The sequence below is a fragment of the Nicotiana tabacum genome, chromosome 13 (genome assembly GCF_000715075.1).
Source record: "Nicotiana tabacum cultivar K326 chromosome 13, ASM71507v2, whole genome shotgun sequence".
NCBI classification, from domain to species: domain Eukaryota; kingdom Viridiplantae; phylum Streptophyta; class Magnoliopsida; order Solanales; family Solanaceae; genus Nicotiana; species Nicotiana tabacum.
Window position 1 is genome coordinate 57881701 of NC_134092.1, and position 144179 is coordinate 58025879.

The following is a 144179-nucleotide window of genomic DNA, read 5'->3' on the forward strand; positions in this document are numbered from 1 at the left end:
AGCGTACCCCATGGGGAGATTTGTATAAGTATGACATGTTAGTCACTTGATTATTAAAGATTGAAATCAAGTATGGAGATTTTTTTGTACTATCGTCAATGTGAGAGTTTATGCCTAGAAGGCGCTCTATTCCTTTGGTATTGAACTGTGGGAGTTTGGTCTGGAGTGGACGGCTGTTCGTGTGTGTCATGAATGGGGCCATTATGGATCCTTGGAAGGTTATTGGCCCAGTATGGTATGATCAGAATAGGTTTGAGGTCCGTTGGTGGGTCTAATGTGAATGTGTACTCTATGTCAGGTCGGATGTGTTCATTCGGCATAGCATTGCTTACGGAGGAGTCTTTGGGCATCGGATGTTATTCCCACTGTCATCTATTCCATGTAATACTCTATGGTGCCATGTGGGTTGTGAGACGGCTTGATTATTCGCATATGTGTTGTGATCTCATGTAGCTTGTGGTGTTATATAAGCAGGATGACTCTCGGGATGCAGGTCATTTATTACACCTTAGTCGTGCTTGGGTTTTTGTGGCGTATGGCGCTATCCGTCTCCCCAGGATTTTTATTATGCACTTGGCGTGCTTGTGGTCGATATTCGGGCATTTCGTAAGTATAAGCATTACGGCTTGATGTGTGTTTTCTTCTTGATTGTTATGTGCAGATTGGGTGGCACGCCGTCATGGGTATATTGTTTGGATCGGGTGGCATGCCACCACGGGCATGTTGTGTGGATCGGGTTGCGCGCCATAACATTGTCATGTTTAGATCGGGTTGCACGCCGCAACAGTGTCATATTGGATCAGGTTGCACGCCGCAATAGTGAGATATTGAGCATAGTTCCTTACACTTATTTTGTATGCCTTGTTTTTCATCCTTGAGGTAGGTTCATAGCATTATTTCGGCCGTTTTATTCGTTGCGCGGGCCGGATAGTTCTTTTCCAGAGTTCGTTCTTCTTTATGTGTCATATTCAAGTTGTAGCTTGTTGGTGCATTGATGGCATGATATGAAATCCTGGGCAATGTGTGAGATGGCTTATTGCCTGAGCAGCTTGTACTAGGTGAGATGAGGTTATTGGGCCTGAGATCAGTGCAATCAGATTTATATGAGTTATAATAAAGAGCAAATACCGTTATTCAGTTCAGAATGAGGTAATGGTCCTTGTCAAGAGGAGAGACTCCATGATTTGTTGATTCGGCAGGTGGTTAGGAGTTTCTACACATCTCTTTCATCGTGGCAATATTGTGAGGATTGAAGCCGGGCTTATATGTGTTATGAGGTATACTACGGGCATCGGGTCCGTGAATTTGCAGTTGTTGTGCTTGGGAGAGGTTTCCTTGGGAAAATGAGTGACGCGGTGCGTTGTGTGATGTCAGCATGGGTGCATGATCATGTGTGGGTTCAGCATGTGGAGATTAAAACGGTGTTCATATGTTAGAATCAGGTCTGGTAGAGGAATTCAGAGGTTGGAATTTGGTTCTAAGGCTTATTGACTAAATAAAAAGGGAGAATCCTTAGTCTGGCTCGAGCTAATATGCTCAACTAGGTTGTGGTGGCACGGGTAGGTGCACAAGGTGTTGAACAATGATTTTGGGGAAACTTCGGAGCAGTTCTTAGCACGTTCGAGGACGAACGTGTGTTTAAGTGGGGGAGAATGTAACGACCGAACCGGTCATTTTGAGCTCTAGCACGTCATTCGGTGGTTTGAGGCCTTGAGTAGCTTCACTTCATGTATTACGACTTGTGAGTATGGTCGGAATTGGATTTTTGGAAGTTCAGAGTTGATTCGAAAGGAAAATTCTAATTTCGGAACTTTAAGTTGGGAGAATGGACTAAGGTTTGACTTTTGAGTAAATGATCATTGAATCGGGATTTGAAGGTTCTAATAGGTTTGTATGATGATTTCGGACTTGGGCGTATGTTCGGGTTGAGTATCGGGTGGTCCGAAAGCATTTCGGCACTTAATTGGAAGTTGGCATTTGAAGGTTATAAGAATTTCTTAAGTTTGAATTTAAGTGGACTTTTATGTTACCGAAGTCCATTTGGGATTTTGAGCCTTGGAATAAGTTCGTACTGTGATTTATGACTTGTGCGCAAAGTTTGGCGTCATTCCGGAATGTTTTGATATGATTTGGAGGCGTTCGTCAAAGTTTAAAGAAAGGTTTCGATAGTCGATTCACAATTTTGATGTTGTTTGGTGTGATTTGAGTTCCGTGTTATGTTATGGAACTTGTTGGTAAGTTTGGACGGGGTCCCAGGGGCCTCGAGTGTGTTTCGGACCAGTCGCGGATCACTTTGGAGCTTGGTTGCATTGCTGAAGGGCCTGGGTACTGATGCAATCGCACCTGATGAAAAAGGGCCGCAGATGCAGGTTTGTAGAAGTGGCCAGGCAAGCGCAAAAGTGGATTTGCTGGGGGGAAAGCTGGGCCGCAGAAGCGGTCAAGTTTCCGCAGAAGCGGATCCGCACCTGCGGATGAGGCATCACAGAAGCATGGGCGGAGAAGCGTTGGAGGAGCCGCAGACGCGGTTGGCGACCTTGGTTGGATTCTTGCAGGTGAGAGCTTGATGCCGTAGAAGCGGACATCGCAAAAGCGACCATGGGACCGCAGATGCAAGGCAGCACTGGGCATATTTGATTTTATACGGGATTTGTCCCATTTTCTTTCATTCTCTCTTGGCTTGGGCGATTTCAAGAGCTTCACGGGGAGATTTTCATCAACCATTGCAAGGTAAGTAATTCCCACACTATTTTAGTGAAATACATGGATTACATGTGGATTTAAATATGGAAATTAGTAGAAATTTGAGATTTTGGTAGAAAACCTAGAATTTGGTATTTTGGATTTTGACCACGAAATTGGACGTGGAATTTGGAATAAATTATATATTTGAGTTCGTGGTGTTATGGGTAAAGTTTATCTGGGCACATGGGCCTGAGGGTTGGCCTTATTGACTTTTCGAGCGGAGTTGGGAATCATTATAAATTGTTAAATTTTAAGCATTGGAGTATATTTTGATTGATTTACACGTTGTTTGACTAGTTTCGAGATGTTTGGCTTTGAGTTGAGGTGTTAGAGAGGCGTTGGAGCCGGTTATGGAACTTCGGAGCGAGGTAAGTCTCAAGTCTAACCTTGTGAGGAGGAAACTACCCCCCTAGGTGATGTAATTACTATGTGATACTAGTTGTGGGTGCTACGTACGCACGAGGTGACGAGAGTCTGTACGTAGCTACAACATGTTTATGTCCGGGTAGACTTAGGACCTTATCATGTAATATTTGAAATGTTTGAACTCATTCTGCTGGATTAATTACTTGAACTTATAATTGAAATTGATTTAGAAATAAATATATGTATACTAGGACGAGCCTTATCACCTTGAGTTGTTGGCTAGTTATTTGAGAAATGGTAAAGATTATATTCACTTTGTGCTCGTGTACTGTATTGTAAGCACGTGCCTCATATTTCGATAACTTCCTTCCTTTCTTGTGAAGCGGTTTGAATGCCTCGGTAGTATAATAGATGCATCTATGGTTCATTCCGCTTGACCCTCAGTAGTATACACATTATTCTGGATCGGGCTGAATGACCTCGGCATAATCGTGCGTTATATCGCTGGCAATCCGAACATCCACGAGATTATCCTTCCATTGATGCCGACACTTTCCATGGTACTTCTTATCCATTTGTTACTGGTACTTTATAAATCTGAGCTGATGAGGTAGAATACAAGACTGAGAAATTCGTACTTTAAAAGAAATATTTGGAAGATTAGACAACTTACAGATTTACCCCATTATGGTTGTGTGCTTCATATCTGCTTATTGTTTTATTATATTGCTTTGTTGGACCTCTAGTAAGTGTCGATGTCGACCCCTCGTCACTACTTCTCCGGGGTTAGGCTAGATACTTACTCGGTATGCGTTGATTTACGTACTCATGCTGCACTTCTGCACTAAATGTGCAGGATTTGACTGGTTCATTTGGTGATTATCTTGGCGTGTAGGCGCACCTGTTGAGGAGACTTTATGTGAGCTGCATTCCAGGCTACGCGTCGCAGTTCACAGAGTCTCCATCGTACTATTTATTTTATCCTGCCTCATTTACATCCTAAACAGATGCTATATTATTATTGTACTCCTTAGTAAATGCCCATGCACTTGTGACACCAAGTTTTGGGATATACTAGTTGGTGCTTAAGGTTCTGTATATTATCATTGCCTTTAATTTCTCTTACAAACTACAAATTTTTGTACGTTCCCATGGATTTAAACGTATAAATTTCCTTTCTTATTAAAAATTCATGATTTAGGAAGTAATAAAATGAGTAATTAAATTGATCAATCACCGTTGGTTTGCCTAACAGCTGCGTTAGGTACCATCGCAACCTATGTGGATTTTGGGTCGTGACAAATAGTACTCACTAGAAGTCTAAATTTATTGATAGACTCCCAACACTCTTTGCTGAAAGGGTTGGAAAAGCTCTTCGTGGAACAACAATGAGTATAGATAATAATATATATTCCTATGGAAAGCTTATTAGTGTATGTACACAAGAAGGCTTAGCTTTATGCAATAAAATTATGTTAAGCCAGGAAATTAAGAAACATCGTCTTAATGAAAGACAACAGTTAGGGAAATTCTGTGAACAATTCGCCATAGATATCCCTAGGAATAAAAAAGAGTCTCATAGACATAAGAAATAACCTTATAGGTATAAAAAGAAGAATGGAGGAACTTTTGATAAAAGATTTGAGCGAAAGGAAAAGAGGAGAAAGGCTTATAAGCATAGAAAGGATTTTATAAAATCCAATAAGCCTAATTCTTGTTAGAAATGTGGCAAAGTAGGCCATTATGCTAGAGATTGCAAAGTCAAGGATAAGATTAAAAATCTTGATATTGATGATAGTATTAAAGATTCTTTGTATAAGATTCTTTTAAATTCCTCTCCTTTTAATACTGACCAAGAGAGTAATTACGGAGATTCATCAACTGATGAAGATCTAAGGGTTCTACAGGAGGAAGGGTACATTTCCTCAAAAGACGAATGTGGATCCTGCAAACAAAATCAGAATCAGTGTTGTAATAACAACACAGATGATGAATTTTTTAATATTTATTCTCAATTTAAGGATCTAGAAGTCAATGTCCTGACTAATGATAATTTATTATAACTTATTAGGTTTATTAAGGACCCAGAATTAAGGTCCCAGATAATTGATCAGATGGACAAAATTCAGGAAAAATTCCTACAAGTCCAGAGATTGAAGAAATTCCTTCTCAAAAGGAACCATATACGATGTCTGATGTTAAAAGGATTTTAAGAGAAAAATCCCAGGCCATTGATAGGCCAACTAATGTTTAAAATTTGAAAAGTTAGATTAATAATTTCAAAGGAGAAATCTCGGACTTAAAGGCTTCAAATATAGCCTTAGATAAGAGAATTATTAGATTAGAAAATTCTCATGTCCCTATAACTTAGGATCTCAGTACTAATATTACTGAAGAAGGTTTTAATGATATTAATGCGGGTACCTCTAAGGATGTGGCAAAAAGTAATTTACTAGGAGCAAGTAATATGGCTGATAATGAGTTTTTACAAAAATTTCAGCTTTTTACTACTCAAAAGTTTTTAATAAAAGTTACTCTTTTAATATATTATAATTTTAAATAAGAGTTTACTGCTTTATTTGATAGTGGTGCAGATTTGAATTGTATTTAAGAAGGAATAATACCTTCGAGATATTTTCATAAAACTACTCATAGATTAAGAAATGCTAGTGGTGATAAGATGAGTATTTCTTATAAATTGCCAAAAGCTTTTATTTTCCAAGATAAGAGTTGTATACCTGAAACATTTATTTTGGTAAAGGATGTATCACATGATATCATATTAGGAGTCCCATTTTTTCATCATATAATTCTTTTTACTAGATGGGATGCCCAAGATTTTACAAGAACCTTTGATAATAAAGAAATTAGTTTTAATTTTATAACTCAACCATTTAAAAGATTTTTAAATGAAATGACTGAGAATATCTCTGAAAAAAATAAACAAATTAATTTCTTGAAAAATAAAATTTGTAGTCTTGCTATTGTAGAAGATTTACAAAACCCAAAGCTTATAGAAAAAATTAATTATTTGAAAATCAGTTTTCATTACAAATACGTGGGGACCATCCAAACTAATTTTGGAATCGGAAAAAGCATATAGTTAGTCTTCCCTATTAAGAAGACTTTTTGGAAGATAATATTCCTACTAAGGCTAGACCTTGCCAAATGAATTCAGATTATTTGGAATTACGCAAAAAAAAAATTAATTCTTTGCTGCAAAAAGGTCTTATAAGACCTTCAAGGTCTAAATGGTCATGTTCTGCTTTTTATGTTAATAAACATGTTGAACAGGAACGAGGAGTTCCAAGATTAGTTATCAATTATAAGCCCCTTAATAAAGATTTAAAGTGGATTAGATATACAATCCCTAATAAAAAAGGATTTATTGGATAAATTGCATGATGCCATAATATTTTCAAATTTTGATTTAAAATTTGATTATTGGCAGATCCAGATATCCGAGTTAGATAAATACAAAACTGGTTTTAATGTCCCAATGGTCAGTATGAATGGAATGTCATGCCTTTTGGTTTAAAAATTATCCCTTCTAAATTTCAGAAAATAATGAATGATATTTTCATGTCTTATACAAATTTTGTAATTGTTTATATTGATGATATTTTAGTATTTTCAAAAAATATTGAAATTCATTTTAAACATTTGGATCTTTTTAGAAAAATTATAATTCAAAATGGCTTAGTCATTTCTAAACCGAAAATGGCCCTTTTTCATACCAATATAAGATTTTTAGGCCATAATATTCAAAATAGAAGAATAGTTCCGATCCAAAGAAGCATTGAATTTGCATCCAAATTCTCTGATGTCATAACTGATAAGACTCAACTCCAAAGGTTTTTAGGAAGCCTTAATTATACTGCTCCTTTCATAAAGGACTTTGCTAAGGATACTTCAATTCTTTATGAAAGATTAAAGAAAAATTCAAAATCATGGACTGATGATCATAGTAAATCAGTCAAACGAATTAAGCAGAAGGTTAATAATCTTTCATGCCTTACGCTTGCTAATCCAAGTTGGGCAAAGGCTGTTGAAACCGATGCCTCAGATATTGGATACGGTGGAATATTAAAACAATATTTCCCAACTGATAAACAAGAATATCTTGTTCAATTCTATTAGGAAAAATGGAATAATTCCCAAAAGAATTATGCTACTGTGGCTAAGGAAATCCTTGCCATAGTAAAATGTGTATTAAAGTTGCAGACTGATTTATACAATCAGAAATTTCTAATAAAAACTGATTGCCAAGCAGAAAAGTATATCTTTAATAAATATTGTAAACATGATGCTTCTAAACAGATGTTTGCAAGATGGCAAGCCATGTTAGCTCCATTTGATTTTGAAATAATTTATAAAAAGGGGTCTCCTTACTTCCTTACTAGAGAATATCTGGGTTAATATTCTTTTGTTGATCTTTGTCAGGATGAGACCAAGTTTCAATCACTCTTCTAATAGAAGAGGAAGAGGAAGGAAAAATATGGGCAGAGATAATATTCTTGTCCAGATGGGACAACAGAAGCTAATAGCTTCAAATATTGCAAATACATCTGGTTTTAATACAGGTCATCCCATGTACAAAGACTTTATGAATTTTATGAAATCCAAGCAGAAGGAAGATAATAGTCTCCATCATATTCTGCAACATTCATGAATGACAGTGAGGAAAACACAGAGGTATGTGATAACAATACCTATGAGGAAGTTATACTTCTACTAGAATATTCTGATTTAAAATGAAAAAATGATACATGGCAGATTATGAATAGATATTTTGATACGGTAAATTATATCACTCCTGCTTATAAATACAGGATTCATTATGAGGTTATACTCTATCAACGGGATCAGTTGAAATCCAATATTTTTTCCCAGCTAATACTAGAAAATTTTATAACTTTTCAAAAATTATCATAAAAAGGATATTAGCCTCAAATGAATGGGGACTTAGTACTCTCAAAGAAAAGGATTATACCCATCCGGAATAAAAGATTCCAATAAAGTTCAATTATTGGGACTACGTTGATAGTTTTCACAAAACTCTTTTATATAAAAATTCAAACAAAAACCATTCTTGGTTTATAAAGATTTGTTCTCATAATTTTACAACACAAATTCCAAATTGGTTTGGTCAATGGTGTATATCATATGGTCCTTCATTGAATATTTTACCAGATTTAAATAAAAGTTTATATGCTGAGTGGATTGAAGAATCTCTAAAAATATTAAAATTACAAAGAAGTAATATTTTCTTCCCTCGAATTGCATTAATGTACTTTTTTTTTATAGAATTTTCTATACCATGGATAATGAGATGGTCCGTAGAAGTCCATACTGATATAAATAATTTTTCCTGTCTAAAGAGGATTTTTTATACAAAATTCTGGAATAAATTACTCCAAAAAAATACTGATGGGAATCTCCATGGGAGTGAAATTATTGAAGATGTAAAGAATGCTATCAGTAAATATAAAAAACGGGAAGCACCAGCAATTAAATTAATAGATGATAGTCCTTTCAGCAAAATAACCAGAAAGTTTCAGATGAAGAAAGGGATTATGTCTAAATCAGAAATATTAGCTTCATATATGGAGGAAGTAAAGAGAGATTTAATAAAAAAATCTGGACATAGAGATACCAAATGATATCTACATGACATCAAAAGGTCATACCATGGAAGAAGAGACTGTCATAGCAGGAGAATCTCAGGATATGGAAACCACCGAAGAAATTAAAAAATATTTACAACAATTTGACCAATTCAAAGAAATTGTAAAAGAATCTTCCAACAACAAGAATAAAGGAAAAAAAAAGTTTAATGACGCGAGATCCCATCTCTCAGAATTATTGGGGTAATAGAGACAAAAGACTTTGATAAAGTAGTAGGACCTACTGATAAGGAAGAATCAACTTTATAAAAGTTATTTATTTTACTACTTTTTCTTTTTTATCTTGTCGGCCATGATGTAATTATTTTATCGGCCATTTTACTGTTAAATTTTGTCTGTTTAGAGATGGATCCATTATATAAGGATCTTAATTTTTAAGGTGAAGGCATGCCTCGACCAGCACCTCCATTTCTTAAGTTCTCTAGATTCTCTCTCTTCTTAGGATTCCTTTGTAAAGAACACCCTTTTGTATAAATTTTATTTGAAATAAAAATTAGAAAAGGTCACTTGGCCACAATTCGACAGTCTCAGGTATTTAATTCATTTTATTTTTTATAATTTAGATATTCATTTAGCCTAAATGATGGGCTAAATAGTATTGTGATGAACTTATGCATACTAGACTATTCTTAAAACATGTTTTGTTATTAATTTTTTACTGTATCCCCCGATGGTTATGAGGTTGAGACTATAGAGCCCATGCAGTTTAATAATCCAGGCAGTAAACCTTGGTTATGACAACATATCCGATGGGCTAAATAGTATTGTGATGAACTTATGCATACTAGACTATTCTTAAAACATGTTTTGTTATTAATTTTTTACTGTATCCCCCGATAGTTATGAGGTTGAGACTATAGAGCCCATGCAGTTTAATTAGTCCAGGCAGTAAACCTTGGTTATGACAACATAACCGGTGGTCCTTAAGACTCGTATTAGCCAGGTGGGCATTGAGAGAGTCATGAGGAGGACCGTGGTTTAAGGTTTGCTTGACAGGACTGCGGCTTGACAGGGCTAGTCTCAGTAAAATTTTATCATGTAGTACCATTGCAGCGATCCGATAGTAAAAAGTGTTTTGATGAATTGTAAGATAAAAAAGGCCTTTTCTCAATTTTATCAATTATTTGATAATTATTAATACAAATTTTAGTATTTGGATTACTGTTGGTTTCAATCTTAACCCCAAAAAATATCGACTGCGTTGTTCGCCCACATAAGTGTAACGACCCGACCGGTCGTTTTAAGCATTTGCACTTCGTTCAGTAGTTTGAGGGAATGAGTAGCTCCGTATGATGTATTATGACTTGTATGAATCGCCGGTTTTGGTTTTCAGGTTATTCGGATTCAATTTGGAAGAATGAATTTCATGATTGAAGCTTTAAGTTGGAAGAGTTGAACGAGTTTGACTTTTGGTAAATTTGACCCCGGAACGGAGTTTTGATGGTTCCGTTAGGTCCGTATGGTGATTTTGGACTCGAGCGTATGCCCAGATTCGCATTTGGATATTTCTAGAAGGTTTCGGCGTTAATTGGCGAAAGTTGGAAATTTGAAGGTTTGGAAAGTTCATAAGTTTGACCGAAAGTTGACTTTGTAGATATCGGATTTGGATTGGGTTCCAAAAATCGGAATAGCTTCGTTATGTCATTTGGGACTTGTGTGCAAAATTTGAGTTCATTCCGAGTTGATTCGATATGTTTCGGCGCGAGTTTTGGAAATTAAAAGTTCAAAGTTTATTAATTTTTTATTCAAGGTGCGATTCATCATTTTGATGTTATTATGTGTGATTTGAGGCCTCGGATAGGTTCGCGTTATATTATTGGAATAGTTGGTATATTCAGACAGGGTTCTGAGTGGTTCGGAAGAGTTTTGGACGAGGTTCGGATCGTTTGGATCAATTTTGGCTAAGGTTGCTGGTGGCAGGATCTGGTGTGATCACACCTGCGGCTGGTTTTGCGCAGGTGAGATGGTCACAGAAGCAAAAAAGGAGTCGCAGAAGCGAGGTGAGTGCTGGGTGAGGAAGATCGCAGAAGCAGAGATTGGGGCGCATGTGCGGATGCGCAGGTGCGAAGGGATGGAGCGCAGGAGAGAGGTCTTGCACCGGTGCGGATGATGGCTCGCACCTGTGATGTCCCAGAAGCGGAATATGGTTCCGCAGGTGTGAGGGGTCTGTGCTTAGTTTATTTCCGCATAAGCGGATGTCTTGTCGTAGAAGCGACGCCGCAGAAGCGGCTCTTTTTTCGTAGATGCATAAAGGTCGGGGCAGAACAGTATTAAATCGAGGTTTTTGGTTCTTTTATTATATTTGAGATTTGTACAACTCATGAAATCGGTAGTGGAAGAAGGCCACACCGAGATAAACTCGACAAGCTTAACCTGGGACTGAAGAAACAAGTATATAGATTACCTGAAAACCGGTAAGCTGCCCTTGGATCCTAAAGAATCGAGAACTTTGCGTATGAAGGCGGCCAGGTTCAGCCTGTCCGAAGATAACACCATATCTAGAAGAACATTCGATGGCCCACTCGCCATATGTCTGGGACCGGGAGACACCGAATATGTTTTGAGGGAAGTTCTTGAAGGCACCTGCGGGAACCATTCGGGGGCCAAATCATAGGTTCGTAAGATAATAAGAGCCGGCTATTACTGGATCGACATGGAGAAAGATGCGAAGGAGTTCGTGCAAAAATGCGACGGCTGTCAGAGGCACGCACTGATGATCCATCAGCCCGGGGAGCTACTACATTCAGTCTTGTCACCTTGGCCATTCATGAAATGGGGAATGGACATCGTCGGTCCCCTGCCATGGGCACCCAGTAAGGTTCAATTTATATTATTTATGACGGATTATTTTTCTAAATGGGTTGAGGCTCAAGTATTTAAGAAAGTCAGAGAAAAAGAAGTTATTGATTTTATTTGGGACCACATAATTTGTCGGTTCAGGATGCCAGCCGAGATAGTATGTGACAATAGGAACTAGTTTATCGACAGCAAGGTAATCAAATTTTTGAGGACCATAAGATCAAAAGAACCTTGTCAACACCCTATCACCCTAGTGGGAACGAGCAGGCGGAGTCTACAAACAAGACCATACTCCAAATTAAGAAAAGGTTGACCGGTGCCAAAAGAAAATGGAAGGAAATTTTTTCCGAAGTCCTGTGGGCATACCGTACGACCTCAAAGTCTAGTACGGGGGCCACCCTGTTTTCGTTGGTCTACGGTGCTGAAGCACTAATACCAGTCGAGGTAGGAGAACCGAGTTTTAGGTTCCGATATATGACCGAAGAGTCGAATAGTGAGGCCATGAGCACGAGCCTAGAACTATTGGATGAGAGGAGCGAGGCCGCCCAGAAACAACGGATCGAAAGATATTACAACCGGAGAGCCAACCTCCGGCACTTCAAAATATTGCGGACTTGGTGTTAAGAAAGGTAACACTGAACACCCGGAACCCGAACGAAGGGAAGCTGGGACCGAATTAGGAAGGTCCATATCGAATTATTGAGATTACCGGTAAAGGTTCGTACAAACTCGAAGCAGGGAACAGTGAGCAGCTACCGAACAACTGGAACGTGACCCACTTAAAACGATACTACTGTTAAGGTATGACCTCATTCATTCTTTCTTGATATATATTGTGAATTGGACTAACACTTGCAGGCAACAACCAAAGGATGATGTAGTTGTTAGGCCTGAAAGCATGCGTTGCACTCTTTTCCCTTGAACTGGTTTTGTCCCAAATGGGTTTTCCGGCATGGTTTTTAACGAGGCAATAGTGGATCGTGCTAACTTAGAATCGAAGACCAGTTTTGAATCATAATTGATGGTTACCTTGACAGTATCTGAGCGCTCTCGTCGATCAACCTTGAATAATGCGGGCCATCACCCTTAGGTAATGATTTTTAGCAAGGAAGGAAACTTTGTGCTTGACCAGTCTAGGCTCGGTGGATAGGATTTATTGTAAGGGCCAAATGGTCAAATGAACTGTGCCCGCATAGACCACCTAAGACATAAAACGAAGCTTGTACACACTCACAATCTTGTATATTATGCACAGGAATGAAAGAAAGTTTCTACCTTGCAGATACATATTTAGTCCCTTAAGACTATTACATTTTGTTCCTTAAGAATATCGAGCCCAAGGGCCGCCTCTATCCAGATCCGGTAGATTACCCCACTCGGGGACTGCGTCCAAGACAAACTCGGACGGCTCGGGATATCGAAGCCCGAAGGTACAAAGCCTATTAGGCAGTGCTTGAACTTAAAAGGCTACAGCCACCCCCACTCGGGGACTGTCATTGAAGACAAACTCGGTCGGCTCGGGCTATCGAAGCCCGGAGGTACAAAGCCTGTTAAGTAGTTCCTAAACTTAAAAGGCTACAGCCACCCCTAAAATGGCTCGGAGACGTCCAAAGCCCGTAATTAAAACATAAGTCCTTCAAAATTCCAAACCGACTCAAAGGTTAGCCTCGGAAAAATTATAGTCTAAGAACATTTAAACAAGCACTTTGGGAAAGCTTTCGGTCATACCGAGCCCCCACAAGTTTCAAACAAAACTTACATCGAGAACAATTCTTGTCTGGACCTCCGAACAACAACTTATTACTATGTTTTACTCTGTGCTAAGGCATTTGAAATCTTTGCAATCGTAAAAAGGATGCTAAAGGTAATAGACTGGAAAATTGCCAAAAAGGGAAAAACCTTATATATACGTTCCAAAATATCTTTACAAAGGCCAATAAAAATGGCCTCTACAAAATAAATGTACAAAATGCAAAAACAAAGACAAAAATTCCTAAGGCACCTATGCCTGATCTCCACCGGAACCCGCCTCGTCACAACAGCCGTCGGGGTCTTCTCCATCTTCGGGTTCGCTGAAGCCCTCAAAGACTTCTTCACCCTCGGATTCAGCCAGCTTCTTGGCCTCTACCTCGAGCCTTTTCGCCTCTTCGATCTCGGCTGACAGGTCGAAACCTCAGGCATGGATCTCCTCAAAGGTCTCCCTTCAAGACAACCACTTCACGTACTCAATAGTAACTTTCAGGCAGGCCTCGACTTCCTCAACATCAGCCCTGTACTGGGACACCATCTCTTCAGCATCAGCCATGGTTATTTCTGACTCGGACCTATTTATTTTGAGCTCCTTGCTAAGGCCATCCCATTTAGCAACGGCCGAGCCTAGTTGAGCTTGGAGGTCCTCGATTTGCTGAGCCCATGTATTGGCTTTCTCTTTCGCCACTCGGAGTTGGACCTCTACCGATGCCAGTTGCTCCCAGGCAGTCTCCTTCTCCGAATCCAATTGATCCATTTTTCCCTTCCAGTCATCGGCGATGGCCTGGACCTCGTTTATTTTAGCCCGGAGTTGATCGATCCGGTCAATCTTCTGCTGGACCTGCGAGGTTTGGTCATTAGTCGCCATCGCTAACTTCGAAAATCTTTACCTATTCCACCAAGTCGGCATGCTCTTTCTGAGCCGCATCCAAATCGACCCGGAGACTCTTGACGGCTTCTTCGTGTTGCTCGTTGAGAAGCTTATACGTGTCCCTGTTCTCGGCGAGCTCCCCGGCCTCAGCCTCAAGCTGGTTAACCTCAGCCCGGTACCAGAGAAAACTTTCATGATGGAGTACCGAGGCATGCAAAAAGATAAAAGAGAGAAGACATGAGAAATATCAAAAGCTAAGTCAGAGGATGGAGGAGCGTAATGATGCCTTACCCGGTTCAGCGCCTGCTGAGCTTCGTTGAACAAGTATGGCGCATCCACCTTATTCATTTTTGCCTGGTCTTCTTTGGTTACCAGGCACCGAAGGTGGTTCGCTACTCCAACGGGGGCAGAAAGAACCCGGGCATCCTCCAGGACGGTGATGATTATTGACCTCTTCCGACCGAGATCCATGCTCGGGGCGGGGAACTGATTGATTAATTTTGGGCTCGAGTTCAGCCCACCAACCTCAGAAGATGGGTCTTTCCTCGGCACCTCTAAGTCGCCCAACCCGGAGAAGTCTTCTAGAACGGTCGAGTCCATACTTTCGAAAAAAGAACAAAGGGTGTCATCCATACCATGGGCCCCTTCATTGGATCGCTCCTTTGCAACTCGGGCTTCATCAAACATGGACTCGGTGAATGAAGGCGACCCCAAAATCTCTATGACACAGGGCGGAGCAGAGCTGGTGTCTAGAGAGATCTCAGCCCTCATCTCTACATCAGCCTCCCGAACCTGGGGGGATCAGCCTCCGTTGTTTCCCCCTCGGTTGCCGCCTGCTCTTTGGGGGAGGTCTACTCACGGGCCATAAAAATATCACCTTTCTCGGGCTCATCCCTGAGTCGGAAAAGCGAGTCCAAGTCGGGTGCTTCAGAGCTAGAACTCTCATTTGGCTTACGGGCCAACCTTCTCCTTGGCTTCTTCTTCTCTGAGCTCAAAGAACCTAGAGCCTTCCTTTTCTTCTTCTCTCCTACTGCAGCCCTGAGTTGTCCCGAAGTGGAGGAATCAACGGACAGGTCCTCGTCCCCTACTGAAGGCCTAAGCTCAATGGTCTTAGGCAAGCATGCAAAAAGAAAAGAGAGGAAATGCGAATATGGTGCTAAAAAGGGAGCCTAATGTTACTTATTCGGGAGAGAGATCTTACCGTGAGAACAAGCCTCGCAGGGGCCCTTCGAGAGTTCGCGCCATGTGCGCTCAGAATAAGGCATCTGCGAACAAATTCCCTCGATCCACTCTTTGAACCGAGAAATAGCGTTTGGGACTCGAGCAACAGCTGCACCACCACAAATAATAGTGAGGAAAAAGGAGATGAACATAAGAGGTCAATAAGCTCTGGGAATGGCATAAGCTCGGAAAGGATCAAGTCTGCGGTCTTCACCCAGACGAAGCATCCCTGCCAGCCCCGATCTCGGTCCTCATTGATGCTCGAGAATGGGGCTTTGCTAGTCTGACGTGTGAGATTTATCAGTCCCCCTCGGAAGATTCATGGACTGTATAGGCGGAGTAGGTGATCAATGGTGAACCGACGGGATGCGGTCTTATTCACGAAGTATCGAAGAAGGATTACAATCCTCCACAACGACGGGTGGATCTGACTGAGGCATACCTCATACCTTTTGCAGAAGTCCAGAATAACCGAGTCCACCAGCCCCATTGTGATGTAAACACTCAGATAACCCTCCACATGGGTAGTAATGGCATCCTCGGGCCCGGGGACTACTACGTCCATATCCACCCAGCCACACTCATTTCAAACTACAGGAAGGACGTCTTCGGTGATGGAGAAAATATACCTAGATACCGCCTCACATCAGCCCTGCACCGACGAGGGCTTTTCAACCTTAAAGTCATCGGCAATCGAGCACCACCTAGGGACAAACATTTTTAAGGGAGGCTCGGCAGTTGGTTCATCGGTAGCCGTGCCCAGAGCAGATCTCTCGGGGATGACCACATCGGGAGTGGTCTCCTCGACTTTGGCGGTCGGTTGTGAAGAAGAGGAAGCGACTTTTTGGGGAATAATTTTGGAAATTTTAGCCATTATTATTTGGAAAAAGATTGAAAAATATGAAGAAAGGTTGGAAGATGAAAGGTCAAGTGCGCTGGTTTGGGTAGAAAATAAGTAAAAGCTTGCAATTTATTGAGAAATCTTGAAGAACGGAGGTAAAAATGTTAGAGTAAGAAGAATGGCAGTGATATCCTGAAGACTCGAAGGTAGAAACTTGGTCAAAAGGTAAAAAAATAAATGAAAGAGGGGAGTATTTATAGAGACTTCGCGCCGTTTCACATCCAAGGATGACATGCCGATGGCTGACACGCATTTGAAGTCATAATGACATGACTGAAGGGACGTTTCGAATTCTTTGTCGCTTCTGTCACGGTGTATTAAAGAAGGAATCGAAGTGCACATGTCGTTTCTCGTCATTTACGTAAACTTACTCTCCAATAAACGAGGGAACTATCTGTATACGAGTGAAACCAAGCCCGTGGGATGCCTCGATTTTCGATGAAGTAAACGGAACAAAAGACGTGACTGCAAGAAACCGGAATTGAGGCAAGGTGCCCCTCAAGTCGGGGGTCCGGGCAAAACACCTGCCCTCGGAAGCATCGGGGCCACGACCCCCAAGGTTCGATTCGAATCCTAAAAACCTTGGAGAGCATTACTAGATAATCGAGCGCGACCAACAAAGGGCCGTGATATCCGTAACCAGCCGGATGTCACGACGTGAATCTCGACACATATCGGCAGAAAATCGGTGATTAGTAATATGAAAGATTTACCTTTTATGGAGTTGTACATAGGGTAAAACTCTCCTACTATATAAAGGGAGGTCTAATTATTCATTAGGAACACGGTAACACGCATATCAAGGTAATATACTCTTATTTTTCTCTAGTGGAGGGTGCTTACCACTAGAGCAACCCACTCTTGTCACTACTAAGTCCGAGATCACTTCCCTTAATTAGCTTGACAATTTATTATGTCATTTATCTGTTTAATCTAATACAATTCATCATTTGTATTGAATTAATCTGCATAACCTTGAAATCACTTACCTGGAGGGATAAGTGTAAACAAATCCATCAGCATCGTAAATTATGTTCGACGACGTATTTTTCTTTTATAAAGTCACTCGTGGTGTCCATTTTCTTTGAAGGCGACCGAGCTTTTGGCAGTAAAATAATGGTGGGGTAGAAAGTGCGATTGTGGTGTATTCCGGTGGTGGGCTTTTTCTTTGGGTTGCTGGCTTTAGTGGTGTTGAATGGCGGAACAAAAATGAAGATCGTGGATAAATCGAGAAGTTGATTCTTTGTGGGAAATGGGAATATGTTTTCGTTTGTTATGGTTAAAGCTAAAAAGAATAGTATACTGTTAAAGTGAAATCATAGTTAGTATTTTTCAAGTCCTATTTTATTTTAGTAATATATTAAAAGTACAACTTTTATGGAAGGTGTTAACGTTTCCATTAATTTTTAAAAATATGAAAACCATTTGCTTGACCTTTAAAAGTGCAGATTATGCTACTATCCAATGGCTACAAATACTTCTTGTCAAGAAGTACCATTTCAAGAATCACTCGAGCCAAATATGTTTAATAAAGAACCTGGAAAACTTCACATTGGTGAAGTTAAGGTATGGACAGAACAAATTGAGGAGGACTCAGAAGAAGGAGAATTCTTGGGAAATGAGGATTGAATAATGGTATACTGTGAATACAGGTATCTTAAATGATATTAACAATATTCTTGCTATACTATAGAGTATACCATGATCACAATTGCATTTTGGTATACAATGAATCTATGTTTAAAAGTATTCATAATGAGAAACTTCAAATCTTATTGTCACGACCCAAAATCCAACTAGCCGTGATGACACCTAACCCAACTCGCTAGGTATGCCAATTAACAACTATCCATCCAATTCCAATGAAATTTAATAAGACAATTAAGTGAAAAAAAATATCTGCATCTTATACATTCCCCAAAGGACTGGTAGTACAAATCATGAGCGTCTAAGATTTAGAATTTACAAAGCTGGTATGAAATAAAGTACATCATTTGTTTGAAATATACATGAACAGATCTTTCATAAGTCTAGAGCTACCATGAACAAGAGGCAGCTATAACCGGGACGCAGGTACATCTTCAAATCCAGCTCCTGTCGAACACAGCAACATCAACATTCAACATCTGCACACAAGGTGCAGAAGTATAGTATGAGTACAACCGACCTAATGTACTTAATAAGTAACAAACCTAACCTTAGGTTGAAAGTAGTGACGAGCTGGAACAAAGGTCAGAGTCTAATACCAATAGCCAACAACAGTTCATAACATCATAATAATAATGGTACAAGAAAACATACTCAGATATAAGATGCTCAACTCGTTCGCAGTTCCGAAAAAATAGGCATGCTTTTCAAGTATATCAGTGAAAACCCTAATTCTTTTACCGAAATCACCAAAATATGAGTAGGTTTGTAAAACTGTAATTTTTTTCCAAAACTTTTCAACAATAATTAAGATGTTTTATTTTTCAGATAGCATGAGGAAAGTACATCTCTATGCCTACATTTCACTATGCAGGTGAAATCATGAATGTCACCAAAACCAGGTAGTAGAAAGAAATACATCTCTATGCATATATCTCAAGTACGCATGTCAAATGCAATGTATAAATCAATAAAAAAATACTGCGGCGTGCAGCCCGATCCCATAATATAACTCACAAACAGGCCCTCGGCCTCACTCAGCCATCAAATTCTCCAGTCTCTCGGGCTCACAATGTCATGAAACTAGCCAGAAAATGAGGATATGATGTATCAATATATAGAAACAGAGACTGAGATATGATATGCAATGAATAAATATGACTGAGTACGAAACTTCAATTTAAACATATAATTCAACAGCAGAAATGACCTCAGTGGGTCCCAATAATACCAACATATGCCTAAGCATGATTTCTAGCATGAATTACAGCTCAAGTATTCTAACACATAGAGTACAATGAAAATATCCATAAAAGATAGCTACACAGTTCCATGGAATCGACTAAATCACAATTCATACGGTGCATGCCCACACGCCCGTCACCTAGCATGCGCGTCACCTCAACATCAATCACATAACACGCAATTTGGGGTTTCATACCCTCAGCACCAAGTTTAGAAGTATTACTTACCTCGAATAAGCCAATTCCGATACCGAGCAAGCAAACGATGCTCCAAAAATACCATCTCGTGCGTACTGACCTCCGAAACTAGCCAAAAGTAACTCAAATACAGCCAAAGGAAACAAACCCAATCGATAAAGGTCGAATCTTTAATCAAAGCCCAAAAATCATCCCAAAAGTCCAACCCGGGCCCGCACCTTGGAACCCGACAAAACTCACTAAATCCGACAACCCATTCAATTACGTATCCAACCGTACTAGTTTCACTCAAATCCGACGTCGAATCGATGTTCAAAACCCAAAAATTCGCATTTTAGACAAAATTCCCCAATTTCCTCTTTAAAATTCATCAACCAATTGTCAAAAATGAAGATATATTCGCGAAATATAATCAAAATCGAGTGTAGAACACTTACTCCAAACCACATGATAAAATGTGCTTAAACAATTGCCTCAATCCGAGCCCCTACTATTCCCAAACTGAATTTATCGTCATCAACCAACGACCCCAAGTTAGCCAGAGCATCGACTTTGTTGTTTTGATCCCGGGGTACGTGTTGCAGGGTCCACTCCTTGAATCGATATAGTGTTACCTATAGTTTATCCAAGTATCTTCGCATTCATTCCTCTTTCACTTTGAATGTCCCATTGACTTGATTCACCACAAGGAGGGAATCACATTTAGCTTCGATCACCTCGACCCCCAGGTTTTTAGTAAGTTCGAGACTTACAATCATGGCCTCATACTCGGCCCCATTGTTAGTCAATTTCACAGTTCTAATAGACTACCTAACTATGTTACCCATGGGCGACTTCAACACGATGCCGAGTCCAGACCCCTTTGCGTTCGAAGCACCATCTGTAAAGAGAGTCTGGATCCTCGAGGAGGTCTTTGAGGTTAACAACAATTCCTTTTTGACTTTGGGTATTAAGGCCGGTGTGAAGTCAGCCACGAAGTCAGCCAAAATTTGAGATTTGATGGCGGTTCGGGGTCGATATTCAATATTGTACCCACTAATTTCCATGGCCCATTTGGCCAATCGTCCTAAGAGCTCGGGCTTGTGCATTATGTTCCTCAATGGTTAAGTAGTCACGATACATATGGTATGGCACTGAAAGTATGGCCTCAACTTCTTGGAGGCACTTAGCAAAGCGAGCGCTAATTTCTCCAGGTGAGGATACCTCATTTCGGCCTCGCCTAGAGTTCTGCTAACATAATATATAGGAAATTGCATACCTTCTTCTTCCCGGACTAAGACTCTACTTACCGCTATCTCGGATACCGCTAAGTACAGGTACAACTGCTCGTCTGCCTTCGGAGTATGAAGCAAAGGTGGACTCGAAAGGTATCATTTTAGTTCCTTCAAAGCTTGCTGGCACTCCGGGGTCCACGAAAAGCTATTCTTATTCTTCAATAACAAGAAGAACCGATGGCTCTTATCAGAGGACCTCAAAATGAACCGACCCAAGGCAGCTATGCGCCCGGTTAGCCTTTGAACGGCCTTGATGTTATCCACCACGGTGATGTCTTTTATGGCCTTGATCTTGTCGGGATAGATATCGATTCCCCGGTTGGACACCATGAATCCAAGGAACTTCCCGGACCCGACTCCGAATGCGCATTTTGTCACAACCCAAACTCCCTCCGTATAATGTTGTGACGTCACCTAGTCTCTATGACTAGGTAAGCTTAACAAATTGCGGAAAATAACAAAACAAAAGTAAAACTTGGCAACTAACAGTAGTGGATAACTAAATAATTAGTAACAATGCCACTCGACATATACAATAACCAATACTCTATAAATACACGGTCTTCCCAAAACCCGGAACATCGTAAGTCACAAGCTACAGAAGGAAACTAGAATCTCTATACACCAGAGTCTAATAAAAGAAATATGGAAGGTAAATGACATAGGGGAGAATAGAGGGGGACTCCAAGGTCTGCGAACGCTGCAGATGTACCTTGAAGTCTCTGTACAATAGCAAGCACTCTCAGCTAACAGCGTGGCTGATAAGAAGCACCTGGATCTGCACATAAAATATGTGCAGAAGAGTAGCATAAGAATACCACAACGGTACCCTGTAAGTGCTAAGCCTAACCTCGGTCGAGTAGTAACGAGGTCAGATCAGGCCCACTGGTATATAATAAATAAAGCAGTGGAATATAACAGTATATTAAGAGACTGGAATTTAACAAAAGGAAAACACAGCAAAAATAGCAGTACAACACAAGGGTAAACAGCAGGGGATCTCCCGAGATACCGTCTCGTAGTCCCGAAGTAAAGAAGCAAAGAGATCTCCCGAGGTACCGCCTCGTAGTCTCAAAAGTAAATGTGCAGGGAGAACTCCCAAGGTACCGCCTCATAGTCTCAAAAGTAAATATGCAGGGAGAACTCCCGAGGTACCGCTTCGTAGTCTCAAAAATAAATGTGCAGGGAGAACTCCCGAGGAACCGCATCGTAGTCTCAAAAGTAAATATGCAGGGAGAACTCCCGAGGTACCGCTTCGTAGTCTCAAAAATAAATGTGCAGGGAGAACTCCCGAGGAACCGCCTCGTAGTCTCAAAAGTAAATATGCAGGGAGAACTCCTGAGGTACCGCCTCGTAGTCTCAAAAGTAAACACACAGCTCAAACCGATAAATACGACAGTTAACAGTAAGATTTCTACAGTTATACTGATAAAAAATAAGGAAAAGCAGGAAATCAACTAGGCATGCTTCACAGAGTTCAAATAAGCAGTTAAAGCATGTAGACATGCGATATTAGACTAAACAGGATAACTACACATATTGGACTAGCTCAATTAAGAATGAAAACAGACTAACACTCATTTAAACGGTATAACTCAAATTAAAGGAAAAACAGGTTACTACTCAGTAAAATAAATCGGGTTTTACAACAAATAGCCCGTGTACGTACTCGTCACCTCATGTACATGGCGCTCACATATCACAACAGTACCAAATCCTAAGGGGATTTCCCACACACAAGGTTAGGCAAGCCACTTACCTCGAACCAAGCTCAATCAATCGGTAACAATGCCTTTTCCACGAATATCCGACTCCAAATGGCCCAAATCTAGCCAAAATCAATTACATACCATAAATACAACTATAAGAAACAAATCTAATTAATGAAATCAAAGCTAAAGCAAGAAATTAGAAAATTGTCCAAAAAGGCCTCCATGGGCCCACCTCTCGGAATCGGGTAAAAGTTACAAAATATGAACACTCATTCACTCACGAGTTCACTCGTACCAAAATTATCCAAATCCGATATCAAAATCTAAATCAAGACTCAAAACTTAATTGAAGAACTGCCAACCTTTTTCTTCAAATTTCTCAACCAAATTCCTTAATTAGATGATGAAAACAACTATAGATTAGTGGAATATAATCATAAACGAGTTAAGAATCATTACCCCAAAGTTCTCTCTGAAAAATCCTTGAATTATCGCCTTAATCCAACCTCTCAAAGACCCAAAAATGAAAATGGGATAAAACCCTCGAACTTGGCCCTTTTCTGTCCAGCGATTTCGCATCTGCGGGCCTATTATCGCACCTACGATGCCGCACCTGTGAAAATTCCATCGCAGGTGCGGACTTAACTTAAGTCCCATAGGTCCGCATCTGCGAGAGAATCGCCGCACCTGCGGATGCGCTCCTGCGACCCTTACCGCTCTTGCACACTATCCCACCGCAGAAGCGAGGTCCCTTCTGCGCAAATAGATCCGCACCTACGAACCCAGTCTGGGCTGCCCAAATCCACATCTGCGCTCCTCCTTCCGCACGTGCGAGTCCGCACATGCGGTCTCCCCACCGCAGGTGCGAAAACATCCGAAACCAGAAAACATCAGCAATTTGCATAAGTCCAAATTCAATCCGTTAAGCATCCGAAACACACCCGAGGCTCCTGGACCTCAACAAAACATACCAACAAGTCCTAAAGCACCATACAAACTTAGTTGAGCCCTCAAATCATATCAAACAACGCTAAAAACACGAATCACCCTCCAATTCAAACTTAATGAACTTTGAAACTTCAAACTTCTACAACCGATGCCGAAACCTATCAAATCAAGTCTGATTGACCTCAAATTTTGCACACAAGTCATATTCAACATTACGGACCTACTCCAACTTCCGGAATTGGAATACGACCCCGATATCAAAAAGTCCACTTCCGGTCAAAATCTCTAAAAATTCCACTTTCGCCAATTCAAGCCTAAATCAGCTACGGACCTCCAATTCACAGTCCGAACACACTACTAAGTCCAGAATTACCCAACGGAGCTAACGGAACTGACGAAACTCTATTCCGAAGTCGGCTTCACACAGTTTCAACTACAGTCAAAATCCTAAGACTTAAGCTTCCGTTTAGGGACTAAGTGTCCCAATTCACTCTGAAACCACAACAACAACCTCCCGGTAAGTAACATAAGCAGAAAACGATACAGGAAAAGCAGTAAATAGGGGATCGGGGCTAAAACTCTCAAAACAACTGGTCGGGTCATTACATCCCCCCCCCCTAAAATAATCGTTCGTCCTCGAACGAGTATAGAGGCATACCTGAAGTGGTGAAAAGATGAGGATAACGGTTGCACATATCATGCTCGGTCTCTTAAGTCGCCTCCTCGATCGGCCAACCCCTCCACTGAACCTTTACAGAAGAAATGTTCTTTGACCTCAGCTTTCGAACCTGTATGTCCAAAATGGCCACAGACTCCTCAACATAATATAAATCCTTGTCCAACTGGACTGAGCTGAAATCCAACACATGAGATGGATCGTCGTGATACTTCCGGAGCATTGAAACATGGAATACTGGATGAACTCCCGCTAGGCTGGGAGGCAAGGCAAGCACATAAGCAACCTCCCCAACACGTCGCAACGACTCAAATGGGCCGATAAACCTTAGGCTCAGCTTGCCCTTCTTTCCGAACCTCATAAAACCCTTCATAGGCGAAACCCGGAGCAAGACCCGCTCTCCAACCATGAATGCAACATCACGAACCTTCCGATCCGCATAACTCTTCTGTCTGGACTGGGCTGTGTGAAGTCGATCCTGAATCACCTTAACCTTTTCCAAAGCATCCTGAACCAAGTTTGTACCCAATAATCTAGCCTCATCCGGTTCAAACAAACCCACTGGAGACTGACACCGCCTACCATACAGAGCCTTATACGATGCCATCAGGATGCTCGATTGATAACTGTTGTTGTAGGAAAACTCCGCAAGTAGAAAGAACTGATCCCAAAAACCTCCAAAATCTATCACACACGCACGGAGCATATCCTCTAATATCTGAATAGTGCGCTCGGACTGTCCATCCGTCTGAGGGTGAAATGTTGTGCTCAGCTCCACTCGGGTACCCAACTCATGTTGTATGGCCCTTCTGAACCGTGATGTAAACTGCGTACCCCGGTTAGAGATGATAGATACCAGTACGCCATGAAGCCTGACGATCTCGCGGATATAAATTCAAGCCAGCTGCTCAGAAGAATAGGTAGTCATCACAGGAAGGAAATGAGCTGACTTGGTCATCCTATCCATAATCATCCAAACTGCATCAAACCTCCGCTGAGTCCGTGGGAGTCCAACAGCGAAATCCATAGTGATCCGCTCCCATTTCCACTCCAGAATCTCTAACTTCTAAAGTAACCTACCTGGCCGCTGATGCTCATACTTCACCTGCTGGCAATTTAGGCACCGAGCTACATACTCCACTATGTCCTTCTTTATCCTCCTCCACCAGTAATGCTGCCTAAAGTCCTGGTACATCTTTACGGCACCCGAATGAAAGATTACCCCGAGCTGTGAGCCTCCTAGAGAATCAACTCACGTAACCCATTTACATTGGGCACACAGAACCTGCTCTGCATCCTCAATGCACCATCATCCCCAATAGTTACCTCCTTGGCATCACCGTGCTGAACCGTGTCCTTAAGGACAAGCAGATAGGAGTCATCATACTGACGCTCCCTGATACGATCGTAAAGAGAAGACCGAGAGACCACACAAGCCAATACTCGACTCGGCTCAGAAAGATCCAAATCTCACAAACTGGCTGGCTAAGGCCTGAACATCCAACGCCAATGGACTCTCTGCTACTGGTAGATATGCTAAACTCCCCAAACTCTCTGCCCGGCGACTCAAAGCATCAGCCACCACATTGGCCTTCTATGGATGGTACAAAATGGTGATATCATAGTCCTTAAGTATTTCCAACCACCTCCGCTGACGTAAGTTAAGATCCTTTTGCTTGAACAGATGCTACAAACTCTGGTGATCGGTGTAAATCTCACAAGGGACACCGTACAAATAGTATCGCCAAATCTTCAAGGCATGAACAATAGTTGCTAACTCAAGGTCGTGGACAAGATAGTTCTTTTCATGCATATTCAGCTGTCTGGATGCGTAGGAAATCACCCTACCGTCCTGCATCAACACCGCACCGAGACCAATCCACGATGCATCACAATATACAGTATAAGAGCCCGAACTTGTAGGCAATACCAATACTGGGGTTGTAGTCAAAGTTGTCTTGAGCTTCTGAAAGCTTTCCTCACACTCCTCTGTCCACCTGAACGGAGCACCCTTCTGGATCATCCTGGTCATAGGTGTTGCAATAGATGAGAATCCCTCTACAAAACGATGGTAATACCCCGCCAAACTAAGAATACTCCGGATCTCCGTAGCTGATGACGGTCTAGGCCAACTCTGCACTGCTTCCACCTTCTTCGGATCCACCTTGATCCCATCACTCGATACTACATGACCTAAGAATGCCACTGAGTCTAGCCAAAACTCACACTTTGAAAATTTTGCATATAACTTCTTTTCTCTCAAGGTCTGAAGCACAGTCCTCAGGTGATGCTCATGATCCTCCCGAGTCCAAGAGTACCCCTGAATGTCGTCAATAAACACAATGACGAAAGAGTCAAGATAAGGCCAGAACACATTATGCATCAAGTGCATAAAAGTTGATAGGGCATTGGTAAGCCCAAATGACATCACAAGAAACTTATAATTACCATACCGAGTACTGAAAGCAGTCTTCGTGATATCTGGCTCCCGAATATTCAAGTGATGATAGTCGGAACATAAATCAATCTTAGAAAACACCATGGAACCCTGTAGCTGATCAAATAAATCATCAATACGAGGCAATAGATACATGTTCTTCACTGTAACTTTGTTCAGCTGGCGATAATTAATGCACATACGCATAGAACCATCCTTGTTCTTCATAAACAAGACAGGAGCACCCCAAGGTGACACACTAGGCCGAATGAAGCCCTTATCAAGCAACTCCTGTAGCTGCTCCTTCAACTCAAGAGGAGCTATACGATACAGAGGAATAGAGATGGGCTGAGTGCCCGGCAACAAATCAATGCCAAAATCAAAATCTCTATCACGTGGCATGCCTGGAAGATCAGATGGAAACACATCTGGAAAGTCCCTCACTACTGGGCCTGACTCAACTGTAAGGGCATCAATACTGACATCTCTCACATAAGCTAGATACGCGTCACACCCCTTCTCGACCATTCGTTGAGCTTTAATAAATGAAATAACTCAGCTGGGAGTATACTCTAAGGTACCTCTCCACTCTAATAGAGGTAATCTTGGCATAGCCAACGTCACGGTCTTAGCGTGACAATCAAGAATAGCATAATGGGGTGACAAACAGTCCATGTCCAAGATAACATCAATGTCTGCCATACTAAGCAATAATAAATCGGCTTTGGTCTCAAAACCACTAAGAGCAATAAAACACGACCAATACACATGGTCCACAACAAGAAAATCTCCCACAGGAGTAGACACATAAACAGGGGAACTCAAGGAGTCCCGAGATACGCCCAAATACGGGGTAAAATAAAAGGACACATAGGAATATGTAGAGCCTGGATCAAATAAGACCGACGCACCTCTATGACAGACCGGAACAATACCTGTAATGACAGAGTCGGAAGCAACTCCCTCTGTACGAGCCAGAAGATCATAATATCTGGCCTGGCCTCCCCCTCTAGGGTGACCTCGACCTCCCCAACCTCCACCTCGAGCTAGCTAAGCAGGTGGGGCGGTAGCTGGTGCTGGAATCATAGCCTGAGGACTCGGTGGAGCACGTGGTGGCTGAGAAGTCTGTGGAGGTGCACCCCTCCTAAGTTTGGGGCAATCCATCACCATATGGAGAGTGTCGCCACACTCAAAACAAGCTCTCGGAGAGCGTGGCTGCTGTGACTGGCTCAGGCCAGGCATGCTGGACTAACCGCTAAAATCACCCCGTGCAGAAGGCACACTAGACACTGGAGATGCATAATAAGGCTCCTGGGGCCTAGAAGGGACGGGAATACCACTGGCGGCTGGAAGAGCTGAATGAACGGGGCGACCCCTATAGCCCCTACCATGGCGAACTGCAGCTGGGGCACGAGTACTACTATAAGTTCCAGACTCTCGGGACCTCTTGGCCTCCCTCTCCTCTCTATCCCGAGCGAGCATGCCCTCCAATCTCCTAGCAATACTCACAACCTGCTGGTAAGAAATATCCATCTCCAACTCCCGGTCCATACTAATCTTAATACTGGGGTGGAGTCCCTCAATAAACCGACGAACCCTCTCTTGAATTGTGGAAACCAAGGCCGGTGCATGTCGGGCCAAATCACTGAAATGAACTGCATACTCTGACACAGTCATAGCACCCTGGTGTAGCTGCTCAAACTTCGCGCGCCATGTGTCTCTGAGGCTCTTAGGGACACACTCTCTCAAAAACATGTCTGAGAACTGAGTCCATGTAAGTGAAGCTGCCTCGGCTGGACTACTCAAATCATAGGCACGTCACCACTGATAGGCTGCTCCTCTAAGTTGGAATGCGGTAAAGGAAACCCCACTCGACTCCGCTACACCCAAAGTACAGAGAATATGGTGACACTCCTCCAGAAAACCCTGGGCATCCTCTAACTCTAATCCACTGAAGGTAGGAGGGTAGTACTTCTTGTACCTCTCAAGTCTGAGCTGCTCCGCCTCAGAAACTGTTGCCCTAACCTCGGGCTGAACTGGAGCTACCAGCTGCACTGTTATGATATTTGGATCCTGGTCTACCTGAACTCGCTGCTCTGGGGTACCGACAATGGAAGTTTGTGCTCCTCCCCCGGTCTGAGATGTGGCAGGAGCAAGTGGAATTAATCTAGCCTGAGCTAAGGTGCTGAACATGCTTAGAAACTGGGCTAGAGTCTCCTGGAGGGCTAGTGCAGCAACAAGTATCTTAGGTGTCTACCCTCCGGCTGGAGCTACTAGGGTCTCCTTTGTGGCAGCGTGTGCGGGTGCTCTGGCTGCACCACGTGGACGTCCTCGGCCTCTACCCCGGCCCCGGCCTCTCGTGGCTCTAGCAGAGGCGCGGGTGTCTGGTCATCATATCTGCTTGTACGTGTCCTCACCATCTGTGAGAGAATAGAATACAGAAGTTTAGAATTTTGAAGTCAACAATTTTGCACAACAAGAAATCAAAGAAATGAAATTTTTCCTAGCAGTTCCATAGCCTCCCGAAGATAAGTACACACATCTCCTTACCGATCCGCGAGACTCTAATAAACAGGCTTGTGACTCACGACACCTATGAACTTGGCTCTAATACCAACTTGTCATGACCCAAACTTCCTCCATATAACGTCGTGACGGCACCTAGTCTCTACAACTAGGTAAGCCTAACAAATTGCGGAAAATAACAAAACGAAAGTAAGACTTGGCAACTAACAGCAGTGGATAACTGAATAACTAGTAACAATGTCGCTCGACATGTACAATCACCAATACTATATATATACATGGTCTTCCCAAAATTTGAAACATCGTAAATCACAAGCTACAGAAGGAAACTAGAATCTCTATACACCAGAGTCTAATAAAAAAAATACGGAAGGTAAATGACATAGGGGAGAATAGAGGGGGACTCTGAGGTCTGCGGACGCGAAAGATGTACCTTGAAGTCTTCGTACAGCAGCAAGTACTCTCAGCTAATAGCGGCACTGATAAGAAGCACCTGGATTTGCACACAAAACATGTGCAGAAGAGTAGCATGAGCACACCACAACGGTACCAGTAAGTGCCAATCCTAACCTCGGTCGAGTAGTGACGAGGTCGGGTCAGGCCCATTAGTATATAATAAATAAAGCAGGGAAATATAATAGTATATTAAGAGACTGGAATTTAACAAAAGGAAAACACAGCAAAAATAGCAGTACAACATAGGGGTAAACAGCAGGGGATCTCCCGAGATACCGTCTCGTAGTCCCGAAGTAAAGAAGCAAAGAGATCTCCCGAGGTTCCGCCTCATAGTCTCAAAAGTAAATGTGCATGGAGAACTCCCGAGGTACTGCCTCGTAGTCTCAAAAGTAAATATGCAGGGAGAACTCCCTAGGTACCGCCTCGTAGTCTCAAAAATAAATGTGCAGGGAGAACTCCCGAGAAACCACCTCGTAGTCTCAAAAGTAAATATGCAGGGAGAATTCCCGAGGTACCTCCTCGTAGTCTCAAAAGTAAGTGTGCAGGGATAACTCCCGAGGAACCGCCTCGTAGTCTCAAAAGTAAACACATAGCTCAAATCGATAAATACGATAGTTAACAGCAAGATTTCTATAATTATACTGATAAAGAACAAGGAAAAGCAGGAAATCAACTAGGCATGCTTCATAGAGTTTAAATAAGCAGTTAAAGCACGTAGACATGCGATATTAGACTAAACAGGATAACTACACATATTGGAATAGCTCAATTAAGAATGAAAACAGACTAATACTCATTTAAACGGTATAACTCAAATTAAAGGAAAGACAGGTTACTACTTAGTAAAATAAATCAGGTTTTACAACAAATAGCTTGTGTACGTACTCGTCACCTCACGTACACGGCACTCATATATCATAACAGTACCAAATCCAAGGGGGATTTCCCCCACACAAGGTTAGGAAAGCCACTTATCTTGAACCAAGCTCAATCAATCGGTAACAATGCCTTTTTTCACGAATATCAGACTCTGAATGGCCCAAATCTAGCCAAAATCAATTACATACCATAAATACAACTATAAGAAACTAATCTAATTAATGAAATCAAAGCTAAAGCAAGAAATTAGAAAATTACCTCAAAAAGCTCCCCGGGCCCACGTCTCGGAATCGGGTAAAAGTCACAAAATATGAACACCCATTCACTCACGAGTTCATTCATACCAAAATTATCCAAATCCGATATCAAAATCCGAATCAAGACTTAGAACTTAGTTGAAGAACTTCCAACCTTTTTCCACAAATGTTTCAACCAAATTCCTTAAGTAGATAATGAAAACAACTATAGATTAGTGGAATATAACCATAAATGATTTAAGAATCATTACCCCAAATTTCTCTCTGAAAAATCCTTGAATTATCGCCTCAATCCGAGCTCTTAAAGACCCAAAAATAAAAATGGGATAAAACCCTCAAACTTGGCCCTTTTCTGCCCAGCGATTTTGCATCTGCGGGCCTACAATCGCACCTGCGATGCCACACCTGCAAAAATTCCATCGCAGGTGCGGACATAACTTAAGTCCCCTGGGTCTGCATCTACGAGAGAAGTGCCACACCTGCGGATGTGCTCCTGCGACCAAGGAACCGCACCTGCAACTCTCACTGCTCCTGCGCACCATCCCACCGCAGAAGCGAGGCCGCCTATGCGCAAATAGATCCGCACCTGCGAACCCAGTCTAGGCTGCCCAAATCCGCATCTGCGCTCCTTCTTCCGCACGTGTGAGTCCGCACCTGCAGTCTCCCCACCGTAGGTGCGAAAACACCAGAAACCAGAAAACTTCAGCAATTTGCATAAGTCCAAATTCAATCCGTTAAGCATCCGAAACACACCCGAGGCCCCCGGGATATCAACCAAACATACCAAAAAGTCCTAAAGCACCATACTAACTTATTTAAGTCCTCAAATCACATCAAACAATGCTAAAAACACGAATCACCCTCCAATTCAAACTTAATAAACTTTGAAACTTCAAACTTCTACAACCAATGCCGAACCTATCAAATCACGTCCGATTGACCTCAAATTTTGCACACAAGTCATATTCAACATTACGGACCTACTCCAACTTTCGAAATTGGAATACGACTCCGATATCAAAAAGTCCACTTCCGGTCAAAATCTCCAAAAATTCTACTTTCGCCAATTCAAGCCTAAATCAGTTACGGACCTCCAATTCACAATCCAGACACGCTCCTAAGTCCAGAATCACCCAACGGAGCTAACGGAACCGACAAAACTCTATTCCAGAGTCGTCTTAATACAGTTCCAACTACAATCAAAATCCTAAGACTTAAGCTTTCGTTTAGGGACTAAGTATCCCAATTCACTCCGAAACTACAACAACAACCTCTCGGAAAGTCACATAAGTTGAAAAAGATACGGGAAAAATAGTAAACAGGGGATCAGGGCTAAAACTCTCAAAATGACCGGCCGGGTCGTTACACATTTCTCCGGGTTCAGCTTCATATTGTATTTTTTTAGTATGTTGAAGGTTTCCTGCAAATGTTCCAAATGGTCCTCTGCTCGCAGGGACTTAACTAACATGTCGTCGATGTAAACCTCCATTGATTTTCCTATTTGCTCTTCGAACATCCGATTTACTAGGAGTTAGTAAGTGGCATCAGCATTTTTTTACTCCGAATGGCATTACGTTATAACAATAGGTGTTGTATTTAGTGATGAAAGAAGTCTTTTCTTGGTCACCCGGATCCATCAGGATCTGGTTGTACCTGTAATAGGCGTCAAGAAAGTTGAGTATATCGTGGTCGGCCGTCGCATCGATCATAAGATCGATGTTAGGCAAAGGAAAAGAGTCCTTAGGGCATGACTTGTTCAAGTCTTTGTAGTCTACACACATTCTTAACTCATTTCCCTTTTTAGGCACTACCACTACATTTGTTAACTAGTTCGGGTACTTATCTTCCCGAATGGAACCTATTTTAAGGAGTTTGGATACCTCGTCTTTGATGAATGCGTGTTTGACTTCGGACTGAGGCCTCCTCTTCTGTTTAACCAGGTGAAACTTCGGATCCAAGCTCAGCTTGTGAGTAGTTAAACAATCTATGTTAACTATAAGGAATTTAATGAGTTTTTTCCTAAGCTCGGGAGTTAGCCCTGTGCCCAGATATACCTTTCGATCGGGCAGGTGCTCAATCAATATGACTTGCCCCAGCTCCTCAACCATTGACTTGGTGGCATCGGAATCGTCAGGGGCTATGAAAGACCTGGGGACTCCGTAATCGTCATCCTCGCATGTCCTCTACTTTTCTGGTTTGGTCGGGACCGGTGTCGGTGATTGTTATTTGGTTTCCTCCTTGGTGACAGAACTCCGGTTCTTCAATGTTGATAGTGCAGATATCGGGACCACCTCATCGACCGCGAACATCTATTTTTCAGTCGGTTGCTCTCCGTAAACTATTTTGATCCCTCCCGGTGTGGGGAATTTCAATGCCTGATGTAGTGTCGAGGGTACTGCCCTCATGTTGTGAATCCATGGCCTCCAGAATAGAGCATTGTATCTCATATCTCCTTCGATCACGTAGAACTTTATTTCCTGAACGGTTCTGGCAGTGTTTACCGACAGGGTTATCTCCCCTTTAGTGGTCTCACATGCCATGTTAAACCCGTTTAAAACTCGGACTGCATGCACAATTTGGTCTTGTAGACTCAGCTGTTCCGCGACCCTCGATCTGATGAGTGCAGATATTACCAGTGCGTCATTGTGTTGTTGCAAGATGCCTTCAACGTCCTCATCATTGAAAGATACGGTTCCCTCCGGTACATAATCTCGAGTCTGTTTTTCCCTTGTAATTGACACTTTAGTGTGCTTTAACATCGGCCCCTGGGGGACGTCAACCCCACTAATGATCATGTTAATGACGTGCTGAGGTTCCTCTTCCTCGATCTGCTTGTTGGAGTCCCTGTTCCTGAAGTGATTTTTGGCTCGATCACTCAGAAATTCTCGGAGGTGTCCGTTATTGAATAACCGGGCTACTTCTTCTCTCAGTTGTATGCAGTCTTCGGTTCTGTGGCCGTGAGTTCCATGATACTTACACATTAGGTTAGGGTCCCTTTGGGCAGGATCGGATTGCAATGGTCGAGGCCATTTGGTATCTTTAATGCGTCCGATGGTGGATACAATGCCGGCAACATCGACGTTGAGGTTGTACTCTGATAACCTTGGTGCTTCCTTAGACCTGATGGGTCTGTCAAAATCGTTTTTGCTCATGAGTCCCCGGTTATTATGACCTCGATCGCTTCTTCTTTCACTTCTCGCAGTGTTGTGTCCGGACCCATTACCCTTTGGATCTCCATTGTATGGTTGATACCGATCTCTGTTCGATCTTGATTCATGATCGATGGCCCTTTTGGATCCGTCACTAGTCCTGACGGGATAAATGGACCCGAAAAGGGCCCCGAGCTGATTGTCTTTGACCCTGATTTTTGATTGGTACATGTTATGGATGTCAGCCCAAGTTACCGCCGGGTATTCTATCAAATTTTGCTTCAACTGCTGTGAAGCCAATGAGCTTTGGGGATTGAGTCCTTGGGTGAAGGCCTGAACGGTCCAATCGTCTGCAACCAGAGGCAGATCTATCTGTTCTATATGAAACCTCGATACGAATTCCCTGAGTATCTCGTTAACTCTTTGCTTTACCTTGAAAAGGTCTGACTTTCTGGTCTCGACCTTGATGGCCCCGGTATTCGCTTTTACAAAGGCATCTGCAAGCATAGCAAATAAGTCAATAGAATTAGGGGGTAAGTTGTGATACCATATCATAGCTCCTTTTGACAAGGTCTCTCCGAACTTTTTTAGCAGAACGGACTCGATTTTATCATTTTCCAAGTTGTTCCCCTTGATGGCACATATGTAGGAGGTCATATATTCGTTTGGATCAGTTGTCCCATTATACTTCGGAATTTCGGGCATACAAAACTTCTTTAGGATCGGCTTTAGAGTTGCGCTCGGAGGGAAAGGCTTTTGGACAAATTTCTTGCAATCCCGGCCTTTCAATATCGATGGTGCTCCTGGGATTTGATCGACCCTGGAGCTATAGGTCTCTACTTTTTTGTCGTTGGCTTCGATTTTCTTTTCTCCCGACTCCACCCGTTTTGTCAGCTCCTCAAGCATCTTTATTATTTCGGGGTTGGTCTCGGGTTCTGCTTCACCCGGCCTTTCTGTGGCCGCTTCATTTCTGCGAGCGTTTTCTCGGGATGATTCGGGATCAACCCTACTGGGGGGCGCAACTTTGATTCCGCAACTGGGCTATCGCTGCCTGTTGAGCCTATAATATTTTGAAGATCACGCACAAATTGATCCCGTCACCTTCGTCGTTGTGTGTACTCCGAGCTATCGACCGGGCTCCCTCGCGAATGCTGTTTTCGGGGTCAGTAGCAAGTTTGCTTCGATAGCCACGTGTGAGTTAGCATAGATCGGATCAGCGACTGGGACTCCGTTGGGGTCAACGCGGGGTACCTCGTTGCTGGGTACCACATTGTTGTTCTCGCCATGGTGGTCGGACTCAGCATCCATGTTCAAATGGGCAGATTGGGAGTTCGACATCTTTAATTTTAACCTGAGATTAAAAACTCAAAGAACAAGTGTAAAATAGAGTGTGTTATGGAAATTTGTATCAAATTGCTACTATTATCCTTAGCCCCACGGTGGGCGCCAAACTGTTTACCATAAAAAACGGGTAATAATTAAATTTATAAGTGGTTTCAAGGATACGCGGATTAATTCAATATAAATGATGAATTGCGTTAGATTAAACAGATAAAGGACATAATAAATTGTCAAATCAATTAAGGAAAGTGATCCCGGACTCAGTAACAGTTTTAATGAAATGCCCGCCTTCGATCCCGAGATCACTTTAATGATTTAACTAATGAACAAAAGTAAGAACTTTGAATAACAGAGAAATAAGAGTATATTGCCTTGATATGCATGTTACAGTGTTCCTAATGTATAATCAGACTCTCCCCCCCCCCCCCCCAACTCCTCCCCCTTATATAGTAGGGGAGTTTTACCCTAAGTACAACTCCATAAAAGGTAAAATTTTCCGTTTTACGAATCAACGATTTTCTGCTGATACGTGTCGAGATTCACGTCGTGACATCCGACTGGTCACGGATATCACGGCCCTTTGTTGGTCGTGCTTGATTATCTGGTAATACTCTCAGAGGTTTTTGGAATTCGAAACGAACCTGGGGGCCGTGCACCAATGCTTCCAAGGGCAGGCGTTTTGCCCGGGCCCCGACTCGATGGGCTCCTTGCCTCGATTCCGGTTCCTTGCAATCACGTCTCTTGCTCCGTTTACTTCATCGAAAATCGAGGCGTCCCGGTTTCACCTGTATACAGGATTGTCTTCGCGAATATACTATATAACTCACGTGGTATCACAAAACTCCATCAACTTTTACTTCTCTAATACTTTAATTTGTCGGAATCAGTAGCCATGTATAGCGTTTCTTTGTGCCCATTGTAAATAAAGTTTTTTTTCTTTCTCTGTTGCACTCTTCCCTTTCTCATGTCTAGCATTTTGTGAAGTGGGTCTTTAGCATATATTTATCTCCTTTGTTTTCCTGCGTGCATAATCAACTAGTAGTAATTTTTTTTATTTTAAAATCTTGGAATTTTATAATAGTGAACGCATGTGTAGAAAAACATGGGCTTGTGATTGTGAAGCTATGAGAGAAGAATGTCTCTAGTCTTCTCCTTGGAACTCTTCCAATGTTTGAAATAGACAAGATGGGGCGATGTGGTGGATGGCGACTTCTTAGTGAAGGAGAATAGATCTAAGTCAATTTTCTGTGTACTAGTATTAGCGTTGAGTGTGTATTTTATATCAATAAATATAAATTTTATAAAAATTACATAGATATCATTTACAAAAGTGTCTGAATTATTAAATAAAAATTAAAAAAATTCAAATCCCTAAAAAAATGATGAATATTAATCACATTTATCTAACTCGATAAAAGAATATCTCTGCTCTACAAAATACCTTATTATTTGAACTTTTGTTAGGGGTAGATTTATCCTAATAAAAAGATAGATTCAATCATTATCATGATAAAGAAATTATACATACTAATAAACATCGTTACTTCCCTTAGGTCAATAAAGATGGGTATATCCGTTAGCCACATAGCCCTAATTTGATATTTATTTGCGATTACATGCAATATCTATCAGCTGATAGATTTATCGACACTATGAAAAATTATGAAACTATATGACAACAACTTTGGAAAGTGTTTTATTAACATTTTTTTTTTAAAAAGAATATTTTGAAATAGCTAACATTTTTAACATTATTCACCTTAAATCTTTAAAATTTTAGCAAATTTGAAAATAATTGTGAGCTCCTGAGTTTTGCTTTAAGTTTTCATCTCTTGGTATCTTAAATGTCACCTTAATTATTGTTATTCCAAGTGAAATAACAATTCCTTATCTATTCTTGTGAAAATTAACTTAATCAACTTATATAAGTAATTTTATTGGGATTACATTCCTAAATATTAGGAGTTCTTATATAGTTCAAATGAAAAAAAATAATAATAATCAAAATTTTAATTAATTTTAACTTCCTAAATATTAAAAATATTAATTAAACATTAATTTTATCCAATGTAAAATTTATTTTATATGATAAAAAGGTCGACAAATTTTGCGTTTAAGTTTCGTACTTTTATAATAGTCTGGATTGATTGAAGAAGAAAAAAATTAAGTGAAACGTTATTTTCCTATATATTTAATAGTTTTTAATTTTTATTTACCGTGTAATTACTATAAATTAATATGCTTTGCTGCAAATACTAAGTGGAGTAAAAATTTCTTCTAAAACATTACTCATTGATGTTAAAAAAAACTATTTTGTTCATCGTGATAAAGTACCGTCATTTTTCAATTGCCATATAAAAATTACTTCAAAAGAACGGAATTGACTTCTTAATTATTTATTTAAGGTAAAGTTTTAATGGATTTTAAAGTCCTACATTTTAGGTACCTAGTTTAAACAAGTAAAGATTTAATAACCAAATTTCAATGAATTTTTAGGTCCTAAATATTAGGATAATCAAATGACTATTTTGTACAATGTGAATTATATTTTAAAGGGATAAAAAAGGCGAACGACATATCACTAAGGGCCTTCGTGTTTTTAATATAGTATAGATAGATTATTGAGCAGGAGCCGTTTCATGGGTTTGCATTAGAAATTGGGTCTCCCTTCAAATTTTTATGGGGCAACGACAGTAATTTATTTGGGAGCACCGACTGGAATTAATTTTTGCCACTGGTGCATTTCTGTCCTTCCTCCGTAAATTTAAAGAGGAATTTTCAGAAACCACTATTGTTTTGTGGCTATTAACTTTTTATAACTATCATATATATAGTTACTTCCTATAGTTACTATTCAGTTATTACGGTAGTGTATTCGCGCGGTGAATACAGCAGCAAAAAGCGCCTAAAATCAGGGCAGTCCAGCTGTGCGCGCTGATGTATTCATGAATTCAGCAGCAAAAAACGCCTAAAATCAGGGCAGTCCAGTTGTACGCGCATGTATTCAAATGTATTCGCGCCACGTATTCATGAATACAGTAACGACAATCACCTTAAAAATAGGTATTGTCTAATAACGAAAATAATATCAATTAGCGTGATACACTCCTAATATAACTCAACAAAATCAATTCTTACATGCTTCATTATCAACCCAATTAATTAGAATGATTTTTCAGTTGTATATAACTGTTGTATTTAACTTTAGTATTTAGTGTGTTTCAATATTTTTTTTACTGTTGCATTCATTAGATTCAATGTTTGTATTTATTGTATTCATTATTTTATATTTAGTGTATTCAAATGAATTTCTATTAGCAGCATTTTAGTTATTTCTAATACATGTTATTACTAGTGTATTCAGTATATTTCATTGGCTGTATTCATTGTATTTCTATTTGTATTCAGTATATTTTACTATATTTTACTGTATTTTAAAATTAAATGTATTCACTATTTATATTCGGTTCTATTTTAATGTTTGTATTTAGTGTATTTCAATATTTATATCTTGTATTCATACATGAATACATGTGTATTCAGTTGTATTAAAAAAAATATAAACCTTCGAAATACATAAATACAGGTAAAAAATAATGTATTTATACAAAAATACAATGTATTTGAGTGAATTTATACAGAATACAATGTGTTTGTATCATTGTATGTGACTAAATAGCAAAGAAGGGAAGAAAGTTCGTCGGATATGGCATTTCCCGGCCAAGCAAAATATTGTATATATTGTATTATAACTAAAATTGGAGACGAACAAAAACCCCGACCCTCAAATCTTCTCCGGCGTAAAAAATATTGCAGTATCCGTATAGAGAAATCCATTGCAATATCCGGCGTAGAAAAAGCCGCAGTCTCTTTCTTTCTAATATTGCAGTACAAATCCATTGCAACATCCGGTGTATAAACTAAGCAGGTTTTTTGCTCGAACAGAGAGAAAAGGAAGAGAGAGAGAAGAAAAATTTTGTTGGGATTTTGAGAGAGAATCGTGTGTTAATTGAAAGAAAGAGAGAAGGAAGAGAGAGAGAAAGAAGAAAAAATCTGAGAGAGAATCTTGTGTTAATTGAAAGAAAGAGAGGAAAAACATAAATCGCATATTTCATGCCTCAATGGTAGTATATACCATAAATACTTATTTTGCTATAAAATATAAAAGGTAGCTATAAAAATAATATTTTAAAATAATTTTGGTGTATAATAAATAGGGTATATACGAGGTAAAATTAACTAAATTTATCACCAAAAATACTAAATAATCGTGGGCCCGAGCCATACCATCACTAGCGCATAGATATAAGAAAGAATAACTTGCTCAAAATATTATAATCACTTAAATTTGAAATATACTTTAATAAAATGATTGTATTTTACTATGACTTTGCTTTACTGCTTTGTTTCTTGATTTTAATCTTTTACTATAGCAACTTCTTCTATTTTTTAAAGAAGATATTCATGTTACAACTTAGAATTTAGTATTAAGGGTTAGAACGGGTAGTTAAGGAACGCGAATATCTTATTAAAAAATTTCATTAAAAAAAATTATAAAATCTCATTAAAAATATTCTCCTTTTACACGAATATCTTCTTTTTTGAAATTTATAAAAAATAAATATATAAGAACTTTTTATTTATGATTTTAATTTATCTTTTAACAATTATGTTTTAATAAAATTAATTATATATACCTCATAAGGAGTGTACGTGTAGGATTTCCATAGTATAGGAGGTGTAATTATTTAATTTTAAAATACAAGGATATTTAATATAATTAACCCAAAAATTTATCCATCAAAACAAGTTTCATTACAAAAATATTGACATAAGAGAGGCAAAAGCAGAAAAGGGATTCCACAACCCATTCGATTTATTAGGTCCAAAATATATTACTTATACATGAATCTTTTAACACATACATGTCCAAGAGAAATATAGGCTCAACTGAACAACTAAAGAAATGTAAGTGTAATATCCCAAACCAACAAGGGAAGTAGCGCTACAAAGCACCCGAAAGGATGTTATATCTTCTTCTTTTTAAATAACTAGAAAAGAAAAGGGACCCAAAACTAAACTCTAATCAGTTTTGCGTGTAAGAATTGGAACCTAAATCTTTCAAACTCTAATTAAAGGAAATGGAAGAGATTTCACAAAATTCAAACCAAAATTAGTGGACTAAAAGAAAATACAAGCTTACCATGGTTTTAAAACTTTATAAATTATCTTTTTGATAAAACCCAGTGAAAGTTATACACGTTCGTCAAGTAACTTGCTACAACAAGAACCGGAAGTATTACAATACTCCCTCTATCTCAATTTGTGTCATACTTTTCTTTTTAGTCTGTCCTAAAAAGTGTCATACTTTCTTATTTAGAAACAATTTAACTTAAAACTTTCTATTTTACCCTTTATGAGATGATTTATAGCCACACAAATATCTATAGCTTATTTTAGACCATAAGTTTTTCGAGAGATTTTTTTTCTTTCTTAATCTCCGTGCCGAGTCAAATACCGCCATATAAATTGGAATGGAGAGAGTAATAAACAAAGCTCAAAGAGTTCATTCAATAGGCAAAGGTCCATATGTAAAACCGGAGTTCTGAGATTGTGCAAAGCTTAACATTTCACTCCAAAAGAAATGTCTCAATACATATATACTACAGAAACTACTGAACAGAGTTAAAAAGTTTCCTAAAACTGCTATGCTATATACACCAAAAGAGGTGATACATTCACATCCTACTTAGAAGAGACCAACAATTAGAATGACGAAGCACACATAATGGTACCATAAAAAGAATGAACCTAATTCTGCGAGTTAAGATTGGCCTATTTCAATGCAAAAACATCTTTAATGCAAGAGAATTCAAAATTCATCAACCACGACGTGGACATACATTAGCAAAGTGACCTGGATCACCGCAAATGAAACATCTGCCAGTTATTGGTTCACCTGTTGCTGACACAAATGACACACCACTGGTATTTGGACCACCTTGGCCACGGCCACCTCTTCTGCTGCTAGTGGACGCAGAAGTATTTGTACGCTCACCTCCATTGAGGGTATCTTCCCAACTGCAATGCCAGGCAAAAAAGATTGTATCAACTAGCAAACTACTTTAATGTTATCAAGAGCTCTGAGTAATACAGATAAATCTAAGCAATTATAACGAAGTTCCAATGTCAGAAATTCAATCTCGTCGTCCTCTAGGACAGTAATTACTCCAATATACAAATGATTTTCCAGCAGTATAATGCTATGAATTCTATTTGCAAATGAGCGTCAGCTACAAGTGTTGTAGCAGTTTTTTACAGGTTGGCTGAACAGAATATCAACTATCTGAGGCAATATTTTGGTGAGCTATATAATTAGTTGTCAAGGTTTACAGAGTTATATCTTTCTAGATCATGGTGTTTTTAGCTTTATAATCAAGACCTGGAGAGAGAAGGTACAACAAGATAGAAAAGATTACATATAGTAAGTTTTCAGGTGGAAACTATTTCCAAAAATAAAATATCATGTTGAAATATAGTTTTCCCTACACAAAAAAATTGCACTCCCGTGATTGACATGAAAAGAACTTTCTTCCCCTGTTGTTGGCAGTATTGGCAGTGCGCAAATTGCAAGGCTCTCCACATGAATTACAAGGGATCAAAGGTTCTCCTGCATTGTTAGAAAGGATTAGCTATAAAGTTTGTAATTAACAATAGAGCAGGATCTATCCTATATCACATCACATACCAATATATTTTTTTCGCATTTTGAATTCTGTCCTCACAGTATCACTTCATGTACTCTTTAGTTGCTTTAACGATATTCTATTTGATAGGGTGAGAATTGGAAAGGATAGAGAGTAAAAGTAACTGGAGAACATCCTCAGGTTAGTAAGGGAGGTAAATAGCGGGATAACCAAAATTCTATGGATATCTGGTGTTCATGGTTCAGTATGAGTCGGTTTTCTCCTAAAAAGAAACCAAACCAATTAAGACAAAGAACTACATTTTTGTAAAGGCAAAGAACTACAATACCAACTAAGAGTGCAAACAATTAATATGTATACCATAAAATTTAAAAACTTATAATATATATATATATATATATATATATATATATATATATATATATATATATATATATATATATATATATATATTTGTGTGTGTGTGTGTGTGTGTGTGTGTGTGTGTGTGTGTGTGTGTGTGTGTGTGTGTGTGTTTTTTTGGTTATTTTTTGCTTAAAACTAAAACCAAAACAAAACCAAATTTGATCGGTTCTTAAAATTCAAAACCAAAACCAACCAAAAAGTTGTCGATTTTTTTATCGGTTTGGTTTGGTTTTTCAATTTTTCATGAACACCCGCGATATCACATACTCTGACCAATTTGGTGGGCCAAAGGATAACTTTTGTCATTCCAAAAATGAACTACGGAAGCAATAGAAGAAAACCATTGACTCTCTAAGTTTCAATTTTTTTGTCATAGAAGTGGCGAAGTTGCAATACCATTGTGTTTAATTTCAAAAATCGGTACCATTGCACTCACTCTGTCCCAATTTATGCGACACTCTTTCTTTGTTAGTAGGGGAGTCAATGGTTCGGTTTGGCCGGTTATTTTATAAAATTTGTACCATACAATTTTTCGGTTATTCTATTATGTATAACCAAAATTAGACTTTTCGAAACCGTCTCAATCATTTTGGTTTCTCTTCTGTATCAGTGCGGTTCGGTAAATTTTCGGTAATGTTTTTTAATGTCATGTAAAAGTCACTAGTAGAAGTAGAATGCAATAACATATGTACTTTTATAGGACTTAGTAAAACTCTCTAGACATTTTTACAGTTTAAAAGGTGATAAATTAAAGAAAATATGAAAGATGGCTAGAGTATAGATCCATCAACTATTCTACATCAGCGTAAAAGAAACTAAGCAAATACAAAAAAAATATAAATCACACGAGTGAAAAAATATTAACCAAGTTGGGATTCAAGAATAAAGTCTATAGAAGATTAAATATTCAAAAAGATAAATCAAAATCATACGAAAGGAAACATATTCAATACATTGTAGTTTGCGACTCATAATCGCTACAATTCCTTGTATCTTGCTAGTGAACATGTTGGAAATAATTTAGTTTCAATATGAGTAGCATAATAGGTTTAGGAATTAGGATTTTGAGTAAAATTACTTGTTGGCTTGTAACTGTTTCATAATTCCAAGGCCCAAGATAAAATTTAATGCTTTATTATTTTTAAACTTAATATATAAATATATTTTTTACATTGTAAATTTATTCGATACAGTTCGGTATTTTTTCGGTTTATTTTTATAAAATAAAAAACCGACCCTAATTATTGGTACGGTTATAGATTTGTATAAAAACCTACGGTTTTATTAAAAGAAACCTAAAAGTCGGTTCGGTACGGTACGGTGCGGTCGGTTTAATCGGTTTTTAAATATCCATTGACACCCCTACTTGTTAGTCAGCCCCAAAAAGAATAACATCTTTCTATATTTAGTAACAATTCAACTTTAAATTTTCCTTTTCACTCTTAATGTGATGATTTCTAGCCACACAAATTTCTATGGTTTGAGTTTGTAAAATCTTTCTCTATTTCTTATTTTTGGGCTCAGTCAAACACTTTCACATAAAATTGGGAAGGAGGGAGTACTAAGCAACACTTACTATTGCCAATATTTGTATAAGAAATGGACTTCTATCTAACTCAACCCAAAAACTAGCTCATGAGGTGAGGATTACCAACCAATATGAGACTATAACATCCCCGCATACCTAGCTTTAGACATCTCTAGCATCGACAACATAACATGGGGGCCGAAAGTTGGGTAAAACCAAGAAAAGGATGGGGTTTGGCTCTGAGACCATGTAAAAAAGAGTTTGGGCTTAACTCATGTGAAGATTGTCCAAGACATACAAAGAAACAACAACACATTTCCTCAACTAATGTGGGACTAACAATATTATTTTAACAATGGATGTTAGTCTCCTCAACATGACATCAAGTCAACCAGTGAACAAACATTACCTCTGCGTCATTATCTTTTCATTGGGGACCACAGGGAAGGTGAGAAAATTGCAGGGCTGTTGGTCATTGTACACAAGATATACAGATAAGGTAACAGAAGAGCAACAAACCATTTTGCAAGTCAACTTCCTGAGACCGAGCAGTGCGACTACGAGAAGCCTGTGAAGGACAATCATTTGACAAATGCCCTGTTTGCCTGCAGTATGCACAAGAACCTTGTGCTCTGGAATTGCCTCTCTGTGCACTGCTGGATGCTCTAGGGTTTCCTCGTCCTCTGCCTGGCAAAAAAAGCCCAGCTACAGTCAGTCCTAAGGATGTCAAGTATATCACTCAGGAAATTAAGTCCCTCCAGCAACAAATAAATCATGACATTCATACCAAAAGTTTCAGATGTTTGATGGCATTATGCACTAATCTTTCCTAACTAAATCATCAAGTGAAAAACTAAAGAGTACTCAAAATTGAAATTTTCCTGGGTTGGCTGTGGCAGCCGAAATCGTCAACAGACGATTTCTAAATGAAAGTCAAATGATTAATGTTGAGGAAGGGACTCTGATTGGTTTTGTAGTTTTACTGCCCTAATGCAATGACTCAAATAACTATGAGTGCTCCCAAGACGATGAGATGCATGTGCTGTACTGTCGAGTACTGCTTGCCATATCAACTATGGATTTCTCGTTTTACTTCTTGAAAGCATTAGTAGTTTGAAAGTCATGTACTGAAGCTGTGTAAGAGAGAACCTATGAAAGCTTGTAAACAAAAGCTGTAAAGAAAGCTTAAAAGAATTGCAATGAAATGAGAATAAGTTGTATGAATTGTTGTGATGATCGGATATGTCCTTCTCTATACAAAAGTTCCTATGCATATGACCAGCAGCTATGGGCATAAACCATTTTTAATCATGTCTCAATTCTATCTCTAATATCTGGGCACGGTCTTGCTAGTGCCATGCCATAGTGATCAATGCACATTTGGTTGTCCCTGTTGCACCTCAACTGACCACCTTCTTCCCACGTTCAACTGTAGCTCTCTTGTCACATATTCTAGGGAGTTACTTGACACGAGTCATGAAGAGGTAAAAACCTTGGACGACTTGGTCATCTGGAAAGAGGATTATACGCTTGACTCCTAAAATTCTAAGCTGAAGTTCCTGTAGCCGGTTGAGCTCTATGGCTTTGCACATTTATCCAGCTTGCTTCCATATCCGGCCACTAGCTGGAGATGAAACTCAAATTACTTTGGCCCAATTTCATGTGCAAATTTTCGTGCTGACATAACCAAAAAGTACTTTCTGCGACAAAGTTTCTAGCAAAAGAAGAATACGATTATAGATGGCAAAGGTTAATATTTACTCTTGTCGCATCTAACAGACCAAGTAGGCTTTTGGATTTGAAGGGACTTACTCACCAGTAACAGATGAGTAATGCTCAGACTCTAAACTAGATACAAACATTTAAATTGAAGAGCTAAAGGGAAATGATCGAGCAAAGTAAAAGCAGAAATATTTGCAAGTCATAATCGCTACCACTATTCAAACTTGAACCATATGAAAATCAGAGTTGAAGTGTTTGAACATCTCATCTAAAAGCTTAAGCTGTTAGAGTGAGAGCACACTTTTAATTACTTAATTATATTGTATCTCAACACGGCCCCTCACATGTGGATCTGATTCTTTTTCATGAGCCCTACATGTGGACAACAGCAACTCCAACTTCGGCATTTTTCATGTCACAGAAGTTCCTCACACAGTTCAATGAAGAGCGTAATTTGAAATTAAACCAAATTATAGTAAGAACTGCATTCAATCATATTTCAAATTTAATTCTGATGAATGAAACTACCGAAACATCAGAAGAAAAAGTTCATAGTATTAATTTGACTGTAACTCAAAGGTATCTAACTTAGGGCATTTGATATAGAAAATGGTTGGTTTTGCCTTAGTTTTGGTTTTGTACCCTAAAACACTAAAGCATTTTTTTAGAACTTTCATATGGGTGAAATTAATTAGATTAAAACTGATTAAACATCTGCAGATGCTACTAATCATATTTCCAAATAAATCATTTTTCATTTCAAGGGGAAAAATCAAATCCAGACAAAATAATTCTTTTTGAGCAAGAGATCAAAGGCGTTTCAGCCTAATAAATGGACTTTGGGCCTAACTCAACCCAAAAGCTAGCTTATGAGGTGAGAATTGCCCAAGACCATATAAGGAAACCAAGGACCTCAAATCTCACTGATGTGGGACAATTCAACACCCATCCTCACGCCCAGGCCTGCAAACTGGAGCGTAGACAACATAAATGGGGGCCCAACATCGGTAACAATAATTGGGATGGGCCTGCCTCTGATACCATAATAAATAGACCTTGGGCCTAACTCAACCACAAAAGCTAGCTTATGAGGTGAGGATTGCCCAATACCATATAAGGAGACCGAGGACCTCAAATTCCACTGATGTGGGATAACTTAACACCCCTCCTCACGCCCAGGCCTGCAAACTGGAGCGTGGACAACATAAATGGGGGTCCAACATCGGTAACAATAATTAGGATGGGCCTGCCTCTAATACCATCTGTAACAGCCCAACCCGCTAGAAATATTGTCCGCTCTGGGCCTAGGCCCTCACGGGTTTAAAATGCGTTACTAGGGTCTAAGGCTTGTTAACTTATAAGTTTTGTCGATGTGGGACTCTGTCTAAAGTCTTGGGTGTTACATACACCCCCTCTTTATAGGATTAGCCTAGACTCATCACTGAGGTTTGCCTCGCCTAACGGGGATTTGCTGCCTAGACTCAGCACTGAGGTTTGCCCCGCCTAACCGAGATTTGCCTAAACTCAGTCGAACTCTGACCCACTATCGGCAAGGCTGACACAAGAGTAGCTCTGATACCATAATAAATGGACCTTGACCTAACTCAACCCCAAAAGCTAGCTTATAAGGTGAGGATTGCCCAAGACCCTATAAGGAGACCAAGGACCTCAAATTCCACCGATGTGGGACAACTCAACACAGCCTTTGCAGAGAGTGGTCCCACAGGGAGCCTATTGTTTTCCAAAAAAAGAAAACGGCAATGGAAGTTTCGTTTTTCGTCAGAAAAAAAAGGGAGATTCGTTTTCCAGTTTTGTTTTCCAACTGTTTTTTGGGAAGAAAAAGAAAGCATGTTCTGTTTTAGAAAAACAAACAATCGTTTTAAGGGCCATAAGATAACCTCAAAAAGGAAAGCAATCATCAGAATTGCAAATAAAACTACATCGAAACAAAAGCTCTGGACGGGTGTTCCTTACATACCGAAAGTGTTTGAACTACTGCGAGAACCAGTTCCGCAAATTTCCACCAGCTGCCTTAGAATATCATCACAGCCACCAATGCAACCTGAGAAGATTATAGAACTTTCACTGTTATATAGCTGCACTGTCTAGAAGCAACATTAACATTGTGCATGCACTTCATAAGTTCCATGACTTTATAATGCATATATAATTTTTGAGACATTTTTGTATTTTATGCTAAAAGATAACTCCTTGCAGAGTGTGACAGTTTAATCTTTTGTCAGACTCTCCTTATTTTTAATTTATGATCCCCTGTGCCACTGAAAAGAAAACACAATCATATATCATAGCACCAAAATATGTCTCTTTCTGTTTGATTGGTGAAAATAATATTCTCCAACTCAACCAACCACACCATGACTGGTGCTGTCAGCAATGACACCACAGTGATCTCATTCGCTTTTGTGCCGCTCTTGGAATGTTTAACACAACTAGTTCATTTCGGTATGCCTCACACGTCGCTCTCTTACTGTCACTACCAAATGTGAAGTCCCGCCATCAACACCCACCAAACTTTAAAGTATCAAACTTGGCAAAGATTTGTTTAACTTTAACCATCTATAACAAATGTTGCACCCAGAAAAGAAGAGGTGGATTGTAAACAATTTAATATTGAGCATGCACATTCTCATGCTTAATAATTTAAAATAGAATGACTTTCAATTCCTTTCAGTACATTATCATGCAGCATATTCATCATTCAGACTTCTCCATTTCAGCATTTGAGAACTCACAACACATATGTTCAACGAAAAGACTATTAGCTCTATTAAATAATTGGAAATAAAGTAAGAAGATAGGAAATCAAAGAGAAGAGATTTTAAAAGGGAGCCAGCAAGCCTTGTAATTCTTTATACACATTTGTTCAAGGAAGAAAATATTTTCAACTATTTAACGTTCCATTGAACAATAAAAAGGGATAGGGTCTCTTAGGAAGACTTAGACGAGATCGACTTTCCATCTTACCTATATGTTGAGCACTATAATTTGGCGGTATTTCCAGCCGGCGAAATCTAAATTGAATCTTGTATACTGGTCCTGAATGTCATCTTTGGAAATCAGGAAACCAAACATAGAAAAAGATGTATAGGATAAGGTTGTCCAATCCAGTACAAGAAAAGAAAAACTCCAAGAAGCAACCTGGACCGCAGCTGGTGCACGTATTCTCTGTAACAGAAGCTTCTGATAGAGATCCAGGTAGCCAGACAACATTTCTGCACTGTATGAACAAGATAAAGCAGCAACATGTCAGTAGCAATAATTTTACTAGGATTCTTAACTACATAATTGTTATAACACTACTCCACAAACCATATATCAACCAAAGCAAATCATAATACGCGATCATTATCAATTTGCAATTTTACATTGGTAATAATAGGAGATTTGAAATTGAAGAGAAGTGAGACTTGATGTCAATCTCCTAATATATAGCTGATTTACAGCAACTAACTCAATCAAATCAAATCAAACTAAACCAAATTAATAAAAATTACTAGACAATTTCAGAAAATCATGTGTATAGAATCTCGATATTTAGAATGGAAAGGAACTGAAGGAAAGAAAAGGAGAGAATAATATTGTATTCTCAAAATAAACTTAGGACAAGAAATTGTCCCCTCTCCTTCCCTTCCCTTCCCTTCCAAATCCTTCCATTTAAAAGTAATATTACTAGTGACAGTTGCTAGAATAGTTATAGTATTTTGCTGAAATTATTTGTGCTACTGAACAAATGGATAACTACTAAATTTTGACACTTTTTGAAATAAAACGTTAAGTGACAGATCGTACGAGATTTCTTAATTACATAAATGGCATATAACTGAAGATTTCAAGAAGAAGAATGAAACTTCTTGTGTTTCAGTATGTTTTTACATCCAACGAGCACTATTATTTATATAGAGGTTCCTATGGCTAATTTAGGAGAGGAAATCAATTACAGTTACTACACAAATTAATTAGAATAAAATCTCCTAGAATAGAATCAAATCTCCTAAAATTAAGTTTCCTACAATCAAGCTAGTCAACATAATCAAATCTCCTAAAATTAAGTTTCCTACAATCAAGCTAGTCAACACTCTCCCTCAAGTTGGTGCAAATATGTCACACATGCCCCACTTGCAAACTAAAGTGTGGAAGGTTCGTCTGTTGAGACTTGAGACCTTTTGTAAACACATCAGCTAGTTGTTTCTCTGATGATACATGAATTAAAGTCAAAACACCATCTGTAATCTTTTCTTTGATGAAGTGTCGATCAATTTCAACATGTTTCGTTCGGTCATGCTGGACAGGATTATGAGTTATGTTGATTGCAGTCTTGTTATCACAATACAAGGAAAGTTTCCCTTTTCTATACAATTTCAATTCCTCTAGTAGCTTTTGTAACCACAAAAGTTCACAAAAACCCTAGGCCATAGTTCTATATTCTGCCTCGGCACTTGATCTAGCAACTACCTTTGCTTCTTGCTTCTCCAAGTAACCAAGTTCCTACGAGTGTACAATAACCGGAAGTAGATCTTCTGTCATCTAGAGATCCAGCCCAATTTGCATTTGCATAAGCTTCTATACACCATGTTTGGAGAAAAGGAGACCTTTGCCTGGAGCAGACTTTAGACACCGCAAAATGTGGAAGACAACTTGCATATGAGAATCCCTAGGATCATGCATGAACTGACTTACCAGGCTGACTGAGTAAGCTATATTTGGTCTAGTGTGGGAGAGATAGTCTTCCAACCAACCTCTGATATCTCTCCTTATCAACAGACTCTCCAACTCCTGTTTGTAACTTGTGATTACTTTCAATAGGCGATTCTGCTGGTTTGCATCATGTCATACCAGTTTCTTTCAAGAGATCTAAAATATACTTTCTTTGAGAAGTAAAGATTCCCCTTTTCCTTCTGGCAACCTCAATTCCCAACAAGTACTGCAATTTTCCAAGATCATTGATCTCGAATTCCTGTGCCAACGGCTTCTTCAGCCGAACAATCTACTCTTTGTCATCTCTTGTCATTACTATATCATCAACATAAACTATGAGAAGAGTGACTTTACCGCTTTGAGGTCTTATGAAGGGAGTATGATCAGCATTGCTCTATTGGTAACCAAACGAGATCATTGCTTTGCAAAATCTGTTAAACCAAGCTCTAGGAGATTCCTTCAATCCGTACAGGGCTTTCTTCAATCTGCACACATTTCCTCGACTCTGTTCAGTATCAAATTTCCATATACACTTCTTCCAAGTCTCCATTAAGAAAAGCATTTTTCACATCAAACTGTTGTAAGTCCCAATCAAGATTAGCTACACAAGATAAAAGTATTCTAATAGTGTTCATTTTAGCAACACGAGCAAATGTTTCTTGATAGTCCACTCAATAAGTTTGAGTGAATCCCTTAGCCACCAATCTTGCTTTGAATCTTTCAACCTAGCCATCAGTTTTGTGTTTCACAGTGAAGACCCATTTGAAACCAACCAACTTCTTGTCTGGGGTTGATGTGACATGCTCCAAAGTGCCTTTTTTTGACAAGGCCTTCATTTCTTCAATCAAAGCTTGCTTCCATTTAGGATCGGCAAAAGCTTCCCTCCAATTATGGGGAATAGACACAGAAGAAATAGACAAGGCAAAGGCTATATAGAAAACAAAATTAGATAAAGGGTGTTTGGTGGTGCAAGATCTTACTCCTTTTCTGCGAGCAATAGGCAAATTTATCTCATTAGGAAATGTAGATAACTCACCAGTAGAAAAGAGTTCGGCAGAAAAGGATTCATCTTCAGTAGATTGCATTGATGGCTTTTTCTGCTCCATTTCTTCTTGAGTAAGTTATCAAATCAGGTCTGTCCAAACGCCCAATAGTCTCCCCCTTAATTCTTTCTCCAATTCACTTTCCTTCGTGGTAGTGGTAGTGGTAGTGGTAGTGGTAGTGATAGTAGTAGTGGTATCAATAGTGGCTCTAGGGAGAATAATCTCTTCCTTCTTATAGCTCTCCCCCAGAAGAGGTGATGGTGTAATACTGAAATAGGGCCCAGATTCTTGAAAGGTAACACCATGCTGACAAAGGATCTCCTAGAGGGAGGATGATAGCATTTTACCCTTTTGTGTTGGGGAACGCCTGATAAAGACACATTTAAGAGCTCTAGGATCAAGTTTCCCAGAGTTTCTAGTGTGAACTGTGAGAATGCACAGAAAAAAAATCTATTTTATTAACAATGATAAAATAAGCCCTATATATAATACATATTCTACTCCTACTACATATGGGACTAGGACATATTCTATTCCTACTACATATGAGACTGAGACTATTTACATATAACTATCTAACACTCCCCCTCAAGCCGGTGCATACAAATCATATGTATCGAGCTTGTTACATATGTAACTAATACGAGGACTAGTGAATCACTTGGTGAAAATATCTGCAAGATGATCATTCGACATACAAGGCCACTAGACTCCCCATGAGCAACAAAATCAAGTGGTTGCTGACAAAACAGAAGTTGGCCGAAAGGTCGCCGGATACATTTGAAAATTGTGAGACTAGGCCGAATTTCACACTACAAAATAGGTTCTAAAACACCACCAGAAAATAAAACCTTTTTAGAAATCACTGTTCACGCCGGAAAAAATAAAAGTTGTCAGAATTTGATGTAATTTATATGGGTAGGCTCGGTATCAATGGACAAGAACTTGTCCAGAAGAAGTTTTATCAGAAAGTGGCCGGAATGGCTCACACGCGTCGGAAAAGTTACTGTAACTCGTTGGATCCCTAGTTCTGGCGGCGCGTGGAGGCGCGTGAGCGATTGACTAGGGTTTTGTCGCCTGACTTTTCCGAACAAGATGGTAATGTTGGTTTTCACACAACACTTAACGATGAGAAGATAATGCAAATCAATCTTGAGTCGTCAACCGGAAAGACGCACTGATTTTTCTGTTCCGATGCCGATGGGACTGAAATTTCTTGGGTTTGGTCGCACAATGATTTCGGATCTGATGGTGGTACTGGTATATGCATAGTACCACAGTAGCAGTGATGAACCCCGGGAACAAGACGATGTTGCCGGAAAATTGCACGGCGATGAGATCTTTCTTTCCGTATGTCGCTGGAATGACGCACAACGATAATTTTCTCATTGAAACTCTGATACTATGTGAGAATGCACGGGAGAAAAATCTATTTTATTAACAATGATACAATGAGTCATATATATAATACATATTCTACTACTAGGACATATTCTATTCCTACTATATATGAGACTAAGACTATTTACACAACTATCTAACATGAACAAAGCAGAGATACCCAAGCACCTTCGGAGTAACATGGTCATTTTACCTTTTAAAGCTTCCAGAGGACACTGAAAATTGAGGGTTTTAAGCGGCATTCTGTTGATGAGATAGACAACTACTAGAATGGCATCCTCCTAGTAAGATTTTGGTAGATTCATAGTAAACATAAGAGATCTTGCCACTTCTAAGAAATGTCTATTCTTCCTTTCAGCAACCACATTTTGTGCACTAGTATAAGGACAACTTGTTTGGTGGATAATCCCATAAGACTCCAAATAAGCACCAAAATTTTTATCCATGTATTATGCGCCGTTGTCAGTTCGTAAGAATTTTATCTTACTCTCAAATTGAGTACAAACTATCTTATGAAATGACTGAAAGCAAGAGAAAATTTCACTTTTGGCCTTTAACAAAAATACCCAAGTCATCCTAGTACAACAATCATTAAAAGTAAATGTTAAATAGTTTAGTAATGTATAATGTCCCACATTGGGAAGTAGATACCTCTTATTATGTAATCATTGTATATAAATAGGGCATTGTACAGCACTTTAGAAATAATTAATAAAACTTTTCCATGCTATACTTCTCACATGGAATAAGAGCGTTGGTGAGAAACATCCGGAAAAGAGAACTCCACCGGACAGTCGTCGCGAGTCAATTTCCGGCGACTTCTTGGGTTGTTATTGCGTCACCTACGTTTCCCTTAGTGTTGTGCTAAAACCAACACCATCACAGGGTCCTACACCCTCCGGCGATCAAACCCCAGCAAACCCCGCTGGAAAATAACCCCCCACGCGCCCACACGCGCCGGCCAGAAGAAGAAAAATTCCGGTGAGATCTCCTCACGCGCTGGCGCGTGAGTTGCCCTCCGGCCATTTCCTGACAGCTTATTCGCGAGGCTATTCCGAGCAAATTCCGACGCCTTTTTTATTTTCCGGCGAGATTTCTGGCGACTGTTCAGTTTTCGGCGAGAGGCAGTGTTTTTTCTTCAGTGTTCCTGTGAGCTTTTTATTGTTTTTAATTGTCTGTGCTATTTGGTTTAACAATGTCTTTGGGACTTGATGTTTTTGGTTCTAAAAGCACGGTTCTGGAAATTCAAGTTTGATGATTACTTCGGAACCCTTAATGGGAAGTTCAAACTACTTAGACTGGGCTTCTTCTATTGAGTTGTGGTGCAAAGGTCAAAGTGTTCAAGATCACCTAGTCAAGAAGACTTATAATGGAGATGAAAAGCCAAAGCACTCTGGGAGAAAGTTGATGCTCAATTATGTAGTTCGTTGTGGCGATCGATTGATTCCAAGATAATGCCTTTGTTTCGTTCTTTCCAGACATGTTATTCTGTTTGGGAGAAGGCTCATACTATATACACTAATGACATATCTCGTTTTTATGATGTGATATCTCGGATGACAAACTTAAAGAAACAGGATTTGGATATGTCTACCTACTTGGGACAGGTGCAGGCAGTTATGGAGGAATTTGAGAAGTTGATGACAGTCACTACTAGTGTTGAAAAACAACAAGAGTAACGACATAAGATGTTTCTAGTTCTTACACTTGTTGGACTGCTTAATGACCTTGACTCGGTGAGAGACCAAATTTTGGCTAGTCCTTCGATCCCTACAGTTGATGATGAACTATTATCTCCATTGCTTCATCTTGCTGCACCACCCAGTTACACTATCTCACCACCAACTGTTGATTCCTCTATTCTCGCATATTAGACAAGGGAAAATCGGACAACTCAGGCTATGGAAAAATCGACATAGAGGAGGTCGTTTTAGGAGATTTCGACCCAAGTGTTCTTATTGTAATAAACTTGGACATACTCGTGAACTGTGTTATTCTTTACATGGTCGACAACCCAAAAACGCTCATGTTGCTCAGACCGAGACTACAGGTAATCAAGGATTTTCTTTAACTGAAGGGGAATATAATGAGTTCATTTCGTATCGAGCAAGTAAGCAGACATCTCCACAAGTAGTCTCGCTTGCTCAGAGTGATACTCGTGTTGCTGGTAATTCTTTTGCTTGTGTTTCTCAGTCAAGTACTCTTGGACCGTGGGTCATGGACTGAGGAGCTTTCGATCATATCTCTGGTAATAAATCACTTTTGTCGAATATTGTGTATTCACAATCTCTTCCTACTATTACCTTAGCCAATGGGTTCCAAACTAGGGCAAAAGGAGTGGGACAAGCTAATCCATCATCTTCTGTCACTCTAGATTCCGTTCTTTATGTCTGTGGTTGTCCTTTTAGTCTTGCATCTGTTAGTCGTTTGACTTGTGCCCTCCATTGTGGTATATATTTTATTGATGATTCTTTATTATACAGGACCGCAGTACGGGGCAGACGATTGGCACAGGGCGTGAATCACAAGGCCTTTACTACCTTAACTCACCCAATCCCTCCACAGCATGTCAAGTTACAGATCCTCCAAACCTAATTTACAAACGCTTAGGACATCTGAGTTTATCCAAGCTTCAGAAGATGATGCCTAGTTTGTCTACATTAGATTGTGAGTCGTGTCAACTTGGGAAACATACCCGAGCCACCTTTCCGCGTAGTGCTAAGAGTCGTTCAGCGTCTATTTTTTCTTTAGTTTATTCTGATATATGGGGTCCTAGTAGAGTTAGTTCAACCTAAGGATTTCATTGTTTTGTTAGTTTCATTGATGATTACTCAAGATGTACTTGGATTTTCCTAATGAAAGATCATTCCGAGTTGTTTTCTATCTCCAAGAATTTTTGTGCTGAGATTAAAAATCAATTTCGTGTTTCTATTCGCACTTTTCGTAGTGATAATGCTTCAGAATACTTATCATCTCAGTTTCAGCAGTTTATGACCTCTCAAGAAACTATCCATCAAACATCTTGTTTGTATACCCCTTAGCAGAATGGGGTAGCAGAGAGAAAGAATAGACATCTCATTGAAACTACTCGCACACTTCTCATTCAGTCCCATGTTCCGCTGCATTTTTTGGGCGATGCAGTTCTTACAGCTTGTTACTTGATTAATCGGATGCCTTCATCTGCTATCCAGAATTAGATTCCACATTCAGTATCGTTCCGTAAGTCACCTTTATACTATCTTTCTCCTCATGTTTTTGGGAGTACATGTTTTGTTCACACCTTAGCTCCTTGTGCTCTTAAGTGTGTCTTTCTTGGTTATCATCGGGTTCAAAAGGGGTATCGCTGCTACTCACCTGACCTTCGTAGATATCTTACGTCAGCCGATGTCACATTTTTTGAGTCTCAACCTTACTTTACTTCTTCTGATCATCCCAATGTATCTGAGGTCTTACATGTACCTAGTACCTACTTGTAAGGAATCCACATCCACAACACCACCACAACCACTACTACATATACAGACTTTTAAGGAGTCTACAGTTGCTCCTCCTACATCCCCAGCCACAAGACCACCACTCTTGACTTATCATTCTCGTCCGCGTCCAGCATCAGGCCCAGATGAGTCACGTCCAGCATCAGATTCTGCACCTACTGCGGACTTGTCTCCTCCTAGTCCACCAATTGCACTCCGTAAAGGTGTACAATCCACACTTAATCCTAATCCCCATTATGTCGATTTAAGTTATCATAACCTGTCATCACCTCATTATGCTTTTGTATTTGTCCACTGTTTCCATTCCTAAGTCTACAGGTGAGGCACTATCTCATCCAGGATGGCGACAGAAAATGGTTGACAAGATGTCTGCTATACATGCGAATGACAATTAGGAGCTTGTTCCTCTTCTTTCAGGTAAGTCTATTGTTGGTTGTCAGTGGGTTTATGCAGTCAAAGCCGGCCCGGATGGCCAGGTTGATTGGCTTAAGGATCGTCTTGTTACAAAAGGATACACTCAAATATTTGGGCTTGATTATAGTGACACTTTCTCTCCCACGGCTAAAGTAGCATATGTTCGCCTCTTTTTGTCCATGGTTGTTCGTCATTGGCCTCTTTATCAGTTAGACATTAGGAATGTTTTTCTCCACGGTGATCTTGAAGATGTTTATATGGAGCAATCCCCTGGTTTTGTTGCTCAGGGGGAGTCTAGTGGTCCGATTGTACAGGTCACTCATATGGTTTGAAACAGTCTCCTAGAGCTTGGTTTGGTAAGTTCAGCACAGTTATTCAGGAGTTCAGAATGACTCGTAGTGAAGTTGATCACTCTGTGTTTTATCAGCATTCTGCTTCTAATTTGTGCATTTATCTTGTGGTTTATATTGATAATATTGTTATTACAAGCAATGATCAGGATGATATTACTAATCTGAAGCAGCATCTCTCTTAGCACTTTCAAACTAAGGATCTGGGCAGATTGAAGTATTTTCTAGGTATTGAGATCGCTCAGTCTAGCTCATATATTGTTATTTTATAGCGGAAGTATGCCTTAGACATTCTTGAGGAGACAAGAATGATAGGCTGCAGACCTGTTGACACTCCTATGGATTCGAATGCCAAGCTTCTGCCAGGACACGGGGAGCCTCTTCGCGATCCTGCGAAATAAAGGAGGTTGGTTGGCAAATTGAATTACCTCACAGTGACTAGACCTGACATTTCTTTTCCTGTGAGTGTGGTAAGTCAGTTTATGGATTCTCCTTGTGATAGTTATTGGGATGCAGTTCGCATTCTTCCGTATATAAAGTCAGCTCCAGGCAAGGAATTACTATTCAAGGATCATGGTCACGAGCAGATTGTTGGGCACACAGATGTTGATTGGGCAGGATTGATAGACGTTCTACGTATGGATATTGTGTTCTATTATGAGGTAATTTGATCTCTTGGAAAAGCAAGATACATAATGTAGTTGCTCGATCTAGCGCTGAAGCAGAATATCGGGTCATGGTTATGGTAACGTGTGAGCTAATTTGGGTCAAGCAGTTGCTCAAGGAGTAAAGTTCGGAGAAATCAGCAAGATGGAATTGGTGTGTGATAATCAAGCCGCTTTTCATATTGCATCAAATCTGATGTTCCATGAGAGGACTAAACACATTGAAATCAACTGTCACTTTGTCAAAGAAAAGATACTCTCAGGACATATTGTTACAAAGTTTGTTAAGTCGAATGATCAGCTTGCATATATTTTCATTAAGTCTCTTACTGGTTCTCGTATTAGTTACATCTGCAACAAGCTCGGACATATGACTTATATGCACCGGCTTAAGGGGAGTATTAAATAGTTAGTAATGTATAATGTCCCACATCGGGAATTAGATACATATTATTATGTAATCACTGTATATAAATAGGGCATTGTACAATAATTTAGAGATAACTAATAGAACTTTTTTGTGCTACACTTCTCACGGTAACCAACCATCGACTATCAGACAAAAGAAACTATTTGAGTAGGACCCCATGCATCAGAATGAATAGTCGAAAAAGTAGTTGTACATTTATTATCACTTAAAGAAACTGTTTAGTATGCTTGGCAAATTCACAAGCATCACAAAACAAAGATTCAAATTCAGTTCACGAAAACAAACTAGGATATAGCTTCTTCAAAGCAAAAAATGATGGGTGCCCCAACTGTCTATGCCACTATATTATTTCTTGGTTGACATCCTTATTTCCTCCAAAAAAGACAAGACAAAGTTTTGAGTTCCATCAATCCAATATAAATCATCATGCAATCAACCACTGCCAATCCTCTTCCTTGTTTGAAGATCCTGAAAAACACAATGATCAGGGAAGAACTCAACACTACAGCTTAGTTTTTTTTGGTGATGCCGCTAACAGATAACAGGCTAACAAGAAACTCAGGTACATGGAGAATGTATGATAATGTAATAAGGCAACAGAACATGTTCTAGAGACAAGAGTTAGGGAGCCATTGGCTATTTTGACATAATCCCCTTAGGGACTAGGAGAGTAATTTTGAAAGCATTTAGAGGAGCCTGTCATGTGTCTATTCGCACCGGAATCAATAATCGAAGAATTAAGGTGAGCATTAAAGGCAATCCCTGACTACACATAGTTGGAACTGGCAACATTAGAATGGTGAAGATGCTGAACTTCGTCTGAAAACAAAGATTCTCTAGAGGCAGTTTCTCCGGATGTTTCCACATTTTCTGCAATATTAGCATGACCCCTTAATGGACCTGCACGCTTTCCTTCACAACCTCTAGTTGGTCTACCGTATAGTTTCCAGCAAGTCTCTTTTGTGTGCCTTGGCTTTCCACAATAATCACATTGCATGTGATCTTTATCAGAAGTGATTGCCCTAGGTTGCTCATGAGACCCAGTTAACCCGGATTTCTCCGTTGGTGCTGAATAAAGCATGACCCCTTGTCGGCTCTTTCTTGTCGAACATAAGAGTATGCATCCTCAAGAGAAGGAAAAGGAACTTTACCGAGAACTTAAACCCGGATTTGATCATATTCTTGGTTCAAACCGGGCAGAAAATCATAGACCTTTCCTTTTCAACCAATTGTTGAAAGAGAACTGCATCATTGGTACACTTTGCTTGGAGATCCTGATATTAATCAATCTTTTGCCATAACCCACTTAACTCGGAATAATAATATGTGATAGTCTACTCACCTTGCTTAGTCGCATGAACTTTATTTCGAATCTCAAAGATCTAGGCGTCATTTCCATTACGAGAGTAAGTGCGCCTAGCCGAATTCCAGGTCTTTTCCGCAGTATCAAGCAATAAATATTGCTTAGAGATTCGAGGGTGCACAATGTTCAAAATCCATGTCATAACAAGGGAATTATAAGAATCCCATTAACCATAGTTAAGGTCGGTCACCGCAGGTGCTTTCTTTTCTCCACTAATATAACCATGCAACTTTCTAGACTTAATAAAAAATAGACAAGATCTTGACCAAACAAGATATGTACTAGCCTCATCCAATTTAACAGCACTAATGTGAGACAGAGAATTATTATTTGTTTTTGTATTACTCATAGTTTGAAAAAGTAATAATCCTTAAAATCAAAAATCGAATAGGGATATTCAGAAATAAAGAAATAACCTTTCAGAGATAGAATCAGCTTGATCTCGCCAGAAAAACTCACTGAAAAAATCCTGTCTGGTCGAAATCTGCCAAAACTAGAACTTGGATGAAGGGTTGGAATAGGCCTGCGGCCCGAGATCTGGAATAAAATTCCGAAAAAAATTCACCGAAAAGATGTAGATCTCGCCTGAAAAGTAGTTGCCACACCGGAAACTCGTAAGGAGTTTGTGTTGCGGGTAGCCACCAAGAGAGAGAAAACTCGACCTCTTTGATAAAAACGGAACTCCTGTGCTGCAAGGGAGATCACTTACCTCGAAAAGGCAGCAATGACTCTGATACCATGAAAATTTCAAGAAAAAGAATGAAACTTCTTGTATTTCGGTATGTTTTTACATCCAATGAGCACTAGTATTGATACAGAGGCTCCTATGGCTAATTTAAGAAAGGAAATCAATTACAGTTATTACACAAATCAATTAGAATAAAATCTCCTAGAATAGAATAAAATCTCCTAAAAATAAGTTTCCTACAATCAAGCTAGTCAACAATTACATTTGGTTTGTCAGTTGCATTTGTCAGACAGATCTAGCTGTGCATATTTATGAAGGCTGACCTAGTGCTTACAAAAATTATGAGAGTTTAGTTGATATGAAGCCTTTTCACACTTATACTCAATTGACTTCATAGTTCATACTAAAGTTTCAATCTTAATGTCTCATAGATCTTGATAGGTTGCCTTGCAATTCTTGCAAGGGAAGTACCAGCAGTTCAGGCAGAGAACCAGCTAGACTGTAAGTAGCTAGAATTCATCAAACAATGAATGATGATTACAATCTACATTTGCAGGTTTTATCTGTTTTGGAATTAAAGGCTCTCAAGAAATTGTGCAACATTTCTTCATTTTTGAACAGAAGTACAGGAAAAGCACCTACTTGTGGGTAACCCAAGCAACCAACCATAAAGTTACCATCCTGCATTAAGGTAAAATTTTATCAGAAAACCTTGCATAAAAATAGGAAAAATCCAATCAGAAAATGGAAAATAGTTGATTATAGAAATGCAAATCGGACATTGTTAAGCATGCAGCCGTCTAATATATCCCAATTTAGCCAATAGATGATTTCACAAAACAGACAGGCTCTTGATGTAGTGATATCTACACTAACATGCTGGTCTTCAAAAGGAAAACTTTAGGCCTGGTGCTTTAGTGATGGCCCTCAGGGGCGGATTTAGCGTAACTCCTACGGGTTCAATTGAACCCATAACTTTTGACGCAGTGCATAAATATATGTATAAACATTTACTAAAATTGCAACAACATGTGGATATGAACCCATAACTTTAAAAATATAACAGGTTCAATATTAAGAATCTTAAAGGCTGAACCCATAGAGTTTAAGTCTTGGATCCGCCTCTGATGGCCCTTATGAAGAGAATGCTGATGGACTCAAGTTAATGGTATCCTAGTTCTATGAATAATCATCAAACTTCTTCTCAGAAATTAATCTGTTGTCTCCCATTAAAGGACACATGCTGAATGAAAGAGGCACAATGGAGCTGGAGGTGGAGAAGAGACCCCAAAAAATAAGAAAGAAAGTAATTGTAAGCATTACCGGTTTTTGTCTGAGTACCATATCTGACTCTAGACAAAGTCCACATCTCCGCACGACATCTCCAACTGCTTGTTGCTCGCCACCGCTGGATCTATTTGATCTGCAGAGCCACAATTCTCAAGCAATGAAAAGGATGATCCCGGCGTCAGCAAAGCAAGCAAAAGATGTACCTTTCAAAGAAGATAGCCATGGCTTCAAAGAGTTTTCCTTTGTTTGCCCTGGCCTGCAAAAAAGTTTCTCTAAGTACATAAAAAGTAAAACGAAGTACCTTGAACCTAAGGTACATGAAGCACTGTGTCTCATTCTGATTATTATATCTTAGCATAGGCATCCCTTTGTCCTGTAACAAATAAGAGGTGGAACCTCTTTTCAAGCAAAAATCTAGCTATAATTTTTTTAAGATCTAAGCACTTCTGCCTTATGCCAAAATTCTTTTGGTAGGACCACATGCTGAAGATTTTAGTAAACAGTATGATCACCATTACTAACAACATAATCTTTGGAAATCAGGTAAAGACACAATTTGATGAGATATTGGATTCAAGCCTTGCTGTATTAGCAATAAGTACCTCACATCCTTGTGGAAAGATGGTATGCAAACTACGTTAGAGGCCATAGTTGTCAACAGAACTCTCCCTTCTCTAACAACTTGAGCTAATGAAGTAGACATATATAATCAAACTAGAGAAATAACATGCAGGGACCAATTTAATGGCAAGTTAGCAAACAAGTATTTTCTATAACTCATGAAATATGCAGCCATTTTATTTTGCTAGGGGGATGGAAACAAGGACCCAGTATTCTGCAAATTCATTTATACAACAGCAACTGACAGCATTTATCCAACGTGTAAGACAGCAACTTGACACCAAATAGTGTAAAAGGGAAATAATCACTTCCTCAAGCATAAATTGACATGCTTGTAATGGTTTGTGTCATGCAACTTTTAGCTAGGACGTTGGAAAGCCTACGAATACCCAAACCCTTAGCTTTATGAAGAATCTTTGGACGGGAGAGACTCAAAGAGCAAGTTCTATACCAAAGCCCTTGGATTAATCCACAAAATAAGAAGATTGGAAAGTCTTCTACCTAAACTTCTGTTAAGTAATTAGTCATGTATAGTGTCCCACATCGGGAAGTAGATACCTATTATTATGTAATCATTGTATATAAATAGGGCGTTGTACAACACTTTAGATAATTAATAGTATTTTCTCCCCTGCTTTCTCACATGGTATCAGAGCATCGGTGAGGAGATCGTTGTGCGTCATTCCAGCGAAATCCGAGAAGAACTCAGTCACCGTGCGATTTTCTGTTTACCTAAGTGACTATTTGCGTCAAAGTCACTAATTATCAGTGTTGTGCGAAATCCAACACCACCTGAAGGTTCCCAAGAGAGAGGCGACCAAGCCTCAGAAAGATTCTCCTGAAAAAGCCCACTCACGCGCACCCACGCGCCTGTCGGAGAGTTGCCGCCGCCGGCGCGTCAGTCCCATGCGTTGGCGCGTGAGGACTGTTCCGGCCAGAATTTGAAAAAGTTTCTTTTGGACAGTGTCATCGCCTTGCAATTCCGAGCCTACCCATCCAATTTAAACCAAATTCCGACCATTTTATATTTTTCCGGCGTGAACAGTGATTTCCAGAAAATTTTCTGATTTTTCTGGCGTTAATAGTAATTTGCATAAGGGTTTCCGATTTTTCCGGCATGAACATTATGATGTCATTCGTATTAGAAGCCTTTGACTCACAATCCGTTGGATCCAATGCATTGAATCCAATCCAGATGATTTCTTTACCGGATTATATTGAGTTCCTTCAGTACAAAGCATGTAAACAGACATCTTCAGGGATAGCCTCTGTTATTCAAACAGATAGTAGCGTGACTTGTGTCTCCCAATCTTCAACCTCTAAGTTTTGGGTCATTGATTCAGGTGCATCTGATCATATTTCTGGTAACAACTTGTCCTGTTACCGATTCACCAGATTTATTACATAAACGGTTGGGACGTCCCAGTTTGTCAAAACTTCAGAAAATGGTACCTGGTTTATCTCACTTGTCCACTCTAGAGTGTGAGTCATGTCAGCTCGGTAAGCATACCCGCTCTCATTTCCCTCGATGTTTTGATAATCGAGCAGAGTCACCTTTTACTTTAGTCCATCCAGATGTTTGGGGTCCTAGTCGGGTCAGTTCAACCTTAGGATTCCGCTACTTTGTCAGTTTCATTGATGATTATTCTAGGTGCATTTGGATATTTTTGATGAAAAATCAATCTGAGTTGTTTTCCATTTTCCACACCTTCCACGCTGAAATTTAAAATCAATTTGGGGTTTCTATCCGCACATTTCGTAGTGATAATGCCCTAGAGCATTTGTCTTCCCCATTTCAGCAGTTTATGAACTCTCATGGGATTATTCATCAAACATCTTGTTTGTACACATCTCAACAAAATGGGGTAGCTGAAAGAAAGAATAGACATCTTATTGAAACTGCTCGTACCTTACTCATACAATCTCATGTTCCGTTGCGTTTTTGGGGGATGCAGTTCTTACATCTTGCTATCTTATTAATCGTATGTTATCTTCAGCTATCCAGAATCAAGTTCCATTCTCTGTCCTGTTTCCCCACTTACCTTTGTTCTCTCTTCCACCCCGTGTCTTTGGAAGCACGTGTTTTGTTCATAACCTTACTTCAGGAAAAGATAAGTTAGCTACTCGTGCTCTCAAGTGTTTATTTCTGGGTTACTCGAGAACGCAAAAGGGGTATCGATGCTATTCTCCTGACCTCCAGCGGTACCTTATGTCCGCTGATGTTACCTTCTTTGAAACCCAATCATACTTCACAGGTCCAGGTAATCAACTTAGATATTTCTGAGGTGCTACCAGTTTCATCTTTAGGAGATTCAGTCACTATCTCCCATTCATCATCCTCTACAACTTCAGCTCCAGTTGCAGCTCCACCGCATATAGCTCCAGTTCCACCACCTATTCCAGTTCAACCTTCTGCAGCTCCACCACTCTTGACTTATCATCGTCGTCCACGTCCAGCATCAGGCCCAGGTGATTCACGTCCTGCATCAGATTCTGCACCTACTGCGGACTTGTCTCCTCTTAGTCAACCAATTGCACTCTGCAAAGGTGTACGATCCACACTTAATCCTAATCCTCATTATGTCGGTTTAAGTTATCATCGTCTGTCATCACCTCATTATGCTTTTATATCATCTTTGTCCACTGTTTCTATCCCTAAGTCTACAGGTGAGGCATTATCTCATCCAGGATGGCGACAGGCTATGATTGACGAGATGTCTGCTTTACATGTGAGTGGCACTTGGGAGCATGTTAATCTTCCTTCAGGTAAGTCTACTATTGGTTGTCGCTGGGTTTATGCAGTCAAAGTCGACCCAAATGGCCAGGTTGATCGGCTTAAGGCTCGTCTTGTTGCAAAAGGATACACTCAAATTTTTGGGCTTGATTGTAGTGACACTTTTTCTCCCGTGGCTAAAGTAGCATTTGTTCGTCTCTTTTTGTCCATGGTTGTTGTACGTCATTGGCCTCTTTATCAGTTAGATATTAAGAATGTTTTTCTCTACGGTGATCTTGAGGAAGAAGTTAATATGGAGCAACCACCTGGTTTTGTTGCTCATTGAGGGTCTAGTGATCTTGTATGTCGATTGTGTAGGTCACTATATGGTTTGAAACAGTCCCCTCGAGCTTGGTTTGGCAAGTTCAGCACAGTTATTCAGGAGTTCGGCATGACTCGTAGTGAAGCTGATCACTCTGTGTTTTATCGGCATTCTGCTCCTACTCTGTGTATTTATCTGGTGGTTTATGTTGATGATATTACTGGCAATGATCAGGATGGTATTACTAATCTGAAGCAGCATCTCTTTCAGCACTTCCAGACTAAGGATCTGGGCAGATTGAAGTATTTTCTAGGTATTGAGGTCGCTCAGTCTAGCTCGGGTATTGTTATTTCACAGCGGAAGTATGCCTTAGACATTCTTGAGGAGACTGAAATGATGGGCTGCAGACCTGTTGACACTCCTAGGGATCTGAATGATAAGCCTCTGCCTGGACAGGGGGAGCCTCTTAGAGATCGTACGAGATATAAGAGGTTGGTTGGCAAATTGAATTACCTCACAGTGACAAAACCTGACATTTCTTTTTCGGTGAGTGTTGTAAGTCAGTTTATGGATTCTCCCTGTGATAGTCACTGAGATACAGTTGTTCGTATTCTTCGGTATATAAAGTCAGCTCCAGGGAAAGGATTACTATTTGAGGATCGAGGCCACGAGCAGATTGTTGGGTACACAAATGCTGATTGGGCAGGATCACCTTCTGATAGACGTTCTACGTCTAGATATTGTGTTCTAGTAGAAGGTAATTTGGTCTCTTGGAAGAGCAAGAAACAAAATGTAGTTGCTCGATCTAGCGCCGAAGCCGAATATCGGGCCATGGCTATGCAACGTGTGAGCTAGTTTGGGTCAAGCAGTTGCTCAAGGAGTTGAAGTTCGGAGAAATCAGCAAGATAGAACTGGTGTGTGATAATCAAGCTGCTATTCATATTGCGTCAAATTCGGTGTTCCATGAGAGGACTAAACACATTGAGATCGACTGTCACTTTGTTAGAGAAAAAATTACCCTCAAGAGATATGGTTATAAAGTTTGTAAAGTCGAATGATCAGCTAGCAGATATTTTCACTAAGTCTCTTACTGATTCTTGTATTAGTTACATCTGTAACAAGCTCGGTACATATGATTTATATGCACCGGCTTGAGGGGTAGTGTTAAGTAGTTGGTCATGTATAGTGTCCCACATCAGGAAGTAGATACCTATTATTATGTAATCACTGTATATAAATAGGGCGTTGTACAACACTTTAGATAATTAATAATATTTTCTCCCGTTCTTTCTCACAACTTCCTTAAGATTATTGAAGCGCATGAATTGTAATGCTTATTTCTTTGGTTTTGTTTAGGCTTAACCATGATTCTTGGCTAAGCTCTAAACAAAGATTGCTATAAAACCTCATGTCTACATAAATATATTCTTGATTTCTTGCATATTTAATCTTGAGTTTTTATGTTATTTGTTTGGTTTGATTGCATATACAAGGTTAGGACTAGGCCAATTTCAGCCCTTGTAACCATATTCGCGTGAGCCTTACTGCATTTTAGTGCAACAGGAAAGGTCAACTAAGTTAAGCTCGTTAGATGGTGGGAAGAATTGAGATTCATGGCTAATAAAAGTTGCAGAGATGAGGATGCTGAGATGGATGTGTGGTCATAGTAGGAGGTATAGGATTAAGTAACTTAATGTTGAAAGTAGTTACTAGTTTGAATATGCATTATTAGCAATTGTTTGGCTTAGTCAGGTCATAATTTCATTAGCAATCCTAGCTCCGTTTTTTAGTGGGATCGATATTGGACACACCTCTACATTATATTTGTGACAACTTCTTACACCTTATAGAGTATTCGCCGGGCATTACTAATTTGTCAAAAGATAGTTTTAATACCTTGTGAAAGAATATGAGCATCCAACCAAAATCTTAAACAATGAGAGGAGGACTTCAAGACCATTACAAAACCATTTTCGATAACTTTGTACTCTCTAACACCATTTTGCTTCTTGGACTTCCCTTGACCATGATTTTGAGTGACAAAGGGCACAGAGGGAAAGCAAGTAACCAGTGCTCTTCACAAAATGTTGCAATTCAGGGTGTTAAATTTAGCCTATATCAATATATCCTGCCCAACCCAAGTCTAGGTGTGGCTAGGCATATATTTATTGGCGGGTCAATTTCGGCATAAGCCAAATTAACCCATCTAAAAGCTTGGGCCAAATTGGGTTAACCTATCATGCCCGAATTGAACCATAAGAGAACTTGTCAAAACATTGAAAATAAAATTATCAATGTTTGTTTAGCTAAATATAGTCTTGAGAACTCAAAAAGCTTTTGGTACTATGATTTGACAATTAAACAAATTATAAAAGAACAAACAAAGAAATAAAACAAATTGGATTATGATCCATCCTTTAGCCTAAATTAACTCGCCCTTCTTAACCCAAGCAAATTTTGGGCGGATTATTAACACAATCCATTAATCAACTTAACTTGCTTCAACCTGCCAAATTTAGCCCAACCTGCTCATTTGAAACCCCTAGCAGCAATAATTTACGACCTGTCAAGCCTCACAACTGTGGGAAACAACCTTAGCCAACGCAACAGGTCCATCTACTACAAATGCTAGCATCAAAGAAAAGATAATGTTTACTACCCTTTCATAGAGTAACAAAATCATGCCCTAAGACAAGTAGATGCACTCAGAGGAAAACCTATACTTTAGGCTTTGTCATCTATTAATGCATTTCAAGTAAAATATGGAATAAAAGAATTCATTCAGAGGGAAGTCGAAACCTTCTAAAATGCTAGTTTTCGACATCTCTACTTTGTGCCACGATATCAACAAAGTCCCATTGTCTTAAGAGATGAATCTTGACAAAGTAGCATGCTCTTTTCAAAAAGAGACGTAATTCCATTGCTCCAAAATGAACTTTTAAGTTTAGTATCGAAAGAAAATCTTGAAAATCATTTGTGTTGCTGAATTTTGTTATTTACTTACATCTAAAAAACAAGCTTTCATCTGCTGCAAGCAAGTTTCTAGAACCTCTGTCTTTCTCTTGGTCCCCATGCTAACAGCTTTCATATCACATTCCATCATAGCACGGAGATATGGTTTCCATAGTTCATAACTGTAATAGAAAAAGAAAAGAATAAAAGGTTGCAAGTTACCTAAATGTTGTAAGCCAGTACTAATGTAGTAAAAAATGTTAGCACATATGCAACAACATAATCATGCTTAAAAAGAAAACGTGAAGATTTCTAACATGAACAAATGTTTAATCAAAACATAAAGCTAATATAGTGGGAAATATACCATCAATTTGTTAGTTCAGATAACATTTTTGAAAAGAAATATGCTCATTGAATAGTTTGTGCAATAATGTGTTGAGGTTTTAATGCTGCTACTATTCAAGTTGGAAAGGAAGTTGAAAAACTTGATAGATATAAAAGAGCTCACCAAACCACAAACTTTAAAACGCTCACCCGGCCACATATCAATTCTATTGTGGGTTTTTAACACTTCTAATGTTGTGGTTCTAATTCAAAAGCCTAATGAATGAAACATTTAGATAACTTGCGAAGTTTTTCTCCAGATCACATAAAAGAGTTTGGGGTAAGAAAGGGAGAACGTCCTAATCAATTGAATCACCTTTTTATCGCGACATGCATCATCTCAACCAATCAATGCCCAATGTTTTTTAGAGCGTGAAGCGGAAAAAAAAGACAAGGGCACGAAAATTCAATTAAATTAACTGAAAAAAAAAAAAAGAAATAGAATAATATAAAAAATCAATTAAATTAACAAAGTGAAGAAAAACAGAGCACCTAGAAAAAACAATAGAGCATATGTAAAAAATACCAAGAGAAGAAGACAAATAAGTAAATAAATTCAATTAATTAAAAAAACTGAAAAGGGGAATAGAAATAATTTAAAATTTCAATTACTAAATTAACAAAGTAAAAAAAAAAAGACACAGTGATCCACACATCATCAGCAGCAGAAGAAGAAGAAGAACAAGAGGGGGAGCATAAAGCCACAACCATAGTTGCAGTCGCACAAGAAAGTCACTTGAGAAATATTTTGGTACAAGTTTAGATTTCTTTTTTTCTTAAAAAGTCCAGTTTTTTCTTCCTCGCTGCACACGCTTCTTGCTTCTTAGGCAGAAGCGAGCGCTTCACTAAACCTGATTCGCCTCAACTCTCTTAAGCACAACAGAGGCCACGTTGCTTTGCTTCCCGCTTAAAGCGCTGACGCGCTCGATATCCGCACCAATGTTAATGCCTACCTTAATTGTTACCTTACGTCTGATGAAATACAATCTGCATTAGCAAACCACAACTCAACAGACTGGGATTAGTCAGAATTAGTTAGATTGATTCTTTCCAGTAATTAGGTGGTCGGAATATTTTCTTTCCTATTTTATCACTTGTACGTTCACTATCAAACCAAGTAGCTTGAGCGAATAATCAAGCTGAGTTTCATTAAATTTTCTCTTCCTCGTCTTATTTTACATGGTATCAAAGCTCTTGTGTAAAAACTCTTATTGTGCAATCACCGGCAACATTAGGAAGGAGGAAAACTTCATCGTCGTGCTGTTTTTAGTGACCAGAGAAGTCGTCCGACTCAACTTTAATTTTTGGCAATGTTGTGTGAAAACCAAGACTACCACTAGGCTCGTAACTACTGTCATATATGCCTCCACGCACCGTCAAAATCTAGAGTTTTTTCGGTGACGCGTCAGCACAAGTCTGTTGTGTGTGCGGTTGTCTCTGACAAGATCTCCTTGAACTTCTTTTGTGGTCTCGTCTCCTCATTCCGCCCCTACCCGTCCAAGTTTATGAAGATTCCGATCACAGACTAGGGTTCCAACGAGGCTTAAATAACTTTTCTGGTCATTTTTCACTTTTCCGGCAACTTTGCAAAGGCTGGTTTCTGATCCTTGGGGTTGCCTAGACATTACGTGGTCAACCACCCTATTTTTGGCCACTTTCAATAACTTTTCTAAGCTTTTTCGGTGTTTTCACTCAATTCTCATCACCAGAACCCTATTTTGGTATTGTTAGACCATTGTTTAGCCAAATTTGCACAATACAGACCTATCTCCACTATTTTTTTTAGCACTGACCAGCTCGACTAGGACTTTGGAGTTCCTTACCAGATTCTAAGAATATTCCTGCGACATTTCCAGCAAGTTTCAAATTCAACAACAGTGACCATGATCTTTTGGCAACGATATTCAAATTTTTCATTATTTGAGTTGATTTGGCAGTTTCCTAGGATTTGAGAAATTTGGTTGCGCCAAAATCAAATCCAATATGTTGAATGGTTGGATGATTTCTTTCCCTAATTATATTGAAATCCTTCAGCAAAAAAAACGTAAGGAGACATCCTCTAAGATAGCTCCTATCATTCTAATAAGTAATAGTGCGACAAATGTCTCTCAGTCTTCGGGTCATTGATTCAAGTGCATCACATCACATTTCTGGTAATAAATCTCTTCTGATAAATCTCTTTTCTCTAGTTCTTATTCTCAATCTTATCAAACAGTCACAATGGTTAATGGATCGCAAACCATGGCTATTGGAATAGGTCAAGCTAGCCCACTTCCTTCCTTCACTTCAATTCAGTTCTTGGTTGTTCTTTTAATCTCATATGCATTAGCCGTTTATCCTAAACACTGAACTACTCAATAATATTCTTCAATAACTTTGTTGTTATACAAGAATGCAGTACATGACGGATCACTGGGAGCGAGCGTAAATCATATGGACTTTATTACATTATCCTTCTGAATCGTTCATAGCTTCTCCTCCCTCCACAATTGTTCAGTTATTGATTCACTTGATCTATTACATAGACAGTTGGAACATCCTAGTTTGTAAAAACTTCAAAAAGTATTTGTCTCTCGTGTCAACTAATGAAAGTATACTTGCTTCCCTTTCCCTCAATATATTGATAATTAGGCAGAATCTCCTTTCACTTTAGTTCATTCCGATGTTTAGGCCCTAATCGGGTTAGTTCTACCTAGAGATTCCACTAAATTGTTAGTCTCATTGATGATTATTCCAAGTGAAATTGGATATTGTTGATGAAAAATTGATTACAGTTGTTTTCTAGATTATAGAATTCCACGCTGAAATCCAAAATCGATATTTTTATCCGCAGGGATTATGCACCAAGAGATTTATCTTCTCCATTTCAGCAGTTCATGAATTCTTATGGATCATTCATCATACATCTTATCCTTACACATCTCAAAATAATGTAGTTGAGAAGAAGAATAGCCATCCCGTTGAGATTGCATATACCCTACTCATACAATCCCATGTTCCATTGCATTTTTTAGGGATGAAGTTCTCCCATCTTGTTGTCTTATTAGTTGTATGCCTTCCTCAGGTATCCAGAAACAAGTCCCACACTCTATTTTATTCTTTCCTACCACTTCTCCTTCTCGAATCCCTACCAAATTCAAAATGCCCACCACCCAACCTCTCTCTTCTTAACATTACGAGCGGCTTAGCCATAAATTCAGACACCAATCTCCTCTCAACGTCTCCCCATGTCCTATTTCGCCCCCTCATCCACCCTCCCAGTCATCTCCTCCCTCCTTCCCCACACTATCAGCACCTTTAACCAGTATTTCAAAGCTGAACTCTAGAGTTAGCCAAACCCTGAAATTGAAATCCCCCCCCCCCTCCCCCCCCCCCCCAAAAACCATGAACATGGAATCTCCCTCCTTCACAAGCACCCTAACCATGCCCATATCCGCCAAATTACAATATACAACCACAAAATCTCCACAAACATCTCCAATTGTTCTACAAAGCTCATAGCATCAGAAGTGTGCCAGCAGGCCAACCACATTCCACATTCACGACTGATGTTTCTTCTCTTCATGTCTGAAATTGGAAAACTGAAGATAATTTTCTCCCATCCATCTTGTTCCATCGCCCAAGACACGCAAGGCTTCCTCTTCAGTGACAAATCGAAAGAGAAAAGAAGAATCACCCATAGCTAATACTTTCAACCCCGTCAACACTTCCCGAGCCTCCGTTGCCCAGTCAGTGACTAGCCCCATCGAGCCCAACGTAGTTTCAAATTTACCAACCAAGTGGATCTGAAGAAACTCCTTCTTGCCACAACGTGTGATCTCGAGACAATCTTAAAGTGGGTTCGCGCCCATTCCCCTCCCTTCTACAAGCCCCTTCTAAAGTCAGCGCTGGCCACACTAAAGCCTTCTTGTACAATTGGAGTTTATGTTTCCTTGCCTCTAAAGAGAAGAAGGAGTCACTCTCTCTCTAGCCATCCCGATGAATTTGAGTTGTCAAGAAAAATTCAGTTGTAGGCGAGAAAAATCATCTGACTTTTGAGAACATGAGACGCTTTCAGAGTTGGTTGACCTTTTCTCATCAAAGTTAGGGTCGATAGAAGTCCTCTGTTTTGTGTTTTGGGAGATGCTTTGCACCTATGGAGGCAGCATTAATTTTAACATCTATTTTGAGTAACCGTTAGATAGGGCTTTAGACCATATGTGTCACTTCTTTTACAAACATTAAGGAATAGTCCTCATGGATACTATTCTATCAATGGGATACATTAAGGACCAAAATGATCCAACCCTCATACATTAAGGGCCATTTTGGTCATTTTCTCTAATATGACGACCAACTGCACAATAATCAGAAAAGAATAAGATAGACAGCATAAAGATGACATCGAGATAAGAGTACAAGATAAACAAGTTAACTCTGAATACTCACCCCATATCATCATATCCCATAACTAGCGCCTCCCCCTGGATTTAAGAAAACTCCTTGTGAATAGATTAATTAAAAAGTGAAGAAGATGCAAAGGAAACTGCATTTGAAATAGCTGAGAAGAGAACAAATCAAGGCTATAATGGAAAAAGATTACAAACATATTGAAAGCTAAAAATAACAATTTATTTTCTCATGAGGAAAAGAAAAGGGACAAGGAGAGAGGCGACGTTCTTGATAAGGAAAAATGTTTTTTTTCATTATCTGTAATAAGAACCACTGCTGAATCGAAAGCCTTCACATCATGTCATTGGTTTATTTGAGAGATCGGAAAGAAAGTTTTATCCGTGCATCATAGCAGCAACATAACATTTTGAGCATCAGAGTCAAACCAGAAACAGTTTTTTCCAGCCACCAGGGCCTACTTCCTGTAACTTTCCCATTTTGAGAAACCAGAGTCATAATGTGGCAGAGAACAAAGTTAAAACCAACATTCTACAAATATACAGAAACAGCAGCACATGACAAAAGGAGAAACAACTCGAGAGGAACTTCTTGTTACACATGATGTAACATTCAAAGTCAAAGAATTTGTCAAGTCTGCTTGACTACAAGTATTGTGTTTAACCATGAAGCAGCAAATAGGTGAATGCCTTCAGCTCTCAAGCACTTTCACCTCCAATAAAGATACTAGGGGAGATGTATAATTCGATAGGTAAAAATGAGGCTTCCAGAAAATGAAAAGATTTAGGTAAAGACCAAGAAGATCTAATGGTAAATTACCACGAATGGAAACAAGTCAGCTTGTAGAGGAAGAAGTATTTGGTGGTCACCAGACTAACAATTGATTAGAAAGAATTCCGATAAAATGTATACTACAAAACTTGGATGGTGACATGCACATGAATATAGTTTGTGAAACTCCAGTTATGCTTTGTGATAACATGCTATTTTGTATTTCAAACGGGCAAAGAATAATGTCGTTGTATACCACATTGTACTGAAACAGGCACCTGCAGCATGTAATTCAAACCTCTAATGCAAAACCAGTAAGGGGTTGATCATTTCTTTACCAGTGCAATTTAAGGGAGGAGTGGTACCAGTAAAAGTAGGAACACAATGACACGTACTGAATACATGATTGCTGCTGAATGAGAAAGCTGAATATCCAAAATTTGACACTCTTCTTACTATGGACGCTAAATGTCATCTACTTCCACCAATTGATACTTCTATAGAAGCTCTCATAAAAGGAAGGGCAAAGTTCTTCAAGAAAACACTGAAGGAGAAACATGCAATTACCCTATTTAATGTATCCATTATCCGATGTAAATCTTACTATGCTTATACCAAATTTTCATTTCCAAGCAAAGCAATATATGCAAATGTGAAAAAAGGAAATGGAAGAAGGAATAAAGAAAAAGAAGAAATACGCATAAGATAATAAATAATCTGACTGAATAAAGATATTACTAGTTTAGTTGGCGAGAACCGAGTGCTCGAGTCTTTAATTGCATAAAATCGATCAAGTAGTTTCTTTATATGGTCATGCATTGTTGCATCAGTTCCAATGCCAGCCTATTAGAAAAACCAATAAGGAAATAGATGAAAATCCCTGTGATCATTACCTGGGAGACCTATAAAACTGAAGGTCAGACACATGAGGAGACACTGTTTATCACGAAAATATGGTTAGAGCTTTTTGAACCAAAAAATAAAAAAACTAGCATCACAGAACCCATACCTTGTCCATACAACCCAATAGATCAGCCTCACTTAAAAGGGGAGGAGGTCTAGTAACTCCTGAATCAAGGGTCAAACTTGTTGGTATAAACTGCACTTTACAACAGCAAACAGGTATGTGTTCAAGCATCTTGCAGGAAGACAACAGAAGATAATCCACAAAACAAAATAAGTCAATTCTTCACATATCCTCTTCTTTTTCTAGAATGCATGTTTATTATCTGATGCAAGTAGGGAAAATTTCTAATATGATCTCTCAACAAGGAAGGTTGTATTTGCAAATATGATCGAAATATAGAGCATTATGATGCTGGCAGAAATGGATTGTCACAATGAAATCAAAGATAGAAAAGGAAATGATTCGGGAGACGAACAATTGTACTACCACAGAAGATCTAGAGATGAATGTCCAGAAATAAAAAAAGGAAAAGCTACACGCCCATCTTATCAAGAACTATAGTAAATCAATGCATCCACCAGAAATTGATTCCACATGCAGCATCTGTCCTAGCTAATTGACCATCATAACTCAGTTAATTGGTGAAAGAAACGGCCACGAGGCTTTTGGTTGCTTCAGCTGGTTGAATTATCAAGCATGCATACTGTGAGCTGTAACACTACGAGAATTCCAGGATGCACGATATATACACAACAGAGTTTGAAAGAGAGAAAAATGTACTCCCTCCATTTCAATTTATGTGACACACTTTCCTTATTAGTCTATTCCAAAAAGAATGAGACATTTCTACATTTAAAAATAACATTTTATACTTTTTGTTTTACCTATTTTACCCTTAATGAGAAATTTGTATAGCCACACAAATTATTTGACCCACAAAGTTTTTACCCTTTAACTTTTTACGATCACAAGTTTCAAAAGTCTTCTTTTTTTTTCTTAAACCCCGTGCCGAGTCAAGCTACATCCGAGGGAGTAATTCTTTTTAAATATGAGATCAATTCATTCTAGCATTCAAGCTATGTAGAAATGTTCCCTTACAAGAAAGAGCTATACGGCAAATTAAAGATAAAATTCAGCAAGCTGCAATATCAATAATGGATAGTCAGTCCCTAGATAAAATATTTCGGGGGTCATTCCCACAGCTTCACAGTAGCAACTGTTGATTGGCTTAATTATTAGGAAAGATTAGATTCTGATTGAGAAAGATTTTGATTGATTGTAAATTGATTGTAATTTATTTCCCTTCCTAAAATAGTCATAGGACCTAGTGTATAAATATATTTGCATAGGGATGTAAGAAACATACAGAAATACAAGAAACTTTTTCTTTCTCTCAAAAGCTACATGGTATCAGAGCCATTGTTGCCTTTTTGAGGTGAGTTATCTCCCTCGCAGCACTAGGGTTTCGTTTTTATCAAAGAGGTCGAGTTTCCTCTCTCTTGGTGATTGTCTGCAACACAAACTCCTTGTGGTCAGTTTTTTTGGAATTTTCTTGAACACTACTAGTATTCTTTTGTCTTGTGCAACTACTCTTGGTCGGGACTTGCAACAGTTTAATGTGAAAAATGCATTTCATCATGGAGACTTAGAAGAAGAGGTATATACGGAGATTCCTCCTGGATTTGATACTGCACAAAGTCAAGGAAAGGTATACAGATTGAAGAAAGCCTTGTACGGACTGAAGTAATCCCCAAGAGCTTGGTTTGACAGATACTGCAAAGCAATAATCTCCTTCGCATACCAACAAAGCAATGTTGATCACACCCTCTTCATAAGACATCAAATGGGTAAACTCACTCTTCTCATAGTTTATGTTGATGACATAATAATGACAGGAGATGACCCGATTGAAGAAGTTTTTGGCACACGAATTTGAGATCAAGGATCTAGGAAAACTGCAGTACTTCTTGGGAATTGAGGTTGTTAGATCAAAATGAGGAATCGTTATTTCTCAAAGGAAGTATATTTTGGATCTCTTGAAAGAAACGGGTATGACATGTTACAAACCAGCAGAATCGCCCATTGAAAATAATCACAAGTTACAACAGGAGTTGGAGAACCGGTTAATAAGGACAGATATTAGAGGTTGGTTGGAAGACACATTTATATCTCTCATACTAGACCTGGCATAGCATATTCGGTCGGCTTTGTGAGTCAGTTCATGCATGATCCTCGAGATCTTCATATGCAAGCTGTCTTTCACATTTTGCGGTATCTAAAGTCTGCTCCAGGCAAAGGTCAGCTTTTCTCCAAACAAGGTCACCTTCAAGGAGAAGCCTATACAGATGCGGATTGGGCTGGATCTTTAGATGATAGAAGATCTACATCTCGTTACTGTACACTCGTAGGAGGGAATTTGGTCACTTGGAAAAGCAAGAAGCAAATTGTAGTTGCTAGATCAAGTGCGGAAGCAAAATATAGAACTATGGCTTAGGGTGTCTGTGAACTTTTTGGTTACTAAAACTACTAGAGTAATTGAGACTGTCTGGAAAGTGGAAACTTTTCTTATATTGTGACAACAAGGCTGCCATCAACATAACTCATAATCCAGTCCAGCATGACCGAACAAGGCATGTTGAAATTGATCGATATTTCATCAAAGAAAAAGTTACGAGTGGTGTCTTGAGCTTGTTTCATATGTCACCAGAAAAACAGCTAGCTGATGTGTTTACCAAGGGTCTCAACAAACGGACTTTTCATACACTGGTTTGCAAGTTGGGCATGTGTGACATCTTTGCACCAACTTAAGGGGGAGTGTTGATTGGCTTAATTATTAGGAAAGATTTGATTCTGAATGAATTTGATTTTTATTCTGATTGATTGTAATTTATCTACCTTCCTAAAATAGTCATAGGACCTAGTGTATAAATACATATGCTTAGGGATGTAAGAAACATACAGAAATACAAGAAGCCTTTTCTTCTTCTCAAAATCTACACAAACATCATTTTCAACATAAAGGCAAAAAAGTTTTGCTTTTTGAAGCTGGTTTATTGAAGGTACAGACTATCCTAACAGAAAAACAAGAAGATGAAATGAACCATGTAAAATTGGGCCATTCGGCAAATCAGAAATTGCTTACGCAAAAGAAAGCTAAAAGTGATCCTCAATGCTACGAAAACTCTGAAGCTATCTTACTGGACTTTGGACTTGTAAATTACAGAATTGTTGTTCAAGCTAAAGCTACAAGTTAGCGCTGGTCTTCAAACTGTTGTTGCATCTCAAACTAAAATATTTGATCTTAAATGGATACTGAGCCAACTAAAAGTAAAATGAAGAGAATTTTTAATTTCAGTAGCACAACATGATGTAATTAACTTTTGAGGTAAGATGGGAATTAAAAGGAAAACCCAAGAAAAAGATGTAAAAGATTAAAAAAAAAAATAACAAGCTCCAAGTGGACATGATCTAATTATTTTTGGCTCTTTTCGAGCACGTGTATTATGTACTTGTATAGACCATTTGATGCATTTAGTAGCGGGAACCCCTTTATAGCTGGTGCATACTCTTGGATAATTAATGAATACTGGGCTATAACCTCTTTGCCAACATACGCGCTGATCATCGAAGAAGGAACTGCTGATAGGCCTTTGCTAACCCCACCACTGCCTCCACTTTCATCTTCCCACACTATTCCCCCTCTACCACCTAACTATCCCCCTTGAGCTACCTTTTGTCCTCCTCAGCGACCAACCTCAGTCAATTCAAAGTTGAGGGCAGAGCCGCTGAATCTGTTAACTTATTGACCTTTCCCCTCTTCAAGTCCTGGCAGATTCAACCTGCCCAGTCTAGACTTACATCATCGAATTTAAATTTGCTGCATAAACTAGATGAGCAATTTAATATTAAGACAGTCAAGAGATAACTGCAGAGACACATACAAATGGGAGGAATAATGTTCATTTCCAAGAGGCTGCATTGAAAACCTTGAAAAGTAAATCAAAAAAAAAGTAACTAGATGACAGTAGCTGGGGGCGCCCTCTTTGTTTGGATTAGCTTTCACAGTTTTGGTCTATGTTGCTCAGATCCTTAAAAATGTTTCCGAATATGTCGAATCCTCCAAAAGTTATTCGTTTTCGGAGGATCTAACATGGGTCTGGCGGCATTTTTGGAAGATCCGAACAACATAGGATTTGGTGGCTTCCTAAATCGTGCCTTCATAATAGCCCACTTTCATTGTTAGTGATATCCTTAGAGAAAAGGGAAGGGGTAAGATAAGGGATCTAGAGGGGGGAATAGGATGTAAGAAGTTGTTTAAGAAAATTTTGTAACATCTAGCAACCAACCACTGCTAGAAGTAATAAAGGGAAGAAGAGTGCCAAAGGACTCATGCATCTTAAGAGGAATCTGAATTCTCGAGTCTGAATATGAAAAAGCATATCAAGATTTCATGTGAAATCAGTTGTCAGCCCCACAACCACAGGCTCATTCTCTAATTTTTAGTTCATAAACTTGAAGTTTCCTAAATATACTTAGAAATGGGTTGAAATAATAAAGCTTATCATCATAGCGCAGGTGATAATCAAAATACTGCAAAGAAAATCACCAAAAAGTGCATGCTTAGCCTCACCGTTGCATAATTGCAATGTCAGTAACAAAATAATTACTTGGTGATTAGATAGAAACAAAGAGTACGAACGAACCTGTTGACCAAAAGTGTACGTGGGGATCACTGAACCTCCCCATGATTCAAATCGGTACACGTCAAGGTAGTTTTTCTGTGAACATAGATAAAATGACAATTCATTACAAATAGCCAAATTACGATCGTAGTTGCACAAGTCCTCTACATGTTTCTCACTTTCTTGTTTGAGTGAAGAAATTACATCCTTGAGTTAGGGTGCGAAAAGAATTTTATAAAGAAGAAGAGGTAATTAACATCCTCCAGGTATTGGTATCTAAGTAGATGTTTCAAGTCTATCCTCATAGTAAAAATTGGTCCAGTTTAAGAAAACAAAAGAAATTATGAAAAGAAAAAGGCTAAAGAAGAGAATGAATGGAAAGCATTCAAAAATCAAATAAAAACAATATTAGCAGTTGGAGGTTTCTTCTTCCTCCATTATCGATATATCAAACATGTATCCTGAAACAAAATCCTTTTCCTCAAGATCCAATTAAATAGAAATAGAGAACGAAATAACTAGAAAGGCTACTAGAATCCCCCTCTTCTAGAAGGATCATATACAAATCTATTCATTTTACCTGTATTCAGACCAAAAACTGACATAGATGTTATGGGTAAAAATATTTTTTACTGAATTTTGTTCACATCTTAGATCTATAAATTGACTCATCTCCATAAAGGAGGCAAATGAAACCAAGGTTTCATGTTCGGTTTTGAATCAGAGACGTTAACACTAATGGATAAATATGAGCAAAGCTAACCTCAGAGGTTGAAGCAACACATTAAACGTCCTTTTGATCAACTATCATTAAAAGGACCCTAAGCTATAGCACCAAAACAGCCTCTCCAGCCTACCGCCAGGAGCATTAAATAGGGATCTCACAGTTTGGAACCTGATAAGTGAAATAGTGAGGAAAACACCAGCAGGGTGGCAAAAAAGGGCAAATGTCCATAGGGGAAAGAAAGCTTTCATCAAGAGCAAACTGTCAATATACCGACTTATTGAACCGTCAAGTGTAACTGAAAAATTGTAGACTTCAAATAAACATCTCATAGGGCCCATATAATGGGATAAAAAGTTTAATACACACCTTATCCCCCCAAACTTGCACGGAAATCCTTTTTACACAGCTTTTTCGTTGTAGGCATCCTTTTACTCATTTTATTTATAGAAAAACCCCAACTAAAAGCCCAATGGCTTTGCTGCAACAGTTTGTACTTAAAAAGGAAGACCTAATTCCATAACAACCCAAGGCCGTGGCCTAGTAGTCAATGAAATAGGTTGAGAACCTTGAGGTCTCAGGTTCAAATCCCAGCAGAGGCAAAAACACTAGGTGATTTCTTCCCATCTGTCCAAGCTTTAGTAGATAGAGTTACCTGGTACCTATGAGTAGCCGAGGTGTGCGCAAGCTGGCCCGGACACCATGGTTATAAAAAATCAAAATTGATCCACAAATAACTTGTATCCCAAAAAGACTAGCTTTATCTGAATTCTGAAGAAGCATAAAGCACTAAAAGAATATACTTGTTTAGGTTTTAAATCTTTTTTTTGACAAGTGTTTTTAAGTTTTAAATCTTAGCTTGAGACTTTAATCACTTTAAACAAAATTAGAACTAAGAAAGCAATTTAGAAGCAGTATCATACTATAATTTCACTTTATTCTGCTCGTGGCAGCACACTGTCAACCTCATCAAAGAACAAAAATGGCACGCTGTAAGAGCATGCGCCAGCAGTCGGACAGAATGCATACAGAAGCTATTATTGCAATAGGAAACTTACTGCAAGTATCACTCTCCCACATGCAAAAAAGGATTCACCAGCAATATCAATCTCAACTGTAGTTTCAGCCCCAACAGCAGGTTTAGAAACACAGGCCAAGAAATGGCGAACAACCAACTCATACACTCTCTGCACAAGAACAAATGTCAGTTGTAGAAAAGGAGTTCAACATAGGCCTCAAGGGGAAGTCATTTCCCCTTGAGTTGGATGAATAGTGTCAACATAGGCCTCAAGGGGAAGTCTTATCTAAATTGACACCAACTAAGAATTAGTGTCAGGTCCAGTACTAACATGGTGGTCCTGGCTCCACCTAGATTCTCCAGCAGAAAATTTGGTTGGATGAATAGGTGGATGGGCTTTGTCATCATGCCCACCTCCACTAGGGTTTCTCCATAGTCCTGATTGAGGGTCTAGTAGGCGCTGCGCATATGAACCCCATACAGGATGACCACCTTGTTCTTGCACCATTGTCTGTGTATATAAAAAGAATCAACTGTGTAATTTCATTAATGATACATAAAATGACTGTATTCTAACAATCAAGCAACTCAGTCAAAACAGATCACAGAACCTTAGTAGCCATTCTGGTTGCCTGAATATTACAATTAAGCAGCATGGGCATTCTGGTCAGCTGACACAGCTGAATTCCACGCTTTAATTGTTACTAAATTTTCTCAGCTCAATTGTTACCAGCGATTTAATTTTAAATCATATAACAACAACTTCCTACCTTTTTCCTGAATTTGCTGAGGTATTCTCTGCTATGTCATGGGTACAGGCAATAAGGTCATTATGGCTTGGCTAAGTTGTTACTCCCTCTTTTCCACTTTGTTTGACACTATTTCTAATTAGTCTGTTTCAAAAAGAATGGTACATTTTTATATCTCCGTAATGAGAAGCTTTCATAGTCACACAAATGATATGACATGTTTAAGACCACAAGTTCCAAAAGTCTTATAGCCACACAAATGATATGGCATGTGTAAGACCACAAGTTTTAAACGTCTTCCTTTCTTTCTTAAATTTCGTGCTAAGTCAAATTATGCCAAACAAATTGAAACAGAGGGAGCAATTGTTTTGAGAACTTCTCCTTATATGTTACAAGTTATGTATGAGTTATTAAGCTTAGAGATTAAGAGCCCAAGTACCTTAATACTTGTCCCTCTCTACAAGTCCAGTTACTATCTTTGGAACTGTATGTCTTGAAAAACAATAGTTTGTTGGAACGAAAATTGTTCTGATTTTCAAAACAAAACGGGATTTGCTGTAAAACAACAGTTTTCTTTTTGGAAAAAGAAAAAGAAAAAAACAAAGCCAATTCTCAGCACACACCCAGAAACCATTCTCACATACAAAATCTGAACACATTCTGGAAAAAAAAAATGCAGAACAAAAACAAAAGAAAATTATTTTCTAATTCAAATTCATAGTAAATTTGCTTTTGGCTTCTAAGAGCTATTTAAAAAGTTCTGGTGTTTTAGTTAGCAGGCCTCAATGAGCCCTCAACTTAACCCTACCAATTGGCCTAATTTAACTATCTTAGTTTCATTTTTGGTTAATTATGTCTAGTTTACTAGTTAGGTTTTTCCACAACCCCAAATGCTTCTGTATTACTCCATTGGAGAAAAATTAGATTTTTAAGGAAACTCATATATGCTCTTTCATTACCCAAACTGAAACCGGAGCATGGGACTTATTTGTCTTCTACAAGTACTTCCTCAATCTAAAAGGAAAGTTATTATTTGTGGAGTTTTTTTTACTACATTTTGTTGAAACGTTTTTACATAGTTTTACTTATAATAGATTGTTATATAGTACGTTTATGTACTTCCTGGATATGCAAATTTATTCCAAAAAATTACAAAATTAAAAATTAGATGCATTGGCCCTCGTGCTCAGAACCTTGCCATTCTTCTTACGATAGAGAGAGTATTAAGTTTGTCAAAAAGATTAACGTTATCTCATGTTTTAACACAATTCAATTTCAATAATTGAACTTTAACTCATATTCTACTAATACTTGTCGCGAGTATGAGTATTGGGTTGGATGCTCTCAGCTTGTTCAGCTGATTCAGGTTAATCCAATTTGTCAAAATATTTGAAAGCACAAAACTATTGCCAAATCAGAAAAGTTGGTTTTACTCAATCTTTTGCAGTCCAGTTTTTAATTCCGAGCATCCTGTTGGCGTGGCTCTTGTAGAGGATAAGATGCGGGAGGCGAGACTAAAATGGTTCGGAAATGTAAAGAGGAGAGCATTGATGCTCCGGTGAGGAGGTGTGAGAGGCTGGGCCAACGGAGAGGTAGAGGCAGGCCGAAGAAGTATTGGGGTGAGGTGATTAGGCGAGATATGGCGTTGCTCTAGCTGGCTGAGGATATGACCATAGATAGGAAGATGTGGAGGTTGAGAATAAAGGTAGAGGGTTAGGTAACCGAGTGTTGTCCTTGTTTGTCACAGTAGCTTTGATACAACTCTTAGTGTACTTCGGGTACTTCTTTTTATCCCTAGATTGCTGTTATTACTTATTGCTGCCTTGTTTCGATTTTCTGTTTGCATTTCTTAGTGTTAGTTTTGTATTTTCGCTTTGGTTGTCATATTGGTTTGCTTGTTATTGCCCCTTCCCTTTTTCCTCCCTGAGCCGGGGGTCTTCCGGAAACATACTATCTGCCTTTTTAAAGGCAGGGGTAAGGTATGCGTACACTCTACCCTCCCCAGAATAAAAATAAAAAGGTAAAATGGTCACTTATTGTGGACCAGAGGGAGTATAAAATAAAACTAGTAGAATACAAAGTAAGCAAACGTTAATGTGTGAAAAATACATGTATATAAGAAATATTACACATTATTTATCACTAGTTATTTAAACTATATATTTTTCTTTAAGATAGAAGTATTAAATAATTATCAACAGAATAGCCCCCCCCCCCCCGAACTTAAACGCTAGCAACCCATACAAGTGTGGCACACGCACCGTCACATGAATTTTTTGTCAATGTGGCATTTTTTAGAATAAAATATTTTTTTTTTAATCTTTTTAAGTCCAATTATTATGATCATTTTTTTGGGGCCAAATCTCTAGAAAAAACTTTAAAACGTTATTTTGGCTACAGCTTTATTATTTTGGCTAAAGATAATGATATCCTAGTAAAGTTGTTTTAACAAATGACACTGTTATAATAAATAATCATTCCATGTAAAGAAGTAATAAAAAATACGCAGTTGGAACTCCATTCCTTTGGCTAAAAAGGCAAAAAGTAAAATTCCAACCAAATGTCTAACAAATTTGACCCGAAAAGGAATTAATACATAGTTAACTAAATAGTCATTGCATGAGAAGAAGAAATACACAGTTTTTTTCATTCTTGAAAATACACCACTTGAACTCAATTGCTTTTGTTAAAACATCTTTTTATTTGGCTAAAATAATGGAGTTTCAAAGAATTTGCCCGAAAAAAGAAGAGAAATACAATTGAGATAAAATATCCAATGTATAGTAAGATGAAACAAGGAGAAACAAAGTTGGAACAAATAAATTATTGTATTTGATTATGTGGCAATTAATAGTTGAAAAATACCCCATTTGGAATCTGATTTTTTTTATTTTTTCTCCCTCCCACGCACCTAGAAGATAGTGTATTCACACTCTTTGCCACATCAGTGTCAAGGGAGTTAAGGTTATCAGATTGCCAAGTTTAGGGGGAAATTAGGCTACCCTAAAGTTTAGGTGTGTATTGAATGAAAATCGTCACATGCAGGGGGAGTCCCACTATATTTTGCATAACTAATATCGTAAAGAATAATCGGTATCTTGACTATCTTTCAAATAAATAATATCTTAACTTAAAATAATCAATACAAATTTTCACTATGAAATTAAGTTTTTTACTCGCTCATATGAATATTATATGAAAAAATTTTATTTTTTGCACTTTTTAGATAACAAAAAGATATATATGAGTTTAGAAGGTATTTTTTCTTAATACATATTTATACTAATGAATGGAAAGTAAAGCTAGTAAAATACGAAATTGTTTTTAACAATTAAGAAAAATAAAGTAAAAAACATGTGAAGTTGCAAAATTATATGGAAGCACACCATAAGCAATACGTTCTAAGGTTGAAAAATGAGAATAAGAGAAATGGAAGAAAAATAGTGTAAAAAGTAACACTTAAATATTGGAAAAAGAAAAATAAAAGAGAATTAGAAAAGTTAAATAAGCTTATAATTACACGTGTAATTACCACAAATTCTTACTTACCCCTTCAGAATTGGAGACTGTAATTGCAACCTCCCTCCTCCCTCCCCCCACACTTAATTCCATGCTGACCGTGTAATTATTTGGCCAAACAAACATCTTAAATTGTGTAATTGCACCCAATGGTGGCTTTTCAAAGAGGCTTTTATATACTTTGTAATATGCATTTACTGGTTTTACCTTAACACCCATACACATACTCCCATGCTTATCCCCGAATCCTAAAATTTAGGTGATGACGAACTTCTAGATCCCTACTCATGTCGGGTGCCACACCCGTTCCGAGCAACATAGATGGGACTCATGCTTTTTCATAACTTCTCTCTTCACATACTTATCATGATTTAACAAGTGGCACAGCTTGAATAACATTACCTACAACATGACTTACATTTAGCTTATAAGTGAAAAAAATAGTTACTCACACGCAAGTCAGTCTTCTCCGAGAAGCAATCAGTTTCTGTGCGAGGATAACTGATAAAACCATTTTGATATAGATCTTCTGCCACCTGTCAAAAACTCGAAAAGCAACAGAGGAAGTTAATCTAATAATCCTGATCCAGAAGCATGTCGAGCAATTAAACATATTCATCAACAAATATTAAAGGGCATACCACATCAATGAGGCAAATAGTGTAAAATTCTGAACACTAGACCAATCAACTCACTGACCGATAGAAAAGACACCGGAAGAAGATACATAATACTCCTATCCTAGTTTATGTTATTCACTTTGCATCCAAGGCTCCCAAAATTCTTCTCGCTGCTGCTAGTATTAATTTTCTTGAGAACTTGTCAAGAACTCAGTACATTTAGCTATTCAAAATTTCAAATTTGAAGTCGACAAAATATTTTCTATATAAACAAATTTTCAACTATCATTTTGTTCTATTTCAACAAAAATATACAATTCAAATTAAACTGTAAAATTCGCAAGTTGAACAACATCACATTAAGATGGGGACAAAGACAAAGGAAGTAGGACATTCGAAAACCATGAAAATACTAATGTCTTGCCAACACCAATCATTCTGAGACGCATGAAGCAACACACCAGAAAAAAACTAAGAGAGTCACATTAAGATTTTCTATATAAACAAATTTTCAACTATCATTTTGTTCTATTTCAACAAAAATATACAATTCAAATTAAACTGTAAAATTCGCAAGTTGAACAACATCACATTAAGATGGGGACAAAGACAAAGGAAGTAGGACATTCGAAAACCATGAAAATACTAATGTCTTGCCAACACCAATCATTCTGAGACGCATGAAGCAACACACCAGAAAAAAACTAAGAGAGTCAAATTAGTCTAGAAAAGCGTACCCGTCCAACTCCCCCAAGCTTGGGCAGATTGGGCTAGGAATACATTCATTGATGGGTCAATTTGGGCACACCAAACCCAAGGTAACTCATACAGAAGCTTCAGAGCAGCCCAACTTGACCCATAAGTAAACTTCGACAACAAATACAAAATGACATTTTATTTAATCGTTATGGATATTTCTGTCTTTATACTTTCACAATCTTTCTCTGTATAAAGAAAAAAAATGGTTTGATAACTAAATAAATTATTAACAAAACAAACAAATAAGTGGAAAAAATGGCTTTGATCTGAGCAGGTTCAACTATGACCCATAGTTTAGTCAAAACTGATATCACCCATCTTGCTCCACATAAAATTGGGGTCATAAATCATTTATTGACTCACCCTATTTTGATCCACCCCCTCCCCAAACTCGCCCCTTTGACACCGAGAATTAATAAATGTGGATAGCATAGTTCTGATGCATTAGAAATTATGGATATTTAAAGAAAAATATCTAAATTCTGCACGAACATACAAGCTCAAATCGTGATGCTAGAGAAGCACAAGTGGAGGCCATGTTTTCTACAACAATGGAGGCTTATTGGGCTTACGAAAGTGCCAATGGATTTGGAGAATTGGGCCACGAATTTAAAATGCTTACACTAATGAGCCTTAGTCCAACTGAGGCTCAAGAAACTCAAGAAATTGAACAAGTCCAAGAATCCATTCAAGATTAGGATTTCTTAATTCTTGTTTTAGTAAGATTAGTTGGTATTCCATTCCTACTAGAATTCTTTTTTAATTTTAATTAGGATAGGTTTTTCTTAGCCTTATTCTTATTCTTTTTTTTTTATATAACTGTGGTGTCCGGGTCAACTTGGGTGCACCTCGACTAATTCCACAGGATACCTGCCACCTCCCACCAGCAACAGGTACCAGGTAACTCTATCCACCAAGACTTGGATAGATTGGAGAAAATCACCTAGTGTTTTTTGCCTCTGCCGGGATTTGAACATGAGACCTCATTGTTGCCACCTACTTCATTGACCACCACTAGGTCACTTCTTATTCTAGTTTAATTAGGATTAACTTTCCTAAACCTTATTAATTTAACTCATTGTAAAGCCGATTTAAAGGGCTCAATATGCTAAAAATAAACATTGGTGATTAGTTTTTTTTGGGCTCTTGCTTCAAAAACGTGATTTCTCTTTTGTTTATTTCTTCTTCCTTCATTCAACGTTTCTTGCAATCTTGCGGGATTAAAGAACGTGTGGGTAAGGTTCTTTTCATCTTACATTCTTCTCACGTGAGTTTGAAGAACGCTTTCGCTAGTCTTGTGAAAAACTTTAGCAGGGTGCTTTTGTTTTCTCTCTTCTTTGTGCTTGAGAGGTGCAAAACCTTGAAAGAACATCAATTTGGTATCAAAGCACTAGTTCTAGGTCCGAATTCTTGAATTGTTATCTTATTCATCATGTCACCAGACAAGAAAATAACAAACTTGGGATCATTTTCAACTGATGAACAACTTCAAATTGAAAGATTAAGAACTAAAACCCTTGAACGAGACAGAAAAAAATAAAGTGTGGCTAGATGGCTTAAAGAAATTAATGCAAAATTGGTTGAAGGTTTGGCGATACAAAATCAGCCTCCAAATCCGCCACAACGCCTACAACCTCCACCACCACGAAGACACAATATACCAGTGCTACCACAACGCCTTCCACTTCAAGATCCACCAATTCAACCGCGTAGAGCATGACATATTGAGCAAGCGGAAGAAGCTATAGCTAACCAAGGCATAAGAGTACCGAGGCGCCATGCTCACTATGATAAAAACTTAATTCGGAATACTCAGATGATCAAGGTAGTGAAGAGTATGACTCTGACGAAGTTCAGTATCAACATGATAGAAGGGGACATCAGAGAAGGCCACACAATAATAATCGAGAGAGGTATCAGCGTGATGATATTAAGCTTGAAAATCCGGCGTTTGATGGCAAATTTCAAGGCGATGAATTCATTGATTGGCTTATAACTATTGAGCGTGTGTTTGATTATAAAGAATATTTTGATGAGAAGAAGGTCAAGCTTGTTCCTATAAAGCTTAGAGGTTATGCATTACTATGGGGGGAAGCCCTCAAAAGGGAGCAAGAGCTTGAAGGAAAAACACGAATTCGCACTTGGGAGAGAATGAAAAGAGAATTGCACAAACAATTCTTGCAAGAGACATATGAAGAAAATTCTTACTTGAAGTTCATTCTTTTAGACAAGGAACTTTATCTGTGGATGAGTACACAAGAGAATTTAAATATCTTAGACTCGAGTGACATTAAAGAAAAACCAGCCCGCCTAATTGCTCGATATTTGGCTGGATTAAATAAGCCTATTGCGAATGTGATACGGTTCCAGCCTCATTGGATCTTTGGAGATGTTGTCAAACTAGCCAAGGTCGTAGAGACACAACATAGGGAAGTCAAAGCCACATTTTCATCAACTACCATCAAAAAGTCGAACACTTTCAACCATGGGAGTACTAGTTTGAGCTCTCCAAAGTCACAATCATCTACGACAAAACCAAGTGTCCAGAAAGTTGAGGGGAAGCCCATGACTTAAGAAGCTATTTTTAAAAAGAGATGCCATAAATGTGGATGACTTGGACATATACAAGTTGATTGTCCTAACAAAAAGGCATTCATTATCCTTGAAGGAGCAACTGAAGAAGAAGATTATCATGAAGAGCAGTATGATGACAACTTGGAAGAAGTAGTTGAATATGGAGATGATAGAGAATACCTCATGATCCAACGAGTTCTTCATTCAGATTCTAAGAAGGAAGAACCATGGTTGCAAGAACAACAAACAACAGACCCAATTTAATCCCACAAGTGGGGTCTGAGGAGGGTAGTGTGTACGCAGACCTTACCCCTACCTTGTAAGGTAGAGAGGCTATTTCCGGTAGACCCTTAGCTCAAGAGAAGGTGAGGAAGAGAAAGAAAGAAGAAGAGGAAGAAGGAGAACAAGAAAAGGAAGGGAGAAGAAAAAGAAAAAGAAGAAGATGAAAAGGAAGAAGTAGCACCAAAAAAGTAACAGAAAAATATGATAGCTCACGCAACCGAAACAACCAAGTGTAAATAAAACTCTAAGAATGTGAAAATGTAGAGTGCTACTAATACTATTGGCAAGGAAAGGGGAAACTCACGACTACCTACTAACCTTCTACCCTAATCCTCGACCTCCGGAAGAATCATGGTTGCGACACAATATTTTCCATACACGTTGTACGTCTAAGGGAAAAGTTTTGTACGCTCATCATTGATCCAGGAAGTTGTACCAATGTAGTTTCTGAAGAAATGGTTACCAAATTGGGGTTTGAGACAGAGCCATTTCAGAAGCCATACCGCATGAGGTTGCGGGATAAGAAAGGAATGTACATGTTAATAAACGATGCTTTGTTCCTTTCTCTATTGGCAAGATTTATCAAGATAAGGTTTGGTATGATGTAATGCATATGGACGCTTGCCACTTACTACTTGCGAGACCATGGGAATATGATAGAAAGGCAATTCATAATGGCTTTAAGAACACTTAATAGAAAGGCAATTCATAATGGCTTTAAGAACACTTACTCTTTCGTTAAGGATGGAAAGAAGATCAAACTGCTCCCAATGAACACTGAAGATTTAAGAAGTCAAATCCTAAAGTGAAGGGGAATACATCACAAGAGCTAAGGTAGAAGAACACTTGAAGGAGGGAGAGGAAGTTCTCGTTGTAGTACCTAAGGAAGTGGAATCTATCACCAAGAAAGAGTCATTAGAAGTCATTGACCCACGACTTCAAGCAATATTGGATGAGTCATGATATTGTGTCTAATACTACACCTTCTTCCTTACCACCTATGAGGTCAATTCAACATCAAATTGATCTAATTCCAGGCGCACCACTTCCTAATAAAGTGGCATATCGAATGAATCCAACGCAACAACAGAAACTTCAATGACAAGTCGAGGAACTACTGGATCGTGGACTAATAGGAAAGGTTTAAGTCCTTGTGTTGTACCTGCCTTGCTCATTCCTATGAAGGATAGATCTTGGCATAAGTGTGTTCATAGTCGTGTTATTAACAAGATCACCATCAAGTATAGATTTCCTATTCCTAGGGTTGATGATCTTTTTGATCAATTACATAGGGCCAAGATATTTTCTACACGCTACCACCAAATTCGAATGAAGGAGGGTGATGAATAGAAGATTGCATTCAAGACTGGCAAGGGGTTGTATGAATGGCTCGTTATGCCATTTGACTTATCTAACGCTCCTAGCATATTTATGAGACTCATGACCCTAATCTTTCAGCCATACATGGGAAAATTTGTCGTTGTTTATTTTGACGATATACTTATTTATAGCAAGGATGACCAACAACATTTGAATCACTTGAGGAAGATTTTTGAAGTTTTAAAAAAGCAAACCCTTTATGCCAACTTGAAGAAGTGCAAGTTCTTTTCTGAGCAAGTCTCTTGTCTCGGTTATATTTGTCTCTAGTGAGGGAATTCATGCCGACTTGGAAAGATTGAAGCTATTGTTGTTGGCATATTCCAAAAGGCTTAACAGAGAATCGTATCTTTCATGGTATGGCTTCTTTCTATCGGTGTTTTATAAAGAATTTTAGCTCTCTTGTTGCTCCTATTACCGAGTGTTTGAAGGGAAACTCATTTAAATGGACAGATGCTACCCAAAAGAGTTTTGAATTAATTAAGACAAGAATGACTCAAGCACCTGTGCTTGCTTTGCCCAACTTTGATGTAATCTTTGAAATTGAATGTAATGCTTCTGGAGTTGGAATTGGTCAAGAAGGTAGACATGTTACTTATTTTAGTAAGAAGTTGAATGATGCAAAGTTAAAGTATTCTACTTATGACAAGGAGTTCTATGCTATTGCCAGAGCTCTTTCGCATTGGAGTCACTATCTTTTACCTCGAGAATTTGTGCTTTAATCTGATCATGAGGCCTTGAAGTATGTGAATAAACTCAAAAACTCAACATTAGGCATGCCAAGTGGGTAGAATTTTTGCAAGCCTTTCACTTTGTTATTAAACACAAGGCTGGGAAGGTCAATCTGGGAAGGTCAATCAAGTAACAGATGCATTAAGTCAACCTTGTTTTGTTTTTGCTACGCAAAATATTATTTCGGGTTTTGAGCACATAAAGAAATTATATGCAACAGATCCGGACTTTCGAGCTATCTGGAGTCAATGCTTAGAGGGTCCTCCGCGTATGTTTGTGCTTAGGGATGGCTATCTTTATTATAGTAAGCAGCTTTATATAACACAAAAGAGTTTGTGTGAATTTATAATTCGTGGGTCCCATGAGGGAGGATTAGCTGGCTACTTTGGGCAAACAAAGACTCTACACCTAGTTCAAGAAAACTTCTATTGGCCTAAGATGGTTCGAGATGTCAATAAGCTGGTTGAAAGATGTGAAACTTGTATAAAGGCAAAAATGCACAAAAGCAATTCAGGTCTTTAATCTCCTTTGCCAATTCCTACTCAACCTTGGGAAGACAATAGCACGGACTTTATGTTGGGCCTTCCAAGGACTCAAAGGGGTAAGGATTCCATCTTCGTTGTTGTTGATCGATTTTCAAAGATGGCTCACTTTATTCCTTGCGATAAGACTTCAAATGCAACAAACATTGTTGATCTCTTCTTTGATCATATTTGTGAAATTGCATGGAATTCCGAGAACTATTGTCTTAAATAGGGATTCGATGTTCCTAAGTCATTTTTGGAGGACTTTATGGGCTAAACTTGGTACTAAGCTAACACCTAGCACTTCTCATCATGCCCAAACTGATGGGCAAACCGAAGTTGTCAACCGAAGTTGTCAACCGAAGTTTAGGTGCTTTGCTGCGTGGGTTAATAAAGAAGAATCTCAAAGAGTGGGAATCGTTACTTCCTACCGCTAAGTTTGCTTTCAACAAGTCAACCAATCGCACTACGGGAAAGAGTCCATTCGAAGTCGTCTATGGTAAGAATCCTCTTAGACCACTTGATCTTTCCCCTCTTCTAGTTACTCATTCTTTTAGTGGAGATGTTGCCGATAGAGTGAAACAACTCAAGAAACTACATGAGAAAGTTCGGGCACATATCGAGAAGCAAAATGCTAAATACAAAGAAAAGGCCGATACGCATAGGAAACATGTGGTGCTCAAGGAAGGCGACTTGGTTTGGGTTCATTTGAGTAAGGAGAGTTTCCAAACCGCAAGTTTCCGAAATTACAAAAGTGAGCTAATGGACCTTTTAAGGTGCATCAAATGATTGGTAATAATGCTTATCGCTTGGAGCTTCTCAATGACTTTGAGATATCACTTATCTTCAATGTAGCAGATCTTGCTCCCTACTATTTCGATGACTCGAGAGCGATTCCTTTTCAACCAGGGGAGAATGATGAACTTACAAGCTCAAATCGTGATGCTAGAGAAGCACAAGTGGAGGCCATATTTTCTACAACAATGGAGGCTTATTCGGCTCACGAAGGTGCCAATGGATTTGGAGAATTGGGTCACAAATTTAAAATGCTTACACTAATTAGACTTAGTCCAATTGAGGCCCAAGAATCTCATAAAATTGAAGAAGTCCAAGAGTTCATTCAAGATTAGGATTTCTTTTCCTTAAAGATTAGGATTTCTTAATTCTTGTTTTAGTAGGATTAGTTGTATTCCATTCCTACTAGAATTCTTTTTTCTATTTTAGTTAGAATAAGTTTTTCTTAGCCTTATTCTTATTCTAGTTTAATTAGGATTAGCTTTCCTTAACCTTATCAATTTTACTCATTGTAGCGCCTATTTAAAGAGCTCAATATGCTGAAAATAAACATTGGTGATTAGATTTTCTAAGCTCTTGCTTCAAAAACGTGATTTCTCTTTTGTGTATTTCTTCTTCCTTTATTCAACGCTTCTTGCAATCTTGCAGGATTGAAGAACGTGTGAGTAAAGTTCCTTTCATCTTACATTCTTCTCACGTGAGTTTGAAGAACACTTTCGCTAGTTTTGTAAAAAACTTTAGCGGGGTGCTTTTGTTTTTCTCTCTTCTTTGTGCTTGAGAGGTGCAAAACCTTGAAAGTACATCACCAAATGCCAAGGATTATCTGAACATTAAGATCAAGAAAACAAATGCATAAAACTATTAGCAACAGAAAACGACAGGATGATCCTTGAGTTTAACAGCAACAAAGTCCATGACCTTGGGATATGAAGCTTCATCTGCAAAGCCTCAAATAAAGAACTTAGCGCTTGAAGCTGATTATAATCACCTAATATAACGGTCGTGTAAATTTTATACCTTAGTTTACCTATATTAATTGCGGGCCTCAATTCTACAAAAAAACCAAAGAGGAAAATAAAAGAAAAGAAAAGGAAAACTAACAATATTTCCATAATAAGGAAATTAAAGAAAAGAATATGTGCAAAACAGCAAAAGAGACATTTCCAGTAAAAAAACTTTTGAACAATGCCAACCTTCATTGTCTGCTCGGAACTCATACGGAAGTATCTGGATGCACGCTTTTCAAGCTCAATCGTACTTAATGGATGAGGGGGGTATTTGAGTTTCTCCTGCTGTTTAACTTTGGAAACCTTCCCAAATCAACATAATCAATTAAGCTTCGCAACCTCAATTTCTGGTCTATAAAAAGGTTTAGCTATGAGAATTGGCTTTTTAGAGCTCACTGTTGCAGTGGGTTCCTGGATGCACATCTCATAAATTGTTACTGCACATGTGTAATCAAACAGATGACCACGCCTGCCAAGTCAAAATTAGTATAGGTACGTTGACCATCTATTTCAGAAATAATCTTATGATGGAACCAAGTGCAACATTACATCCAGTTAAACGTAGCACTGCCTTCATCGAAATTGTGAGTACAATTGATTGTCCAAAACTCTTCAGGCTCATGTGCTTGTATTTCCCAATAACGCTCCACAACAAAGCCAAGTGTAGGGAACTGCAGAAAATACGATGTACACAGCAAAATTTTACACCTCACACTGTAAAATAAAATCCACCTTGTGAAAATGTTATACTATCTGTTACCTGGCAGGGACCGTAGCTTAAGACAAGATTTCTATCATCAGTTGCAAAATCAAGGACAAATGCATCTCTCAGAAGCATTGTCTGAAATCTTGTAAAAGAAGCTCCAATACGAAGATCTATCTCCTTCAAATTCAAATAGAAAAATACAGTATGAGAAACAAAGAACTATATTAGAGCATTCTGTCATACTTGACCAACCAGTAATAAAGACTCCACCTGTAAAATATAATGGTTAGCACTTAATTTATTATTTAAAAAGGTTATTGCAATTTTATTGCCAAAGGAAGATGATGGTCAAGCTCTAGTTGGGTGTCTCAGACCTAAGGAAGCTTTTCACTGTCTTAAAATAGAATGACTTGTGGAACGGAACTCACTTGCCGAACATCTACAGCATCAGAAAATAACTGGTTTGGCTGAACAAGGGTCTGCGCTGATTGGTGAATTTCCCTGGTGATCTCAGAAGTATTTTTCAGGAAGTAAAATGACAATTCATGAGTAGCACGTAAAACCTTAATATGGAACACAAGATGTCAGGTAGCTGGCAGAACCTGTCAATTAAGGCAGAGAAACGAGCTCTCCACACATTAAGGTTATGATTCGCTTGTCTACATACTTCCAACACTTCAAATGCAATATTTTCTCCTTCTCTATCACAATCAAGCCACAATATAATCCACTGACATCTACTGGCTTCTTCCTCCAGTGTCCTTTTGATATCCAATTTATCCTACAAATGACCAGAAAATATTATAGGCCATATTTTCATATTCTTTTACAAATGACGTCTCAATTTCAATCACAACAATGTTGCGATAAACCAAAGGAGAAAAACATTTATATTTTTCTCACTTTACAACATAGCAAGAGGGAGGAAACAAATACAACAATATTTGACATGAATACAAAATATGGAAACATTTTAAATTGGGGATACATAATTTGCATCTAGAACTTCCCTTTGGGATGCGGGGGAAGGTTACGCCATTGTGTATATTTTGGAGAGGCAGGACTAGAAGAATACTTGAAGGGCAAGAAGCGGAAGATTAGAAATACCAATTCTGCATCTAGAAGAAATATCAATTCTTTTCCAACAAAAAGAAACTGTAGTACCTGAGGGACATACTTGCGAACAGGGGCATCGTAGAGGTGGAGGGGGTCACAGGAGTGCCATTTGCGGAAACGATCGTCAAACTCAAGCTCCATGAGGTGGCCGGTGACAGAGGTAAAGAGCATCTGGCAAGGCTGGTTCCGAATGGTGTAGTTGAACTCGAAGATTTTGTTGTACCTGGAACGTCCGTCTCTCACTCTCATCCCACCTCCTTGATTCCTCGATAGTATCCCCGACACTGCCTTCGCCACCGATGGCTTTTCTGCCACGTTCAGCACCCTTATCACCCGCCCTCCGCCTCCGCCTCCCGCCATTCCAATAGGATTTTCCCCGCTTAACTTAACCAAACCTCTTTTTATACGTTTTTCGGAAAAGGGCTAAAAATGCCCCCAACCTATTCAATTTGGTTAACCTTTTGAATACCCCTACCATTATAAACAGAACCTTTACGTGGCACTCAATTATTGCTCCCTTTTTTACTCAAATCTAAATTAAAATTTCCACCCATTCGACCCACGTATACCACCTCGACCCGAATTCTCCTAAAAAAAAAAAGCCCCAAGCCGTTTCTTTCCTCCATTTTGTCTTACCTTCTTTTCTTTCTTCATCTAAGTATTATTTGGCGAAATAAAGAGCCTATTTAAGTTGTCTTCAACTATCACACAAATATCTTAACTCACCCCTTTACCATTTAGACACTTTAAATAGGCTACTAAATATATCAAGTAAACACTTGAGCGCAGCTAAATGAGTTACACTTGCTATGATGTATTAAATGAACCAATTAAAGAATGACACGTGTAATTTGCGTAATTTGTAACAAATATTTGATACATATTTACAAAAATATACATTTAAACAAGAAAAAGAAAACTTTTCCAAATCAGCGCCAACCCCCCCCCCCCCCCAAATCACCATCTTCTTGCTTTCCCCGTTTGCGTCCCCCTTCCAAGCTTCATTTTCTCAAATCATTCCTAAACAATTAAAAGCAACTCGAATTTGGTAGGGATGATTTCATAGGCTATGATTCTTCAAACGAAATTTCAGAAATTTCGTCTTTTTCAACAGACTTCGAACAAACCCAGTATCAGTCGTCGAACAGAACCAGAAATTTCGAACTGACCCATCTTCTTCGATAGACTTTGAACAGACCCTGAAATTTTGTCTTCTTCGAACAGACCAGGCCATCATTTTCTTCGAACTGACTTCAAAAATCAAACCAAAGCCTATCGAATCAGCTAAAATCGACCTAAATCTATAGATTCCGCTTCACAAAGAAGCTTTCAACAAAGATTTCGAAAATCCAATTGATTTCGACCTCCAATTTTCAGATCCAAATAGCTCATCTTCTTTCACAATGTCGGGCGGTGAAGAACGATGGAACTCGAACTCATATTTTCAGAATTTAAGATGGGTTTCGGATACTTCGTTCCAGATTCGAGGTCGAGAGCAATAGCAAGGATTAAATTTTACTCAATTCATAATTTCAACACCCGAGAATGAAGTGCATAACAAAGCACTTACACTGACTTTTTTTTGTTGAAATTTTCGTAATTAATTTAAATCTTTTAATTTTCTGATTTGACTACTGAAAAAATGACTCACGCCCTCAAAATGTTGTTAGCAAACATGCATATGCCACATAAGCAACATGTGTTTACTTGACACACTTAGTAGCCTATTTGAAGTGTCTAAATGGTAAAGGGGTTAGTTAAGGTGTTTGTCTGATCGTTGTGGACAACTTAAAGTGATTGTTTATGTATTTCGCCTATTATTTTCTCTAAAAATAAGCTTATGGGTTTTCGTCTTGCTCTTTTTTCTTCAATTTCTCCCATTTACACCTTCTGTAAAATTAGTTCTTTTAGAGTTCATCATTGTCTGAATCTTCAGTTTCTTCTCGTGACCCAACTAAGTCACATAGATACTATTGTGGACGTGGACTGATTACGAATTATTTTACATTGTTTATTCTTACCAATGCTGGACATAGATTTTATAAATGGAAAAGGGCAAGATATATCTCTGTATTATCAAAATTAGTTTAAATATACCCTCTGTAATATGTCATTTTAGACCCTACCGTTATACTATAGAGCATATATATCCTTATTTTGGATGGAATTCCACGTGGTTGCACTTGATTAAAAATATGAGAATCTTACATAAATATTCCAAATAAGTTCCAACTTAACAACCTCTAGCAATTAATCATAGACTTACCAAAACTAGTCAACCACGCATAAAGATTGAAAAACCAAATAAATAAGGTTCTTTCTCTCCAAGAAACACACGCAAAGATATCCTTCTATATTTTTAAGCGTGACCAGCAACATTAGATGCAAGACGGAAAAAAAAAATTCATGGATGAGTTACTTATAAATGGACATAGCTGGTAGTTTTTCTAAAAAAGACACATCCTTATATTATCCATTGCCCGACCCAAAGTCACCTAGCCCCACCAAAAAAAAGGCCCAACGTCAGTTAGCCCTATTTCTTGACTCCATTCGACAAGATTCTCAAACGCACACCTATCTCATTTCACATGGCTTACTATCAGTGATCAAGCGCACTCCATCATTAAAAAATAAAATAAAAAATAAGAGGCTCCAAAATACATCTTCACTAATGAAAACCCACAAACAGGGAATTACATAAGAAAACGCCTACCCTCACCTTTGTGTATACGGTCGAAATAGATTTCGGCATTGGCACGTCCGATCGAGTTCGAACGGTGATTTATCGAAGTAACATCCCGAAGGGGGAACAAACTAACCTCGAACCCGGGGAGGACGATCCGTGTCGATTTCGATATCATTATCAAGCTCGAATAAGAATCGAACCATGATGTAGAGTAGACCTATCATGCTGATAATCCAGAGACCAACCAACATTGACCTCGAATCAATTTGAGGGCTCGAACCAAGATCACAAGTTCGAGCCGAAATCAAGCTCAAATCAAAATCGAGGGTTCTAAGCAAGATCGAGCTCGCAGACAAAAGCCGTTGCAATCCCACTAGAGAGAATCTTAGCAGAAATTATGGAAAAGCTGACTTAACATGGATCTCCCACTGAATGTTTATTTTATTATGCTTAGAGCCAAATCTCTCTACTATAAAAGGGCTTGGTTATCATTTCTGTAGGACAAGTTTTTCCGGAGGCTTACATTGTAATAAAAGTGCTATGTTCTTCTACAGTAAAAAAATCGCTCTTTCAGACTCCTTAGATTGATTCTATTTGTTGAATCCTAAGATTCATTGTTCATGGTAACCTTATCTATTTTTGCATTCTCTCCAATCTATATTTATATTTTTATTTATCCTTGCATTTTGTATTAAGTTACGCCACATATCCTCGGAATTGCGTATAAATTCAACTCTATCCATTTTTCGGATAAACAGTTTGGCGCCCACCGTGGAGCCGAGGATAACAGTGGTCATTTGATACAAATCTGAAAAAATACGCCATTGTGCTTAGCACTTATTTCCGAAAACATCTTGAATTTCGGATCAACTACGAATAACCACCAATCAAATGGCTTCACCGATAGATTACGAAGCTGGCCTTCAAGATGAAACCAACAACTTGGCACCCAAGGCTCGAATCGAAGTACCCGAAATTCGAGCCGAAATACCATTGGATCTCAATTCACAAATAGCTTTGGAGGCGAACCAGCGTTCCGAACCGGAAAGAAGCATTCAGGGCAGTACTCGATCCGTAGCCCGAGACACCCAAAATGCGGGGGAAATCGGGGCCATCTTACGTATGATCTTCGAGATGCTACAAGCCCAACAAGTAGCGATAGCTCAGCTACAGAGCCAAACTCGCGCACAAAGCAGGTCGGATTCCAATCCACCTCGAGAAGTCGCCCCCAGAACAGAGCACGCCATAGTGAAATCTAACGAGCAAGAATCGAGGACTACTCCCGGAATTACTAAATTGCTCGAGGAACTCACAAAACGAGTCAAAGCCAACGACAAGAGAGTGGAAACGTATAATGCCAGGGTCGATCAAATCCCGGGGGCTCCACCAATGATAAAGGGGCTTGATTCGAAAAAATTCATACAAAAGCCTTTTCCGTCGAATGCGGCACCGAAGCCAATCCCCAAAAAATTCCGTATGCCCAAAATTCCCAAATATAACGGTACGACCGATCCTAACGAACATGTCACCTCTCACACATGTGCCATAAAATGCAACGATTTGGAGGACGATGAGATCGAATTCGTGTTGTTGAAAAGGTTCGGGGAGACCCCATCGAAGGGAGCGATGATCTGGTACCACAATTTACCGCCGAATTCCATCGATTCTTTTGCCATGTTAGCAGATTTATTCGTAAAGGCACATGTTGGTGCCATAAAGGTTGCAACGAGGAAATCAGACCTCTTCAAAGTAAAGTAGAGGCAGGATGAAATGCTGAGGGAATTCGTATCCCGATTTCAAATGGAACGCATGGAATTACCCCCGATCACAGACGATTGGGGCGTACAAGCCTTCACCCAAGGGTTGAACGAGCTAAGTTCGACAACATCACATCGGCTGAAATAAAATTTGATCGAGTATCCAGCGGTAACTTGGGCAGATGTACACAACCGATATCAATCGAAAATTAGGGTCGAGGATGATCAGTTGGGAGCCTCGTACGGACCCGTTCATCAGAACAGGACAATTATTAAAAACCAAAAGGAGATCGACAGAGAACAAAGGTCGAATAGAGACCGATATCGACCGTACGTCGCAGATCGGGTGAATAATGGTTCAGCACGCAACGCAGTTCGGAACAATCGAAGGATTGATCGAGGACAAAATTCTCAGGGGCTTATGAGTAAGAGCAGCTTCGATAAATATGCCGATCCTATAGAAGCACCTCGATTATCAGAATATAACTTCAGCGTTGGTGCATCCGCTCTCGTGTCAGCCATCGGATGCATCAAAGACACTAAATGGCCTCGACCAATACAGACCTATCCTGCCCGAATAAATCCCAATCAAACGTGCGAATATCATGGTACCCATGGCCACAGAACGGAAGATTGCAAGCAACTAAGAGAGGAAATAACTCGCTTATTTAACAAAGGGCACCTTCGAGAATTTCTGAGTGATAGGGCGAAGAACTATTTTAAAAGCAGGGATTTCAGCAAGCAAAACGAGCAAGAAGAACCGTAGCACGTCATCCACATGATCATCGGCGGCATCGATACCCCTCAGGGACCAATGCTTAAACGCACTAAAACATCGATGGTGAGGGAAAAGCGATCTCGGACTCAAGATTACGCACCCATGAGGACTCTGTCCTTTGATGATGAAGATGCAGAGGGGGTCATCCAACCTCACAACAACGCACTGGTAATATCCGTACTCATGAATAAAACTAAAATTAAGCGTGTGTTAATCGATCCAGGTAGCTCGGCCAACATCATCCGATTGAAGGTAGTAGAGTAGCTCGGCCTACAGGATCAGATCGTACCCGCAACTCTGGTCCTAAACGGGTTCAATATGGCATGCGAAACCACCAAAGGTGAGATAGTCCTACCTATAAACGTGGCCGGAACCATCCAGGGAACAAAGTTTCACGTGATCGAAGGTGATATGAGATATAACTCCCTTTTCGGAAGGCCATGGATCCACAACATGAGAGCTGTGCCTTCGACCCTACACCAGGCCCTTAAATTCCTGACGTCGGGAGGTGTCAAAACGGTGTACGGAGAACAACCAGCCGCAAAGGAAATGTTCGCTGTCGACGAAGCTAAACCAATGTCCTCACTTTTGCCAATAAAAGGATCGAGCCTGGAAGGAGAACGGGACACCAAATAGCAATCACAGACATCGGCTTCAACCCAGCCAGACAACCAGAAAATCAAAGAGGATGATGATCAAAGGGTCCCTCGATCTTTCGTGATTCCCGATGACTCTGACGCCACCAAATCAACAATCGAGGAGCTAGAGCAAGTCATATTAATCGATCACTGGCCCGAGCGAAAGGTATACTTGGGAACGGAGTTGAGCCCCAAACTCAGGAAGAAACTCGTTCAATTTCTTATCGATAACATCGATTGTTTTGCCTGGTCCCATTTAGATATAATAGGGATCCCGCCGGACATAACGACGCATCGACTAAGTTTGGACCCCAGGTTCAGACCGGTGAAGCAAAAGAGAAGACCCCAGTCCGAGAGAAAGCATGCATTCATAAAGGATGAGGTAACCAAGCTTCTCAAAGTAGGGTCCATTCGGGAGGTGAAATATCCCGAATGGCTAGCCAACATAGTTGTAGTCCCTAAAAAAGGGAACAAACTTAGAATGTGTGTGGACTATAAGAATTTAAACAAAGCATGCCCCAAATATTCCTTTCCAGTTCCCAACATCGATCGCATGATCGATGCCACGGCCGGCCACGAGATCCTCACTTTTCTCGATGCCTATTCCGGGTATAATCAAATCCAGATGAACCCGGAGAACCAGGAAAAGACTTCATTTGTCACCAAATATGGAACGTATTGTTATAATATTATTGTTATAATGTGATGCTCTTCGGGCTAAAAAATGCAGGGGCTACTTAGCAACGCCTAGTAAATAAAATGTTCGAAGAACAAATAGGAAAATCAATGGAAGTTTATATTGATGACATGTTAGTTAAGTCCCTACGCTCAGAGGACCATTTAACTCATTTGCAGGAAACGTTCGAGATTTTAAGAAAATACAACATGAAGCTCAACCCGAGAAATGTGCTTTCGGGGTCGGTTCGGGCAAGTTCCTCGGCTTCATGGTGTCACATCGGGGAATAGAGATTAACCCGGATAAAATCAAGGCCATCGAAGACATCGTCGTTGTGGACAGCGTGAAGGCCGTGCAAAGGCTAACTGGTCGGATTGCCGCCTTAAGCCAGTTCATCTCAAGATCATCTGATCGAAGTCATAAATTTTTCTCTCTACTCAAAAAGAAGAACGATTTTTCTTGGACCCCGGAGTGCCAACAAGCATTAGAAGAACTAAAGCGATATCTATCAAGCCCACCACTGCTTCACACTCTAAAAACAGACGAGAAACTTTGTTTGTACTTAGCAGTATCGGAAGTCGCCGTAAGCGGTGTCCTAGTTCGAGAAGAGCATGGTACGCAATTCCCCGTTTATTATACGAGTCGAACCTTAGGAGAGGTGGAAACTAGATTTTTGCTCCTAGAAAAATTAGCACTTGCACTGATAAGCGCCTCAAGAAAGTTAAGGTCGTACTTTCAATGTCATCCCATATGTGTATTGTCCACTTACCCGCTTCGTAATATTTTGCACAAACCCGAGTTATCAGGCCGACTGGCCAAATAGGCCGTCGAACTCAGTGGGTACGATATCGAATATCAACCCCGCACGACCATCAAGTCTCAAATTTTAGCAGACTTCGTGGCCGATTTCACGCAACCCTCGTACCCGAAGTCGAAAAAGAACTGTTAAAATCAGGTACATCATCGGGGGTATGGATCATATTTACGGACGGGGCTTCGAACGTAAAAGGGTCCGGGCTGGGCATAGTTTTGAAACCACCCATGGGTAGCACTATTAGGCAATCTATTAAAACTATCAGGTTGACTAACAACGAGGCCGAGTATGAAGTCATGATTGCAGGTCTCGAGCTAGCTAGAAACTTGGGAGCAGAAGTCATTGAAGCCAATTGCGATTCCTTGCTGCTGGTGAGTCAAGTAAACAAAACCTTCGAAGTTCGAGAAGGTAGAATGCAAAGGTATTTAGATAAACTACTTATCACTTTGCACCATTTCAAACAATGGACTTTACGGCATGTACCACGGGAACAGAATAATAAGGCCGATGCGCTTGCGAATTTGGGGTTGTCGGTCGAGGTAGATGATACGGTCTCGGGGAATGTTGTTCAACTTTCGAGATCGGTAATCGAAGAAGGTCACACCGAGATAAATTCTACAAGATTAACCTGGGATTGGAGAAACAAGTATATTGAATACTTGAAAAGCGAAAAACTCCCATCGGACCCTAAAGATTCCAGAACCCTACGGACTAAAGTTGCTCGATTCACGTTGGCTTCGGACGGAACGCTGTACCGAAGAACGTTCGATGGACCGTTGGCAGTATGCTTGGGTCCGGGGGATACCAATTACGTCCTACGGGAAATGCACGAGGGTACTTGCGGGAATCACTCTGGAGCGATACATTAGTCCGAAAAATAATCAAAGCAAGGTATTATTGGATCGATATGGGCAAAGATGCGAAGGAATTTGTTCGTAAATGTGACAAATGTCAAAGGTTAGCACCGATGATCCACCAGCCCGGAGAGCAACTCCACTCAGTCCTATCCCCATGGTCGTTCATGAAATGGGGAATGGATATCGTCGGCCCTCTGCCATCGACCCCAGGTAAAGCCAAATTTATTTTATTTATGACTGACTATTTTTCTAAATGGGTTGAAGCGCAGGCGTTCGAGAAAATAAGAGAGAAAGAAGTTATAGACTTTATTTGGGATCATATCATATGCCGATTCGGGATACCCGCCGAAATAGTATGTGACAATAGAAAATAATTCGTTGGCGGCAAAGTAACAAGATTCCTCGAAGACCACAAGATAAGAAGGATACTGTCGACGCCATACCACCCTAGTGGGAATAGGCAGGCCGAATCAACAAACAAAACTGTCATTCAAAACTTAAAGAAGAGGTTGAATGACGCTAAAGGGAGATGGAGAGAAATCCTGCCCGAAGTCCTTTGGGCATATCGGACAACGTCAAAATCCAATACGAGGGCGACCCTATTCTCCTTAGTATATGGGTCCGAAGCATTGATACCAGTCGAAGTTGGTGAACCCAGTACCAAATTTCGATTCGCGATGGAAGAATCAAATAACGAGGCTATGAATACAAGCCTCGAACTATCGGACGAAAGACGAGAAGCTGCTCTCGTCCAATTGGCCGCCCAAAAGCAGCGAATAGAAAGATATTATAATCGAAGAACCAAGCTCCGCCATTTCAAGCCTGGGGACTTAGTGTTGAGAAAAATTACCATCAATACCCGAAATCCGAATGAAGGGAAACTAGGATCGAATTGGGAAAGACCATATCAGGTACTCAAGAACATCGGAAAGGGATCGTACAGGATCGGCATTATAAACGGCAAAAAGCTATCAAGCTGCTAGAATGTATCACATCTAAAATGGTACTACTGCTAAGGTACAACCTTTCCATATTCGTTTATATCTCAAAACTGACCCCTGCAGAAGTCCGAACAAGGGCTAAGATAGATCTCTCGCTTGAAAGCATGCGTTGCACTCTTTTTCCCTTAGACCGGTTTTATCCCAAATGGGTTTTTCGGCAAGGTTTTTAATAAGGCAACCATTGATCGTGCATCATTTACAACAATATCCGAGGTCTCACAAGAAAGTTATTTCACAACAACAGGGTCCCAATAAGAAAAATTGTAAGAGCCAAATGGTCTAAGCAAACCATGCTCATATAGATTGGCCCGAACCCAGGCATGTAATAACGTGCGAAGAAAGTTCTCTTCTTTATCGGCATCTTATATCCAATGAAAATTCCTCTATTTTTAGATTTATTATGCAATCAGAATTAAGATACACTCGACCATTAAGCCTACGGGCTACATTACTTCGAGTTCGAATCATTCACTCGACTAAGCCTACGGGCTATTTTTATTTTGAGTTCGAGCAAACACTCACTCGACCATTAAGCCTACAGGCTACATTACTTCGAGTTCGAATCATTCACTCGACTAAGCCTACGGGCTATTTTTATTTCGAGTTCGAGCAAACACTCACTTGACCATTAAGCCTACGGGCTACATTACTTCGAGTTCGAATCATTCACTCGACTAAGCCTACGGGCTATTTTTTCGAGTTCGACCAAGCACTCACTCGACCATTACGCCTACGGGCTACACTACTTCGAATTCGAATCATTAACTCGACTAAGCCTACGGGCTATATTTATTTCGAGTTCGAGTAAACACTCACTCGACCATTACACCTACGGGCTACACTACTTTGAGTTCGAATCATTCACTCGACTAAGCCTACGGGCTATTTTTATTTCGAGTTCGAGCAAATACTCACTCGACCATTAAGCTTACGGGCTACATTACTTCGAGTTCGAATCATTCACTCGACTAAGCCTACAAGCTATTTTTTCGAGTTCGAGCAAACACTCACTCGACCATTACGCCTACGGGCTACACTACTTCGAGTTCGAATCATTCACTCGACTAAGCCTACGGGCTATATTTATTTCGAGTTCGAGCAAACACTCACTCGACCATTACGCCTACGGGCTACACTACTTTGAGTTTGAATCATTCACTCGACTAAGCCTACGAGCTATTTTTATTTCGAGTTCGAATCATTCACTCGACTAAGCCTACGGGCTATTTTTTCGAGTTCGAGCAAACACTCACTCGATCATTACACCTACGGGCTACACTACTTCGAATTCGAATCATTAACTCGACTAAGCCTACGGGCTATCGGCGGACTATCGGCGCACTCGGCTACCTCTCTTGCCTGGCCTTGGGCAGCTTTAGCATCGGCCCGATAGACGGCCACGAGCACATCCGCATCGGCCTTTGCCTTTTCAGCATCGGATTCGGACTTGGCAAGTACAGAGGCCAACCGAGCCTCAAGCTCCTCAATTCTTCTTGCTTGAACTAGTCCTTTTTCCTTTATTTTCTGAAGTTGGGTTTCGGACGATGATAACTGGGCTCGAGCAGTCTCTTTTCCTGCAGCAAAGCGGTCCATACCTTCTTTCCACCGCAAGGACTCTGTTCTTATCATGTCGACCTCCTCACGAAGCTTCCCTATCATCTCAATTTTTTGCTGCAGCTGTGAGACCGAAATATTAGCTATCATTCCGGTATCAAGCCCATAGGCTTTCAAAAGAATCATTACTTGCTCAGACAAATCTGTCTGATCTCGATAAGCCTTGGCCAGCTCAGCTCGGAGGTCTTTTATTTCCTCCTCTCTCTGCCCTAAGGAAAGTCTAAGGGAGTTCCTCTCGTCAGTAGCCCGTTGTAGGTCGGCCGTGTATCGATGCAGCTCATTCTAGGACCGAGAACATTATTCTCGATGAACTGTCGCTGCCTACAAAGAAATAAGAAGCGAAGTTAACGAAAAAGATAGTACCGACAAAATAATTTTAAAAGCTCACCTGATTCAAAGCCTGCCGCATTCTGTGAAAAAGATCCGATTCATCACCGGCACCGGCAACGTCCTCAATGCCGGTAAACAGGTCACGAAACGGATTTTCTTCATCGTGAGGCCTGTCTAGATCGAGGGCTCTCAGAGCTTGAGCTTCCCGAATCACCCCTGCAGAAAAAGCGGGAAAGGAAGGCGAATCCTCGATCGCTGCTGCCCCAAATGACTCGCTTGGAGCGTTCCCCTTGGTTCGGAGGGGTTCGAGGGGCTCTTCGATCATATCCCCTGTTGGTTGACTCCGATGAGATGCGTCTTCGATATCCGATAGTTCGGGGACTCTACCCGAATCTTTCTCCGGTATATCTTCAGTTCGAGGCGGAGCCTTATAGAGCATCATCGATCCAGCCGGCGATGAGGCATCGCTGGTTCTCTTCGTTCGGACCGCCAGCGCGGACTCATCGTTCTCTTCATCTTCATCTTCATCTTCATACCTTAGACGCAAAACGGATTCCACGGTCAAAGGAATGACATTCTTGTTCGGCTTACGAGCCGTCCTCTTCTTCGATTTTGGATATTCGGGAACCGAGGCTCTCTTCCTTTTATTTTTCTTCACCGGCTTTGGGACAGAGGCCGGAATTTCCTCCTCATTGGACAAGGGCCTCAAGACCGCGTCTTTACCCAAACCTGCATATGGAAAACCTTATAAAAAATATTTTGAAAAATGCCTCGTTCGGATCATCAGAGTCCGAGAAATGAGCTTACCGTGATTTTTGGCCTCCCACCGACCCTTTGACAAATCACGCCATGAGCACTCGGCGTATGTGGAGGTCGAAACAAGGGCTCGTACCCAGTTCTTGAGATCGGGAACTGCTACATCACAAAAAGAGGAGTGTCGATGAGAGAATAAATGAGGAGTGTCGATGAGAGAATAAATGAAAGAACAAAGTAGAAGTAACAGCAAGATCACACTTACGTTTCATATTCCACTCCTCGGGAAAGGGCATCTTTTCAGTCGGAATCAGGTCCGAAGTCCTTACTCGAACGAACCTGCCCATCCAACCCCGGTCCTTGTCCTCGTCAATACTCGAGAATAGAGCTTTGGTAGCCCGACGTTAGAGTTTTATTAACCCTCCTCGAAAAAGTCGAGGACGATACAATCGGATAAGATGATCGAGAGTGAACGACATCCCCTCAATTTTGCTCACAAAATATCGGATCAGGATAACGATCTGCCATAAAGAAGGATGGACCTCACCTAGGGTTACCTGATATTATCGACAGAAGTCAATAATGACGGAATCGAGGGGACCCAAAGTGAAAGGGTAAGTATACACATTCAAAAACCCTTTCACGTAAGAAGTGATATCTTCATCAGGGGTAGGAATTATTATTTCTTTTTCACCCCAATTGCAATCCTACTTTAACTGATCGAGGTGCTTCTCGGTTATCGAACACATGTACCTCGATGCCGGCTCACACTGATCAGGGACCGATAAACCTTTATCAACCTTAAAATCTGAAGTAAGGACACACGCCCCGGGAACATACTCCTCAGGCCGTGGTTCTGCCGGTGTCTCATCGGCGGCACACTGTGAAGATGAAGCCTTCTCTTTCTGAGGAATGGTTTGCGATGTTTTCGCCATTTTTGAATTCAAATGTAAGGAAGAGAAGAAAGTGACAGAGATTTGGTAGAATTGAAGAGGGATTTTTGCGGAAAGAAATCACAGATTTACTAGTAAGTTGGAGAATACGAAGAAGAACTTAGGAAATTTTGGAAGATAGAAGATGTAAAAGTGGTAAAAGATAAAAGTAAGGGTTATTTATAGGTTCAAGCGATGGCGGTTCAGTATCAGCAGTGGCCGACCACCGCCTGACATGCATTAAATGCCTTGAAAGACTAAACCGATGGGACAGCTACCAGATGCGTCATGGTCGAACCCTATGGAAACGATAGGATATAATCCGATCGAGCTGTTAAAAATCATATTGTTTCTCGCCACATTCTTTCTGAGAAATGAGGGGACTATCTGTATACGGTCGAAATAGATTTCAGTATTGGCACGTCCGATCGAGTTCGAACGGTGATTTATCGAGGTAACATCCCGAAGGGGGAACAAACTAACCTCAAACCCGGGGAGGCCGATCCGTGTCGATTTCGATATCATTATCAAGCTCGAATAAGAATTGAACCATGATGCAGAGTAGACATATCATGCTAATAATCCAGAGACCAACCAACATTGACCTCGAATCAATTCGAAGGCTCGAACCAGGATCGGGCTCGAACCAAGATCACAAGTTCGAGCCGAAATCAAGCTCAAACCAAAATCGAGGGTTCTAAGCAAGATTGAGCTCGCAGACAAAAGCCGTTGCAATCCCACTAGAGAGAATCTTAGCAGAAATTATGGAAAAGCTGACTTATCATGGGTCTCCCACTGAATATTTATTTTATTATGCTTAGAGCCAAATCCCTCCACTATAAAAGGGTTTTGTTATCATTTTTGTAGGATAAGTTTTTCCGGAGGTTTACATTGTAATAAAGTGCTATATTCTTCTACAGTAAAAAAATCGCTCTTTCAGACTCCTTAGATTGATTCTATTTGTTGAATCCTAAGATTCATTATTCCTCGTAACCTTATCTATTTTTGCATTCTCTCCAATCTACATTTACATTTTTATTTATCCTTGCATTTTTATTAAATTACGCCACATATCCTTGGAACTGCGTATCAATTCTAACTCTATCCATTTTTCGGGTAAACACTTTGATTTCGAGGATATGTTATACTTTCAGTACAAGTCTATGAGGTGTAATAATGAGGTGGTGAAGGACTATGGCAATAAAATCACAATGGAGATTGAGAATGGGTTTTGTCATTTGTGGACGGTAATAAATGAAGAAGAGGTTGTTCGTCGTCCCAGGGTAGGATAGATATCTTTGAGGGGCTATGGAATCTTATCCCGAAAACGTTGTCCCTATATGGTGGTATATATCTCTGCGTGTATCTTTTGTGCAATATGAATTCTTTTTATCAAGTGAGCTATGAATTAAGAAATGGGATGTGTTATTGTGCAGAGTGAGTGAGACATTCCTGGAGAAATTTCGAAAAATGTGCAATAAAGTGGAACTGTCATTCGTCTAGGTCTTTAATGGGTGAGCGGAACTAACAGAGATAATGGAAACTAGCTAGCGAAATACAGGAATGGGTTAGTTTAGGTAAAATTTTAGTTGTCGTAGGACTTTTTTAAGTGGGGCTGGGGACTTTGGGTCGGGTAACGAGTAAATTAAGAGCAAGTGAACCGGGTAAAAAGATAGGGATGAGTTTTTTAAATCCTGTGCAGCCACATGGCATTCCCTCCGGCGTAAGGGTTTTCTGATTCGTAGTATAACGGTAGGGTCTAAAATGACTAAATAATGAAATCGGGGTATTTTTTAATTATTTTCAATATTATAGGAACATTTGGCCATTTTTCCGTCTTATAAATGTCCCCATTCTAAAATAAGTAATATTTTGAACCATGAATCTTGTCCATTTTATTTTAAAATTTTCAGATTCACTGATATTGAACAAATATTTATTTTTATTAACATCTATCTTGTGTTTATTGGGAATGGCATGATAAAGAGCTTCTACCTTATGTGTCAATGGTGATTTGTGATTTAAAAACTTCTTTGGCTGTCATTCGTAAGGAAAGAAATCATTTAAAAATATGGCGGCCGAAAATGAAAAATAATTCGAAGAAGATGGTGGTTGATATGGATGGTACAAATGCCGCTGAATCGACAAAAATGTGCAAGTTGGAGAAGAAATGCAACAGATGGAAAGTATTTCTTTTCTTATCATGGGCTATTTTTATTAATTTCGTAGTTGCCAAGATGTACTAAGGAGGGTGGCTTGATATGCAGTTTTGCACTCATAATTCTATTTTGAAGATAATGTAGTAAATCTATGTGGAAGCATGTATTGTTGGTTTGAACTTATGTATTGTTGATCTTTTTGTTTTGATAATGAATAGAACGTTGAAAATTTAGCTAATGTAGTGGCTCATTTTCTTTTACATGATTTTAGCAGTTTATTACCAGTTGCAATTTAATTAATGTGTAGCTATGTAACGCTACTGAAAATATGCACTTTTTAATCACCTTTGACACAAATCAACAATGAAATCTGCAATTTCGGTATTGAATTATGCAGTTAAAAGACTGTTTTGACAAAAAAACAACAACAAAGAAGTATGCAATTTACTCACTGTTGTGCCAAAATACATCATAGAAATATGTTGTCAACTCCTAAAAAAATGCAGCCATTGAATACAACAATATATATAACTATATGTTGTCAACAACTCAAAAAATATACAACCATATGTTTCACAATGTAGTACAATAAATTAAGCAGAAAGATTTAATCACAAGCCAAAAATTGAACTAAAAGGCAATGCCATGATCACCAAAATATTAGTTTGTGACAACATAGTTAGCACCAATATAGATTTTTGTGATGAATCAACACAATCATTTTCCCAATTGATTCACCACAAAAATAACAAAAAGATACAAGGATTGTATAAGTCATTATATTGCTTTTAAAACAACCCTAAAACAGTCAGAAAAGCAACTCAAAAGCAGTCCTTAATGCTCTAATGCTTGACCCTTTTAACATTCAATTTGCCTACTTTTTCTCTCCTTTTCTGCTATCAACTGGTTTGAGATCACTGACGCCTTTTCTTTTCCGAGTAACCTTTCTTGGTGAATATGGTAGTTTGGTAGGCACATTTACATTAGTTTCATCTCCTCTGAAACTAATCCTGATACCAATAGGCTATTACAGCAACTTCCCTTGTTAAAGCCTACTTCTAGCATCAGATATCACCTTAGGCCTTAAAGTTAGTTCATAGTCTTCTTCTTCTTCTTCATCAAGAAATAAGGAAGGTTGAAAATGTATATCGAAAGATTGACCGGAAGGTTGGGTAGAAGGCTGACTATAAAACTACAACATTCTAGGAGTAGGCATGAACTGAAATTCTGCCTCTTAAGTATCTTGGGGTGCTGTCATGTGCACATCTTCCGGTGTTTGAGAAGTTTCATCATATTGGGATAAGTTCTTATGTTTGCCTTTGACCTGCAACGTTTTAAACTTATGTTACAAAAATCAAATTTTATTTAAGTTAGGAAATTATGAAACTTAGAACATATAAAATCAGCTTACTAGTGGACATTTTCTAGTTTTTTTGACAAGATGCACCACAATATCCACAAGTCATTTGCAGCCCCTTTCTTGAAGTAGACCATACTTCCTCCCTCTTCTTGGCCTCATCCTTTTCTCTAGCCCTCTTGACCTTTTGCCTCGCAACCATTTTAGTTGCATGTGGAGGCTCCATGGCATGATTTGGATTAACCTTCCAAAATTGTTCACCTCTAACAGTTTGGAGGAGTGTGTCTATTTCCGAGAACCAGTTTGGGTATATGCCGGGGCGTTCAACTACAAAAGCCATCTACCTTGTTAGTAGATTGATGGAGCAATATAAAGAGAGAAAGAAGGACTTGCATATAGTGTTCATCGACTTAGAAAATGCGTACGATAAAATCCCGACTGAGGTTTTGTGGAGATATTTGAAGGCTAGAGGTGTACATGTTGCCTATGTTAGGTTGATTAAGGACATGTATGATGGAGTAAAGACCCTAGTGAGGACGGTGGGCGGGGACTCGGACCATTTTTTGATTATGATGGGGTTGCATCAGGGGTCGACACTCAGCCCTTTTTTGTCTGCTCTGGTGATGGACGTACTGACGCGCCACATCCAAGGGGAGGTGCCGTGGTGCATGCTATTTGTAGATGATATTATATTAATTGACGAGACGCGAGATGGTGTGAACGTGGAATTAGAGGTATGGAGGCATACCCTAGAATCTAAAGGTTTCAAATTGAGCATGAACAAGACAAAATACTTGGAGTGTAAGTTTAGTGGCGAGACTCAAGGAGGGAAAGGGGAAGTGAGACTGGATTCGCAGGTCATCCCTATGAGAGGGAGTTTTAAGTATCTTGGGTCTATTATTCAGGGGGATGGGGAGATTGATGAAGATATCACACATCGTATTGGGGTGGGATGGTTGAAATGGAGACTCACTTCCGGTGTTTTGTGTTACAGGAAGGTGCTACCGAAATGTAAGGGTAAGTTCTATAGAGTGGTGGTCAAACCAACGATGTTGTATGGGGCTGAGTGTTGGCCAGTCAAGATCGCTCATGTCCAGAAGATGAAGGTAGCAGAGATGAGAATATTGAGATGGATGTGTGGTCACACCAGGTTAGATAGGATTAGAAATGAGGTTATTCATGACAAGATGGGTGTGGCCCCTATTGAGGACAAGATGCGGGAAGCACGGCTTAGGTGATTTGGTCATGTGAGGAGGAGGAGCACAGACGCCCCGGTGAGGAGGTGTGAGAGATTGACATTAGAGGGCCTACGGAGAGGTAAAGGTAGGCCAAAGAAGAGGTGGGGAGTGGTGATTAGGCAAGACATGACGCAGCTTCAGCTACCCGAGAACATGAACCTTGATAGGAAGGTATGGGGGTGTAAGGCCCCGTAAAACCTTTGCAAAAGAAAATAATGTTTCGTGGTGTCGAATTGGTTTTACATGTTGAGGACGCGGCTTGGACGTTTTGGGTTGAATAATGCACTAGGGGATAAAGGAAAATTTTTGGCAGAAAAATACATTTATGCGGTCCATTATGCGACCGCAGTATCACTCTGCGGACCGCATAATGGCCGTAGAGTGAGGCAGGAGAGGGGCAATTTTGGATGCCATTCTGCGGCTGACTATGCGATCGCAGAACTGTTCTGCGGTTCATTATGCGACCGCAAAAGTGTTCTGCGATTCATTATGCGACCGCAGAATAGGTCTGCGGGCCGCATAGTGACCGCAGACCCAGGCAAATATTTGGCCAGCTTTGGACACCAATTATGCGGCCGATATGCGGTCCGCATATCGATTATGCGATCGCAGACCTTGTTCCGGAGCTTTATTTTTGAGTTTTTAAAACCCGACCCTACTTTGTTAAATACACGCTTTGGACCATGAGTGAGAGAGTGCCCTAGAGTGAGAAAGTGTTCCTCAATAATTGTTCCTCAATTCTTGCTCAAATTTTGGAAGATTAATAAGGGAAACTCACTAGGTCTTCATCCTAGAGGTAAGATTCTATACCCTAACCCTTAATTTCGAATTTTTTCTAGGAATGGGTAATTAACAAGATAATTTTTGGGCATGAGAGTTGTTTATTTTTACATGCATGTGTTATCAAAGGGTGTAGGAAGATTGTTGAGCTAAAAATGGTAAAGATTGGGTTGTGGGATGATGAAATCCTCCATAAAAGGACCTTGAAACCTTAATGCACACCTAGTGTTTGATAAAATGCTCAAATGAGCTAGAACCATGAGCATCTTCCTAATTTAGGTTCAATTTTTTATATTTCTAAAATAGATTGAAGTTGCTAAGAATTCCGGAATATTTTAGAGTTTAAGGAAGCTCCATTGAGGTATGTTGGCTAAACTCTTATTTAAGAATTGGAACCCCAATATCCTTGTAAGTTCCAAGATATTTATTACAAGTTGAGTATTCCGAATAAGTTTTGTGACAAAGACATATGTTTAATTTGCGTTTCAAATGCTCCCGTGATATTGTATTATAAATTGAGGATATGTTCCAAACTATGGATTGTGCATCTACTTGTTATGATTCCAAGTCATGATTTATGTGGAAAACTATTATGCTAAATTGTGTATTGAATGTGATTGGGGTTACACCTTCACCCGCATATATTAGGGGTGAGGCGGCAGGGCCGCTTTGTATAGGTATTGGTATCCTTGATGCATTTCCACCCGCACAAATATTAGGGTGAGGCGGCGGGGCCGCTTTGTGTGAAAATGGGTATTGTGTTTACACCTCCACTCGCATACATTGGGGTGAGGCGGCAGGGCCGCTTGAGTAGAGTTATGGGTATTGTGTTTACACCTCTACCCGCATACATTGGGGTGAGGAGGCATGGCCGCTTTAGTAGAGTTTTGGTATTGTTTTTACACCTCAACCCGCATACATTGTGGTAAGCGGCGGGGCCATTTTGTGTGGGAACGGTTCTAGAGGATCTCATCTTAAATTCTATAAATGTTAATGACAGCTCTTGATAAGCTTGCTTTGGTTTAAACGGTTAACTACGCTATTCTATTGCCACCCTGGTTCATCATATTTATATTGTATTTCCGAATTCTTTAATTGGTGTTTGGTTTTCATACTAGTACTATTCGACATGTACTAACGCCCCTTTTGCCGGGAGCGCTGCATCTTTAATGGATGCAGGTGGTTCCACAGCGGAGGATTTTGACCAGTGATAGCGGTGCTCATTCTTCCTAGCTGACTTGGTGAGACCCATCTCATTCCAGGGTTGTGCATCTTTTGTTTCGTATGTGTTATCGTATTTTAAGGTATAGCCAGAGCCTTGTTGCCGGCACTATCATTGTACTCTTTGTTATTTTAGAGGCTCCGTAGACATAGTGTGGGTTGTGTATTGGTGCTGGGAAAGACAAACTATGTTATGTTGTGGTTGTATTACTTGTTCTATTTAACACGTTAAAAATGATGGAATTATTGGTAATGAATTGATATTGTGGACATGAACACTTTTTGTCTAATTAATAAAAATATGTATTGTCTCCATTCATGGATGAGTTGGGTAGAAGGAAATCTAACAGGCTTGCTCGGCCGGGTTCACTCGGTTGAGCGCCGGTCGCGCTCCTCGATTTTGGGGCGTGACAGGAGGTCGAGGATTAGGGTAGTAGATTAGGTAGTCTAGAGTGTTCATAACAACAATATTGGCACGCAGTCTTGCTTTCTGTTGGTAGTAGGTTTTTATGACTAACCATTATTTTCTTTCATTGTTGATCACATTACTGTCTTGTGTTTTTATTCTGTTTTTATATGGCTTTTTGGTACTGTCCCTTCTTGTCTATATTTTCATTAATGTGGTGCTTATGCTTTCTTGAGCCGAGGGTCTATTGGAAACAACCTCTCTATCCTCACAAGGTAGGGGTAAGGTCTACGTACACACTACCCTCCCCAGACCCTATAGTGTGGGATAATACTGGGTATGTTATTGTTGTTGTAACAATTTACAACTTATGCTTATACACCAACAAGTAAGCTTCTGTCACGACCCCTAATCCAACTAGCCGTGATGGTACCTAACCCAACCTGCTAGGTAAACCAATTAACAACTATCCAATTCCAATAAAACCTAATGAGACAAATAAATAAAAGAAAATATCTAAATCTTATACATTCCCCAAGAACCGGTAGTACATATCATGAGCTTCTAAGATTTAGAGTTTACAAAGCTAGTGTAAAAATAAATACATCATCTATCCGAATAATATTTAAACAGATTTCTCAAAAGTGTAGAGCTACCATGAACAAGAAGCAGCTATGACCGGAACGTAGGTACGTCTTCAATGCTAGCTCCCGTCATGTACGATAACATCAGCACCCAAATTTGCACGCAAGGTCCAGAAGTGTAGTATGATACAACCGACCCCATTGTCACAACTCGCAATTTGGAGTTGTGATTTCGGCCAAGAACTGGTGAGAAATGGTCCTTCTGATGGTCTGACGTAGAACTGTCTACTCGGGCAACTTAGGCTTTTTAATTTTAAGCATATATACAGGGGTATAGGTGATGAAAGCTCCGACCTGCCTCCCCCATACGTGCTGCCACCAAGCCGTATCAAACGAGCTACCTTAGGGACAACCTCAAGGGCCTGCCTAGATGACTAAAAGGAGTGTCAAAGGTACCCATATGAGTTTGGGAAACTCTATGGGCGGCGCGACGCCTTCGGGCTAGCGTTGGGCATCAAAGTGGTGCTGGAGGCTCGATGTGTGGGACGGCCAGCCCCGCGGGCTGCCAAATGTTAGAACGAGACCTCCGTGCCAATTAGATACTTGATGCACCTGTCATAGAGGCATCATGTGTCGACTTGTGAGCATGGCTTGGGTTCAACCATGCAAGCAAGGGTCCGTTGGCCTAAAGGTGCAGTTGTGGGGCGACACTGCACTATTCGGGATGGAAGCGTGTCGCGAGGGCAATGTATGGGCATGGCACAAAAGACGTGCATGACAATGGCCAAGGGCTAAAGGTTGCCTTACTCGGGCGAGGTACGAGCTAGTCGCGGATGCACTAGGCGAGTGTCAAGCTTGAGGATTGGGCTGTGCACGCGGGAGTGATGCTCAGTCTTGGGCGAGGGACAAGACATGTCCTAAGACAATCCCCCAGGGTGCGCATGGATAGTGATCCTAAGATGAAGCGCCACGACATGTCTAGGGCCAAGGGCCTAGACATCTTACGGGCGGCACAAGTTGGGGCGAGCCTACGGGCGAGCCCCACCAACAGGCACAAGATCGTGCTTGGGAATCCTGGGAAAGGAGACAGGCTGGCATGCGGCGAGGGAAACTGTAGGCGCCGCACGGGCGAGCAGGTGCCGCTACCCAATGTAAGGATTTGGGCCCGTGACACTTGGTATCAGAGCTGATTAAGGCCATACTATGCCATGGCACAATTTCAAGGCAAAGGGTGGATATGGCAAGCGCATTTTGGATGTTAGTGCAAAGATCACGTCAAAGCAGAGATTGATGTTCATATGTCACCAGAGATCGAGAACCCGATACTGATGGTCAAAGAAAGAAATGGGTGATTCCATTGTCTTTCGAGAGTCTAAGGTGCTACTGAATGAGGTGATATTCCGATGAGTCGGATGGCCAAGAGAAAGCCATGTTTGCCAGGTCGTGCAACCATATTGCGAAGAGTGGGAGCCATGGACTATAAACTTGGGCATGATTATAGCGGAGATCTTGCCAAGGATGCATGCAACACATCAAGTTAAGTGTCTTTCCTTCAGGACAGACTTGTGAGCTGCCTGAGGGCATTGCCAAGGTGAAGAAACAGATTCGAGGGTAATGCGAAGCTTTGGAACTGGGCGGATTTCCAAGTTAGAAGGTGTCATCATTTTGGAAAGGAGTATGTCGAATGATCGGGGACCGTGAGTGTCCAGGTACGAGGCACACCGAACCGGGAAGCCGTGCTAGCAGGACCAAGAGAGTACCTGTCTATAGGGCGAGTATTGAAGTACTACTGGGAGCATTGGCTACTTACTGAGGAAGTGTCAGCTGGAAAACAAAGAGCTTTGTTCGTAAATGCGGTGATGCTATGACTCTGGGAATGTAGTACTCACCAAAGGTCGTCCCAAGAGCTGGCCAAATGCCAAGTGGGACGACAGCACTAAGATATATCCTCCACATTGAGTGTGGGAGGATCCCGCCTATGCAAGAGGCATATAGGCAAAGTTGTGGGTCTGGAAGCGAACACATCTTCAAGGTAGTGAGGGCAATTAAAAGCTACGGGAGCGGAATGCTACGTGAGCTATGCCAAGAGGGCGTCTTAATGCTATGGGAGCGAAAGGCTACGAGAGCCATGACAAGGGCATCTTAAGGCTATGGGAGCGACATCAAAAGAGCACATTGATGTGCTAACCTGTGAAGGAAAGCTTCAGACGGACATGAAGGGCATGAGGGTCATGGTGTGATTGACTAGTGTGGGTCAATCATAAAGTTAGACACCAGAGGGTGCAAGTGCGGAGGCACTTTCCAAGTGAACATCGAAAGGCGATGAAGTGCAGAGGCACGCTTGGAATATACTTGGGGGAGAAGTTCATGGGACACGACTCCTTTTGAGAAAGGACTTCGAGGAAGTCCAACCCACAGGACAAAGGGAGCTGAAATGGGCATAGCTGAGGGGGAAGACTCCGGGATGTCTTAAGCCATGATGTGTCATCGGGGACGATGACATTATGAGTGTGGAAGGATGTCACAACTCGCAATTTGGAGTTGTGATTTCGGCCAAGAACTGGTGAGAAAAGGTCCTTCTGATGGTCTGACGTAGAACTGTCTACTCGGGGCAACTTGGGCTTTTTAATTTTAGTTTAGTTTGCACTTCAGATATCCATGGGTCTCAGAGTACCCGTACCGAACAGCTTCCACAACCACATCAGCGGAGAGGTTGCTTTGAGTGTGGAGATACCAGCCACATGGTGAGAGATTGTCCAGACTCCAGACAAATATGTCATAGCGGGGTATTTAGGCTATGAGTTCTGCTCCAGCTGCTACTATACTTGCATTACTAGGTAGGGGTGGAGGTCAGGCGGGTAGAGGTCACCCTAGAGGGGGAGTCCGGGCCCATTGTTATGCTCTTCTTGGTTGGGAAAAGGCTAATGCACCAGATGATGTCCTTACAGGTATGGTTTCAGTTAAGTATAGAGATGCATTTGTGATACTTCGATCCGGTCCCATTAATTGGTAAGATTCATCCTACCCTTCTTCAAATATGGTTATTTTTTGTGATTCTTGTACTTTGTTCATGTGTCCATGCTAGTTGAGAATTTTATTATGATAGCCTGTGTCTATCGTTCTGGTTTGGTTTCTAATTGTAGGTCATGAGACTTGGGTGGACTTTCTGGTAGTTAAATACAGTAGGTTTTGACGTGATTTCTAGGTGGTTTGGCCACGATTTATGATCTAGGTGTTCTACAAGTATGAGAAGTTTATTTCATGTTGTGGTTTTGGTTCTACGGGGTTAGTTGGTAGAGTGTCTTAGTTGATGAGATGTTTATTTTCCTTGTGTTTTCGAGTTAAGTATTGGGACCTGGTGTTCTTGATGGATAGGTATGTTTGTGCTGGGCTATATGCCGCGGAGAGGTCATATCAAGGTAAGATTTGTTATGGTTGTTACGTGTATCTTGCTTCTTCCTTGATAATTGGATCCGTAGTACGGTATCGGTGGGGAGTTGTGTCTGTTTGGCTTGTTTAACAGTACTCTCATATGTTCCTCTTTTCCTATCCAGTCATATTCGAGATGTGCTTGTTGGTTTTGGATTGCGATGTATGTGCCCAAGTGGCATTTGAGGTGGCTTGTTGATCGGATGAATAATTATGAGTTTTGTATGTTTCTTGCATTATTTTCAGCATTGTGAAGTGTTTGGAACAAGTTTCTAGTCGATATGAGTCTATTTGCCGGTACCGGGTTTGGTAATGGGTAGCTATTGCGGTTAGAGTTATTTCTATGGGCATATGGATGATGTGTTATATCGTGCGGTTATACCTTATGGGTGTATGCATGAGCCGTTGTAACTAGTTAAGGGTTTTACAGTGTGTTTGTGTGATAATAGTGCCCTTGGTATATGTGGAGATTGATTTTAAGGCTTATCGGCATGAGTAGAAGGAATAATTTTCGGTTGAGATGATGCTGTCGATTTTATATGGTTTGGGGTGACGTGGGATCACCCATGTGTATGTACATGGTTAGTTTATATAATGATTTTATGGCTTGGGAAGGACTCTTGGCACGTTCGAGGACAAACGTTTGTTTAAGAAGGGGAGAATGTAATGATTTGACCGGTCGTTTTGAGCTTTAAGGTTTCGTTCAGTGGTTCGAGGTATTGAGTAGCTTCATATTGTGCATTATTACTTGCGTGCATGGTCGGATATGATTTTCGGATGTTTCAAGATGAATTTTGATGAGTGGTTCTTACTTTAGAAGCTTAAGTTGAAAATATTGACCGAGGTTTGACTTTTGTTAAAACGACCCTGTATGGCTCCGATAGGTTCGTATCATGATTTTGGACATGGGTATACGCCCGAAATCGAATTCAGAGGTCCTAGGTTGATTTGTGTTGTTTTGCCAGACGTTGGCATTTAAAGGCTTAGATTCTTTATAAGTTTGATCGTAGGTTAACTTCATAGCTATCGTGTTTAGATTTCTATTTTGGGACTAGTTAATTACTAAATTGATTGTTCTTTCCTCACTTATTGACTATCTGTAATAATTGAGCATTGTTTCTGAAGTAGAGATTGGTATAGTGGAACCATTGTTGGCATAATTCTTGATCTTGCTTATTCTGTCTCCATGTTGTTATATGTTCATTGTTACATGGTAAGGGAGGGTGTGAACGCACGAAGGGTGATGTCATGCCGTATTTGAGTGTTAATGCACGAAGGGTGATACCGTGTCATATTTGAGAGTTAATGCACGAAGGGTGATACCGTGCCATATCTATTGTTCATGATGAAATTGAGAGTAAAAGCATGAAGGGTGATGTCGTGCCGTATTTATCATTTTATGGTGGGATTGAGAGTAAAAGCACGAAGCGTGATACCGTGCCCTTAATACTGTTTCATGGTGAGGCTGAGAGTAAAAACACGAAGGGTGATGTCGTGTAGTTTTATTCATTATGCTTGTTCATTTTGTTGATTGAAGGCTTATTGACTGATTCTTGTTATTATTCCCTACTATAATTACCGTATCTCATACCCCTTTCGCATGTCCCCTTCCCACCAGTACTTGTTAATTCTTTATTTGTTGTTATTTTGTACGTATATTTCCGTCTGTACAAGTTTATTTACATGGGAGTCCTGTCATAGCCTTGTCACTACATCGTCGAGGTTAGGCTCGACACTTACAGAGTACATTGGGTCGGTTGTACTCATACTACACTCTACACTTCTTGTGCAAATTTTGGTATTAGTTCTAGCTGTCCGTGGGGCGTATCAGCTTGGGTTGGCATTCGGAGACTCAAGGTAGATATGCTAGTGTCCACAGACCTTGAAGTCCCCTTCCATTTCCCCTATTTACTGTTCTTTTCATTCGAGACAATTGTATTTATTTCAAACCCTATTTTGTAGAGATTCTAGATGCTCGTGAACTTGTGACTCAATTGTATTTTGTTTTAGTTTCTTTTCGGCTTAATTGGTTTTAGTTAATTGAATTGATTAAAAATTGGCTTAAAGATCCTCTAACGTTGGCTTTCCTAGCAAGTGAAATGTTAGGCTCCATCACGGCCCCGAAGGTAGAAATTCCAGGTCGTGACAAGTTGGTATCAGAGCACGAGGTTACTTAGGTCTCACGAGTCATGAGCAATCTTAATAGTGTCTGAAGGATCGGTACGGAGATGTATGTACTTATCTTCCAAAGGCTATGAAGTTTACGAACAAATTTCGCTTCTATTGTTCTTTGTCATGCAGTTTTATTCTATCATTGTTGATTGAACTCTTCTATTCTTATCCTCCCGCTGATGGCGAGAACACGTGCAACATATTCAGCTGGACAGCAGCCGAAGCCCCCAGTGGCAGCTGCTACTAGCGGCAGAGGACGAGGCCGAGGTCGCGCCAGAGGACGAGGCCGAGGTCGCGCCAGAGGACGAGGCCGAGGTCGCACCAGAGGCTGAGGCAAAGGTAGATATTAGCCTAGAGTTTGAGCAGCAGCACCAGCAGTGGAGCATCGGGTAGATTTTGATGAGGAAGTTCTAGGTTAGATTGTACCTGTTGGACCAGCTCAGGTCCCGGAGGGGTTCATCGCCACCCCAGTGCTTCAGGACGCTCTAGTCTGTTTGGTGGGCCTTATGGAGAGGGTTTCCCAGGCCGGTGCATTTCCTGTGGCACTAGCTTTCTCTCAGTTTGGGGGAGGAGCACAGACTCCCACTACTCACACTTCGGAGTAGATGGTTCCCAGTATCAGTCTTTAGCAGCCCCGCCAATTAGGGTAGTTTGGCTAGTTGTTGCAGTACAGGCCGGTGATAGGACCACCATGTCTTTTGTGGGCTTATTGAGATTGGACAAGTCCACAAAGCTCTTCCCAGTTCACTTCAGTGGTGCACCTTCTGAGGACCCATAAAATTATCTTGACCGCTGCCATGAGGTGCTGCGGAACATGGGTATAGTTGTGACCAATGGGGTCGATTTTGCTGTATTTGAGATGACGGGTTTCGCCAAGAGGTGGTGGAGGGATTACATATTGATCAGACCAGCTGGGTCACCTACACTTACTTGGGAGCAGTTCTCACAGTTATTTCTAGAGAAGTTTCTTCCTATCACTTTGAGAGAGGATTACCGCAAGCAGTTCGAGCGTCTCCAGACGGCAGTATGACTGTTACTCAGTACGAGACTCGTTTTGTTGATCTAGAACATCATGCTCTCCGTCTGCTTCCTACTAAGAGAGAGAGAGGGTGAGGATGTTTATTGATGGACTTGCTCACCCTATCAGGCTACAGATGGCCAAGGAGACTGGGGGTGAGATACCTTTTCAGGCAGCTGCCAATGTCTCCAGGCAGATCGAGGTGGTTTTTGCTCAAGAGAGGGGGCAGGGGTCTGATAAGAGGCCTCGTCATCCGGATGGGTTCAGTGGCACCTCGTCTGGAGGCAATGGTACTTTTGGTAGAGCCCATCCTCCCCGGCCGTATCATTCAGCACTCTAGGCATCTCATAGTGCTTCAAGTGGTCGCGGCTCTCATATGTCTCATCCTGATCAGCTAGCCTACAGTTCACCACCAGCTCCTATTAGTAAACCTCCGCTCCAGGGTTTTCAAGGTGGTTACTCAGATCGATAGGGTCAGTTTTAGGGTCAGCAGTCATAGCAGCCGAGGTCATGTTATACTTGTGGTGACCTGAGGCACATTGCTACATTTTGCCCTCGGGCACCGGGTAGCTCACAGCAGAAGGGTTCTCGTGCCATGGTTCCGGCACCGGTTGCTTCACCGCCTGTTCAACTAGCTAGAGGCAGGGGTCAAGCAGCCAGAGGTAGAGGTCAGGCTGTTAGAGGTGGAGGTCGGGCCGTTAGAGGTGGAGGCCAGCCAGTTAGAGGTCATCCCAGGGACATGGTTTAGAGTGGTGGGGCCCAGCCTCGATGTTTTACTTTCCCAGCCAGGCTTGAGGCTAAGTAATCTGACGCTGTTATCACAGGTATTGTTTCAGTTTGCCATAGGGATACTTCAGTTCTATTTGATCCGGGCTCTATTTATTCCTACGCGTCATCCTATTTTACTTCATATCTGGTTGTGCCTCGTGATTCTTTCAGTGCTCCTGTGTATGTGTCCACACCTGTGGGAGATTCTATTGTTGTACATTGTGTCTATCATTCGTGTGTGGTTACCATTGGGAGTCTTGAGACTAGCATAGATCTCCTACTTCTCGATATGGTAGATTTTGACGTTATCTTGGGTATGGATTGGTTGTCACCTTATCATGCTATATTGGATTGTCACGCCAAGACGGTGACCTTAGCCTTATCGAGGTTGCCCCGATTAGAGTGGAGGGGGACTCTTGGCCTTTCTACCAGCAGGATTATCTCTTATGTGAAGGCTCGACATATGGTCGAGAAGGGTTGTCTAGCTTATTTGGCTTATGTCCGTGATTCAAGTGCGGAGGTTCCTTCTATGGATTTAGTATCAGCTTTTCGTGAGTTTCTAGAGGTGTTTCCTGCAGATCTGTCGGGGATGCCACCCGACAGAGATATTGACTTCTGTATTGATTTGGCTCCGGGCACTCAGCCCATTTCTTTTCTGCCATACCATATGGCCCTGCTAGAGTTGAAAGAATTGAAGGAGAAATTGCAAGATTTGCTTGATAAGGGCTTTATTAGACCTAGTGTCTTGCCCTGGGGTGCGCATGTGTTGTTCGTGTAGAAGAAGGATGGGTCGATGAGGATGTGCATAGATTATCGGTAGTTGAACAAAGTCACCATCAAGAATAAGTATCCATTGCCGAGGATTGATGACTTATTTGATCAGGTTCAAGGTGCCAAGGTGTTTTCGAAGATTGATTTGAGGTCTGGCTACCATCAGTTGAGTATTAAAGCATCCGATGTCTCTAAGAAAGCTTTTTAGACTTGATATGGGCATTATGGGATTCTAGTGATGTCATTTGGGCTGACAAATGCCCCAGCAATATTTATGGATTTGATGAACGGGGTGTTCACGCCCTATCTGGATTCTTTTGTGATTGTGTTTATTGATGATATCTTGATCTACTCCCGCAGTCAAGAGGAGCACGAGCAGCATCTTCAGATTGCACTTCAGACTCTGAGGGATAGCGAGTTGTATGCCAAGCTTTCAAAGTGCGAGTTTTGGTTAGACTCGGTCACTTTCTTGGGGCACACAGTATCGGTAGAGGGCATTCAGGTGGATTCTAAGAAGATTGAGGTAGTTCAAGACTGGCCTAGACCCACTTTAGCTATGGAGATCCGGAGTTTCTTTGGTTTGGCGGGTTATTACCGTCAGTTTGTGGAGGGGTTTTCATCTATAGCAGCCCCATTGACGAGATTGACCCAGAAGGGTGCCCCGTTCGGATGGTCAGACGAGTGTGAGGCGAGCTTCCAGAAGCTCAAGACTGCTTTGACTACAACTTTGGTGTTGGTGTTGCCCACAGGTTCGGGATCTTATACGGTATATTGTGATGCATCTCGTGTTGGGCTCAGAGCAGTATTGATGCAGGATGGCAGGGTGATCGCATATGCGTCATGACAGTTGAAGGTCCGTGAGAAGAATTACCATGTTCATGATCTAGAGCTGGCGGCCATTGTTCAGGCACTGAAGATCTGGAGGCATTACCTTTACGGTATGTCGTACAAGGTTTTCATTGATCATCAGAGTTTATAGTATTTGTTCAGACAAAAGGATCTCAATTTGAGGCAAAGGAGGTGGTTGGAGCTATTGAAAGACTATGATATCACCATCTTGTATGACCCAGGAAGGCCAATGTGGTGGTCGACACCTTGAGTAGAAAGGCAGCGAGTATGGGTAGCCTGCGTATATTTCAGTCGATGAGAGATCGCTTGCATCAGATGTTCAGGCTTTGGCCAAGAAGTTCATGAGGTTGGATGTTTCAGAGCCCAGTCGTGTTCTAGCTTGTACAGTCGCTCGGTCTTCTTTATTTAAGCACATCAGAGAGCGGCAGTATGATGACCCTCATTTGCTTGTCCTTAGGGACATGGTGCGGCACGGTGATGCCAAGCAGGTTACAGTTCGAGATGATGGAGTTTTGAGGATGCAGGGTCGTATTTGTGTGCCTAATGTAGATGGACTTTGTGAGTTGATTCTTGAGGAGGCCCACAGTTCCCGGTATTCTATTCATCTAGGTACCGCCAAAATGTATCAAGATTTGCGGAAACATTATTAGTGGAGTATAATGAATAAATACATAGTTGCTCATGTAGCTCGGTGTTTAAGTTGTCAGCAAGTAAAGTGTGAGCATCAGAGACCTAGTGGTTTGCTTCAGAAGTTAGAGATTCCTGAGTAGAAGTGGGAGCGTATCACTATGGATTTTGTTGTTGTTCTTCCACGGACTCAGAGGAAGTTTGATGTGGTATGGGTTATTGTGGACAGGCTGACCAAGTCAGCGCATTTCATTCCTGTGGCAGTTACCTATTCGTCAGAGCGGTTGGCTGAGATTTACATCCGCGAGATCATCCGTCTTCACGGTGTGCCCGTGTCTATCATTTCGAATCATGGTACGCAGTTCACCTCGCACTTCAGGAGGGCAGTACAGCGTGAGTTGGGCATGCAGGTTGAGTTAAGCACAACATTTCATCATCAGACGGACGGACAGTCCGAGCGCACTATTCAGATATTAGAGGATATGCTCTGCGCTTGCGTTATAGATTTTGGGGGTTCTTGGGATCAGTTCTTGCCACTTGTGGAGTTTGCCTACAACAACAGCTACCAGTCGAGCATTCAGATGGCTCCATATGAGGCATTATACCGGAGGCGGTGCCGATCGCCAGTTGGATGGTTCGAGCCGGGGGAGGCTCGATTGTTGGGTAAAATTTGGTACAGGATGCCTTGGATAAGGTCAAGATTATTCAGGATCGATAGCTCAGTCTAGGAAGAAGAGTTATGCCGATCGTAGAGTTCGTGATGTTGCATTCATGATCGGAGAGAGAGAGTATTGCTTCGGGTTTCACCCACGAAGGGTGTGATGAGGTTCGAAAAGAAGGACAAGTTGATCCCTAGGTACATCGGAACCTTTGAGATTCTAGAGAGAATAGGTGAGGTGGTGTAAAGGCTCGCATTACCACCTAGTTTATCAGCAGTCCATCCGGTGTTCCATCTGTCCATGCTCCGGAAGTATCACGGTGATCCATACCATGTGTTAGACTTCATCTCAGTCCAATTGGACAAGGATTTGACTTATGATGACGAGCTGGTGGTTATTCTAGCCTGGCAGGTTCGACAGTTGTGGTCTAAGAGTTATCTTTCAGTTCGAGTGTAGTGGAAAGGTCAGCCGATCGAGGCAGCTACTTGGGAGTCCGAGTTGGACATGCGGAGTAGATATCCACACCTTTTCACCAGCCCAGGTACTTTTTTTATTTTCGTTCGAGGACGAATGGTTATTTCAGAGGTGGAGAATGTGATGACCCGATAGGTCATCTAGAGTTTTAAACCTTAAATCTATGTTTTGAAGCCTCTGATATCTCCTTTAAGCATTCCTCGATTTACGTGAGCAGTCCGTGTGTTTTTTCGTAAGGTTTTTATGTTAAAAATTGATAAAATATTAAATTTTGCCTTAAAAGTCTGTTTGAGTTGACTTTGGTCAAGATTTTGAGCAAACGGACCCGGATCCGTGTTTTGATGATCCCGGTGTGTCCGTATCGTGATTTGGGACTTGGGCGTATGCCCAGAATCGAATTCGGAGGTCCTTAGCTTGAGTTATCGCAATTTGTAGAAAATTTAAAGTTTAAAGGTTTAAAGAATTTATAAATTGGACTGATGTTTGACTTTATTGATACCTGGTCCGGATTGTGGTTCCGGAACTTGGTATAGGTTCATTACGATATTTATGACTTGTCTGAAAAATTTGGTGCAAAACGGAAGTGATTTGACGTGATTCAGACGTCCAGTTGTTAAAATAGAAATTCTAAAATTTTATTGAAATATTTCATTTGATTTGGTACTCGATTCGTAGCTCTAGGCGTTATTTTGGTGTTTTGATCACGCGAGCGAGTTCGTATCAGGTTCTTTGGACTTGTGTGCGTATTTGGTTTGGATCCCCGAGGGCACGAGTCAGTTTCGGATAGCCTACGAACCCTTTAAACTTAGAAAGTTTGCTGATTTTTGACTTCTGTTGGTTTCTGGTGTTTCCTTCTTTGCGGTCGCGAATATACTCCCGCGATTGCGAAGGGTAAAATGGGTTGGGGGAGATTTTGTTCTACGCGAACGCGAAACTTTGGTCGCGAACGCGGAGCATTGGGGGGCCTACTCTACGCGAACACGTAGCGTTAGATAGGCTGGGCAGGGTAGTTGAGGTAACTTTATGCAAATGCGAGCCCAGTCTCGCGAACGCAGAGGTGAGGCAGGCTAAACCTTCACGAACGCGTGAAGTTACTCGCGATCTCGTAATCCAGTTAGGCCATGCTCTTCGCGAACGCGTCTGGTTTCATGCAAACGCGAAGAACACCTGACGCCAGTGATTTAAAACAGTCCCAAAACGGGATTTCTTTCATTTTTCATAAACCCTTCATTAGAGCTCGGCCTAGAGGTGATTTTGAAGGGAAAACTCAACACCAATTCATAGGTTTGTACACTTTAACTCATTTTCTTCCATTTCTAACATCGCCCATTAATTTCTAGCCTTAATCTTTGTTCTTCCATGGTAGAAAACTAGAGATTTAGGAAGAATTGAGTGTTTTTGCAAATTAGGGATTTAGACCTCAAATTGAGGTCGGATTCCAAAACTAATTACATAATCGGGCTTGGGGGGTGAATGGGAAAATGAATTTTGGTCCGAACCTTAGGTTTTGATCAAGCGGGCTCGGGGTCGATTTTTGACTTTTTGGGGAAAAGTGTGGAAATTCTAAATTTATGCATTTTAATTGATTCCTTTAGCAATATCTGACATTATTGAGTCAATTGTAGTTAGAAACGAGTGGTTTGGAGATGGATTCAAGGGGAAAGGCTCCGGTAGAGCTTTGAGTCAACCTTTGGAGCGAGGTAAGTGTCGTGGTTAACTTTGACTTGAGGGATTAGGACTTGTTTGCCTATTTTCTACTTGTTTAAATGTTGGATACAACGTATATGTGAGGTGACGAGTACTTATGCGTTGTTATTGGGTTAAAGCATGCGGGTGGGACTTGTTTCTTGTAATTTATCTCTTTCTTTGATCCTGATATCCATGCTTAGACTAGTTAATTGATAAATTGATCGTTCTTTCCGTACTTATGAGTTATCTGTGATAATTGAGTATTGTTTCTGAAGTTGAGATCGGTATTGTGGAACTATTGTTGACGTAAGACTTGATATTGCTTATTCCATCTCCCTATTTTTATATGTTCATTGTTACATGGTAAGGGAGAGTGTTTATGCATGAAGGGTGATTCCATACCGTATTTGAGTGTTAATGCACGAAGGGTGATGCCGTGCCATATTTGAGAGTTAATTAACGAAGGGTGATGTTGTGCCGTATCTATTGTTCATGATGAAATTGAGAGTAAAATCATGAAGGGTGATGCCGTGCCGTATTTATCATTTTATGGTGAGATTGAGAGTAAAAGCCTGAAGGGTGATGTCGTGCCCTTATTACTGTTTCATGGTGAGGCTGAGAGAAAAAGCATGAAGGGTGATGCCTTGCAGTTTTATTAATTATGCTTGTTCATTTTGTTGATTGAAGGCTTATTGATTGATTCTTGTTATTATTCCCTGCTGTAGTTACCGTATCTCATAACCCTTTTGCATGTCCCCTACCCACTAGTACTTGTTAATTCTTTATTTATTATTATTTTGTACGTATATTTCCGTCTGTATAGGTTTATTTACGTGGGTGTCCTGTCATAGCCTCGTCACTACCTCGTCGAGGTTTGGCTCGACACTTACAGAGTAAATTGGGTCAGTTGTACTCATACTACACTCTACACTTCTTGTGCAGATTTTGGTACTGGTCTCAGCTGTCCATGAGGCGTATCAGCTTGGGTTGGCATTCAGAGACTCGAGGTAGATCTTCTGGCGTTCGCAGTCCTTGAAGTCCCCTTCCATTTCCTCTATTTACTGTTCTTTTCATTCGAGCCAATTGTATTTATTTCAAACCCTATTTTGTAGAGATTCTAGAAGCTCGTGATTTTGTTACTCCAAATCCGGGTTGTACTTAAATATTATTGGTTTTATGTCATTTGTATTCCGTTTTAATTTCTCTTTGGCTTAATTGGTCTTACTTAATTGAATTGATTAAAAATTGGCTTAAAGATCCTCTAACACTGGCTTGCCTAGCAAATGAAATGTTAGGCGCCATCATGGCCCCGAAGGTAGAAATTTCGGGTTGTGAAAACTGGGCATTGGTCGCATTTGCGATCACTTTGACCATTTATGCGGAAGTCCACAGTTCGCAATTGTGAACTAATCGTCGCATTTGAGATGACAGTACGAGTGTGAGGGACTTCACTTTTGCGATGGTTTCTTCGCATTTGCGAGGTTTGCATTTGCGAACCCCAAGTCGCATTGTGACACCTGTAACTGGACAAAAAGCTGAGGGACAGGAGTTTTATTCTCATTTTCATATTTTGGAACCCTAGACTCGGTAGGAGGTAATTTTGAAGAGGTTTTTTCATTGCAAACTTTGGGTAAGTGATTCTAATGTATTTCTAATCAAATTCCATCAATATATCTTATATTTTAGCATTAAATCATGTGAATCAAAGTAAAAATTTGTATAACTTTGTCAAGTTTTTGACAAAATAAGAATTTGAGTTTTGAGAGTCGATTTGGACTTGGATTTTGAAACTAATCACATATATGAACTCGTGAGGTCATGGGTAGTTGAAATATACCTTTAGACCCGGGTTTTGACTGGGTGAACCCCGGGTGGAATTTTGAGGAATTGTGTAAAGATCATAGCTTTATTCATTGGAATTGATTCCTCTTACATTCTTTGATTCTATTAAGTCGATTTTGGTTAGATTTGTGTCGAGCGGAGGTGAATTGTATAGGGAAAGTTAGTTTTGAGATTATTGAGGGCTTTTGAGGTAAGTATCCTGCCTAACGTTGTGTGGGGGAACTGCCCCGTAGGGATTAGTTTGTTTGTACTATTTGAACTACGTGAAAGACGTGGGTACGAGATAACGAGTGTGTACACGACTTATATGTGGAAATTTAACCGGCTTAGACTCTTTGGTTCTTATGTACATTAAAATGAAGGTTTCTTATCATGTTAAATCCTCAATTGCTAAATTTATCCTTACGTGTCTTATTTGAGGTTGATTGGTTCATGTTCTACCCTTTATTGCAAAATATACTTCTAGGCAGGGGGCGAGAGCGCAAACTCCAGCTACCCGTACCCTAGAGCAGGTGGCCTATGGTTATAAGACTCCTATAGTGTTATCGGTTGGGGGAGTTCAGCCTACTATTGCCGCACAACCTGAGGATAGGCCCGTGATGTCAGGTGATGACCTAAAGAGGTTAGACGAGTTCACCAAGTTGCATTGGCGATCGGGTCACCTAGTCATGTGTTGTTATAGATTCTGGAATAAAGGACACTTATGGATTAGATATGACTTAAGGAGGATGACTTCGAGGATGATTCGAGCAAGGAATTTTCAGGATATGTGTTATATTTCACTTTAGTTACATATGGAAGTTGTGCGAGGACTCAGGTTCAATATTCTTCTATGTAGGTAGTGTGCAAGGGAAAGGATTCGATCAGTAGATTTTTTTTTAGTGCTCATGTACTAGCGGAGCACAAATTTTTTTGCATGATTTTCTATGTATTCAGGGCGAGGACTGAGTGGGTGACTCTCGAGACGATTTTAGTGGATTCAGGATTCAATATGTGGTATGTAAGGATTTTCGAATTTGTGTGTGACTAAGGATTTGAGATTTTCGTATGATTGTGGAAGAGACTTGGAGCATTTCTATGTCATTATCAGTTCTGTGAGGCGGTGTTTGAGAGATGGAAGGAACAACTTCAGATTCATAGAAGGCCTCTTTAGAGTAGGTATTTCGGTTTTAGGTACTATTGGATATATAGGAGTGAATAAAGTGGCTTACGAGTGTTAGGACGATGAGATTTCATGTTGGGATCACTTGGGATAAGTTTTGGTTGATGTCCATAGTATACTAGGAAGGAGTAGTATTGCCGTGAAAGCAGATCACGAATAACTTGAAGAAATTGGGTCCATTTAGTAGCGCTAGGATTAATATAGTAATGACAGTTCCTTTGGTATAGTAGGTCTTTACAGGTGTTTTTGTTGTAATACTTTTGGTTTTGATAGTCTGTGTGACTTGGGTAATTTAAATGGGATTCAGTTCTGCAGGCTTGGTTATGTATGAAGAGTTTATGATGATTTTGATCGTGACTTGTGGTTGGTGTCTTCTACATACATGGGAAGTTTGTCGTGTCATTATTTTTCTCTGAATTAAGCTAAAAGGAAGTTTTTTGGTCGATGGAGTGAGTATTCTATTCGTGATTCAGAGTTGATAATGGGATTGTCGCATTTTCGCTTAATAGCATGATAGATAAGGTGAGTTGTGTGGAATTGGGATTGAATGGACAAGGTTGCGGTTCAATGTTTAAAGGGAGGTCATGAATTATAGACAGCGTGAAAGATTCCATATGCTTAAGAGTATGCTAGCACTATCTTGTATCTCCTGAGAACGGTGTGTTTTATGGAAGACGCATTATATATTGATATGCAGATGCATCACTAGTACTACAAAAATCGCATGGTTGGTAGCCATTGAAATTTAGGTTTAGCTATTTGGTGCGGAAGGTTATGGGAGTATCTCCCACGGGGTGATTGTGGATATGTGATGTGTCAGTCATTCAAGTGAGAGAGTTAGATATCAGGTATGGAGATTTTGGTACTTACGTAGTTTGGAGGTTATATTTCTGAGAGGCAGACTATCTCTCTGGTTACAGACTGTGGAAGTGTGTTCAGATTTTGACAGTTGATTGTATGTGTGATAAATAGGGTTACTGTGGACTTTTGGAAGGCCATTGACCTATTTTGGAATGATCTGAATTGTTTGGAGGCCCATTGATAGGCCGAATGAGAATGTGTATTCTATAATGGATTGGATTCGCTTATTCAGTGCAGCATTTTCTATGGGTGTGTCATCGGGTGGAATGGATGTTATTCATGCCTTGATATGTTTCATGTGTTACTTTCTTATGATATGATGGGTTGTGAGACTACTTGATTATTCACATGCATGTTGTGGTTCTGTTTAGGCCTTATGGCGATGTTTGAGCAAGATGGCTCTTAAAATGTTGATTTGTTCATTGCACCTTAGTTGTGCTTTCCTTTTTCGTAGCGCATTATGTTATCCGTCTCCCCATAGTTCTATTTATGCACTTTACGTGCTTGTTACTGATGCACATGTATTGGGGGAGTATGAGAGTTATGGCTCAATGTCTATTCCCATGTAGATTAATATATGTGGATCGGGTTGCATGTCGCGACGGTATTATGTATGGACTGGGTTGCACGCCGCAATGGAGTTATGTTGGATACGATTCCTTGTGCTCATTTCGTGTGTTTTGTTTCTTCCTTGTGGGATGGATTCATAGCATCATGTTTTTATTGTTGTATCTGTTAAACTTGTTGGATAGTTCCCATATGGTTCTCTTTCCATTATTGATCATATTCGAGCAATTTCTTATTTGTCGCACGGATAGTGTCGTATAAGGTCCTTTATGGTATTTGATGTAGTATATCAGTCGAGTAGCTTGTATTGGGTGAGATGAGGTTATTAGACCTGGAATTAGTGCAATTGGATTTGTATAAGGTACGTTTAGAAGGAGATGTCACTAATCAGCTTAGTATTTGTCAATGATTCATGTCGGGCGAGAGGACCCCATAACTGGTTATGTTGATGGGTGATTATGAGATCCTACACATTTCTTTCTTCATTGCGCCATTGCAAAGGTTCGGAATGATGTTTTATTTTTCATAAGGTATACTACTGGTACTAGGTTTAATAATGAATAGCTATTGTGGTCTGAAGATATTGATATGAGTATATGAGTTATGTGGTACGTTGTATGGTTATATCTTGAGAATATATTTATGGTTTGATATAGCTTGTTGAGATTGATACAGTGTATACATACAAGAATCTGATCTCGGGCGGAGTTCCGGAAGAGTGGAATTGGTTCTATGGATTGTAAGCTAGGGTTGAAGAAAACTTTTTCAGTGAGGATTGTGTTAATGGAATTATATGGATTGAGGTGACATGATCTCACCTATGGGTATGTGTATGATGAGTTATACAGTAATTTGGCAACTTTGGAATGACTCATATGATGCATTATGACTTGCGTGTATGGTTGGTTCGATGTTCAAGAGGTTTGGGATTGATTTGGAAGGATGATTGTTCATTTGAAAGCTTAAAGTTGGAAGAATTGACCAATGTTTGACTTTTGAATGAACGACCTCGGAATTGGGATTTGATGGTTTTAATGGATTCGTATGGTGATTTTGGACTTGGGCTTATTTGAATTTGAATTTTGATGTTCCTAGAAGGTTTTGGCCCTATTTGTTGAAAGTTGGAAATATGAGGAACTGGAGAGTTTATAGGTTTGACCGAGAGTTGACTTTGATGTTATCAGACTCCTATTATGCTTTTGAGACCCTGATTAGGTTCATTTGGTTGATTGGAACATATGTGCAAAGTTTGGTTGTGATATGGAATTCCTAAGTGTGATTCAGACGAGTTCGACAAAGTTGGAATATTTGATGTTAAGAGAAAGATTTTGATCTTCGATTCTTAGTTTTGATGTTGTTTGTGGTGTTATGAGCCTTTGGATAAGTTTGGGTAATATATGGGGACTTGTTGGTATGATTGGACAGGGTCCCGGGAGGTTCAGGTATGTTTCCCCGGAGCATTTTAGTGACTTTGAGCAGTTCTAGTTCTGGTGTTTCACACATGCACAGGTGTGGTCGTAGGTATGGACTCGCTTAACTAAGGATTTGTTCACTTTTGCAAAGTGTAAGTGTTCGGGGATTTGTCGCTTCTGCGCATGAGGGAACGCATATGCGAGGCCGCATCTGCGGTGTTATTGTTCGCATATGCAAGAATGGGGCCTAAGATGGGAGTCTTCTGTTGCGGAACATGTGGCGCAGATGCGAAGGCGCTTTTACAGGATTTGATGCGCACCTGCGGTGTCGCAGATACGGGGTTGGGCAACTTTATCCTGGTTCGCAGATGCGAGGTTGCAGGTGCAACCTTTTTGTCTGCAAATGCAGAATTACTGGCAGACTTTATAATTCCGAGGGTTAGCTCATTTTTTATTATTTTGAGTTTTGAAACTCGGCTAGAGGCAATATTTTGGGAGACTTTCATCACCACTCTGAGGGAAAATAACTTCTACGTGATTTTGATGATATATTTTATTTCCTCATGGATTACTATCCGTAGATTATGAAATTTGAAAGAGAAATTTGGGGATTTTGTCTACACATTAAAATAGTGTATTCTGGGGATTTGAGTATCGATTTGGACTCGATTTTGAAAACTAATTATATATTTGGACTCGACAGGTTATGGGTCATCATATTTTGGTATTGGTTTCGGATTTCGGGCACGCGGGCCTGGGCTGAATTTTGTTAAATTTTGAAACTTTCTTCAAAGATCGAAGCTTTATAATTTGGGATCGCTTCCTATGGAATTATTGACTTCCTTGGATGATGTTTGACTTGGATTTGCGCGATTGGAGGGCTAACACAAGGTTTTGACACAATTCGAGGTAAAAGACTAGCCCGTATGAGGTAAGTACCTTGCCTAGACTTGGATTGAGGGTATTTTTCCATTGTCTATAATGCTTGTTATATGTCGGGGTGACGTATATGCGAGGTAACGATCATATATACGTGCACCAAGTTATTCATGATCTGGGTTGACCTTAAGCTATTATATGCCTTGTTTGCTATCATGCCTTTTTGATATCGTGTTATCTCCACTTGTATGAGCACATGAGCTATTATGCATGCTAGAAATCATGTCTAGGCTATTTGTTTATCTTTTGAGACACGATAGGGTTATTTTTGCTATGTTGATCTATTTGCCCTAGCCATAATCATATTTTTTAGTCGTGATATTATATCCTCGTGTTATGTCTCTGTCTTAGTGCATTTTTTATATGTTATCTACATGTTAGTGTCCTTGTGTGTGACATGGGTTTGAACTGAGTTGTGACACATTGGTATATTTTGTGCGGTATATCGATTATAATACTGTGAGATATTGGCATATAGAGACTTGAGGAGATTGATGATTGATTTTGGGCCATAGAACTATATTGAGCGGATTGATGATTGGCCTTGGTCCGTAGAGCAATGTTGATATTGATTGTGAGGTGACGCTTGCATCAAAAACCCATATTGGGATGAGTGATATTGATCGTGCGCTTTTGATCTGATCAACACTTGGTCTAGGATACACCCCTCCGGAGTTAGATGATAACCCATGTTACTTTGGGCCCTATGAGTGCAGGCACACCATACTTTGCTTAGTGAGGGGCTTATGCCAGGCACACGTATAGTGCTTTGTGTATGTGTGTGTGTGTGTATGTGTAATGATTCAGGGGCATTGTGTCAGGCACCGTGAGAGTGCTGAGAGTATGATTCTGGGCCATTGTGCCAGGCACCATGTGAGTGCTGAGAGTGTGAATGAGGACTTGTGCCAAACACTATAAATGTGTTGAGATTGTGTATACTTGGTGATTAAACTGTGATGTTGTTGATTTGACATGCATGCATATAGTTGTACTTTTATCATGATAATTGGTATATGATGTCTTTATTTTATGTTTAGAGCTTGAAATCACAGTTTATCTTGATAAATCCATGTCTAGGTGATTTGTGTGGAAAAGTTGATGTCTTGATTGATATACCTGAAAAGCATGCATATTTCTCCTCTTATTGTGTTAGAGTTGAGCTTGTTATTATCTGAGCTGCTTTTCCTTATATGTCATTATTATGATGTTATTGTTGTTGTTGGTTTGTTGAAAGTGAGCATCGTACTTTGCCAACCTCATCACTGCTTTCTTCGATGTTAGACTTGCTACTTATTGAGTACATGGGGTCGGTTGTACTCTTACTACACTCTGCACTTCATGCGTAGATTTAGGTGTTGTTGATAGTAGTGGTTGTAAGTGAACTGGTTATCCAGATTTGCTTGGTGATTTTGAGGTAGCAATGCAGTTCCGTTCACAGGTCTTGAAGTCCCCTCATTTATCTATTATTATTACTGTTTAGTCTTTCGGACAGTATTGCAATTTGTTCAGACTTTTTATTTGGTATTCTACAAAGCTCATGCACTCAATGACACCAGATTTTGGTTGGTTCCAATTATATTGTCATGTGGACTTAAGTTGTTTATGATATTCCGTTTTTGAGGCCATTGCTTATTGTTGTTGAAATTTAATTTTGTATATATGTTGTTGGCTTACCTAAAAAACGGTGTTAGGCATCATCATGGTTGCAGTGGTATTTTGGGTCCTCACAATGTAAAAATTGGAAGGAAAAGATTAGCTCGTATTCCAATGAGACTATACAACAATTATAGAGTTATTGCACAATGGTGCAAGGTTGAATTTGATGGATATCACGACTATAAAGTGACTGAGAGCGTAGATATGCACATAGTCAATCTTCTGGTAAAGAAATGTCCATGTAGAGCATGGGACTTGACTGGAATCCCATAATCCTCATGCAATCAAAGCTCTAAACCACAAAAGAGTTGATCCATTGAGTGAGATTCACTGGCTTTATTCCAAAGAAACTGTAATGATCCGACCGGTTATTTTGAGCATTTACACTTAGTTCGGTAGTTTGAGGGCATGAGTAGCTCCGTATGATGTATTATGACTTCTGTGAATCATCGATTTTTGTTTCAAGTTATTCGGAATCGATTTGAAAAAATGAATTTCATGACTGAAGCTTTAAGTTAGAAGAGTTGACCAAGTTTGACTTTTTAGTATTTGACCTTAGATTGGAATTTTGATGGTTCAGTTAGGTCCGGATGATGATTTTGGACTCAGGCGTATGCCCGGATTTGCAGTTGGATATTTCTAGAAGGTTTCGGCGCAAATTGGCCAAAGTTGGAAATTTGAAGGTTTGAAAAGTTCATAAGTTTGACCGAGAGTTGACTTTGATGATATCATATTCGAATTGTGGTTCCGGGAATTGAAATAGATTCGTTATGTCATTTGGGACTTGTATGCAAAATTTGGGTTCATTCTGGGTTGATTTGATATGTTTCGGCGCGAGTTTTGGAAGTTGAAAGTCCAAAGTTTAGTTAAGTTCGAATTGAGGTGCGATTCATCGTTTCGATGTTGTTATGTGAGATTTGAGGCCTCGAGTAAGTCCATGTTATATTATGGGACTTGTTGGTATGTTCGAACGGGGTCCCGAGGGGCTCGGGTGAGTTTCGAATAGGTTTGGGTTATGTTGCGCTCGTTTTTGATGTTTCGACATCGTTTCTTCAGGAATAAATGGTACCACATTAAGCAAATGAACTCCAACTGTTTTTTTAGATTGAATCATTAATTCTGTATCGTAATTTTGAAACTATAGCAACTGGAATCATTAAGTTTTGACATCGTATGAGGAATTTATGGTCATTTTACTAAGAATTGGGTTGATAGATTTTTCAAATTAATTACGAAATTGCCACTGAATTTGTATTTAAAAATCTGCACTATTTGCAAATATTGAAACCAACATATCTCCTTCATTATAAGGTCAAATAGAGTGATTCAAAAGCCTAACTTGACTGAAATTTCACAAGGAATCTATTGGAGGCATCAAAAGTGAGTTTTGGGATCATTTGGCATGAGAAACAAGACAGAACACCTGGCAAAAGCATATAAATCAAGGGTTTGTTCATTTGGTCATATTTTGAATTGGGGAGCTCGGATTTGGACGATTTTTGAAGTGATTTTTACCACATGGATTGGGATAAGTGTTCTCTACTCATTTTATTATATTTCATGAATCTATCTTCGTTTTTGGTAATTGGTTGATGATTTCAAAAGTGAAATTTGGGGGGTTTTGTCTAAAATTTCATAAAGTGAATTTTTGAGTTTTGAACATCGATTTGGAGTCGGATTTGAGTGAAACTAGTATGGTTGGACTCGTAATTGAATGAGTTGTTAGATTTTATAAGTTTCGTTGAGTTTCGAGGCACGGACCCTGTTGGACTTTTTGGTTGATTTTTGGCTTTTAAGTAAAGATTCGACCTTTATCAATTGAAATTGTTTCCTTAGGTTTTATTTGATGTATTTGTGTTGCTTTTGTCTAGTTTCGAGCCGTTTGAAGGTCGGTACGCGTGGGATGGCATTTTTGGAGCATCGTTTGGCTTGCTCGGTGTTGGATCTGGCTTGTTCGAGGTAAGTAACACTTCTAAACTTGGTTCTGAGGGTATGAACCCCGAATATACGTGATATGTATTTGGTGTTGAGGTGACTCACATGCTAGGTGACGGTCGTATGGGCGTGCACCATGTGAATTGTGACTCCGTTATTTCTATGGTACTGTTTAGTTACCTGATCTTATCTGTAACCATGAAATCTCTACGTACCAGAGCTATTGAGTTGTGATCCATGTTAGAAACCATGTCTAGGCTACATTCTTAATCTGTTGGGACCCACCGAGCTCATTTCTGTTGTTGAGTTATTTGCTTACATTGCAACTACATACTCAGTCGTACTCATTCATATGCATATCATATCCCAGTCTCTGTTACCATTTATTGATACATCACATCATTACATTTTGGGCTGATTTTTTATGACATTGTGAGCCCAAGAGACTGGAGAGAGTGATGATTGGGTGAGGCCGAGGGCCTGATTGTGAGGATATTGATGGGATCAGGCTGCATGTCGTAGCAGGTATTATTGATTCATGATGGGATCGGGCTGCACGCCGCAACATGTTTTATTTATTTATGCCATGATTGGCTTATTATTGTGCTTGGGCTGAAAGAGCCCCTCCGGAGTCTATACATACCCCCAGAAAGCACAGGTACCTATTGAGTGCGAGTGCTGAGCGATTGGGAGGATTGAGTGACTGTGAGGACTGAGTGGCTATGAGAACTGAGTGACTGTGAGGATTGAGTGGTTGGGAGGACTGATTTCACTGATACACCGAGAGTATGCATATGGTTTTATCATTGCGTTGTATTACAGTTGGCATGCATACATTGACATGTCGGCATAGAGATGTACTTTCCTCATGCCACTTGATAATGGAACATCTTACCTGTTGTTGGAATTTTTGGGAAAAATCACAATTTTCAAATTTACTCATATTTTTTGGTGATTACGGTAAAAGAATTTGGTTTTCACTGATATACTTGAAAAGCATGCCTTTTATCCGGAAATGTGAATGAGTTGAGCATCTTATATCTGAGTATGTTTCTTGTACCATTATTATTATTTTGTTGTGAATTGTTGTTGGCTACTAGTGTTGGGCTCCAACCTCTGTTCCAGCTCGTCATTACTTTCAACCTAAGGTTAGGTTTGTTACTTATTGAGTACATGGTGTCACGGGCCCAAATCCTTACATTGGGTAGCGGAACCTGCTCGCCCGTGCGGCGCCTGTAGTTCCCCTCACTGCAGGCCAGCCTGTTTCCTATCCCAGGATTCCCAAGCACGATTATGTGCCTGTTGGTGGGACCCGTCCGTAGGCTTGCCCCAACTTGTGCCGCCCGTAAGATGTCTAGGCCCTCAGCCAAAGACATGTCGTGGTGCTTCATCTTAGGATCACTATCCATGCGCGCCCTGGGGGATTGGCTTAGGACATGTCTTGTCCCTCGCCCAAGACTGAGCATCGCTCCCGCGTGCACAGCCCAATCCTCAAGCTTAACACTCGCCTAATGCATCCGCGACTAGCTCGTGCCTCGCCCGAGTAAGGCAACCTTTAGCCCTTGGCCATTGTCATGCGCGTCTTTCGTGCCATGCCTATACATTGCCCTCGCGACATGCTTCCATCCCGAATAGTGCAGTGTCGCCCCACAACTGCACCTTTAGGCCAACGGACCCTTGCTTGCATGGTTGAACCCAAGCCATGCTCACAAGTCGACACATGATGCCCCTATGATAGGTGCATCAAGTATTTAATCGGCACGGAGGTCTCATTCCAACATTCGGCAGCCAGCGGGGCTGGCCGTCCCACACATCGAGCCTCCAGCACCACTTTGATGCCCAACGCTAGCCCGAAGGCATCGCGCCGCCCATAGATTTTTCCAAACTCGTATGGGTACCTTTGACACTCCTTTGAGTCATCTAGGCAGGCCCTTGAGGTTGTCCCCAAGGTAGCTCGTTCGATACGGCTTGGTGGCAGCACGTATGGGGGAGGCAGGTCGGAACTTTCATCACCTATACCCCCCTTATATATTCTATAACCTGTACAAGTATGAATATGAAACTAACAGGGGACAATATTAATATAAATCTAAGCATGGTAAAAATAACAAAACAATACTTACAATAGAAAACGAGAAGCAACAATTAGCAACAAGGCACCACATATAATAACTTAGCAGAGTAAGATGAATACTGTTTGAGTCCGGTGAAACCAAGTAAGGAAAACAAGTAACAACTCAATAAGAACAACTGCTTTTACAGAAGATTTATTCAAGAATTTTTCCTAGATACCACATCTCATTATCACAAATCATGGGTCCCAATTCACGAACCCTAATCACTTGGAATCTTGTGCCCATATTTTACAATTCACAACCGCACGGACAGCTCACGTGCCGCACGGACAACTCACGTGCCATTATTTTAATACCTCATATTTGCACGAACAACTCACATGCTAAGGGACTTGCATTATCTCATATCCTCACGAACAACTCACGTGCCAGCAATAACCACAACTCATAATCGCACGGACAACTCACGTGCCAATAGTAAAACTCTCACATAGAAGGCAAGTAATTGAGAATACCTATAAATGATCAATAAACATCAGAATTCATTTACTTTAACAGATATGAGTCATTAATTATGTGTATGCTTGTGCAAGTATTCTATCACAACTCGAGTCAACTAGTAGGAGTAGAGACAACGAATTGCACATAAGAAATAACACAACAAAAAGTAAAATGCATAACTCACACAAGGTAGACACACCACTACACAAATATCATAAATACAATGCCCTCAGACAATCACAAGTCATCACAAATCATCCCTGACATAGCCCTCCTTGTCTCGCCATGTGCGCAACAATAAACTAAATGCCTGCCTTGTCTCACCGCACGCACACATACACACACACACACACACACACACACACACACACACACACACACATATATATATATATATATATATATATATATATATATATATATATATATATATATATATATATATATATATATACACACACACACACACACACACACACACACACACACACAATAATAATAGCACGGACAACTCACGTGCGAATACCCCGATAATCTTCTCAATAGTATCACGTGTGCCAAAAACATAACAACACAATATAACAACTCGCACCACATGTGCCCATATGCCATAACATTTACTTAAAATAATTTCAATACCACAACCACACCTAGCCCCCGGCTCAACAATACTGAGTACAACAATAACAATAATAACACGAGAGTACGACAAGTAAATCAACAAAAGAATTACAAAACACAAGGAAATGGAAGAACGAGCTCACAATGACAGACATGACAAGTAATAATGGTTTCAAATAAGAATACCCCAATAATGAGAGAGATAACATGTAACTTCAATTAAGGATAATCAACTACGGAAGAGATAACATGGCAATTAAAAGGTAACAACTTCAATTTAGGCATATGAGAGTATATTTTGCAATAAAGGGTAGAACATGAACCAATCAACCTCAAATAAGACATGTAATGGTGAATTTAGCAATTGAGGATTTAACATGATAAGACAACTTCATTGTAATGTACATAAGAACCTAAGAGTCTAAGCCGGTCAAATTTTCACATATAAACCATGTACACACTCGTCACCTCGTGCACACATCTTTCACGTAGTTCAGATAGTACAAACAAATCAATCCCTACGGGGTAGTCCCCCCCCCACAACGTTAGGCAAGATACTTAACTCAAAAGCCCTCAATCAATTATCAAAAATAGATTTTCCTAAACAATTCACCTCCACTCGACACAAATCTAACCAAAATTGACTTAATAATATCAAATAATGTAAGAGAAATCAATTCCCGTGAATAAAGATATGATCTTTACACAATTCCTAGTCAAAAAGAGTCAACCCGTGGCTCGCCTAGTCAAAACCCGGGTCCAAAGGTAGATTGCGACTACCCATGACCCCATGAGTTCATATATGTGATTAGTTTCAAAATCCGAGTCCAAATCGACTCTCAAAACTCAAATTCCTATTTTGTTTTCAAAAACTTGACAAAGTTTCACAAATTTTCACTTTGATTCACATGATTTTGTTGTTAAAATCTAAGATATATTGATCGAATATGATTAGAAGTAGATTAGAATCGCTTACCCAAAGATTGTAGATGAAAGTACCTCTTCAAAATCACCTCCTACCGACTCTAGGGTTCTAAAATATGAAAATGAGACTAAACATCCCGTCCCTCAACTTTTTGTCTAGTTGCAGGTGTCTCAAATGCGACCTGGGTTCGTCCACAAATTTGAAGAAACCATCGCAAAAGCAAAGTCCCTCACACCTCTGTTGTCAGTGCAAATGCGAAGATTAGTTTGCAATTGCGAACTGTGGACTTCCGCAAAAGCGATCAAAGTGATCGCAAATGTGACCAATGCCCATCCCAGGCTAGTATCGCAAATGCGATGGAGAGTTTGCAAATGCGAACTCTTCAAGCCATAGTGCTATTCGCAAATCCGGTGAAGAAGCCCTTAAATGCGATAGTCGCAACTGCGACATGTTTCTCGCAAATGCAAGATCTGAGCACCAGCAAAAGTCTGAACCTCCTATGAACTCTCTGAAATGCGTCTGAAACTCACCCGAGCCCTCGGAGATCCAAACCAAACATCAACACAAGTCTAAAAATATACAAAAAAGTCGCTTGCATGAATAAATCATCAAAATAACACCCAAAATCAGGAATCGTACCTCCAAAACACATGAGATCGACATGAAACTCAAGAATTTCTAAAAACACAACTGTACTTCTGATTCCTATCAAATCAACTCGGAATGATGCCAAACTTTGTGGACGAGTTCCAAATGACAAAATGGACTTATTCCAAGTCCTGAAACCGAAATCCAAACACGATAGTTATGAATTCAACCTATGGTCAAACTTATAAAAATTTTAAGCCTTTAAATTGCCAACTTTCGACAATACAACACAAATCAACCTACGGACCTACAAATTCTATTTCGGGCATATGACCAAGTCCAAAATCACGATATGAACCTATCAGACCCATCAAAATACCTCTATGGGGTTTTTTCACAAAAGTCAAACCTTAGTCAACATTTTTAACTTAAGCTTTTGTAACAACCCGGCCGGTTCTCTTGAGTATTGTAGCCATGTTTCCCATATTTATTGCTTATTCTACGTTTGTCGGTTAT

The 144179-nt window shown here is 39.9% G+C and overlaps 1 protein-coding gene across 3 annotated transcripts; it reads right to left on the reverse strand.

The window, feature by feature from the left end:
• Window positions 1-40686: 40686 nt before the first annotated feature.
• LOC107772126 (DNA topoisomerase 3-alpha) lies at window positions 40687-96143 on the reverse strand. Of its 3 annotated transcripts, none has more exons than XM_016591611.2 (24): window positions 95591-96143; window positions 95029-95207; window positions 94855-94927; window positions 94481-94603; window positions 94270-94391; window positions 94117-94189; window positions 93907-94023; window positions 85503-85586; window positions 81114-81293; window positions 80823-80951; window positions 79062-79136; window positions 74461-74550; window positions 74190-74294; window positions 72720-72754; window positions 67957-68086; window positions 61500-61552; window positions 61330-61429; window positions 60649-60687; window positions 48602-48680; window positions 48428-48499; window positions 47421-47504; window positions 44240-44407; window positions 41630-41750; window positions 40687-41161 (listed from the first exon to the last, which is right to left on the reverse strand). In XM_016591611.2, exons 1-24 carry the CDS (start codon window positions 95900-95902, stop codon window positions 40963-40965), a joined length of 2742 nt encoding a protein of 913 aa, XP_016447097.1. In that variant the 5' UTR covers window positions 95903-96143; the 3' UTR covers window positions 40687-40962. The 3 variants fall into 3 exon arrangements, 2 of the variants coding, with proteins under 2 accessions (XP_016447097.1, XP_016447098.1); XR_001644988.2 differs by lacking the exon at window positions 40687-41161 and adding an exon at window positions 59735-60048; XM_016591612.2 differs by lacking the exon at window positions 81114-81293.
• Window positions 96144-144179: the final 48036 nt, after the last annotated feature.

What these genes read in the sequence shown, in the direction of transcription:
- LOC107772126 (XM_016591611.2), bottom strand. Translation starts at nt 95,902, where the DNA reads ATGGCGGGAGGCGGAGGCGGAGGGCGGGTGATAAGGGTGCTGAACGTG. An exon ending in AGTGCTACGTTTAACTGGAT is followed by an intron (nt 94,190 to 94,269) that starts GTAATGTTGCAC and finishes TTGACTTGGCAG; the next exon opens with GCGTGGTCATCTGTTTGATT. An exon ending in TTATAGTGCTCAACATATAG is followed by an intron (nt 47,505 to 48,427) that starts GTAAGATGGAAA and finishes TAATCTTCTCAG; the next exon opens with GTTGCATTGGTGGCTGTGAT.